The 142,524-nt window shown below is 37.7% G+C and overlaps 2 protein-coding genes across 2 annotated transcripts; one reads left to right on the top strand and one right to left on the bottom strand.

Moving 5' to 3' along the window:
• Positions 1 to 23,069: 23,069 nt before the first annotated feature.
• Positions 23,070 to 65,982, top strand: LOC124164401. The gene is made up of 3 exons (XM_046541725.1): positions 23,070 to 23,283; positions 36,006 to 36,137; positions 64,772 to 65,982. Exons 1-3 carry the CDS (start codon positions 23,070 to 23,072, stop codon positions 65,494 to 65,496), a joined length of 1,071 nt encoding a protein of 356 aa, XP_046397681.1. The 3' UTR covers positions 65,497 to 65,982.
• Positions 65,983 to 78,137: 12,155 nt separating this feature from the next.
• Positions 78,138 to 100,338, bottom strand: LOC124163444 (serine protease persephone-like). Its single transcript, XM_046540361.1, has 8 exons — positions 99,992 to 100,338; positions 85,008 to 85,385; positions 84,293 to 84,384; positions 83,843 to 83,967; positions 82,504 to 82,588; positions 81,795 to 82,128; positions 80,636 to 80,820; positions 78,138 to 79,633 (listed from the first exon to the last, which is right to left on the bottom strand). The coding sequence occupies exons 1-8, from the start codon at positions 100,116 to 100,118 to the stop codon at positions 79,454 to 79,456; spliced, it is 1,506 nt and encodes a 501-aa protein (XP_046396317.1). The 5' UTR covers positions 100,119 to 100,338; the 3' UTR covers positions 78,138 to 79,453.
• Between the last annotated feature and the right edge of the window lie 42,186 nt (positions 100,339 to 142,524).

Genomic DNA, 142,524 nt, shown 5'->3' with positions numbered 1-142,524 from the left:
AGCAGTGGCGGATCCAGGATAGGGACAAGGGGGGATAAGGCTAAGTGGGGATTAAAATTCCAGAAGTAAGTAGTGGGAGTCGGAAAAAATTACTATTCTATCTATTGTATATTGGGTACCCAAGGAGGGGCTATAGATCCCATAGACGTCACTGATCCTAAGTAACTTCAATATTGAATTATCATCTACGTAAAATCAGTTAACCAACTTTTTTAAAGTTATTTTTTATCTCTTATAACATTACTGTGGCAGTTTTACTCAATACATACAGCTAGCCACACTTTCTTTTTTACCTCACATTGTACGCTGTTTTATGGGGTATATTTATACTTTCCTATTGAATCGCACAAGATTTTCTTCGCCGTAGAAAACAAACCATTTCCCACCAACACCTCAAATTAGTTAAGTAATTAGGTAATTAGCATATAAACAAGTGACTAACATTTAACAAATCATGTGCTCTTACGTCTCACAGTTGCCACGTCTATCGGCTGGGGTTCCCCTAACCAGGGGACTCAAATGGGACGTTTATTAATACCGATGTTGAAGATTCCCTTAGGAGTATTGCCTGGGAAGGAATTCCTGAGGAGACTCTCAGGGGAACGACTATTAATATGGCCCTAAATGTCCCGTAATATACATTTTTTTAAAAATTACTTTAGTCAGTCTCCCACCATATTTAGTTTTAGCAGAGAACTTTTGGCTTATCAGCAATAGTTGAGATGGTGCATTTAAGTGGGACATAAACTAGGGGGTATCATTGAGCCTGTTTCTGTTTGTGTTGGGATATATTTGGTTTTCAAGTTAGGTACATAGTTTTATTATTATGTGCGTAGCTTTCAAGGTTTCTGATGGCATGTCCATTGGTCACTTTTAATAAGAAGGTGTCAACAAGGAGGAAACGGAGAGTTTACTGGCTATGGCGATGAAGTACAAGCGATATTATATTACCTCTTTTTTTTTCATTGAAATTTCTTGGGGATAGGGTTCGTTCTTTTGTAGATGATTAGTAGGATGTACCAGTTTTTGTCGTAAATGCAGTGAGTATCCCATGTTTGTCATCTATTTTCAATTATCACAAAAGTCATTGGGCCAACATCAACAAAAAAAATATTAAAAAGGTGTTCTTGTGGAGAACCAATAGGGTTGTTCACCATATTTTTTTTATTTAAGAAATCGAAAGATCGTGCTTCAGAAGGAGCAATGACAATAATATTATGCTATTTTCTTCATTGTACATGTTTAGAGAAGGCTTTAAACAGTGACAAATTTTACGTTACGCCAAAAAGCCCTACTTCCATCTTGAATTGATGTGTGACGTCACAAGCCTGTAGATGCCCTACTGCAGTGTTGTTTAAGTGGCTCAGCAGGGTTATTCCACTTTTTTTCAAGATCTCCAGCGTCTGCCGCCAGATCAGTGTTTAAAGAAAATCCAAATTTATCCTTTAATAAGAGTAATAATAAGCAAAATTACCCTTACTTGCACATATTTATTGCTCATCATATCATAATAGCACTAAAACGTACACATTTCACGAGTTGTCTTTTTGATACATATAATCAGTATATTCCGAATCAACTGTTTCAATGAAAAACTTGACTCACAATAAATATAAAACACTAATAAAACATGATAATCGGTTTTCCAATCACTCTGCACACGCTAAAAGAATTTGCACTCCTTGAAGTTCGAAAGATTCTCCACACCTCACTTCTCACTCATCACTAACGACTTAGAATCAGTTTACGTTATTTCACATTGATATTTCAAGGACAATGAAATGAATAGGCTGAAACAAATAGCTAAATCGGTTATTGTAACATCAAAAAACTTCGAATTTCACTATTACTCTTACCCGTACTCTTACCGTAACCAAAATATGATCAAAACAAAAACAAACAACAGCGCAACGAAATTCGTGAAATGTAAACACTCGTGAATGCTCAAAATTAATAGGTAATAAAATCAAACGGAACTTAGAAGCGAACAAACGATTGGAAATTAATATGCGTTCGATGTATCCCTAAAGCACAACTAGATCAAATATGAAACATATCCCCTAGGCAATAGTTAGATACCTTAGATCGAAATGTATAGGGTTGATTGAACTAGCATGGAAGAAATAAATAATTTCGTCGAAGCAGTTACATTCACAACTCACTTCACTCTTTACTTCATCGTCTATATGCAATCATTCACTTAGGGGTACATTAAGGGCACAAATTGTGTTCACTTGCACTAGAGGCACAATGAAAGTTCACTGCACGTAGTTTCCTAGCAAATGCAGCTATACAAAACTTTCAATTCCTGTCAACGCTACATACGTTGCCTGCCTAACTTGAAGAATGGATTTCATGTCGCCTTGATCCATCCGGAAGCTTCATGCACAACATAGGCCATTTCAAAATAAGGAAAAACCTTGGCAAATGTCCAGTCGGCATGCAGAGTGCTCAGCTTGGCATCGAGCGATCGAGGGTACAGGCCAGCCGTACAGGCTTGTTTCGTCATCACCTCTATTTCAAGATGGCCGACCGTTTTTGGCGGCGTTTAAAATTGTTCGAATTTTGATTGCTAATAATTCCATCATTACTTTTTCAACGCATCTGTCATTCATCCCAATCGAAATGAAATTACATCAGAAGTGATACACGTTCGTTTTTTTAGACCGTTCTGATAGGCTTGAACAACCCTATTAGATGCTTTGGCCAAGATTGATTTTGAAGTGGTGCTGGTGTGATTCAGATTATTAATTGTGTGAATGGAAGTAGTTTCATCAGAATGAAGAAGCAGTTTTAAATGAGATATAAGATGGTAGGTGAATCATTGATCATTATGAGAAATAATAGAGGGTATAGAGCCGAACATTGAGGAACTCCATATTTCAGAACATTAATCAAGTCTTCATCCTTACGTAAGCATGACTCATAGGCATGTTGGTATTACAAGACCTCACTGAAGTCTAATTGCTTGCTCAGACTATGTTCCACAATTGATCAGTTAAGTCCCAACTCAAATTATTTCACCAAGTTCCAAGATGTCTGCCACCTTTACCACATGTTTATGAAATGACATAACTCTTGTAAAAGTAGCCACATAAGATATTGTATTCCAGAAATGCTAGTTTTTTATGGACAGGAGACCCTGAATGAAAAGAGTGTACTATTTTGTAAACTTCAAAATGTGATAACATTACTGTTGTATCCAGGGTGGTAGCCCTGTCCCAAGGATAAGACATGTGAGGACGGGGCACGCCCGGCAGTTGTTGGCGGGACTACGCCATGCGTTGTATCGTGCATAGCCCAGAACAAAGTTTATTTCCTAATGGACTCTTGTGTTTTCCTGCAATAGAACAATTACCACCAGTGCTCTTGCTCTAGTTGGGTTGAGTTGAAGTTAGAGTCTTAAATACAAGCGATAGCGCAAACTCAACTTGAATTTGAGACCTTAATCACTCAGGTAGAGTAAGGAAAATCATGATGCTCACCAACAGTCAGTAATAAGGAGCATTTGCATTTCTTAGAATGTCGGTGACTACATTCCAGAATGTATTAAATGCTTTTAATATTTCCACAGTCATGCTGGACATTCTCTTGCAGGCAGACATTGTAAAAAATGTGTATCAGAAAGTGTTGTGTAACAGAAAGAAGCTTGATCATTTCAAGAACAATGAATATCCTCTTAGGTGTCGACATTAATATTGTTATGGCTTGAAATTGATTACATGCACTAAGGGCTGGGAGCAGGGGCGCAGCTAGGAATTAAGGCTAGGGGGGTTTTAGGCACAACTAATATTGGGGAGTAAGGGGGTGTGGCATACCCGCCAGGAGAAGCTGGAGGTGCGGGGCCCTCCCCAGCAAAATTTTAAGATAAATGGTTCAAAATGGGGAGTTTTACGGCCTTCTGAGGGATATTTTTATGTCCTTACATTATTCTATTAGTAATATTAATCCAATTAAGTAAAATGGATTAAACTTAAACATTTCTCTGAGCTCTGGGGGGGGGGAGGGGTTTATCCCCCAAAACCCCCCCTCGCTGCGCCACTGGCTGGGAGAAGTTGAGAAAAGATTTTGAGGATATAATGAAAGGGAAATGGTCTCTTAGTAATTAGAATGGCTGCAATTTTCCACAAGAAAGTTTAATTAAACAATGAGTTTGCTGGCCTCGGCAGCAGCAGGGTGAGGTTGCAGGTTCGAGTCCCTCATGGGTTGGTTTTCCGTATTCAGCATATGGTTGTTTGTGATTGTCCATTGTTATTTATTAAATGGCCCGCAGTGGTCCTAAATAAAAAAGGAAAAAGTAATGCTTCTGTTATAGGTCTCCCAGAAGAACCTGGCACAGTCCTGCGTGAGAAGGAGGGTAAGTAGTGGTGGAAAGGGTGAATGGATGGGACTGAGTGGATGGCAGCAAGCCGGAGAAAAAGGTAATGATAGGGAAACCAAACTACATTATACTTAAGAAAAAACTTGAAACTCTGCAATGGCTGTTGTGAGCAAAATAGAAATGGACTCAAGGGCACACCGAAACACACAAGGCAGAAGCTTGAAGCACACACACACAAGGCTAGTAGGCAATTAAGGAAGCCATCCATTGCCAAGACCTACCCTTAACCCTTAGACTGCAGGGACGTTTTTAAACATTTTATATGGTTACAGCAGGAAAAATGTTTTTAAACGTTTGACCATGGCTCAACTACCTACGGTGTTTGTTTAAATACTTAATTATGAAAGCCAAGGATTTTAAGTTATTTTCCCTTGCCATTAGTGCCAGTTAAATCTGAATAAGATTTTTTCAGGCATCTATTGATAGAGATATAGGTACCTGTACTGATTATCGTTGTAAATGTTTGGACAATTTTTGAACAATGATTAACAAAGTGCAAATTTTCTACCTTTGCATTTATTTGAAAAGTCAAGACGGTAGAGGGGATATATAATGAGGGACAGGCCTCTTACTCCAGAAATGAGGAAATTTAGGGAAACATTTGATGCTGAATCCTGAATTAATTTGTGTGAGTCATGCAAAATGGCTATGGCACTCTGCATTCTGATGTTACGCTGTGATATGCTGTCAGTCATATTATTACTATTCCTAAACATACAACTAAGTAAAAAATATCATGCTGTGACATTATTTGAAATAGTTGACTTAACCCTAATAGTGTAGCTTGCCGATATATCGGCTTTTGTAAGGGTGAAAGGTGTCGGCATTTATGTAGTCCATTATTTAATTTGCTATAACTTAAGTTAAACATAGTTATAATTATTAGATTACTTTAACTTATTTCAGAAAAAGTAAAAATATTTTGTCAATATTAACCCTTAGGCTGCAGAAACATTTTTGAACAGTCTGGCATGGTGAGTGAGGGGAAAATGTTTTTCGACGTTTGACCAAATGTTCTTACCACTGGCACAGCCTTTCCTTAAGATTGTATTGCCATCCTTTCCACAGTCACTTGAACTCGGCCAAACCTAATGGCAGAGAGCACAAAGCCGTCTTTCAAGGACTGTGCACCCTCACCATGGGGAGCACCACCCAGATTCTCCCTTTTCTGGGATGTATTATTATTATCATTATTAGTATTACATATAATCCTTTAATTTTCTTCAGTTTTCACTGAGCTGTTTTAGTGTAAAGAGCACGGGTTCTCACCAAGGTAACTCTTTACTGTTGAATTGCATTGAGAAATTTTCTAGTGATATGACAGGTTGAAATTATTACAGCCTTTTGCAATTTGATGTATGTATTTGGATGAAGGTTGAGTATTTTCAAACTGTTTTGTATATGTTTTGGAATGATACCGGTAGCTGAGATGACAATTGGAGCTATATATATATAAACCTGTTCCATATTCCATATTCTTTTTATTTCTATTGCCAATTCTTGGTACTTATTTATTTTTCCAGCTATTGTCTTCTCAATGTTATGTGACAGTGACACAGCAATATCAACTATGTGACATGTTCTATATTTCTTGTCAATCAACATTATATCTGGTCTATTATTAACTATAGTTTTATCTGTTTGACAGGCAAATCATAGTAAATTTTAAATGTACTGTTTCGGGGTGGTATTCATAGTATGGGGTCTTGGTATCCATTAATTTGTGTAGGCCAGTTTCTGGTGGATAATTTTTGCAACTTGATTATGTTATTATTATTATTATATTCTCCGAGAGAGAGCTCCCTGCTCTATGCAGTGCATTCACGATGAAAACAATTCCAAGGTATCCTTGCATTTCCTAGGAATTTATTTACATATCTTGCTTTTGTCCATCAGCCGAGGAAACTTATTTGAATGCATTGGTCTCTCTCTATTATACTATTGGTGGTTGGTCTTCTGTCCCTGCGTAACTACCGAGGACATATTATATTCATGGTCTGTCGTCAGATGTTAGGGTGGGCAGTCCCAGATTATGAGGGTCCACTACCTGCTTGACACACGCGCAGGGTTACTGGAAAAATATCTTCCCCGCTCATGTCCCGCACACAGTGGCAGCAAAATTTTGACGCTCCCGCAGCTAATGGGTTAACCAGTTTAACCTCATCAACAAAAAAACAGCGTATGCATATGTAATGAAACAGCTTTCTATTGTTCTTTTCTTAGTTGCTATATTTTATGAAAATATATACCCTCCGCATTTCTCGCCAGTTCCCCAGGAAGAAAGATGGCACTAAGAGGGTTAACTATATGCTCACTCAGTGGTCCAACCCAAAGGATGGTTCGCATGCGGGACAGTAAAATGTGTGTGAGGGTAGAGTTCACTCCAGACTAAGCCACAGGCATGAGACCTCACACATTCAGGGTGGGGGGATCGTATCCTTTTCCTGGGCCACCCCTCAGCTTGAGGATTTCTGTTCAGGGTTCTTTGAAGGCTTAACCTGGGATTTGAACGTGAAATCCTTTGATCAGCTGGTTATGGAGGTCATTTGAGTGCCAAGTGCTCTTCCTGCTGGGCGACCATGCTCCCCCACTTTCATAACCTTCCATTGATTTTAATCACCCCTACCATAATTGATCCATCATTACTTAAGTTAATGCTAAGCGCTTTATTATAATATGAGAAAATTCAAGATATAGAGAGAGAAACAAGCCGAAAGGGCTGAAATCACCAATAACTGAATTATTGAATATTCCGGAAGTGTTCAGATAGATGAGATCAGTGGCACAGCGAGGGGGGGGTGGGGGTTGTGGGACACAAAACCCCCCCAGAGCTCATAGAAATTTTTAAGTTAAATCTATTTTACTTAATTGGATTAATATTGCTTATAGAATAGTGTGAGGATTAATAAAATATCCCTCAAGAGGCCGTAAAAATCAACATTTTGAACCATTTATCTTAATTTTTTCTCGCGGACGGCCTCCGCACCTCCCACTTACCCTGGTGGGTATGCAATACCCCAAGCCCCCCAGTATTAGTTGCACCTGAAACCCCCCCTAGCCTTAATTCCTAGCTGTGTCCCTGGATGAGATCACCTCTTTATCATCAAGGTTATCCTATGCATTGGGGCTAAACTATTATCTGTAATCAAATAATAAGGATTCCTGTTAGAAAATGACCATGTGCTGGTGGATTATTTGGGAGTCATGAATTCACCCATGAGCTTTAGGATTCACAAGGATTTTCAGAGATTAATAAAAATTGAACTGGAGATTCTTGGGGATTCCAGTAGGAAATAGCAATAATCAGTCAGTAAAAATCAATCTGTTTAGCTATACATGTTATTATTTTATTTAGAAATGGTGATCATTTTCTTTTCAAATTTCCTAAGTTATCGTAAGATTTTAGAGATTTTTGAAGCAAAATAAAAATAAAATAATATGAATTGAATGATTTTCTCTAATGCTAATGTAACTATTTTTAACTTTTCTCCTTATTTTGAAGGTAAATGTATCACTCATTGGTTTTCAGAAGTTTTGGAAGGTTCATTGAGCGCACTTAAAAATATTTACAGCACATAATAATTAGCATTCTTACAATAGGAAACTAGAGCGTAAACCTCAGCAATGTTTTGAAGTAATTTAGCCCATTGGCCACTCTATTGCAGAGGGTTTCACATCTTTCGGAAAGCCTACCCCAATAATTTCTCTCCTTTAGAAGATATGGAAACCAACCCAGGTGACAAAAATTTCTACTAATACTATTGTACTAAATCTTAAAGTCTATTTTTGGGAAGATATAGAAGCGGCATTCCAAGCAGCAATAGGAATTATTTTAATATCATGTTAATTATTAACATCCATAATTATCTATTTAAATATTCCACTAATTAGTGGCTGCACATATAATATATTCTTACCTCAAAACAGTCTAAATTTAACTGAATTCGAGAGCTAGTATATTGAAACATATAGTTGTGCCCCCTGTGTGAAAATTATTTTTAAAGTGATTTCCGCGGCCGTTCTTTCGGAATTTTCGCTTTTCACTTGTTGAGCGCATCAACCAATGTCGATCATTTGTGCGAAATATGAATATAAGAAACAGCCAAACGATACGGTCGTGTATTCAGGCCATCACGTTCGTTTATTTTTGTGTATTTATGCCTTCTTTGTATTCCTTGCATTTTAAAGTGCGTTTTAATTTTTCGTGGTCATTCTTAAAATCATTTTGATACACCAAACCAAAGGAAAAGACTGTTACAATACTTTGATTAACGATTAAAATAATTTATTGATAAGTTATATCAAAAACTTATTGCATTACAAAATTTTTATAAAATAATTATTAAAAAAGCATTACAAAAATAAATGAACGCATTCGTTTGTAACTACTGCAATAGTTCTTCCAAACGAAATATTAAATTAACGTAAAACAAATGCATAATTTGGAGGACATCATAATGCATGTATTTTCATTAAGAAATTTTACTGGGAGGTAAATGCATTTTGATCCCACGATAAATCTAACTGCTCACATGTAGTGTTGTATTATTAAGACGTTCTTTTATGTGGTCAGATACAAAAATATCTGGATTTAACAAATGGAATAAAGGTTTGCTGGTACCTTTGGCTAAACTGTGGAACATAATCTTTAATTTATGAAGGATGTAAAATAGTAGTACCCATGAGCATAATTGTCGTTATGAACATGATTGGTCCGCTATTCTCAATTTTTAGATAGCAAATATCATGTTTCTTAGTTTGGCCTTTAAGTTCATCGTGTCTAAGCGATTCCATTTAGTATCTCTCTGCAATTTTCTTTTTCTCAGCCATTTATATTCATTCATTATATTCATACAATTTAAAATACAGTTTCCTTTTTTCTTCTCTCTTTTCCCCTTTCAAATCCCTTCCAATGATCCATTACTTATTTCCGTTCATCGCTATGACAGTAGTACCTAACTTAAAAAAATTCTAAACTGGTTAATAAAAAAATTTATACCTCAGAGGCAAAGGGCGCAATATGTCCGCTTTTCTAATTTCAGGCGAGCGGTTTCAAGATAAAAAAACAGTAATTACTAGAAGGTTACCATACCATTAACATTGTGATATAAAAACGCCGTAAACTTATTACCTAACCTTTTAGTAAATACTGGTTGAATTTTTTTAAAATCTTGAAACTACTCTCCTGAAATATTAGGAAAACGGATGAGAGTCCGTTATCTCCGCGGTACAGAAAAACAAAATTGAATTCAGTATTATAGAAATGAATGTATAAATACCTATGTGATTTTAATTATCAAATAATTACGTTTTTGTACACTGAACATGCGTCAAGTACCTATGCTGTAGAATAGGGCGAGACGAAAATTACTATTTTTGAGATGAAGTTTTCCCATGCAAAAACGTTCTGGACTGATTTCAAGGCCTAAGATCTGTCAAAATCGGATAATAATATCCACTGCCACTAGAGCCTTAATATTTACATATGTTGAAAAATCCGGAAGATTTCGAGAACTATGGTGTCCAAGGCATCACAAATGTGGCCTCTTTCGTAGTGTAGGAATAAATGACTTTAACTTTCAGCATTATGAAAATGAAATTTATGGTTTACTTATTGAAAATTTTGCAGTTTTTCAATCTGTGCCAGTTGGTGACAAGCATAGAGGTTCTATGGTGAAGCTCTATGGTGATAAGTAGTCAGGATAGGCAACCCGCACATCTCCCAAACATTTTTGTCTGCTTGTAGCCTCACTGTACGTTTTGCCTCTTAGAGTTAAAAAATGTTTGTGGAATCTTTTAAAAATTTCTAGCCTCTGTGTTGGTGGTTAATATTTCCCGATTTTGAAAACGTTTATAATCTAGGGGATAAGGTTGGTGTGGTGGATAGAGTGCTGGCTTCCCACCCCGTGGGCCTAGGTTCAAACCCTGGCGGAGGCAGAGATTTTTCAGAGATTGCTCGATCGTTGGTTGAGCGCTTTGTGGAAGCCGCGTTTCTTTCCACCCTTCCATCCCTTAAATATGGCGCAAATGAGCTTAGCTGAGGGTCAATTCCTTCAAATTCCTTATTTTACCATCTCAAATCTGACGCTCACACGTATCATGAATAGACGCCCGCGAATAGCATTTTAATGATGCCAAAATAATGTGGACTATAAATAAAAATGCGAAGGTGATACCTCGTGCAAAAGCGTGATCTTGCCCCAGGCAATCACCCCAACACTCTATTTCAGCTTTCATTAAGACTTTTCAAGAGCGAAATAGGAGTCCGATGTTATTAGCAAGGTTGACACATTATAGGAAAATGAGATATGACCCCGGGCAAAATGACTTTTGACACGGGAAAGATTACTGTTCTGAGTGTAGTTGAAATTTTTTAATGGATATTGAGAAGAAGGCATAATTATAATTAATATAACATTTTAGTGCATATTTTCTTAAATTTTGATGTACTTACATTATATACGCCTATCACAAGGGAAAATTTTTCTAATGTGAATGATTTTCAGTGGAAACCATTGTCCTTTAGCAGAAAATTCAAACGCAACGTTTCTTTATCGAAGTTCGAGCAACCGTTGCACTATCATAAACGGTACCTGTAACGTTGCATGCAGGCATCGGAGGAAGGGTGAGATGGATCCGTGGGATATTGCACATATCATGTAGTTGAAAGTGATATCACGGGAGCCTGATGTTCGGGCCTCTTATGATATTTACCGAAAACTAACTTTAATGTCTTTGCAGATGCACCCTTTATTGCATATCTGGACCATTTTATTCATTTCTTATATCTTTTTAGTCTCAATGTCGCGGTATATTTTCTAACCTATAAAATTCTGTTGTTTGATTTTAGGCGCGATGTGGTGGAAGTTTTGAATATGAGCAAAATTGAAAATTGCAATATTTCCACTGAGTTTTATTTTGACACTATGCGTTTCGCTATTAGAAACAACATTATCAAGTGTCATATCAAACAACATTATCAAGTGTCATATCAAACAACATTATCGCTACTTGATAATGTTGTTTGTAACAACGAAACGCGTAGTGTCAAAATAAAACTCAGTGGAAATATTGCAATGTCCAATTTTACTAATATCTAAAATTCTCCGTCAAATCAGCTGATTTCGGGGTTACTTGGTGCAACTAATTAGTAGTCATGGTAAAACAAAAGAAAACACTGTACTGTTTCACGCACCTTTTAATAATACTATCTTTACGGGATGAAGAGTTCTGGACCCGGCGGCGATTCCGAGAACTCTTCACACAATCCATTACCCTGTAAAGGACCAAATCTTTCTTTTGCATCTATACAGATTTAACTGTACCTAGTCATGCTTATATGTAAGGCATAAATATGAAGACGAAGTTCAACATTACGTGGTCGTGTACGGTAAAAAAATATATTTTCAGGGACTTTACTTAAGACAAGAGAATACTTTCATTCACAGATTGTTATTATTAATATCGTAAATAAAATTCAAGTAGTCCCAAATCATGCTCTTTCAGCATCAACACACTTATTTAGGTCAGTCTCTCTCGCTTCTTACGCTGTGCGAAAGTGAATTTATAAAAAAAATATGTTTTGAATATAAGAGAATACGTTTTAATCTGTCCGTAAGTTATTTTATCAATTATAAGATTCCTAAATCATCATTGATCAAAATGCATGGAGCAGTACCTAATCAGAAGCAGAGGGAAAGCAGAGAAGAGGATTTGTGTGAGGGAAAGTAACGATTTAAAAACGTAACATACACGAATAATTTTGGTGTCCTCCGTACATCCTTTGGTCATGTGGAAAGATTACTTTAATGCCAACAAAATTCGCGAAAGAGGTGTTCAAATTATTACAAACGGGTTTTTAAAGGTTATTTTACTATTATTTAAGTAACTATCATAAAACAAATAGTTAAAAATCTACAATGTTTCGTTAGTTATTGCGAGGTAAAAGTATCAGGCATAAAAACCTCTTGACAATGATAACGATAACCATTTAGAAATTATATTCCAGAATGAAAATTTGGAAACATTCATCCGTGAAAAAATGAAGCTCTTTTTATTTTTCCATTAAATATTTTCTCAAATTTATAATCTATAGCTAATAGCAGATAAAATTTTACGTAGCATTGCTTTATTAGATTTCTTTATTGCTTTGTTATGGGTAAGGGAAAGCTATGGCTATCAGAAGTATTAGATTAATTTTCCAAAGGAGGGAAACTAAGGTAGATTCTGATAATTAGTTACGTATAATACGTGATGTTGATTATAGGATATAGTTCATTCAGGAAAGATATGTAGCGCCAAGAATGGGAGACAATAATTGTTTCGAAAAAAATAATAAAAAATGTGTTGTCCATTTTTGATTCCAAAATTATTTAAAATACAATCTTTGAAAATGCATACAGCAGTGCAGTATCTAATCGGATACAGAGGGTATTTTTGGGTAGGGAACATAAAGAATGTCAAATACAGTACGTCTTCTATGAAAGAATGTAGATCAGGGTAATGTATGATTAATATTTATATTTCTGACAAACATAGAGGTATGTTCGGGATTCAAATGGCGAAGTCATTTTCTGAAATTATTGAGGATACATGGAATACGCGTCAATCCTTACCACGGTTTTAAAAATTACGAAAATAGTGGTTATTTTCATCTTTAATCCCAAATTTTATGTTTAAAATATGAATAAAAAAGAATTTTGACGATAAAACATAAATCTATCCCTTTTTAATGCATACTTATTATGAAAACGCCAGTTTTTTTTTATTGCTGATATATTGGAAGCTTATTTCCTGGTTGGCTAATTGCAAACCAGGTACCTACTGATAGTGACCAATAGCTGTTAGTTTCGTCTGCGGTATTTTAAAAAGAAATTATTTCTACTTTATCTTTTACAGAAGCCTGCTTTTCACAATCAATACATTTTCATAATTTTCACTTTTACTGAGCGAGGATTTTTTTCAGCTCATGCGGCATGTGATGTTTTCCCAATAATTTTTCTCTTTGAATTATTTTATTTCCTTATCGTCACACGATGCATTTTTAAGATAAATATGTATTTGGATTCCTTTTATATTGCAATACGGTATTGTGTACAGGTACACTTACCATTCAAGCCTAGTTTTCGACTCGTTGAAAAAAAAACCGATGAGATCCAGATACAGCGAGCCAGGGAAGGAATAATAATAATAATATGCTTTATTAACGGGCATAGAAACCCTGTACAAAATTACAATATGTAAAAAAATATAAACCAATACAATAATATAAAAAAGAAAAGATATACATTACTTTATAAAAGGATGCAATCAAAACTCAATTTGGGAGAAAGCAATAATTATTAAAGTATCACACATTTGCCTAACTGTAGACTTAACAATGTTTTTAAAAGTGTTTAATGGAGTAGCAAAAAAGTCCAGGTTACTGTTAGCATTGCTATATCTCATTGCACGGAAAAGAGGTAAGAAAAAAGAAGAGTTATTTATTAAAAAAGGAATTGTGAACAGTGAAGTGCTATTGGAACTCTGAGGGGTACAACAGAAAGCAATGTTGAACATTTAACATGATTATTTAATGTACAATATAGAAAAATAATGGCAAATTGTTTTCTCCGCAGATGAAGGGAGGCTAAATTAATAAATTCCATTAGGTCATTGCGGTCACCAATAATCCCATTTAGGTGAAATTTATTGGCAATAATTCTTAGGAACTCATGTTGCACTTTCTCAATGACGTGTATATATTTAACATAAAAGGGACTCCAGATAATGGAGCAATACTCAAGAATAGGTCTCACTAATGAATGGGTTCTTCCTCTGGAGTTGGGGACGGTCAACCTTCTTTTCACTCAGCGAACTGTCACTCATTTTGCTAGAGACTCCAGAGGAGCGTCTTGCTGGTAAATTTTACTCTTTCCATCAAGAGAATTATCAATTTTAATCATCAAAGAATATAGCTTCTCGGGTTATATTTTTTCCTACTCCGCAGGATGTCAAAAGTTCAACTAATAACGAATTCCGATTCAAAACTAGGCATGAATGGTAAGAATAAGTCCACAATATCATATTGCAGCATAAAAGGAAACCAAATATCACGTTGCGGCACGAAGATGAAATAATTCAAAGGAAGCATCCGCGTGAAAAAATGGGAAAACATCAGACGTCGCGATGGCACAAATACTTCCCTCGCACAGAATTAAAATTTTCAGATAAAATCATGTATATAATTGTGCATACAAGGTTTCTTCAAAAGATTAAGTAGAAGGATATTACGAAAAAAATTATCAATGATGCGAATCGAACATGCTATTTCAGGTTAGTATTCTAACACCGCAAACACTAGATCAACTATCAGATATGAAAATGAGCTAAATATTAATTAATTGAGCTACAGTTTGAGCAATAAACGATTGCATTCAAAGCGTAGCGTATCTCTTGCGGGCTTAAGCGTATGTGGACAAGTAACGTGGAGATAAGTCGCTGCAATTCGTTTCGAGTATTGGTAACTAGTATTGGTAACTTTGACCGCCGCTTGCCGCTCCTAAGATAATTACACCAAGAGTTAGACTGAAGTCTATATTATTAGACGGAAAAGAAAAATCTTGCTCCAACTTGCTCCCCTTCGATTTTTTCGTGGTAAAGCAAAATGATGTCGGGCGGTTGTCGCGCCCCATGACCCGCAATACACGGCGTACGCACTCGGGAACTTAGGATGACATGCATCGTAGTCCGTTTGAGAGACTGAATTTTCCCTTAATTGTGAGTGCATTGTACTCAACTACTTGTTATTTGCTTTTATTTATGATTTGTGCCCTGTTCTGACGATTATACCCCTGGGTCTTTCCGCGCGGGCCGCGTGCGGATGGTAAAAAACCTAACGGTTCGCGCGTTCTCCAAGCCTTTTGTCCTCGGCGGCTACCCCAATGCACCCAGATTTGTTCTTTTACTATGAACACGTGCAAGTGTTTCCATTCTACAAATTGGGTTTTCCCAAAATATGCCGTCTATGCGATTGGCACGTTCATTTTTACCCGAGTGCTCAGCATCAGTCTCCCATCAGTATTCCTTGCTGAAGTGTGTGCCGAAGGACGTTCACAGTTTAGTTCCCCAGTTATGGATACAGCATTAGTGTCTCGCCATAGTGTGATCTTGGCAAATAGAAGGGGGACCATCAAGCAGAAGAAATCGTTAATATCTACTGGAGTTTATTCACTAAAACCTTCTTTTGGGAGGAGATTAGAAATTAAAAACTTTGCTTGCGGCCTTTATTCAAAAAGTGCTTTTTCATCAATACTTTTGAAAGTGGGATGCGTGCACCAGAGTTAATAGTAGATATCTGAAGTTGAATTATACTTGGTTAAAACAGCCAATAACACTTTCTGACGCTGTGTTAAAATATCTCCCATGTTCATCTCCTTCACGTGAATGCTAATGTTTACGGATAAATGATAACATGTACTACACACATATACAACTGCGCGAGTATTTTATTCCTTGTTGCTTTAGTCCGTGAATTATAATTATTTCGTAATTTATAATTGTTTTAAGCTTAACTGAAAGCACTCCTCATGGAAGACCACCGCATTTCGACAGTGCAAGTGAGAGGTCCAAAAGTAGAAAAAATAAATAAAACTGAGAAGTTCTACTTCTCTGGAGGAATCAAGTGTAGCATTTTCCATGGAATTCGCGTAAAGGACACCAGGATAATTTCTAAAATTGCCACAAACAAACATTGCCACAAGTGTGTCACTTTCGAGGATGTAGAGCCAACTACTTCAAAATATTTTTAGCATACATCATTGTTTCGCTGCTATTCATAGCAAAAATAGTTATAGTTTTTATTCATTCATAGTATTGGTAACTTACCACTTTCTAAAAGAAACATATTAAATAGAAAATATTTGAAAACCTGTGACCCTAACAGCCGAAGCATGTTGGTTACAGCTAGTTCTGTTTCATTTTAATAAATAAATATATGGCAACATATTTACTTAATGTTATTTTTTTGCATAAGCCTCGATAATTTTAATTGACTGTTCTGTCAAGCCAGGGGCGCAGCCAGGAATTAAGGCTGGGTGGGGCTTAGGTGCAACCAATACCGGTGTGTGTGGGGGTATGGAATACCCACCAGGATAAGCGATAGGTGTGAGATTAATAAATTGCGGAATTTTAAGATAAATTGTTCAAAATGGTGAGTTTTGCGGATTTTTGAGGGATATTTTTTTAAATCCTTATACTATTCTGTTAGTAATATCTATCCAATTAAGTAAAATGGATTAAACTTAAGCATTTCTCCGAGCTCTGGGGGGTTTTAACCCCCCCAAACCCCTCCTCGCTGCGCCACTGTGTCAGGCTTTTATGGAACTGCAGCCGAAAACAGGACAGATATAAGTAATACAAAAACTAAAATGTTGGGCTACTACCTAATTTACCTAAAAAAAAAGAACAGGATATGCATTTAAAGGATTTATAATGATGGGAAAAAAGGTTTGCCGAAGAACAACCCATTTTGTTCCAGAAAAAAGCTGGTCCAAAATAGGTCTTAATTTTGAAGTTAGGAGACCTGTTGGTATTTTGAAATATTCACATAAAAGCCTAATTAGTAATTAAAAGTTCAAATACATTAATGACTGAACTATTAAATTGTGCTCATACATGGATACTTAGTAGACTTGTAGCAGATGTAGAGAGCTGTTTTCACAAACATAACTTTAAAAGCACAGGAAAACACGTGGTTGCACAAAGATAAGGAAACCACTAGTGCTGATCCAAGTGATGACCAATCGAAATGCTTGGAATACATCACTAAAAGCTTGATGCTGCAGCCTCGTGGAAACTTCTGGAGTCAGTTGAAAAACCTGTTTTTTTTTAACCAGAGATTTTTTTCTCTGCTTGGGCCAAAGAAGGATCCCAGGGCCTAAGAAACCCACCGGTATGTTTCTCCAAGGAGGTGAGACAAGGCAAGCTAATGCTTGTTCTTGTAGCACTTTTCACGGCTATAAAAAATGTCAAAGATAATTTTGTGATTTCTTTTACAAATTTGAATTTTATATTTCACTTCCCATTCAATTTAAAACTTTTTAAAACTAAATAGTGAAAATAATATGATATCAAACAACAAAATTCAATATTTTAATCTCACTAATGTCCAAATCATTAACATCGAAAAATTGACTTTTCCCCCAGCTTGTTAGAATGGTATTTTTTGTGTTTTTTATCGCTAAAACGCGTTAAAAATTTATATTTATGGATGAGTGAAAAATAGCTAATATTTAAATCTTTTATATTGGTCTACTACATATGCATATATATATATATATATATATATATATATATATTTTTTTTTTTTTTTTTAATTTTCCAAATGGTGATCCCGCACTTTTCATAGGTTACACGTGTTTGAAAGGAAAGACTCAGCAGCTTCAAAGGCAATAGATTCTTAATTATTAGGAAAACTTAATTGATTTTGCAATGCTAAGTCAATTTCATTTAATGTAGAACGCCTTGAATGATAAATAGTCACTCGCCAGAATCACTGGCGATTTAAGGCCTCCCCGAGATTATTTGGAAATATTGAAAAGATCGCAATCTTTAAAGGTGGCTCTCCAGTGGAGAGTCTCCACCCAAGCAGTAATCAATATTCCAAAAAAATCCCGATAACATTGTGGGTTTTAATGTATGACATCCGTGCAATATCCATGTTAATTAATTTGCCGTTGTATGGATATTTGTCAAATTTCCAAATGAACCGCCAAAAAACGTCGCGATGTCCACAGGACAGCAATGTTGAAAGCGACGTTGCGCTGCAACAGTGGTCATGGAGGTTCATATTACCACACCTCTTAGATATCTTCACAGCATCTAACGTGTCTGCCTATTATGCCTTTTGGTAATCCCCAGATATACAGACAAAAACATTTGTGCTCTTCAATCTATACAAAATATATACTATGGTTACTGCTTGGAATGTCAAGTTTCTTAATAACACGGATATTACAACTTGGACATCTATGTGACGTAATTTTTACACCTCTAGTGGATGTTACAAACAGTGTATCTAAATAACGTTGCCAAATATCCATCGTGTAAAAATAACGTGTTTTTGATATATCAACCTTATTAACATATCCGATGGATATCGTCTGCTGCTTGGGCAATGAAAGTTTTAATTTCGTTAGCTTTAAAAAGAATGGTTTAAAATAATTGATACATGTATTTAAAGACACTTGTTTACAAATATCATACCTTAGTCGAGTTTTCGATGAGTGCTATTTCAATAATGCATACCACCAAGGCGCTGCGTGAAGTGCTGAGCCTTCTCCAACCTCCCACCCGAAAACAACGCTTTAATTCACCTCTGGCCATAATCCATAAGTCTCCACTGTAGCCTAATTTCAGACGATTGCAGTTTTTTTGAAGATATTGCGTTTTTCCCGGCTGGACTTCGTACTTTCTTCCGTGTCAACCGTATTATAATTTCACGTTTAATTAATTGTGTCGGTGGTAATTTTAACCTTATTGTTAGTTGTATTCTGTACCAAAACAACATAGGTCGTTGGAGCTAACACATTTAAAATCTTCTTGTATTGATAATGCTAATCAATACCATATTTGTAGTAATACGTTAAAGAAGCATAAAGAGATAAGTGTTCAAATACTTATTCAGAAGTTCCGCAAACCGATGTCTGACGACTATCTTAGCATTCCAATCCGGGTGACAGTGACAACAAAGAATGATAAACGGGGAGCTAGATGGATGTAAGAAATTCCTCGCGAGATGTACACAATTATGTCGGTTCTACGTTCTCTATTTAAACTAAATGTTTAAACTATCAAGATCAGATAAATTTGAGGGGTTAACCGGGAAGATCATTTAACAACTTCACTATGTTTCCAGGTCCGACAGATAAAACCAAAAAGATAATTTTCCGAACGTATAGGGTTAGGGATTCGTTATTCTCCCGATTAATTAACGATCGAATTAAATTGATGGTGTACTCAGAGACGGGGATATCGAAAATAATTATATTTAAATTACGTATTTTCGATTAAGTTTGCAATATCGTAGTGACAAATCGAAACATCTTTCAACATTAAATGAAAATCCTGCAGTAAAAGAGAATTTTATGCATCATAACATTGGCCTCACATCCAGTGTTCCTGTGGAAAGATTATTTTCTTTGTAGGATTTGTTCGTTATTGCAAAGAAATAACTTAGCGGACTTCATCTTTGAAACATTATTGCTTTGGTAGGGAAATTAAAATTTTTTCAAGGGTGATTTTAAATAAATCAATATCATCATATATCCCCATATTATATAAGACTTTGGCCCTGGACAATAATTTAATAGCAATTATATTTGTGGCAACAATGTTTTAGCCTCCCATTTTAAAGAATAGCTCTTATGGATTGATTTTAATGCTTTTCCAGGTAGGAATTCTAAATTTCACTGGGGTGGAAGTATGTATTTTGTATTTTAAGGAATGTATTTTGAAATTACTGATGTATTTCGTATCGAAAATACAGTTTTTAAAAGTAATTTGTATTTTGTATTTGAAATTAAGAATTTAACTATACTTTGTATTCTGTATCTAAAATACATTATGCACTTATTTTTCCCATCTCTAGGGGTACTCAGTAGTCATATATCTCCAGCACTCACATACTTTTCTTTTCTGTTAACGGCTGGTGTCATAACACCCAGGATAAATGCCTAATAAGGTGGCTTGCGGGATAGTATTTAGATGGAGATGTTACTTCTGGATATTTAAGGTCACCTGGCTGGTGAAAATGTAACCTGGTGATGCGACGCTGGAATGAAACCCGGGCCGTGCCTCGATTTGGGACCTTCTGGGGGTCGAAGGGAAGCAACTCGATTGAGTGTATCCGTTTTTATATCGTGTTTTTCGAAAAAAGTGTGTTATGATTAGTTAATTAAATAACCTATTCGATTAGGGTTAGTATGTAACAAAGGGAGGGAGCAAATGTAAACAACATTTGTGGCAGAGTCCTGAAGAAGCTAGGATTCGTCAAGGGTATGCATTGTGGGAAGATTTTTGGATGAAAAAGTAAAAGAAAGGTGCTATTTCACACTCATCCGGCCACCCCTTGAATATGCAGCGAGAATATAGGATCCGGTGCAGAAAGACTTAATCCGTGAACTGAATAAAATATAAAGGAAAACTGCGCGATTCGTCAAAAGCTGCTACGGACGTACATAAAGCATTACACAGATGTTAAACGAATTAGGTGGGGCGCGCCAAAGACTCGGAGGCTGCGCGCTAGGCTTAGATAGCTTGGGCAGTTCTGGATAGATATCTATCAGAGCGACGCGAGGAACATTATATTGGAAACCCACTGTGTTTCCAAGTCCGACAGAAACGATAAATTAAGAAAAATATTTTGCCGAATGGGTAGGTATGGGAATTTGTATTCCCCCGAACAATAAAAGACTCTAATAAACACGCTAGGCGTTGTTTTATCGATATACGATTTTGTCTTAAATTAGAGCTCCACTATTTTCGCTAATGTCAGTTTCCGCGATCTCATTATTGCTTGCAGTTTTTCAATGTGGTGTTCAGGTCCGAATGCGATCCAAAATCTTGAAAAATGAAATCGTATATAACGCTACGAATGATATAAATCAAGTGGAAATCCAAAAAAACTGTGAACCCACGAACATATTTTTTCGTGAAAATCAAGAAGTCCCTGTAACGTTAAGTAAAATAAATAACGTATCTCCCATACTGAAATTGAGGACCCTGGAAGACAAGGAGTATATGCGAAATTTTTATAATTTCAGAGATAAGTGCAAATAATGGTGTTACTGTTGACCAATACTGTTGTGGCAAAGGGTTACTATTGAATCACCGTTAAGTATACACACATATACAATGTACCCTTGTATCCATTTGTCACAGCAATATCGTGTGCCATAACGACCATTATCTGCACATATCACCAACATTATGATAATTGCTCTTGTATCCCTTGGTTTCTACGACCCTCAATTAGTAAATAATGCAAATAATTTGAGTCGGAAAACATCTTTCTCCTGGAATGGAACATTGACGAGGCGGCGTGACATGTTGATACCAAGGAGCACCTGTTGTCGGAGGGGAAGGGCTGCTCCAGGGCTCCGTACCCTGGAAATCGTTCAAGTTTTAAAGGGAATGTAGCGAGGGCGGTGGTTCGCACATTCTCCTACCAGGTGGCTCCACCGCCCGTGGACACCTGATGAGTTGGGGAGGCGCCGCCCGTCTCAGTTCGCCGTCGTGCAGTCGTTCGAGTGAGATCGATCGGGATGCTGTTGCTCATCCCGAGTGTCTTGGCAGGGTCTCTGCTGAGGACCCTGCCGCTGGTGATTTCTGTTCAGTGCGGTTTGAATGTTCCCGATGAGAACGCCTCCATGAAATGTAGAGTCGAGTGACCAAGTGAGAGAGTGGACCAACAACATTTGTACAGGGTCCTTCATTATAAGGCCGCGCGCTTTTTTTCTCTCCGCGATTCGAATGTATCGATTTTTATAAGTAGATAACAGTAGGTTTTTTGGTGAAGGAAATAATAAATTTTGGTGGTTTCTACGTGATTTTAGACGAACCGTTTTTATCAAAATATTTAACCTGTCGATAGGTTTATTTTATCGAGGTATTAAAATTTTTGCAATGTATTGAAATGAATGGTTTAACCAATATCGGTACATTAATTGCTCTGACAATCCAACCATTCTGGCTGTTCCAGGCCAAATTGTAAACTAATCTCCGTTGGAAAAATCTTCGGATAGTTCCAGGAGATCTTTCCAGCTCAGTCGTTGTGTTCCTCAGTAGTCGTTGGTGGTGTTAATAGATGGTGAATGTAAAGACCATTATCTTGTATATGTCACGAAAGTAGAGGGAAATATATGGTATAGTTTTAATATTGGGAGATTATGAAAGGTTTCGTCTAATTTTTTAATGACGCAGCCGTGAAAGCCGCTCATCAAACCCGAAAGAGGAGGCGAAGCATCAAGGGAGTGATGTACAGGGGCACATCCCCAGTGGTGGAATTTAAGCGCTAGTCGATGTCATTTTATATTGTCGCCGCGTGCTAATAAGGCGTCGTCGAACACTTTCGAGAGCAATATCTCTCATGCGGTAAATCCACAGGAATAGGTTAACCTAGTACACTATGACTATGATGAACTGTTATTGAGTTCGAGCATTCTGTCTTCGACAAATTTCTCCCACTCTCTCCAGCCAAGCGAAACAAACACGAGTGAAGCAATGAAACTAATGGCGTGCCAATACTCCACGAATATTCCAGGAACATCAACAACCAATAACCAAGACAATCCAATAATTCTGGCAGTTCCAAGCCAAATTGTAAACTTATCTCCTATGTAAATGTCGTCGTTCTAATAGTTCCAGGAGATCTTTCGAGCTCAGTCGTTGTGTTCCTCAAAAGTCGTTGGTGGTGTATTATAGTTGGTAATAGACGGTGATTTTAACGACCATTACTAAGCAAATTTTCCGATGCAATGGTCGACCCTTTATGGCGGGAATTCTACCCAGAAAGCCAGAAGTAGAATGAGAGTATACCAATTGGTGCCGGGATTCAAATAAATAATGCTCATTATGAGATGAGCGTGTAATGTAGAAAGAGAGAAAACGTTTCGCTGAGCAAATACGAGACGTTCATCACCGTTAAGCCATGTCGGACTCACTTCCCCGCTTCCCCGCGTCCCGCCAATCGGTTCGCGGCTTCGCCCCAGGCGAGCAGCGACCGCCACCGCCCGCAGGAGGCTGCTGTTTGGTTGGGGGGCCCGCGAGGGCCAAGATGACCACGCGATGCCTATGGAACGCGTGCAAGGCCCTCTCGTTGGGCTTGGTCCTCCTCGCCCTCGGCTGTGCCATGGCAACACTCGGTGAGTCTTTTAACTCTTTTAACACTTATCGATGGCCAAGCACTAACAACACGTACCTCAAAAATAGCAACTTTTCAGGAGAACAAAAAAATTGTTTATTATTTTAATTAAAATGAAAAACCAAAAATACAAAAAACTGAAAAATAAGCACACATTTGCAAACAATGAGTTGTTTTTTGCTTGAATTTTGTTGTTTATCAACAGTATTAGCAGTATTAACTCAGACCGAACAAATTTTGAGATACGTGTTGTTAGAACTTAGCCATCGTTATGTTAGAGGACGAGATGGGTCCTTTTGAACCACATGCCATGATCAAAACCAAATATAATAACTCATTTTCTATTATGCCTCTAGGAATGTTCGTGAATTTGTCTATACCGACATCATTGTCTATCTGATACACTATTTGTCGGAAGAAAATTACTTAATTCTTCACAGAAAGTTTTCCCAGATGAAATATTCTCGGTTTTTTTCACCAGGTGAGTTGCATGTAGGCCGGCGTTTCGATGGCAGTCTTTGTCATCGTCCTCGGGGCATGGCAGAGGTAACCTTCGAAATGTTGGCCTACTAGCATTTCACCCAGTGGAAAACTCGAGAAGATATCACCAGTATCATACGCCGGGAAAAAACAAAAGCATACATAGAAAGTTTTCACATGGATAGTACACTTAGAAGGGCGGCTATAGGATATTTGATCCCTATCTGGATCAAATAACAATAGAAGGATCAATACTTGAAACATTCGTATTCCATATCAATGTCATTCTCTGATTTGTGGCCCTAGATTTCCTTGCAAGTTGCCTGAATGACAATAATTTTCACATTACTTGGATTCAACAAAAATGTATTTGTCTCTATAATTGATATTAAATTATATCATGGGCGTACCCAGCGGGGGGCAGGAGAGGGCAACTACCCCCTCTAGAAGCAAAAGTAAATTTTATTCAAAACCAAATTTTTGAAAAAAAATTTCTTTAAATCCAAGGAAAGTGATATTAGTATATAAAATGTAAATAAAGTAAAAATATTTTTCCCGAAAAATGACTGAAATAACTAATAAAGCACTGTTATAACTTTTCTTGAAATGTTGGTTTCATAACCTTTTCTACATTACAACTAGAACGACCACGGCTTAGCCCCCTCTAGTTTAGATCCTGGATACGCCCAAGAATTATATTCCCTCTTCATGGACTCATTAACAATGCGCCAATGCCAAAGAATTAGACAAATTAACCACGGAAAAGTGAACGAAGCTAAAAAATGGATCAAAATGACCCATGCTCGTCCTTCTAAGTAATGTAAAACCACCATCCTGTTGGTGTTAAACGCTTTGTTTCACTGTAACTCTGAAAAGTCGGAAGCCACATTGTATCCGTATTTTTCCTTCCGAACTTCGCGAATTGCTCATGAGTTCTAGGTCATCTTCGAATCGATTTGAGTCGATATATTTGTGCAAACGGTGCAGATTGACTTTACTTTACTCGTAACCAGAGATAAGCATGATTTCGAAGATCCCCGTGCACCCCATAGCCTGAAAAATCCACCTTGTAAAAAAGATGGAGCACCGAAGGTAGTAATGACAAAGGTTACGGAATGTAACAAGCTGCTATTCAATGTTATTGTCTCCTGAATAATAATCGGCATCAGTGGCGCAGCCAGGAATTTCGTTTGGGGGGGTCCAAAACCAGGGGGGAAAATTTTTTAAAAATAGGGTACTAAATTATGGGTTTTAAACTAATTTTAACACTTTTCACAATCGAAAAAACTTTATTTGTTAATAAAATACTTGTAAATTCATGATTTTTCAATAATTTATTTTCTTTTATTAAGGAAAATAATTGTGATTTTATATTGCAGGGGGGGGGGGGGGTCCGGACCCCCCGGAACCCCCTCCTGGCTACGCCACTGATCCGCATCCTTGGTATGTCAACATTAACTATAATGTAATGCTATAATTATCATTTGATCAGTTCATCATGGAAGATATAAGTTTTACCTTAGTTCATATTTGGCCCTCATTCCCCTTGAGGAGACCTTCAAACATCACTTTGAGTCAGATATTAGCGCGTGGTGACGCGTCAGGTAGGCGTTAAGTCATGGGCCATTCCAACTCTTGGAAGTCTTCCGGAGGCTAAACTCCCGGACACAACAGAGAAAATTTTTAAATTATGTTCTTCCCAAATTTCTGCACGGTTGAACATGCTTATATAAATAATAAATATACGACTGAAATAATGGTCGGTATCCTCAGCCTGGTAGATTACCCTCAAGACTCCTGAATACCCTGCAAATATTCCGATGCAACGGTCGACCCTTTCTGAAGGGACTTCTAACCGGAAAGCTAGAAGTAGAATGAGGAGGAACAGATAGCTCAATCATGCCCTCCAAAAGGGCGCTGCTAGGAAAGTTTGGGTGTTTTTATTTAATACATAATTTATCTTCTGCTGTGAATTGAAGTTAAAGAGCTCCAGAATTGATTTTTACAGACAAAAATCTACGAGTAGATTTATGAAATCATTGTAAAACTTTAAATATCTCACGAAGTAGTTTAAAACATAAGTACAAACTAATCACCTTTAGGAGACAAGGCTGCCCTGAACAAGTTTCATAATTTGACTGCTAAATGTCGGGTTCAAGATTACATGATAGTGCGATACGAGCACAGAAATAATTTCATTCCTAATGTTAACTATAATGCCAACTACTCAAATGTCGAGATGGGAAACACAACTAAAAGTCAATCAGTGCTTTGAGATTGGTCGAAAAGGTTTATTCTGATAAATAAAAGGATGATTAGCGATCTGTGACGTTGAATTACCAGCCCTCCAGTCAACTCTGTTAGTCTAATGGGACGGAGGTTTTTTTTCCTTAAGTTTCAAGAACATTTATAGAAAGATGGGGTGGAGTACTTTTGGATATCCAGGCGGTGTGTTTGAGGAAAGGAAAAATAAAAAGGAATGATTTATTTACGTAAATCCTTTGACTTATTTAACATTATTAGGTTATGTCGGATGAGTGACAATTTGAAAAGAGTTTGCAAGGCGTGCCTTTCGAATTGACAGTGTTGACGCAGTTTGTGTGCCATCTCCATCCTACACTTGTATCGCGGAACTTAATTGTGTAAACACATTATTTATAAAATGCAGATAGTAAAATTATGCATATTATATAATTATAATCAAATTGTATTTCGCTAGGTCAGGATTAATGATCGATACGTAGTAAAATGAATACATCAAACTCGTATAAAATGGAGCTAATGCATCAACTTCGTCTCCATGTGCCGTAAAATATTGGAAATGGGAAGGAAAAGAGAAAGAGAACACGTACTAATTAAACCTTAGTGAACATTTTTGTTTTTATTTCGTGAATATTGATAAAGGTAATTTTAATTATTATTTAATGCCGCGATAATCGACGTAATGCCAACTATAGCTTAACGTTACGTTGGATGTGTTTGAACTTGGAACCGAAGGATGAGATCATAGAGATTCGACCAAGTGTCGAGACAATATTATGTTCATGGGTCGCAGCTATTTACAACAGTATTAATAAATGCCCTTGAAAATCCTCACGCGGTACCACATTAATCAATTTAAAAGCAGCAGCCTGTCAATGGCGTAGCCATAACTGTTGCTATAGCCATAATTTTCTTATCGACAAAATGATTATGTCATACATGTAATTAGTGAATTCATGTATTGAAATAGTATAAAATCTGATTTAATAAACGCATATAACACCAAATCGTATTTTTAAGACACTAATAGTTTTTATGTTATTTCATTTTTAGTACTAGTCTAATAGGAGAAAAAATTACTACTAATGTGAATACCGCGATTCCTTCGTCTTAGCGCTACAATTGATGATCAGATGAATGCCGAATATTAAAAGACTTTTACTATGGATACATATGAAATAACTGAAAGAGAAATCATTCCAAGAGTACATTATTCTCGTACTCGGCTGTCCATTTTATTTCATAAAAGGGCTTACATATGGTTTATCTTCGCATCCTTCATTGGGAACTCCAGCTACAATCACATCGCTATTTTTTCTAAATTATAAGATCTTTTTGAGCAGGAATTCTTTGTATATTGCTCTCCAAATCATTATTTCTATATTTTTTCAGTATTTCTGCCTCTAATTACACAATTTTGATAATCGAACTATGAGATTATTACATAATAACTGTCGTTTGCACGCAAATATACCGCTTCCGTATTTCACGTCATTTGGGGCAGTTAATTTTTATAGTTTTCCATGGGCTTGATCGGTAGATAGGGAATTCAATGTCATACCTCCTCGTTAATCGCCTCATCACCATTTATCTTTGGAGCATTGCATAAAAATAATCTGCCAATATTTTCTTGGTGCATAAAGTCTCCAATTCATTCATCTCTCATAATGATTTTCCCTGAATACGTTGTTATTTCTAAATTCTCTGAGTGAAATCAATGTTAGTCGGTTTTATCGTCGTAATCGGCCGTTCCGCAATACATAGTACCTAAAATATTCCCTTCACAATCAAAGTCCAAAAATCAAAGGCACGAGTCCACTCGGCAGGAATTTGATATGAACATTTTTAATTAATATTTTCGATAAAACGAGAACTATTACTTAGATTAATTTTTACGAATGGATTATATTAATTCATGTAACATTCATTGGAAGAAAATGTAGCCCTTATGATGTTATTAATGAATTTTTAAGTACACAGTTAAGTCACGCCAATAAAATAGGCTATAAATGACATTTTTTATTGCACCTGTTATATAACTTGTAGCATTTAAAGGATTAACTGCCTCAATTATTTCTAAGCCTATCGTTTCTTGCGAAGTCCTCCGCGATAAATACTGTATGTGATCATGTATTCCGGACTTCCATTGTGTTTTCGATCCTGATGACGACAATTTCGCCGGCAAGACTGCCGGCATCTTCAGGTCAGAAGTGAAGTATTACATAGAATTGACATGCATTTATACGTTGAAGGAAAATTGCTTCCAAAACCTCATCATTAATGCCGCTCGAGAAGAAGAGAACGTGAGCTGTCAAGCTCTGATAATTTCCTCCGAAGACACCAACCCCGTTGAACGAGCAGATTCTAGATAGTGGGAGTACTCCGAAAGTATGACGTAGTCACGAGGTATAGGAGTGTGACCAAAAAAAGTATTCGTCTCCGAAGAAAACAAATCCAACGAAGCTAATCTTTAAACTCGGTGGAGCGAAGTATTTTTGCGACCATAAAATGCTTAAAATCAATAAATTACGGTTAGTCAGGCTTCTGGAAACGAAATCGTGCTAATTTAAATAATGATAATAATTATTTAAGTATCTGGAAAGGCGACCTAGCAAGTAATGGCAACTACTGGTTATAAACATTAAGCATTCCGGTTCTTAAGGCTTACCTTGCGTACAGAAAAAAGTACTTATTATATCAAATGCCGGGTAAGGAGAGCGTGTGAAGAGGGAAGCGCATTTTTCATTCTAATACGAGGCTAAGTAAACAAAAATCCTCAACGTACCAGAATTTCGTGTCTGCCATGCAACATATGCCATTTTTTGTTAAGGACAATTGGCAAATACCTATTCATTTTGTAGATAAAGTGACTAAAATAATGGGCTCATAGCCAGGGACGGCGCTAGCAGGTGCGGGGCTAGGGGCGAACCTTCAGTGCGGGGCCCTTCACTTAAAATATTAAACTCTATACCCCATCTACTAACTCGAGCATTTTGAATCCCTACCACTCTCTGGCTAAGTATGTGTTCCCCTCCCAAATTCAGACTTCGTAATTACGCCGTTATGATACCATCACGCAGTTGAGTTCAAAATAGTATAATACAGATAAAATTTATAATTATATTTACTCATAAAATTATAACATAAAATAAACATAAAAAGCGCGCTTTTTACTTTAAATTACTGCATTATTATTCCTTTTTCATAATATTATTTTTTGTCTAGCACGGACTTAACAATACAGTAATAGTTGAAGTTGCGTTTTCAAACTATCGTATATTTTAATTTTTTTCACGAACGCGGGGCCCGGGGCAGTCGCCCCGGTCGCCCCGCCCTAAGGCCGGCTCTGCTCATAGCTTCAACGAATTGAATGCAACAACTTGAGAGGTTTAAAAAACCAGTGGAACCCGATATATTTTCTGAATAGCAGAAAATGTATCGTCTACTCTTATAAATTCTGGCCAAGAGGCGTATAAAAAAGCATTAAGCCCCTTTTACCGACTTTCTCCTGTGCTATCCATACGATTCTATCGTCAAATCAGACCCTTATCTGGAATGATGGAAAAATCCGACCATGGGGGATTGTTAGGTACAAAAAAACCGATGAAATCATTCTATTTGGACTTTTTACCTCCAGCTCCGAGCAAAATAATGCAACTATGTATAAATAAGTATAAAATATCGTAAATATTATTACTTCCGAGAAGATCGCTTTTTAGACTAATACAGTGGTACTAAAAGTGGGGTTAATCTTTCTGAAGAGGGAATAATGTTTTGAGGAATTTCCATACTCGTACATGCCAATACAAAAAACGTAAATTAAGTGCCCCTTGCATTTAAATAGAATGAGGTTAATACATATGTAATTCAATGGCTTCAAAGAATACCCAGGCCATTCATAAATTTATGCCATTTATATCGAGAGAAAATACATTATTGAAGATACACAACCATTGTACACGTTCAAATATTTTTTATTTGGTATTCGATTTTTTACTGGTACCAAATAAAAAGTCTGTGAACATTTAAAGGTTGTATAGCTTCATTGAGTACGAATTTTAACCCAGTGATAGCCGAATCGATCGATTTGTAAATAGCTAGTTTAAGGTGATTTGATATGATTTGAAAGTTTTCTTTGCGAAGAAAATGTCATTAAATACTACTCCATCCTGTGTTACAACCTGGTGTGTTTATTTAAAAAATCTTATTTTTTACGATTTTTCGAAGCTTAGATTGAGATTTGCGAGCAGAAGATATGGTCTGATTTCAAAAATAATAATCGTAATCAGGTTGACAGGTAGCAAGTTATCCGAAATAATTCTATTCCAAAGCCTTCGAGATTTTGGCCCACTCTTCTAAAATTTATGAGTCTTGAAAAACGCTTCACTATATTATTAGTATTTTCTACCATGAAAATGAATTAAAGGTATCAGCTAATTGCGCACGCATGTGAATCCGTTTTGCTGGTACATTTTGAAATTGTGATGATGAGAGATCTTGCATATTTTTCTCCCACACAGTGTTTGCAATTACCTTTATTATTTTCCCATGTATAGGATTTCTAGAGATTTTGACAATGTATATTCGGATGTTGATAATTTTCAAGTGTCTAAAATATCTTGATTAATCGTTTTTTGTACTTCCTAACCTGAATAACTCCGTTTTATATCTTTAAAGTACATAATATTTGGGTATTTTACAAATAAGTATCAAACATTTCAATTTTAATTTTAAAATATATTTATCAATCTTCTCATATATTTTTCTATATATGCTTCAAATAACTTCTTATTTGTAACACACTCCTTGATATACATTTCCTGTTAAAGACGTATTGATAAGTCAATTGTTGTAAATTGTGATAATTTTGCAATGCATTTCAATTGCAATCTTGTAAAAGAGATTAAGCCCGTGAAATAAATATAATATCTTTATGTGTGGATCGAGATGAATCCACCGGAAGTTGCTCTGCTCCAAGGATGTTTCCCGGGCACTGAAAAGTTGATATTAGGTCCTCATTAAATTTTGATTACTCTGGTCGCAGGTATTTACTATGTGGAAGGTATGAAACTGCTCGGTGTAATGAGACACTGCATAATGTTCACTCGCAATAAGGCCAAATCTCGCCATTCATCAAAAGAATTTGGTACATGGAGGATGACTTTATTATGTAATCTATAATATCGGAAGTGCTTACATTATTGTATTTTGCAAATCAAAGGAGAAAACCCGGCTTAAAGAAGATGCGCGTAATTCCTAGGGTAAATAATTAATAATTGACCTGCAATCACGGAGTGAAATTGGGGAAGGATACATTCAAATAATCAGTAATGCGAGCTGAAATGCAGCCGTCTGCAGTACCTGCAGTGGCGTATCCAGGATAAGGACAAAAGGGGCCTATGTGGGAGGGTAACCTCCTAGCAGTAGTGGGGGTACGGGAGTATACGAAAATTTTGAGAACTTCGAGACGGAAACCATCGGCGTTCAAACAGTTTCTTTCACGTGATAGCCATTGAAAGCTTCGATTCTTGGCCGCCAAGAATTCGATACTTAAAGTTGATTCGTATGTAGTGCCCGCGTGGTGCCTCTAATGGATTCAAGGACATCAGTTTTCGATGCGTAGATGAAACTGCATTATTTTCGGTTCCCGGCAAAATACAGAATCTCCTTTTTCTTGCTCCTGAGTTCGCCATTACGAATCCATAAGTGATATATTTGCAGAAATTATTAGTAATACGATATCGTTTGACATTTAATTGGGGTTACGAGCGAACCAAACTATCGAAAGCTAGCCAAAGAGGGAAAGGGTGGGAGTTGCCAAGTCATAGATAGTTATTTTTTTAAATTTGTAATTGCTGAAATGTGAAATAAGAATAGGTACATGAAATTTCGTATGACCGTTGTAAAACACGCCCTAAAACCCAAATCTACTGCAAAGATAAACCTTTTTATCTTCAGTGTCTTTTATGAAGGTAAATCTCGAGAATACAATCTTATAAACGGATATGTCCACAAAACTAACCCATTATATGCGATATGCTATCGCCGGTAGAACAGACCTCGATATATTTCGTAACATATCTCTGATTCCAAATTTTGTAGTGTTTAAATTAAAATAATTTCGGTCAGGTATCATTAGCATATTCTGAAATGTTTCCGGTTCGAAATAAAAAAGTTGTTGGCCGGCATATTTAGATGCCAGTTCGATGCGGCTCCAGAGGTTCTACTCTCTATGGCTGCGAGGGAAATGCAACTTGTTGCGATGGTTGCTATGGAAACGCACCCGGATCAACAAGTGCCCCACTTGTTGAGGGCGGCCACTCAGTTTAGTGAGCGTCAATTGTACTCTCGAGCTCTAGTGCGAAGTGCTCTAGCAATGTTCCCGAGTGGGCATTCCGTTGCGTTTACGCCAAAGTAGGTTACCCTTCAGTGGTGCACTACTACCCGTCGATTACGGAAGGAGAAATTCCCAAGGCGGATTTTTGAATGCCTCGGTAGGAACTTAAAATGATATATTTCTGGATACATTAAAACCAACGTTCTACCATTTATACATCGTCTTGTATCATTTGAAGTTCGTGACTGGGATCGTAGAACTAAGAATAGGGGTCTCTTACAACCGTGATCAGTCCACTATCAGAATACACTCAAGGGTCTTTAACATGGTAAAATATCGGCGGAGTTGGCAAGGTTGTCGAGAGGTAGCGTATTGGCGAGTCGATAGCTAGAAACAAGTGCTCCTCACGCGCACTCTGAAGAAAATCACCGCCGATTGCGATAAAATTGTATTGATAGAATAATACAGAACATGTTGAACTAGCTTTTGAACGTTGAACCGGAATTCTTATTATCAGGCTTTCATACCGCAGTCACAGAAAAAATTGTTTAATTCTAAGTTTGTACAGTTTTTGGGTTTTATTTATTTGGGTGGAATTTCATTTATAATGACCACCAATTATAATATTAAGGACTTTTGAATGGAAGACTTAATTTGCAGATCTGAAAAATAAATAAAGTAAAAAGCAGGACGCAACAATTAAGGAGCCTTATCGTCCCAACGAGAATGTTTACATCTACGTTTGATCACTTACTTTGAAGCTTCTCTACCAAATAGTATTTCTTGCTCATAATAATTTCTGAAAAATTCCTGGTATTAGTGCCTGTAATGTAAGTCCAAACAGAAAGTTTTGCCAGCCTCGGTGGCGGTGGGGTAAAGTCCTCGCCTGCCAAACCGTAGGTCGTGGGTTCGAATCCTGCCTGGGTAGGTGATCCCTATCCAGGGCATGGATGTTTGTGTTGTACTTTGTTAATATTGGAAACCTTCGTTGTAAAAGGCCGTTATGTGATAAATAAAAAAAAAAACCCCAATTGGAGTTTGATGGATTATGTACTCTAGTTTCGGATCGAAAGCTTACATAATGTATACATAGACTATTTAATTCTTTCAATTTACTTTTTAAAAGTTAAAAAAGAAAATGTTTTTGTAATGAATGACGAGAAAAAATTGAAAACCACTATCGTATCTCGTCGGAAATGGAGAGTAGCAACTGTGAGCCCACTTTCGCGCCAAGTAGGCCCTCGCCAGGGTCACCTACGCCGAGATGGTTTCGCGCCAAAGTGGCCCGCGCCAAAATGCTACATTCTCTCTCAGGCATCCCCTAAAAAAATGCGCAGTGCAGAGAGAATTATGCCTTGAGGAATTTCCATATTCTTGTGTACCAACGTAAAAAATGTAAATTAAGTGGCCCTTGCGTTAAAAAAGGCTAAATTGAAAAACAGAATTCAATGTCTTCAAAGAATACCCGAACCATTCAGATATTTATGGGATTTATATCGAGAGTACATAGCTGAATGAAGATATACAACCTTTGTACAAGTTCAAATATTTCCTATTCCGTATTCGATTATTTACTCGAATGAAATGAAAAGTCTGTGAAAATTTGTAAAGGCTGCATATCTTCATTCAGTAGGAATTAACCGGGTGATAACCGAATCGATCGATTTGTAAATAGGTAGTTATAGGTAGTTTGAGGTGGTTTGCTATGATTTCAAAGTTTTCTGTGCAAAGAAATTGTCATTAAATACTACTCCATCCTATGTACAATCTGATATGTTTATTTAAAAATTCTTTTTTTTTTAACGATTTTTCGAAATTTAAATCGAGATTTGCGAGCAGAAGATATAGTCTAACCATGGGTGTACCCAGCGAGGGGCAGGGGGGGGGGGGAGCTGCCCCCCATAGAAGCAAATACCGAAAAAGTCTTTAAGTAAAATCAGTACTGAATTGAAACTAGAGCATTCAACAAATTTTCTTTAAACCCACGAAAAATGATATGCATTAAGTTGTATAAGATATGTAACAAAAATAAAACTATTTTTTCGAGGAAATAATCTCATAAACTAATGTCGAAACTTGGTTTGCCCTCCCCTAGATCATGGCTTGCTCCTCCCCTAGTTATGATCCTGGGTACGCCCTTGAGTCTAATTTAAAAAATAATGATGGTAATCAGGATGAAAAGTAGCAAGTTATCCGAACTAATTCTATTCCAAGACCGACTTTCCGGAAAGCAGAAGGTCCGTGGTTCGATTCCCGGTCGAGGTGAAATTTTTCCATGTGCTTTCGGCCTTCATACCATCTCCACGTCACGCTGTGTCATCGTCCTGTGTAAATATTTCTATCTCATTGTTTCAATTTCTATCTGTTATTCTGTTGTATGAACAAGCAATGAAGGTGGTAAAAAGTGTTGAACAATGTGGGGGTCATATTAGAATGAAACTAATGCAATATTCAGGTGTGGTTGCGTGCCCCTTGAATGTAACTATGTAGAGGGCAAGAAGTACACAAGGAGTAGATATCCCTCCCTCAAGAAAATTAGATCACGAGAGAGAACCAGGAGAACAAAATAAAATTGAAGGATCCAACCATAGAAGTTATGGCTAATTTTCAATAAATATTGGAGAAAATCGTCTCGATGGCTCCAAAATATTTTAGCGCAATATGTTGCATTGAGTAAATTCGATTCATCTCAAGCCACGCGTGTCATAATACAGACATAACTACAACTAATACATAACTGTGGAATGTATTACACTTAAAATGAAATTTTCTTTTGTAACCAACTTTATATTAAAATTTCAAATACTTATGTGGAATAAAAGTGTTACATTCGAACGTCTACTGAATGTGCGGAAATCCATGGGGGGAAAATCATTCCCCTTACTACGGGGATTGGATGACCAGAAATTGATTCCGGATATCCTGGATTCTCACCAGATAATCTACCACTTGAGCTGTCTAGGCTAGTCCGTATTTTCGCACATTCACACTTGCGGGTGACTCCGTGAAGGTACGCCGGTGGCTAATCTGCAGTTATTACCCCATAAAATCCATGATGCATGGTTTGCTCCTCTCTCAGGGCCGGATATAGACGAAAACAGGCCCTAGGCCACTTATGAGGCCATTTCACCTCCCATTTTAAGTTTGTAAATCATATGAAATATAATAAAATATATGTTTACTGTGATACATATCAATTTTTTAAACGAAACATGTTTTGATTGATACTAAACTTAATCTAAATGTGGCACTAATAATATACTTTTGTGCAATCTAGTATTTACAACCGAACAGACCCAATGACCCAGACGCGTTGATCTTAACCAATACATTTTCATGTTTGTTTATTAGTCACATGCGTAGAATTACTACTTGTTCCGGTCCAGTGTGTTATTGTACACTGTTTTTAGAGTAGTGCGATTTTTGTTCTGCGAACAATTTTAATGTGGGCCCCCGTTGATCTTGAGGCCCTACGCTGGAGCCTTGTTAACCTATAGAAAAATTCAGCCTAGACCTCACTCGTCCCAAAAAGTGCGAAATACTCATCATACTTGCACTTACACAGGCTATTATGTCAAATTTTAGTGCATGCAATCATCAACTAGACATGTTTTTCCAATTACCTCTTCTCGTTTACTACTCAGGCTACTACGCAGACCAGCTGTCCGAATGGCGGCAAGCTGAGGGAAACTCGACGCTCAGTATCAAGGACGACTGGGCCGGGTTTCACCTGAATAACCTCTCGTATGCTGGACCTATCGTCATGGGCGTCGGAGGTGAGTTAAAAAATGACTGACGCATTCCCTCAACATACCCGTTGAGCCTTTGCTTCCGGTTTTATTGGAATAATTTTATTATAATTTCCCTATTTCTGAATATATATTTATGAATATGTTATATTGACCTCCTCTGTACCGACTCTTGGGGCACTATGAAATCCCTTTCAAACCACCCCAATCTGGACAAGAGTCCTGGGCGTACAATGATCCCTCCAATCCCTCGCAACAAGGAAAGCAATATCCATTCTACGAGAGGAGTTCAATAAGTAGTGCAACACATTTTTTTCTGAAACAGTGGTTGTTTAATTCAGCATTCAAACACACCATGTTATTCCTTAATATTTTAGCTACAAAAGGCTATTTTTTCAACGTAATCTCCATTCCATACTGCGGCTTAACGCCACCTGGAAGGAAAGTCCTGTGTGCCTGCACGGTACCATTTTTTGCTGGTCGATGTCGGAGCCAACGTCGTCCTGCATCAATAACTTCTTCATCATTCCCGTAGCGGTGATAATGAAACACGCGTTGCCCAAGGACTCACAGTGCTTTTTTCCACTGCCAGATCACTGTAGATATGATGCAAGTTCCTATGACTATCTGAGATACCCTGGTTTTCCGTCAAAAGAAACTCAATCACCGCCCGTTCTTTAGGACGCACCTCCGCTACAGCGCCAGTAGGGTGGTTTCCTATTTATTTTTTATAGCCTAAATCGTGAGATTATTGCTCCTGAAGTACGTATTTCACGCTTTTAGGTTTTTAAATGACGATATCTATTTTTCGCGATAGAATGAAAAGTGAAAAATTTCAAGCACGCGAAAACGCGACGGCTAAGTTTGAATGCTTGGAAGAAACCGTGTGACGTCATTCTGGTTGCGGCTGCCGCCGTGTGAGGCCACCTTGGTGCGAGGCTATGAGCGAGGGTACGATGCAGGCTGTTAGCAGGTAGCAGAGTACCCTGCTGGCAGGTAGCGCTTGGGTTAAATAAGGATTATTAATACCGTATCAAACGAAGGAAACATTCCGACCATAGGAATTTTCAATAAGTGATAATTAAGAGATGTTTCCCTGAGCTCTGTGCCTCATGCATGCATTGGTAATCTCAGACGAGATGTAAAACTCCTGAATACTCGTATAGCATCCAGGTCCCTGTGACGTCATGTGGAGTGGCATCGCATGGGCGCCAATCTGGCCTTTTTCAATTGAGGTTAAAATTGACCTTAATCATTCGTCTAAACTGGGATTTCAAAAACCAAATAATATGTATATCATGAGGTAACGAATCGCAATCAATGCCTTTCGTTTTCTTTGATGAAGGAAACTACCCTATTTAACAGCTCCGTGTGGCGCGGCCACCTATCGGAAGTCAAGGCAACTATGCGAGACGAAGCAGGAATGTTTGAAAATGTTCCACAAGAAATGCCAAATTTTTTTCAACCAAAATTGGCCGCGAAAAAAAATGTGTTGTATTACTTGTTGAACTCACCTCAAATTTTCGTTGCTGGACATGGGGGAATATCTGCCAATCTACGAGCGAGCACGATATGAGCAGGTTTCATCATGAAAATGTGGCAAAATTCTTATTGGAGGTTAAATCGAGATAGAGCCATGATCTTCGAGTTTCGATCCGAAGGCATTTTTCAACTTCGATATTGACCATTTCGTTTGATCCCTGTAGCGTCACTACCGGCCTGTGATAACATTATCCGTCCCGAGTAGGGTTGTGCGAGTAGCACTTTTTGATCTCGAATCCAGTATCGAGTCGAGTGAAAACTACTCGTGAGTATCGAGTCGAGTCGAGTCGAGTATGGTAATTTCTGGACCACGAAATACCACTACGCATATTTCAAAATATTCTCATTTTTCCAATCTCCAAGCACACATTCTATTATGAATGCTTATCCTGATGTAAAAGGAAATAAAATAATGAGGAACTTTGATGATAATTATGTCAGCATTAGGAGATGAATGGAAATTATGTGTCTTAAACAGCTGAGGCACAGTCTAAATAAATTAACCCCTAGTAATATGTCGAAATTTTCAATAATATGTGTAACCAAACGGCTTGGAAGAGCCGTGAGTAAAGACATTTGCACAATAGTAATAACGATTACATACGCAAATTAATCACTGGCTTGCTGACCTCGACAGTTCTGTAACAGAAACGACTCGACTCGACTTTCGTTATACTACTCGAAACACTCGAGTCGAGTAGCGACTACTCTTCTCGACTCGAAATTTCGAGTACTCGCACATCTCTAGTCCCGAGTGTAAGACTTTTCTAGACTTTTGCGAGAAAGACTTCTGAATGGCCGGTAAAATCGGAAAGACACCCCCTCGATCATCAAAAACGCATCTCAATCTGTCGATCTTTCATAAAAATTTTAATGAAGCCGAAGGGTTCCATGCATAGATATATAACGCGTGAATTTGTAAATTTTTGCCACAAATAATTCAATCGTGTATTCCCATTATATTTTTTGTTTTGTTATTACTACTCAAATGTGTATTTTGAGTGTTCATCGAATTATAAATGAACATGTTTTTTGCGAACCGTATTTTTTTTTCAAAAATGATCCGTCTTTTTGTTCAAATTTCGATTTTGTTTGAAAGTCGACCTTTTCATTTCGATTAAGAAGCGATTGCCCGAAGAATCGATTTTGACCAACATTTTTCCAGCAATATTTCCAATTTTATCGAGTCGTACCTTAGTTTAACGGAATCTTGGAAAGTATCTTATTGTTAGATGATTCTAAAGACATTTACCATTAAAAAAATGAAATATTATATATTCAGAGATTTCTAGCGCTTTAGATAACGGCCGCAGTAATTTATTTTATAAGGATTGGAGATCAAATTTGTCATTTATTTGTTATGAAAGGCACTTTGAGTGGTGCTTATAGAGCACAGAATTCGACGTAGCAGAAAAAATGCTGCCAGTGTCATACATCAGCTGCCTTTTAACAAAGTCAGACTCTAAGTATACCGGGGCCAGACACGGTGATAACTTTACGGGAGTCACCCGCAATGCACAAATTGTGCGAAAAATCCACAGCGAAAAAACATTCGCCTATACCGGGATACGAACACGGATCCCCCGAATTCTTGTCGAGCGCTAGAGCCTGTTAAGCTACCGAGGCGCATTCCTTCCTGTGGATATTTGTGGACACCATTGGCGCAGCGAGGGAAGGGTTTTGGGGGATAAACCCCCCAGAAATTTTTAAGTTAAATCTATTTTACTTAATTGGATTAATATTGCTAATAGAATAGTGTGAAGATTAATAAAATATCCCTCAGAAGGCCGTAAAAATCACCATTATGAACCATTTATCTTAAATTTTTCCGGGGGAAGGTCTCCGCAACTCCCGCTTAACCTGGCGGGTATGCAATACCCCAAAGCCCCCAGTATTAGTTGCGCCTGAAATCCCCCCTAGCCTTAATTCCTAGCTGCGCCCCTGGTGGTCACTATCGGACAAGGCCCTCTGGTCAAGGCGAATGATTTTTTCTCTGTGGATTTTTCGCACAGCAAAGGTCGACTTCATTTCCAGCCAGTCAAGTAATCAAAATTCATGTGATTAGTTAATGTGATTAATAAGTTCTTTCTCGGTTAAATGGATACTATCGCAAATCATTCTATTTCAACTGTAAGCGAAGTGGAATTTTCATGGCACCAAATAAGTTTCCAGTCAAAACTGGACTCAAAATATCTCTTTTAAGTAAAATAAACTACTACCTGGATTAAAAAGACGCGCAGAATATTTAAAAAATCCGTAATGAATGCTATACCGATGCTTAAAACATCAGTCGAGAAATTTGCTCCTCGGTGATTAAATCCAATACCGGCTGTTAATTGGAATGAGTGGAGAGGCGGCCATTTGCTGTGTAATTTAAGCCCGGAAATGGGAGACACCATCGTGAATCCAATGCTTGTCATCTGACGTAATCAGAATTACTGGGATGGTCGTTAATTTTGCTGTAGATAAAAAAAATCGTGTTTCGTTAGACGAAACTGTGTTTTTTAGGACATGATGGAAGGGCACCTAGCTTTATGATTCTGCCGCGTATCAATGATGCGAAGAAAGAAAAACATGGCCCCGATCAGGGGATTACCCAGAACCATGAGTTTGGGGAGGGGGTCCGTACGACCAGAGTGGTCAAGGGGGTAAAACCCTGCTCTGGAAAAAAATGCGAAAATTTTTTTAAATTTTCAAATAAATCACATTTTATGCTATTTTAGGACTTAAAATTACACAGTTGATGAGTCATCGGGAAGCTGTTTTGCTAAAAAAAAATATTGGTTGAGTAGAATAAATTTGCTCTATAGGTTGACATTTTTCTGCTCAAATAAATTGGTTTGGGGAGTGCACGTGCGCCCTTTGCTCCCCCTTGGTATGCCACTGGCCCACACGCGTAATTCCAATTTCTTTACCGTTTGGGACAAAAATTGGTGCAGAACGACAATTATCACCTTCATAATACTGATATTTATTCTATTAAAGGGAGATTGTAAACTACCGTCCATTAATATAATATAATTACATTAATTGAAGGAACTTCACCTTTTAATTGAAAAAACCATTAAACCATCAAACAACTCTTCCAGTTGAATTCGTTGTTCGATTTTGGAGCGATTAAATGAAAAACTGCTTTTAGTTTAAGACCGTGTTCGCATAGAGAAAACCACATTAATCACGTATCGACACACATTAATATATTCAATGCAGTCCAAGGCCAATTAAAGATGATTCAGAACAACAAAGAAAATAATTAACAAATATGACTAAGTAAAAAATTCAGCAAATCGTAAAAAATTATTAACAAAATAATATTCGACAGCATTGAAAAATAAGAAACAAAGAATGCTTGTATTCGATTGGAACACATGAACAACATCAAAAGTTCAGTTACCATACATAAAGTTATTTTATTTTTTTATTTTTTTTTTATTTACATAAAGTTATATTTTTTGACAAGATTCCAACACTTCTTGATGCATGTTCTATTTTTGCATTCTATGTTTTGATTGTCTTCCCCTCTCAAGTGAATACCTCTTCCCCATTTCTCACTCGTTTTTTTCTGGTCCGCTTTCGACTTATGATATTCTTCTCAAATAGTGTCTCCAATGCCTAAATCCTTTTTAAATGACTCACAATAATGCTCCATTTGCTCCACTTTCCCATGTGGCTTTTCTAACTTTTCCTTTTTGAATGAATCGTGTCTGGCCATTTCAATCCAATATTTGGTTCCATTTTTGTTTCACATTTATAGTCTGCCCCAAGATTCTTTTGTGTCTTGTCACTTGACTTACCCCTCCCACAGACACTGTTATCCCTGTATTCTGTAGATATCATTTTAGTCTTGCTGTCATTTATCCTTAGCCTATTCTTTCCTCATGTCATTAAGATGTTCTAACATGATCTTCAGTGACCTCTTATTTGGCTGGCGGGGACTTGACGCCGCAGCCTCCGAGGCTGGCAAAGGTTAGCAGTAGGTTCTATGGAACAAATAAATAGATATGGGTTAGAAAGATAAGCTTTTTGGAAATAAACTGTGACGCTAAAACTCTAGATCATCGAGTTTTGGCCGAATTGAAATGCCATACGGAGTTTCTGCTAAAAACTTTTAAGCCTATCTTAGAAATCTTGCCGTCAGCAGTGAAAATCTAGATTTCAAACTGACCGAGGTAAATATTTTAGTAGTAGTGGAATGTGTCGGCTAAAATGGTTCACATGATGCATGCTACGAATCATATCTGTCTAACCCATCTTTAATTAATTATAAGGCCCGTTGCTATAACTTTATTCATCCCATATAGTGTTACCATATGCACGACTCATACATAAAAGGAGTCGGAAGGAGACAAGGTTGCTGCCTCACTAGCCTTTCTATATCAAAACATTATTTTTATTTTCTCTGCAATTCTCATGCCAAATCTCTGCCTCACATTACACGCTCTCTCCAGATTCATTGTGCTAAATCGATTCCCTTCATCTCATACCAATATAGTTCACGTCGTCGCCCTCCATCAGGGGCGGATTCAGCATCAAATTTGGGGGGGGGTGGGTCACAACCTTGGTTTGGGGAATATGGAATGCCCCCCTCCGGGAGAGAGGGATGTCCTCCCGTGTTTAAGGTTTTAAAATACCAATTTTTTTTGCGCATTTGGGAGCCTGAAATTTCATTTTCATTCTTAGCAACAGATTAAATTGAACAAATTTAGACATTTATGAAGTTTTAAAAATAGAGAAGAATATAGAAATATATAGAAATAGCCAAATGGAAGTTTAAAATGATTACAAAATATTGATGTTTCATTACCTCTTCTAATTTAACTTCTCTCACGCTCGGGACTTATAGCTATGCATTCGCATTTTCATATACCTATACTTCCTTTACTCCTTTACAAGGATACAAAAACTATTAAACAAATAAAAATTAAAAATTTGATAAAATTTTTGGGGGGAGTATAACCCCTGTGACCCCCCTAAATCCGCCTCTGCCCTACATGGGTAAACTATTATTTAACAAATTTATGCGGCATTTATCTCCCGCTCGTAAACATTTTCATCCATGTCTTTTGCCTTTTGGCGTTGAAATCGATACCAGAGTAAGTGATTTACGGTAAGGTACTTCCAAATCTCCCCACTTGGGAATACGGTCAGTGATATTTTTTTCTGATTGACAAAAGTTTGGAAAATGCCGTTTGAAAACGAAGTTCTCTGGGTAGTATTTTTTCATATTTGCCGGACTCTCATTTTCAAATCTAATACACACAGCGCACTGCGAATGAGGGTTTTGTGAAAAGTACGTTGCCTTGTCCCTTAAATAGGTAGCTGCTAAGAGAGATTCAGATTTAGAACTAATCGATGCATATGAATTAAAAAGATAAGTTGAAATATCATCCGTGATAATCTCGGTTTAATATGGAAATGAACTGTGTCGAATATGGAAATAAACTGTGTTGAAAAAATAAAACGCTAAAACCCTAGATAATATATTTTTGGTCGAATTAATATGCCAACCCAGAGGTTTTGCTTATATTTATAAATCTAATCAAAGAAATCTTGCCGTCATTAGTGAATATCTAGATGTTAAGCTAATCAAGGTAAATTTTCATCAATTTGTACTTTCGTGCAGAATTTTATGAGTGTAGATAGCAGTGAAGAATCCATCTACTTAAATTAAAAAGCTTCTTGAAAATTTTTTAACTTGTTCTTACTTAAAGTATGAGGTATATTTCGTTATAATTTGAAAGTAATTTTTTACTTCGAAATCCGAATAAATTGATCAAGGTGAATCATGGAGGATAGATTGTAGTTTTAATAATCTAATTACCGTGTCGACGCAGCAGAGAGAAATCGACGTATTTCAATTGGTATCCACATGGGAGCACCAATTTCATATCTTACGTCGGTATCGTTCGTTACCACGGCAATAGTTCCACGCCAAAGCGCAACAATTAGATGTGAATTTCCCGTGTTGACAATTAGCGACGTAGTGCATCATTCCCACTTAGTTTGTGGGCAACTAACTACCTACGTAATGCGCAGGTCCGGGGATTCACTGTTGTAGAACTTATTCTTGCGTCTTTTCAGGTACTTCGTTTTTTTCGTACTTCAATCTACAGTTCTACAATAAAAATCAACTAGCCATTCATTATAGCTTCATTCCCGGAATTTCAGTAGATTTTTGTCGTTATACTCTCAATGGAAAGGTGTAACAGTGCTTGCTTGCACTTTGGCAGCAGATCGAGTACTAGTTAGCGGGCACAGCTTTCTTAATCTTTCTCAGTTTAATTAAAGTGTAGGTCGGAAATATTTTCTCTAGCGGCCCCTAGTCTAATTCGCTTAGCATATTTGTTACGCTTCTCTACTCCCGTGGCAGTTTTTGACGATTCGCACTCATTTTATTTGTGTTTTGTTAAGTTCACGGATTAAGTATGGCTTTACGCTGCAGCCCAACGAGTGCGAAATAGCATCTCCCTTTTAATTTTTCACCCGAAAATCATCCCACAACACGCTTGACGAATCCTAGCTGCTTCCAGGCCATGCCGCAAATATGTCATTTATATGTTCCATACGGTTGTTTCGAAAATTATCGTAAGTATATATTGAAATTATATTGCAATGTCTTATTGAAAAAGTATAGGGAAGGAATATGCTCTCACAATTTATCGAGGGCGAGAATTTTGGAGAAGCAAAGTGAGGGAAAGAGGGAAATGGATTTCATGGTTGTATTGATAAAGAATTTAATCACTCAATCACATAATGTCGATCCCAAAATGGAAATTCAATAATAAGTTGTGGAACAAGTAAGTGACTGCAGTGACTTGTATTAGAGGAATCAATGTATCGTCTTCCGTGTTGACCTTTCGCATGCAGTGGATTATCTGTATTCAGTAAAAAGTTTAATAAATATGCATTCAGCTTCTTTTTTGGCACTTACATGACAAATTTTGTTAAAATGCCATTGGAAGCTATTAAATTTTTATTTGACTTTACATTAACCTTGCCATTGCTATTTATGAATATTTCAGTAGAATTATAATTGCGTTCAGAATAATTTACTAATCAGGCCTTAGGTTCATGCATTGAATGTTAATTTGCCTACTTACCTTCTCCTCTGGAAAAATTTTCCCATGAAAAGTTTTGTTAATTAGAAATACTTTTTCGGGTACTAAGTTCTTTGTTCATTGTTTTGAAAGTCGGAGACTTTCGAAGTGGTTTACATCCGAGTAATGTGTCGTCCAGCTTTATCACATGACGTGTTGTTACAGGAGCAGGTAATATGCAGCCAATCGTAATTTTATCCCAACAGAAGTGATGTAAACGACTTTGATCTAAGTGGTGATTCCACTGTACCATGGACATTAGAGAGAATACGTAGGTAATTTTATCGATGAAATAACAATTTCCTTAATTGATATTCATTACAGTAATCTCAGGAAGCATTCAACCAAAAGTAAAAAAAATATAAAAGCAGCTCATTTTCTTCACAAAAGTAAAAATATTGGCCTTTTACAATGTTTTTATTAGCTCGTTTTGTTGATTGTAGTATTTTCCCGATCAAAATTTCTCTAAATTTTAACCCAGTTTCCGATTAGCCATCAAGCTGAAATTTTCAGAATAACGCGAAAGCGGATGACTCATTAAGCACTTTTATTATGATTAGAACTGTTTCTCGATGCTTCACTATAAAATTCAATTTTTATGTAAATGCGCCCAACGTTTTTCGTTTTATATGAAGACATCGTTTTAGACTTTCAGGTTCCAAAATTTATTTTAATGAATTTATTTTCTTCTTTTTAGTGCACGAGACAAAAATTATTTTATATAAATTTTTAAAATGGTTGTATTATTATTTTTTAGCACTGTAGTGGCGTCACTGTAAAAGGTAATGACTAGGATATTATTTTTAGCGATCGTCAGATAGACTTAAAATTGAAGATTTTTTTAGAACCAATAACATATACTTTCAGCAATAGCAACTAAAAAAAAAAAAATAATTCCCACTCGCCTCCAATTTTTACTTTATATAAATAATTATAACTCAAGTCCCACACACTTGGAGCTCTATTTGTGTGATTAATAAGGTGGAGGGCATACACTCACGTAGTATGCATGGCTCTCTATAAGATCAACCTTTGAAATTTCTCATTTTTAGGTAAAATCATTGATTTATGGGCTTGGAGGGTGATTATAATCACAAAATTTTCTTCACGCAATGTAAAACAATCATTAAAATGTATCACGCCGTAAAACTTTAATGAAATCAGATAAAAATAGGTAATAAAATTAGATTTTTAATGGGCGAACGGGCGAGAACGACCTTTCAGTCCTTGGACGTGCTTCAGGCTAAGGCCTGTTATTGGAGGGCGGACGGAAAGATTACGGATGAATGATTACGATAACTATTATTCAAAGTTAATGCGCAGAGAAGAGATAAGGCGACGCCCTCCACGTCGATCTATCGATTGTGCACCTTTAAAAAATTCGATTTTTCTCTTACTTCTACCTGGCGTCTTACCTCCAAATAAATTCTGTAGCTAGGGTGAAACCTGGAATTATTGATGCTACGAAGTATTCATTGCTACTTGAAGGTGGTACCTATTCCACTGTACTTCAAGATAGCTGTTTAACCTCAGGAGAAATTATTTTATACTTTCTTATATCCAACGGGAGTAGTATATCAATTAAGTTGCTTGGTATCAAGTGAAACTAGGATTAAGTCAAATTGTATTAAAAAGTTAGTAGAGGCAAAAAATAAGAGTATAATCACGAGAAATATATTCAAGGGAGGATTTGCATGGTAGAAGTTTCGTGGACGTGCGAGATATCTCTCAGCTGTAAGTCTCGTATCGTTTTGAAGGGCCTTGTTAGCATATATGAAGCGCAGATTTCACCCAAAGACTAATTTGATTAGCGAGCCAAATTCTCTTCGTGTATACCGCCTCGAATTTTTAAGTTTTGCAAACTCAAAACATTTACGAACAAGACTGGAACCTGAACTCAGTGGCAACTGACCGACCGCAGGGACGAGGAGGGTCACGATAAAAATCTAATGAGGGTGGAAGGGACTCTCTCGCGAGGCCCTCGTATGGTGACCCTCCAATACCAGGACGTTTTATATCACTTTTTGTTCTTTTTAGCCACAGTTCCTAGCAAGATGGCTGCCGAGAATTCGGATTAATGTTTAAGAATCTTTGCATATTTCTTCTTGGTTAAAAAAATTATATCACAACTGAATTCTTCGCACCTCGTTCATGGGCGAAGTTTATAATTTTATGTTTGGGGGGCGGCAGCATTCCTGCCGGGTGTTTAGGGGCTATGGAACACTCCCCCAGTGAAACTTCAGGGGATATTCCATATCCCCTAAATTTTCTTGGAAATTTTGTTTAAATTAGCCCCTGAAAACAACATTTTAAGTACTACCCAAACTAAAATTTAAATTGAACTTTTGATGTTTTCGCTTCATTTTAGTTGAATGTATAGGTTTCGTACTTGTTTCGGACAAATTGCCATTTAAGTTGGGGGGCTAGGCTCCCCCTTCCCCCGTAAAACTCCGCCCACGTCCACGTTTCTTTTTTGTTTATTGCAACCAGTGGCGGATCCAGAGAGGGATTGTGGGGGCTGTGGACCTTTTGAATATTAAAATTTTATCTCGTTTATACCCCTCCTGGGGTATAGAATAGATAAAAAGGAAATTTTGTTCTGTGGTCGAATAGATATACGAGGGATGAGAGCCCCGAAAAGCCAAGTAGGCTACAGTAAACTAGCTAAAACTGATAAAACATTTCTACTTTGGACTTTTTGTAATAAGGATTAAAGACGTAAAGCATTATAGAAACATACCACGAGGAAAAATTACTAAGCATGTACATAAATGTTTCTTTTAAAAACTTAATTCATTGGAAAATTAGTTATGAGACAACCGTAAGATAGAGCGCCTCGGTGAAAGTAATAAGAATTTGAGGAAACTTTGGTCACATATGCAGAAAAGTTTCTCGGGTTTTCCACCGGTTGATGTCGTCCATGTCTCCCGACGTTTCGAGCAGCGACTTGCTGATCATCCTCAGGGGATCTTCCGAATTTGGTCACATATTCTTCGAGACGAACTTTCAATGATCCAAACAAAAAATGCATTCCCATGTTCCGTTTTTTTAGATATTTGACGGTAAAATTAGGATAGTTAAAATGGGCTCTTATGGAAAAATATGGTTTATTCGAGCTAGTGAAGCTGCAGCAATACGTTGAGACGGCATTAATGAGAAGAAAAATATTGTGACGAATCTAAATAGGTATGGGACAGTATATCGATGGCTAAGTTCTAACAACACGTATCTCAAAAATAACACCTTTTGAGGTTAGCTAAAAATGATTGATATTTTCTAATTTTACGCTTAAATTAAAAACCAAAAATTCATAAAACTGAAAAAGAAGCATACGTTTGCCAACAAAGAGTTGTTATTTGCTTGAATTTCATTTTTTAATGCCATCACACTTTGTTTAAGATACCTGTGTCGAACTGGCCAAATTTTGAGATACGTGTTGTTAGAACTTAACCATCGATATGTTCATGATAAAAGAAGAAAGATATATGCGACAAACTGCCTGGAAATGACAAGATCGCGCGGTGCCAACAACGCAAAATGAAAACCACTACACCGACTTCGCCTAAAATACCCAAATATATTTAGTTTCCCGGCTTTTACCTACGCCTCACATATCTTTTGTTTTTAAGTAAATATATTTATTTAGATTTACCACTTAGGTTATGAATATTTAGTCAAACTGTGTCGTCAACAGTTCAGTGTGCAAAGGTTCGATGCAGTGTTGAAGCTATTCAAGTTGACAACCGTAAATACCTTTTAAGAAAACCATTTTTGATGTTTGCTTAGTGGAAAGGTTCAATATTGAATTCAAATTTCATTTCTAATTATGTTTCCTTTTGTTTAATTTTTTGCGGCTCTTTTGCGTAAATAATAGGTAGCCCGAGTACATCACTTGACTTCAGCCGATGACGCCATAACTACCTTAAAGCGTTAATACACGCCACAAAATTCTCAATATTTTCGTAACCTCGCGGACCCCCACTGATGCTGGAAGGTTATCCTGCAGGTCCACCACCTATCCCTCCCCTTGTCCCTATCCTGGATCCGTTACTGGCCACTGATTCTTACATTTCGATGCTCCTATACCTGGATCGCATGACCTCAGTTCCCTCGAAAGGTCTCACATCTTGGCCCACGGTGTCTCAAGCATGATGCTGCGTAGTGCTGAAGGCACTCACTGGCAAGCAGCCTTCAGTGGGGGCCCTCCACTCGATCAATCACGAGGATCCAAAAAGGGGAGGGTAGGGGAGGCTGAAGGAGGGGAGACTGAAGGAGGGGGGGGTAGAAAGGGCCCTCGACCCGGGCTGACCTCACGCCGCGCCCACGTGACGTCACATTCCCCTCCACAATACGCACCCTGCGTGCGGGCGATCGATCGGGCTCATCTTCCCATTGTTTCCGATTCGCATTTTGATTTCAGTCCCGTGTTTTTCTCTCCGTGGCTTGCGCTCTCGGGGAAAATAAATGGCGAAGTTCCAAGAAATACGCTTCGTCGCGGATGGATCTCCCGCTGAAAGCCATTCTCGACGAACTTATGGCTGAGACTCCGTTTACATTACGAGCAGTTCATACAACATCGATCCTTCGGCGCGTCCTTGCGTGCGTAGACCGAAAACGTCTCGCGAAGACATAATATATCCTCACGCGCATGACTCTCAGTTGCCAACTGTGCCATACTACGATGGTAGACGTTAGTGATGGAAAATCGATTTTGATTGAAATCGAAAATCGAGTTTAAAATAGTCAAATAATGAGGAAGTTCCTGGAAATACGCGTCTTCGCGGATGAAAATCGCGCTGGAAACCATTCTCGTCGCGTTTAACGAAATTATGGCGGAGACTCCGTTTTGATTACGAGACGTTCATACCACATTCTTTCTTTTGCGCCTCCTTACGTGCATAGACCAAAGAGGTGGTGTAAGGAATATATTCCCCCTCGCATGACTCTTAGTTGCCAACTCTGCCATAATGCGACGGTAGGCTTTAGTGATGGAAAAATCGATTTCGATTAACCCTAGATTAATAAACGTGGCTCACAGTCACGTGGTCACTAAACCTTCGTCATTTTGACGACGATATTATTTTTATCTTGCAATGAGGTTGTTTTTGCACTTTAAAGCAATTAATTTAAAATTTTATTATTATTACTTAGTGTATATTTTAAAGTTTAAGGCATACTCAGGATCACTAAACCTTCGTAATTTTTACGACGCGCAAAATTATAATTCCAAAGTTTTGGAGAATTCATTTTTTTATAAAAAAAATTACGTATTTTATGCATTAGAAATATATTTCTCCAGCACCTTACATCAATGTTTTTTATATGTCATGGTAAAAAGAAATATAAATAATTAAAAAATATTTTCAATGAAAGACTATTTCTAAGAAATTTTTAATAATTTATATCTTTTTACCATGACATATAACAAAACATTGATGTTAAGTGCTGAAGAAATATATTTCTAATGCATAAAATACGTAATATTTTTTTATAAAAAAAATAATTATCAAAAAATTTGGAATTATAATTTTGCGCGTCGTAAAAATTACGAAGGTTTAGTGATCCTGGGAAGTCAAAAATGAGTTTTAATATTCAAAGATCGAGGAAATAGAGATTGAGCCACGATCTTCGAGTTTCGATCCAAACTCGATTTTTCAACTTAGATCTTGCCCATTTCGTTTGATCTCGGCAGCGTCACTACCAGCCGATGATAACTTTATCCGCTCCACTTTGCGATAGATTTTCCCTAAGGGCGGATAATCGGGAAAGGCACGCCCTCGATCATCATGAAAGCATCTCATTCAGTTGATCTTTATTGAAAAATTTAGTGAAGCCGAATGGTTTCAAGCTATGATCATTAAATTACACGTACGTGCCTTTGTAAATTTTTACTAATACTAATTCAAGCGCATGTTATAAGTAGATTTTTTTCTTCGTCTTAAATGTGTATTTTGATTGTTTTTCGAATGAACCATAAACATTTTTTGTGCAAACGGCTTTTTTTAAAAGAACCGTCGTTTTCTTCGATTAATCGATATTTTGGTTAAAATTTCGATTTTGTTGAAAAGTCGAACTTATCATTTCGATGAAAAATCGATTACTCGGAAAAAAAGGATCTCGTCCGACATTTTTCCATCACTGGTGCGCGTTATCGTCGCAGTACAAATCGGAAAAAATAAAAAAAGAAGTGACAGTCGATAATCAATGCAGCGGAAGTATCGAAAAAATCAAGTTATAGACGAAGAAAGGAAAGAACTATCCAGACGAGAGATTTATTTATTGAGATTAGCGCCCTGTTCCAGATTGATGCCATGCCTCTCTACTCGTCGCAGCTTCCTCCTCAACATCTATATTAGATGAAGGAAAAGATGCACTCTTCCACTTATGATGTATATCATCCTTCGATAAACAACAAATATCAAAGTATTTACGTCAGTGAGGAAAACAACAGGGAGCCTGTTGATTTTTGTAGATTACATCATCATAAATCCTAGTTTCAAATACTATCTATAAAATTCACTAGTTTTTTAAATAACCATTATTTTCTGGTCACTGTTTTCGTACTTTAATCTCATATTGAGCGTCACTATACATTTGTAATGTAGTTAGATCATTTGGTCGTTAAATAATCAGCTATTCGGAGAAGACCTTAGATGCCGGTTGGATAATGTGGGATGAAATAGCAGATTGATCCCGAACGAAACAAATGTGGCGGCTTTTGTTTACATCAGGTAATTTGGTCACAATCCATAAGTATTAATTTAGTCATTGAGAAAAAGATAAGATTTTGTCAATACGTTGTTGATATACGTTGACTACCGGGTAGGGAGCTTTCCGGGTAACAACCCCCCTTGAGCCTTTATGTCTTTATATTATGGATATTATATACTTTATTTTAGTAAATACTCGTCAAAATTACTGTTTTCGAGTCCTAATAATCACGTTTTCAAAATCAAAACTCCCAAAATTTTCCCCGGAACTCCCCTTTGCCCTTGGGCGTTTTCCACACACCCCAGAAGGGCCCCGAAATCTCCGGTAACCCCCGCTCCCCCTATTTCAAAATCCTGGATACGCTACTGTTCGTCGAGACCGTTTTTTGGAATGGTATTTCTATTCGGTTTTATTATTATTTACCGTATGTATTTCGCTTAAATCTACTATGGCTGCTCTTTTATCAGTACTCATGTTCGTTGGTGAAGCATGAATATCCCTTGTGCTCGGATTTTCTTCTTTATGTTGTCGTAAGTATTAATGGACTTACTTCCGATGGAATGAATGCCATCATGAGTACTTGATACATTAAATATTACATATTTAATGGTTTTTGTCGGATGGATATTATCATGCAGTGGCGTAACTTTGGGGGGGGGGGGCGGGGGGTAGAACCCCCCAAATGAGGGGGTAGAACCCCCCAAAGCCTCTGTGAAATATAAAAGTTATTTTAAAATATTGTCTTGTTTTGAAATTTAATAACTGAATCTGCTTAAATTTAAATTTTCAATGCCAAATTAATATAAAATGTATATCCAGGTATGTCATTTTTCAAAAATTTATTCCAAAAAAGTTCCCTGGGGGGGGGGGGGGGTGACACCACCTCAGGCCATCCCGTCCCCCCCGAAGCATATTCCGAGTTACGCCACTGTTATCATGGATATATCGCAAGTCCACCAAATAAAGCCTGGAACGATATATGGGATTACGGATATAAATCGTAAATATTGTCTGATTTGCGACCTGCCTGCCCTCAGGAATGACTTTCCACATAATCGTGGATATACGGGCGTAGAGTCAATGCAAATGAAATTACTCATTCACTCAGTTATTCAAGCCGAAGGTTGGTTTGGTATGAATTGTGAGTAGAGCCCCCTCTGGACTCGGCCACCGTTGAGTGATAATCTCAAATTCAGGGTTGGGGGGCTGTGGTCCTTTCCCAGGACCACTTCTCGCTGAGAGGACATTTTGAGTGGGATGTCGGAAGGCTACGACGGGGACCCTTCAATTAGTAGCAAGCACGGAGCGAGAAATTTGCTTCTGGGGGAGCTTGGGCAGTCGTAGGTGGGTTTCCTTTTGTCGGATGGATATTATCATGCAGTGGCGTAACTATGGGGGGATGAGGAGATAGATCCCCCCCAAAGCCTCTGAGAAATATAAAAGTTATTTCAAACTATTATCTAGTTTTGAAATTTAATAACTGCATCTGCTTAAAGTTAAATTTTTAGTGCCAAAATGAAATAAAATATAGTCAATGCGAACGCATTTCATCAAATCAGCTACCTATGTATTTTGTCTGCATGAAGCTAAATTTTAAATTCAGTGTTGGTGGTAGGAATTGAAGAAATAAAAATAGGCTCTTTCCACATGGTGATTTATTGTGACCGACCATTGTTTTGCTACAGCGAAACATTATCAAGAAAGCCGTAACGAAATGTAACGAAATCATGGTCGGATACAATAAATCACCACGTGGAAATAGCCAATTTTTTTTCTTCAATTCATACGATAAAGGTTTTCCGCAAACTTACGCCCGCTACTTTTAATTTCATATTTGGTAAAATAATTATTGCGGAGGCTTCCGCGGTTATTAAATTGGTGATTGTTTTCCGGGTTTATTCCGCGTCGACTCATTTTTTGGCGGACGGCAGTTTCGGGCACGTTTCAGCTTCCGTCTTCGGGCCCAAATTCGGGTATTCATTTGAACCCGAAGACGGGGGCTGGAGCGCGCCCGAAACTGTCTTCCGCCAAAAAATGAGTCGACACGGAATTAACATAAAACCAATCACCAAGTCATTTTTGATCTTTGGCAGCCATTATAACATGTAACCATATCAAATAATGGAGTTTCTTAACAGTAGCGAATCGAAGATAGAGGACAAGGATGGAGGGCAAGGTGGGGGAGTTGAGGGGTAACCTCCCAGGAGTAGTGAGAGTCCGAACAAAATTACCATTCTATCTAGTGCAAATTGGATAAATATAGGGGCTATAGCCAACTCCCCCCCCCCCAAGCTCTATCTGGATGTGTCACTGTTTCTTAGGATTGATGCCCATGGGCCTCAATCCTAAGAAACTCAGTGGGTTTCCTCATCAAATATTTTGGGGGTAGCCGCTTCAAGGAAAAATTTCGGGGGTTGAAACCCTTTCAATCCCCCGAAATATAATCTATCAGCCCCGAAATATAATCTATCACTTAGTGATTCAGTCCCAAGGTTGGAATCAGGGGCGGTCTGGCCAGGTTGGCTGGTCGTAAATCGCCGAGGGCCCCGTGTTTAAGGGGCTCTCGTAACTATCGTGTCTATCGTGAAGCGTATGTGTAAGGCGTGATAAATAAAGACTCGGATTAGTTGAACCAATGTTTTTTTTCTATTATAAAATTCTACGTTATCATTAGTTGATTTGTTTCCAACATACTTATTGTAAAAAGGTCATATTAAAAATAAATAAAATAAAGGTGCCAAAAGACAAAAGTGAGCCTGATGCTTTTTTGAAAGGATTATTCGAAATGCTTATTTTAGAGTTTTTTTTTAGGTTTCAGTGCAGTCTCAAGGAAAAAAATCACTAAATAGATAATGGAACCACAGTGCATTATTAAATTTTATAAGCTGTGATATTCTCACTTTTGTCAGTTAATTTTTTTACGAAATTATATTTTTTTATTTACTTTTATAAAGTTTTTAAGAGCCAGAATAGCGTCAATATCCATTTCCGGGCATGCAATTTCCTTTACTTATCTGATAGGACCCCCGACCCCCGGAAGATGGGATCCTACAAGAATCCTAGCCGAGAGCCCCAATGACTCAAGACCGCCTCTTAATGTAACCCTATAAAAAAATTGAGTTTCTTAGGATAAAGACCCCTGGCAACGGAGTACAAGGAGCTGTTGTTGTTGAGCGGATTGCATAAAGTTAGGCGTTTTCTTGGTAATTTCCGTCGTTAATATCTCGAAAAGTTTTGCACGCCGGCGGCTGAAACAAAAAGTACACCTAATGGATATCCATTTCCAATTACCTAGAATTGTTGTAAAAACAGGCAAGTGATGGAATAATCCGAGATTGTCATAATCTTCTGTTATGTCCGAAAATTACCCAAAAATGCCAACATTTCAAAACTTTTGCCATGCGGCATGTTTTCCCGGTATCCGATTACAAAAATAGTTTTCACGATTTATTTTATAACCAAATGGAACAAAACTGGGGGTCGTCCCGAAAGGAATTATTAAACTTAAAAATTAAGGACCACGCTAATCGATCACATCCAGCTGTCGGACAATACCGGAATATAAGTGCATAACCTAAGTTCCCAAACCTTCATAGCCACTCGAGAGGCGTCTTCATAGACCGTAGTCTCCTTTCCTGCGTGCGCAGATCTAAAAATATTTCATCAATTCTCTAAAAGTTGGTAACATCGATTTGTTTAACGCCGACGAGGCGCCAAATAAGGGACAAGTCGTCTCACTACGCATCGTTTTTTACCTTCTACCATCTTCTGATTTATATTATCAAAGATAAACTACCTCCTAGCAGCATGCGCGGGATGAATTTTGCTGCATTAGAGGCGTGGGAGGGGGAGAAGCGAGCGTGGAGGGGAAGGGATCGGCCTGCGGCTCTGGTATCCGCGACGCTGCGTGGGCGTTGGAATATTTTCTTCGCGGACGCGGACTCAAATTAGGCATTTTGTGGCTAAACGGTGGCAGATACGTCAAAATGCACGAAATTTTTGTCCTAGAAGAACAGTAACTCGGCAAAATCTCTAGGGAATGCCCATTAAATATTATATTTTTCGAATTTTGACCCTCCCCCCCTAAATTGCATTTGAGCGAGGGTCAGGGGTTCACGTAAAGGTCTCAAATTTTTCAGGCCTTATTTTTGATCGGTCCCACAACTTTTTTTCATTGGGCCAGATGGATTTGAAAAAATCGATTTTTGCGATCCGCTCTACTGTACAATGAGGATCAAAAGCAATATTTCACGACTTCTGACCCGTAGTCAATGGCAGAGTGAATTGATAAAAGCATATCATAAACAACATATGGTTAAAAATAGGTATACCTAGTGGTATCTAGTGTGTGGTTTTAGTAAAAAAATGTCGCAAACTAAGTGGGTTCAATTAAGAGTTCAACATACATTTTGATCTCACTTCGCGAAATAAGCTCATCGTATCGACGCATATTTGTACGCAAGTAAAGAAAAAATGATTGATATGACATTGCCTTCAGAAAAAAAATTATCAAAGCTGAGTTTTGAGGAGATAATTAGCAAATTTTCACCGAGCAACGGGTCGTGTAAATATCACAGCATTTCCCGTAGCGCAACTTTTAAAAAAATACTCGAGGGACAGCTCCAATTAAGGGCTTTCATTTATTCATCAGACTTTCCTCGTATCAGTTTATATATTTTTTAAAGCATAAATAGCTTAAAAAGGACGAGTAATGTCATAATGGCTATCTCCTCATTTTCACTCTCACATAATTCGGGAGCTCGAACAACGAGAAATGCATTCCAGTCCAGGGCAGAAAGTGCTCAGCCAAGCCGAGAAAACGAGTACTTCCTTGACCGACCTCTTTGTTTCTCTAACCGCCGCGCCGTTAATTAGTGCCACCCTCCCGTCAAACAACGCGTTAGAGGCGCCAGGTTCATTTTATATGATATTTTAATTATTTATTTCTTATTCTCTTGGTTTGCAAGTTTTTTTTCTTCGTAGAGTACGAACCAGGTTCAATTTTTCAAGGCTTCAATTTTTTTATTCTTTGTTGGAGAGTCGTACAATATGGCAGGTGTCCCGGAATAATGGCTTCTTGTAATTTTATCATGTGTCCCTTCTAGATTGTTTTTTTTGCAGTTGTTTCACTTGGTGTAATTGCCATCGTTTGTAAGACCACTGGAAACACATCCGCGTACTGTTCTCTCCACATATCCTTCACCGCAGCAGAAAAATGCATATTTGTTTATTTCGGTGATGTGTGTTGCTTTAGATTTTGCGGTGTATCGGCATCAGTGGGGTAGGGGTAGCCAGGAATTTCTTTCGGGGGAGGGTCCAAAAACGGGGGGGGGGGTATTTTTGAAAAGTAGGGTACCAAGTAGAGGGTTTTCTACTAATTTTAACACTTTTCATAATCGAACAAAACTTCATTTGTCAAAGTAATCTTTTGTAAATTCGTGAATTTTAAATATTTTTTAATGAATGAAAGTAATTGTGTTTTTATACTTCGGGGGTAGATGGGGGGGTCCAGACCCCCCCCCAAGGGGACCCAGTTCGGTCCCCCGTAACTCCCTCCTCCCTACGCCACTTATTGGGATCGTTATGTCTATGAGGATGATGTGGTATCTTTTTTCTCCATCTCAATTATGTGGGGAGCATTGGCTTGTAATTTTCTGTCAGGTGTGATTAATCATAGCTTAATTCGCGTCTTTGTCGAGCATGAAAGGTAGATCATACTTGTTATATCGTTGGCTTGGATATTTTTTCTCTTTTGCAGTTCTCAGTGAATGATTTTTGCAACTATTTCGTATATTCGTTTGTAACGAGTACTGTGTGGCTTCCGATTATGTGTTCCATTATTTCTCCGCCGTATGTCATTGGTAAGACAATTCTCATTATATGAACTTTCTATAGTTCCTAATCATGATAACACGGTCTTGAATGACACAAAAAAATTCACGTGCATTATCATGTATGTTGCCCCGTGTAAGCCATGTATTTGATGCTTGCTTATAGATGTTTGACATGTGCATTTAACGCGGGTGATGGCCTTTTAATTATTCACTTTTCTATATTTAAGTGAATAAGAAATAGAAATCTAAGGACTTTGCCCCTGATTAAACTTTAATTGCCAAAAACTGTTAAAATATGACAACCTATAATTTTGTATCACAGCCGGTGGATTTTTTTCTTTTGATTTTCGGATTAAAATGCTTTCTTCATTAGAAGCCATCGGGATCATAAGCGACTATTTTACTTAATCTATTCTTCAAAAGCAACGAGGAAAATTATCCTTGATTATCCCACACTTTTCCTAACCGCTCTTCTCTATGGTGAACAGTTTTATCAACTCGTACTTCCAAGGGTGTGTAGAATTTTTCTCTGTTCTCCCACTCTTCACACCACTGCCTTATTCCTTGCTCTCACTCAGTGTTTCAACCCGAAGATTGGGTAGAGCTCACCCATGACTAATCCACAGCCATGTGAAAGTCGCACACTCAAGATAAAGGGCCCTTTCCCTGGGTCACTTCGTAGTGGGAGTATTTTTGTTTGGGTGGCTCCGAAAGATTCACCCGGGATCTGAACCATGGGCATACCCAGCGAGAGGCAGGGGGGGCAGCTCCCCCCCCTAGAAGCAAAAATCGCAAGTCTTTAAGCAAAATCAGTACTGAATTGAAATGAAAGTATTCAACAAATTTTCTTGAAACTCACGAAAAATGATATGTATGAGTATAAGATATGTAACTAGAGTAAAACTATTTTTTCAAATGTCACAAATTGGCTTGTCCCCCCCTCCCTAGACCATGGCTTGCACCCCCCCCCCTTGTTATGATCCTGGGTACGACCTTAATCTGAACCTGAGACTCTTCAACCAATAGGCTACCGCGCTCTCCTCAGTACGCACTCTATCGATCATCATCATCATCAACAAACTTGAGCATGGTTTGACGCACCCTCCTATTCAATTCTCCTATTAGCTAATCTTTGCACACCGAAGTATTCTAATTTTTATTGTTTTCATTTATTCCCATAGAACCGAAAACAGCACATATTGACCCGATTGTATATCGGTTTTTTTTTCAATACGTTAACCGCTTCACACCCACGAACAACCACGCCCTGGATTGAAGCAACTTAACCAGACGGGACTCGAACCCACGACCTCTTGTTTGGCAGATGAGGACTTTACCCCGCCGCCACCAAGGACACGCCCTTCTTTACCTGTTCCATTTATTCGCAGTCTTCCTTATTCATTCTTGCCATCGACTTGTCCCTAGACAATTGTCTTCATAAGGCGTCGTGTCTCAACATACGGGCAACTGGGCCCTCGTCGCCTTCTTATCAAGGTTTTCAGGAGGCTTCTCCTCTCTCCTGCTCTACTTAGGACTTCGTTATTACTAACTCGATCGATCCATTCGATCCTCATCGTTCTTCTGCGGTACAAAGTTTCGAAAACCCCCACCCTTGATAGCTATGCTGCTGTCATTTTCCCTGCAATTCATAGCATCCTCATTTTTTCTCCATGGATATTCACTTTTTAATTAATGACTTTCCCGATAAACTTTGAAATATACAGGTGATGAGTTACGGGTATGAGGTCCTCTATTTCCTTATCTTCATAATATAAGGGAGGCATCTAAACCTCCACCACTACATTAGCTATGGCTTTGGTTTCCAACTTCACCATTACTATCCTCTCATTAAACTGCCGGTAGCTTTTCGCCCGCATTCCCGCGCTCTTTCTAAGCATGATTCCCACTCCAGCATTACCATTTATCGATCCTGTGTCTATCTCTCTGTACCTTCCACTCCAAAAGTCTCCTTCTTCAGGCAACCTCATTTCGCTGATTCCTTATACGTGGAGGTTCATTTTTCACATTTCCACCTATAAGTTTCCTATTCTACCGCAGAAACGAAGCAATTTTCCATTTTCCTATCCTAAAATTCTTATTCTTGACGTTCTATTACATTTTACCGATTTACTATGAGGAATAAAATATCCCAAGAAAATTATTGCCGCCTCTATAATCCTATTAAAAAATTGGTCTCATTTCGGGCGGTAGTCACACGTAGGAACTAGAATTTGGCATTGGAAAAGGCACTAAAAGTAATCAGGAAAACAGACTTAGGGATAAGAATAAGGTGAAAGATATCAGTGCTCGCCTCGAAAATAAAGTTTTGAACTTCGAAATATAATTGAAAAAAAAACGGAATTCCAAAAAGTGGAAAATTACCTTCGAAAATAAAGTGTTAAGATAAGTTTTTGGATCCATGAGAGAAAATGGAACCTGAAGAATAAAATAAAACAGGGAAATCAGGGACCTTATCAACTCACCAGACGTAGTAGCTGGAGCCAAGAGCTTAAGATTGCGATGGGCAGGGCACATCATGAGACGAGAACAAGACAAGTCTGGACAGAAAACCCTGTGCAGAGAATAGGAAGAACTGGAGGCAGAGTGTTGGCGGACTAAATACCATCTAGGGTATAAATGGCCATGGGAGTAAGTAAGAGTAAGGAACTAGGCGAGGGAGTTTCAAATACGGTGTTTCTTCGGCGGCCAAGGTTGCGAAGGAAAATCGCCTGCCAACCTGCCCCAAGCGTGATTCCCGCTGATCATTAGAATGGTGGTGGTGCAATGAATATCCTTCAAAATTTACGTGCTGTTTAACTCAATCGAGTTCCTTTTTGCACGTTCCTTTTATCTGCTATATCCCCTTCACTTTCCTTCTTTGGAAGCTTCGCTTTGACTCTTTTACGCGTGCTAATGCGCATCCAGCTCATCCCCACACCTAAGCTCTCTCGTCTCTGAAAATTTGAGGAAAGTACTCTCCAAACCGAAAGCAGCGATAGCAATAAGTTCCCTTTACACTAGAATGGATGAACAATAATGAACTTTGTTAATACGCGTCAAGGGCGTACCCAGGGTCAAAACTAGGGGGAGGGACAGGCCGTGGCCGTTCAAGTTGTAACATTTTAGCACAGAATGGGTCAATGAAACCAAAATTTTTAGAAAATTATGACTGAAATTTATTAGTTTTTATAATTATTTGCTTGAAAAAATAATGATTTTTATTTTAATTCCCTGGCTTATAAAATTATATCATTTTTCTTTAAAAGAATGTTTTTTCGAAACTTTCGTTTTTAAATAAATTTATTTTCTCTTCTGGGGGCGGGGGGGTGCCCTACACCAGGATACGATAATTCCTGCTCCGAAAGTAGTCCTTCTCCTCTACTCCAATTTTATGACCTGTTTCTACCACTAGTACACGGTGATTTCTCTTCAAGTAATTTTGCGCGACTTTTCAACTGCTTTTAATCCTACTTCAATTTGGCCTACTACTTTTCCCCTCTAAGGTCATGAAAGGTCAGTAGGAGTTAATCGCATTTCAAAGAAAGGACTCTTATCAGTCTCAATTCAAAGAAAAAGAGTTCTGGAAATGAGCTCGCCAGTCCTCCTAATAAGGATAATATGTCTTCAAACTAAACTGTACTCAATACGTAACCCAGCGTCTTTGCCAGTCGGCTGTCTTTTTCTCGCAGATGAAATATTTCTTTGGTATTCCGTTGGGTATTTTGAAGAGGAAATTCGTTTGATGTTGTCGTTTCGTTTAGACATATGAAGCAGAATTCAAGGGAGTACTTCCAATATGCACATGATTTCATCTAGTGCGGCATGCATTCCAAGAAGTTGGGGCCGTCATGAGACACTCTCGAGGCGAGGAAAACCCGCTAATCCGTCTCGTATCCGACTACAAAAAAATGGATTTGCCTTGTTTGGATTTCCCTCGTCGACAAAAGAATAACAGTTTAGGGCAAAGGAAACCTATTTTTCCGCTGGGAGATACTGGAGGCACAAATTTTTTAGAGAGACTTTTTCCCCCATAGTACCCTCTCGAGAAGTCCCAGTCCAGATATCCTAATGGGTGACTGGTTTACCTCCGGAATATTTTACTCGAGAGATTTCCATAATGTCATACTATGGAAATGAGAGGAGTATTTGCGATTCCTTGGGATAATGATGCGGTGGCGTCTCCTTGTCTTCCACATCGCAGTCCTGCTGCCTTTAAAGTAGATCTTACCTCGCCTCTACTGAAAAGTGTGTTGCTGTACAGACCAATATGGTCGCCATCTTAACACACACGGAGAAGAGCCGCTGCATTCCCCCCAGGTGGTAAGAGGCAAAAGCTTGCTGCCTCCAGCCTTCCCATTATCTTCACAGGTCTCGGTATCATTTGAATGTCCCACCTTACCCAGGAATATACCCCCTCGTACTGCCGTCGCTTTTTGTCCACGACCGCTTATTCGATCAGTCATCATCATTAGTCAACAATGCTAAGATTGGTTGGACGCAGGTCTCCATTCCTCTCTCCTATCCGCTAGCCTTTCCGTTTTGACGTATTTATTCTCTTTTAAATCAATTATAACCTGTCCTATGCAACTCATTCGGGGCCTCCCCTTGCCCTTCTACCCTTCTACTTGTCTTTCTACGATTGTTTTCATCGGGGAATCATGCGTCATAATGTGGCAAACAAACGTCTTCTGCTTAAGGTTTTTAGAAGACTCTTCATAGCACTTCCTCGTTACCTACAAGGTCGATCCATTTTAGCTCATCATTCTTCGGTAGCACCACAATACGAATGCTTCCACACTTGACTTCTCTGCTGCTGTCATCGTCCAAGCTTCGCCTCCATAGAGAAACATGATCCATATGTAGCATCTGATGAATTGTTTCCTTAGTTCTTTGCTTGTATTCTCAGCTGCAGTGGCGCAGCGAGGGGGGGTTTTGGGGGATAAAACCCCCCCAGAGCTTAAACATTTTTTAAGTTCAATCTAGTTTACTTAATTAGATTGATGTTGCTAATAGAATAGCGTAAGGATTAATAAAATATCCCTCAGAAAGCCGTAAAACTCACCATTTTGAACCATTTATCTTATAATTCCGCAATTTACTAATCTCGCACCTAACGCTTATCCTGGTGGGTATACCATACCCCCGAACACCCCGGTATTAGTTGCACCCGTTGCACCTAAACCTCCCCTAGCATTAATTCCTGGCCGCGCCCCTGCTCAGCTGTAAGAAGATTCTTCTTTTTGTAGAAATCCCTCTTTGTCTGCGCTATTCTCCTGGCTATTTCTTTCTTGCTTACATTTTACATTTGACCAGTAAACTACCTTATCTCGCAGCTAACCTCTACATCTTGAGGTCGACCCACCATCCACAAACTGGTGGTCACAGTCGGTGGCTTTAAGCTTAGCCGCAAAACCCGATCGATATCTTTTGAAAAATTGTGAAATAAAGTAGACGTTGATGAGTGGAAAGTTTACAGTACGAATTTCATTCGAGTGTTTTACTAACATCAACAGGCGTGATCATTCTCCACGCGCGTAGTATTGGGCGTCGTCCTCTGGGGTGCGATCCAATTAAGTAAACCAGACGCTACCATACAAAAACACTGCGGAGCATCGGTTCTTATCGCTTCCTGAAACTAGTATTTTGCATGTTGGCCGATTTTTGGCTTGGGTTTTGGGAGCGTTTGCAGGGAGGTGTCATGGCGGCTTGTTAAAGGAACGCGAGCACATACTATTTTCTGCCGGCGAATTAAAGTACCTTTTAGGTATTTGGCATGCACTGATGATCTTTTCATTTCGAACCCTGCCCTCTCTTGTACCATCGTTTCCAGTATCATGTTGACACCAATTGGCGGATTTTGGGGCTCGGGGGCACGTGCCCCCCCCCTCCATAGACGCGTAGAAAAAAGACAAGATTTTTATATGGTCTTTTTGTTTTGTATATAACAGGGCCTCAATCATTTAATCCTTGAGCCCTAGTAAAGAAGACATATTTGCCGGTCATTCGCCGGTAGGCTCTCGAAAAAAGCATCGCCCAAGTTGGAAAAGGGCTGGAAAACTATCGTTATTATATAAGTAACTTCAGTTCTATTTTTTCATATTTAATACTTTCGTATTAAAGTAAAGAGAATAAGATTCAATCACGAATAGGAAATAAACATGGGAAGTGACAGAGGATGTATCTTCGTGTCCTTGCGCCTCATTTATGTCAAATCTCTATTGAATAAATTTTATACTCGTAGTTACAACAATTCGCACTAAATAGCCGGATACTATTGCATTTGATATAATTTTAATAGCCGTAGAGTAAGAAAAATTATTTTAATCCGATCAATAATCATAATTCTCAGATTTATAGAATTTAGTCACGAAAATACGTGCCAAGCACTATCCCAAAATGAATCCCAGGTGTAGAACACGGGACTTGTGGAATCAAAATGAAACCTACACAATGAGTTTAATTCCAATATCCAGGATCAGGATGCCCTTTTGGACAAAGGCAGGGGCGGAATCAGCGAGAAATTTGGGTTGGGGTTATTACCTGACTGTGGGGAGTATGGAATACCCCCGATAGAAAGGAGCGTTCTCCCGCGTAAATAATAATTTAAATTCCAAATTTTTACTCATTTTGGAGCCTAAAATTTCATTTTTTATTCTAAACAACAGATGAAATTGGACAATTTTAGGCATTTAAGAAGTTTAACAATGTAGAATATATTAATAATCAGCCTAAAACGTAAAATAATTATAAAATATTTGTGTTTCATACAACAGAAAATGCGAAAACCAAACATCGGAAAAGGTTTTCAGAGATGATAACCACGTAAAAGAATACAAAAAACTATTCAACTGGTAAAATTTAAAATTTTTGATGAAATTAGGGCGGGGGTCATGACCTCAGTAACCCCCTCTAAATCCGCCATTGGATACCGGTGAATGACCGAATTATTGACTGAGTGGCCGTGATTGAGCATTCATTTATTAGTTCGACTGACAAATGATACATCTTCTGTTACAAGGGGACTACCTGGGACTTACGATGTGTTGTTTTCATCATAGATTTTTGCGTCTGAGCAAATTTCCAAAATAATTATATTTTTCTGAGTAGAAGTCTAAGCGCTCTTAACCGTCCTCAACGGCGGAAGAAAAGTGATGATACATCTGTAAAATGATTGTCTGTCCTAAATATTTGGACACATTCACTTTTGCATTTTTTAATTCTACCTATGCTGAAGTAAATTTCTTCGAAAATGTTTCCGGTGAATTGAAATATGATATCGGAAAATTGGGAGGTTTGGCTTCTGAGGCATTACGGACATAAGAGAGCCGTTTACTCAATTTCCATGCCGTCATTATGGTTCACTATCAATCAGCCCTAGAAAGTGATTTTTTAGACGAGACCGGGACTATGATGTTAGAATATTTCTTGCCTCTCTATCTAGTCCTCTTATTTTCAAAGCATTTTTTCTTTTTTGAAGGTTTTATCGTGGTGGCGGCCTGCGTGATGACCTTTGAGGCTCGGGACAGTGCCGCCAAAGTGGTGCCAGCTCGCTTTCGCCTCCAACGGACACGCAGCCCAATGAGGTCCCGCAAGGGACCTCAAGGGACGCCTGCCGCCATCTTGCCCCACGGCGCCCCCGGCAGCCGACGGAGCGCCGCCAGCCAAACGGGTGACCTAAGCCAACCCAAGCGGCCTACGCCAGCGCCCGGCGTGCACCGCAACCACCAGCAGATTCTGGAGCTGCTGGCGCGGCGCCGCCGGGAGGAGAGGAGCTTCACGCGTCGGCAGCCGGGGGCGCTGGTGCGCACGCCCTCGGCCCCCAGCGCCCTCAACCGCCTTCATCACCGCCCCCCGCCCCCTAGGGAGCCACCATTGGACAGCCACGTGGTTGAGAAGCGCAGCCTCAAGCACTCGCCGCTGGGTGCTGGCAGGCGGCCGCAGCTGCGCAGGCAAGCGATGTCCGTGGACACCGACGCGGGGAGGACCACGAAGGCCCTCTGCCACGAGAGCTACTCCCCTTTACTGGCGCCGAGGGCCCCTGGCAGCGTGGAGGTGGTCATGGAGCCACTAGGCCTGGCCGCCGCCGACGTGGACGCAGTTCGGCCGTATCCGGAATCGCCTCCGAGGCGGATGTTAAGCGAACGCTCGGAGACTGCACGAAGGCACTTGCTGATGAGACAGGAGAAGATCAACTGTGGTTGAGGGGCCTTACATTTATACTTAAAATGGAAGTCCCGTTTCAAAGCACCTGATATTGCAATTCAGATTTAGAATTGCCTGTTGAAATTACCCTTTTATTTTTGTTTTCTACTTAATTATTCATATATTTACGTTAATGCATTAGATTTCTGAATTGATAAATCATCCCAAAAGGGCTATATTTGATACTAACTTAAGGAAGTCTTAAATTGGTTAAGCTTCCCCAATTGAAAATTTATACTTTGTCTCAATTCCATAATACGTGGTTTCGCAATAGTTTCCTCTGCTCTTTCGGAAGTTACCAAACTTGTGAAAGACAATTTGTGTGGTGTTAAGGATGCCCATTGTCTTTTCTTATTTAAAAATGAGTATATTTTTGCCTAACTGGACCCACATTCAGGAGACTGGAAGTATGTACTTACTACATGTACTTTAATTTTTATACGTAGTTGTGTGAGCCTTCTCCTTTTATACCCTTAAAGAGGCAGTGATGCTTATAAGAGAGACAGTGGCATAGCCAGGAGGAGGTCCGGGGTGTCCGGACCCCCCCCCCCAAAATATAAAAACACAATCATTTTCCTTCATAAAAGAAAACAACATATTGAAAAATCATGCATTAAAAATATTTCTTTGACAAATGAAGTTTTTTTGATTATGAAAAGTATTAAAATTAGTTGAAAACCCATTACTAAGTACTCTGTTATTCAAAAACTTCCCCCCCTGGTTTTGGACCCCCCTGAACGAAATTCCTGGCTATGCCACTAAAGAGAGACATTGGAGCTTCTCTGCCAACAAATGATACTCAGTAGTGAAGGATGAGGCATACGTTCTTGATGAGTAAAGAGTACTGAATTGTAAGATTAATATGAGTTAACAATACTGAAACTGAAAACTAGGAATTATTCCTGTGAGCTGTTAAGCTTGGTTGATATTTTTGCAGAGAGAAGACACAAGCTGTAAATACACCTTGAGGTGAATCGTATATGTACCTCAATTGTTTGTCCGAGTAGGATGGAAATCAAAACCTTTCTCGGAAAATTTTCTGTCGTCATTGCAAATTTAACTTTTTGTTACTTCAGCTAATTGGATTCTTAGTCAGTTGTCATGTAGTGCATGCCATGCTGTTGCTCCAGTGCAAAACAACTGAAAGGGCTGGTGTACAATGAGACATAAGATCTAAGTCAAATTGCTATTCTAAAATAAGACAAATCTAAAATGCTACAATGAGACGTAAGCTGTAAGATATTACCCAAAATGCTATTCTACAAAGGACTTAAGACATAAGAAAGATGGTCAATCTTGATCCTTATGTCTAACGAATAGCCAATTAGAGCATGTATTGATCAGAACTGCTGTCAGTGCAGTACCTCGCCTTACCAGAATTGGGTGGTAGTTGATTCAGTTGACAATAGCCATATGTCCAAGAAATTAAACGGTTAATGGTTTTCATGAATAGCATGGCATGAGATTGCGTAAATAAAAAAATATTGGAGTGAATATAATGTTTTCGCTTCACTAAGTGAAAAATTGTATATTATATTAATGAATTTAATAGTTTGATGGTAACTATCACCTAAGAATGAAGAAAAATATCAACAATCTGATTAGGTAACACTGACAATACTTGTATCAAGTCACTCGATGTGGTTAAAAACATTAAAAAATTAGTTACATAGTTATTTAGAGCATCTCATAAGTACATTGAGAGCGTGGAAAAAATGGCTCTGCCAATAAGTGTAATGCAGATAAATGTAAGTCTCGATTGCCAGACATGATGTCAAAACTCGACTGTTTTTGTCTGCTCCACGTTTTTGATATTTGCTCACGTGTTATGTCTCCCATTGGAGAATTACTTTCTTACAGCTTCTGTCTTATGCCTTATGGCTTTAAACTTATGCTGCTTATGAACCATGGTAGACCAGCCCTAAGAAAAGTGACGACCTTCAGCATTGCTGGCTGGTGATCAATATAGTAACGTTCTATCAGAATTGGAAACTAAATATTGCAAACAAAAATAATTACAAACAAGAAAAGCAAATCAGACTTCAACTTTAATGGCTTCATAAAATTATTTCAATATTCATCCAATGGGACACAACAAATCACAGTGTGGGTTTGTGAGAAAGGGCTTACTTGCAAGAGTTTACAAGAATTACAAAATTTTGTTAAAAGTGATTTCCTTTCCGCTCACTACAGGTCACTTTGTGGTTGAAATGTGCGTTTTATACTCAACAACCTCTAATTTTTATACATTATTCCACTTATTTTGAGATATTTCTGATATAGGTTGACAATAGAGCATACTGGCATATTCAGCCTAATCAGAGAAAAGTTAAATCAAGGATGGTGATCATAGGCGGATCCAGGGGGGGGGCACGGGGGCACGTGCCCCCCCCAGACCCTCAAAAATACGCAAGATTTTTAATACGGTCCCATTATCATTGCGTTCGTTTTGTATTACGAGGTATCCTTGTGCCCCACCCAGAACAAAATCCTGGATACGGCCTTGCTTGTGCCCCTCCCAGAAAAAAATCCTGGATCCGCCCCTGATGGTGATGACAAATGTTGGAAATGCCATTCCTCCTATTTATTTTGCAGTTATTAGTAAAATAAAGTTTTTTCTGAAGTTATCTAATGTTTATAAGTTAAGGCCATTATATTGATGAGTAGAAGTCTAGCAAATTGCAGCTTCTGCCAAGAGATTATGCAATTCAGGTACTGCCAGAAATATGGGAGCTAAAATGATAAATAGAATAAGTTCAAATTTGTTTTCCCAGGGAATAGATATTAATGCAGAGTGGGTAAAAATAATTGTTCATTTCAAGAAACATATGGACTGACAGTTATCCGGCTTGGACCATTTAGTGTAAATTTCCTTAATTTCCAATATCCACTTTTCTACTTATATGCATTGCAAGGGTTATTATAATAATTGCATATATATATGCAATTAAACGTCAGGAATTTCATCGTGTCCTTGAAATGATCAATGCATTGTGCCATGAACCCTATCATATCTGTGACCAGGGAAAATCTACCTCAAATCTTTTGATCAAAGCTCAATGATGCAATGAATATGATCTAAATATCATCAAACTCCTCTGATGGAAAAACCAAATAAAACAGAATAAATTCTCGGCGTTGTACATGTTTTGTAGTATTTCTGTAAGTGGTTGAAGAACAGAAGCTAAGGGTAGCCTAGAGAAGGCTTTTGTGTCAGGTATAGAAGAGACTTCTTTTAATTTTAAAATAGATGGCCGTGAATACCGGCAATATCATTAGGGTTCTACGATAAAGAATTACAGAAAACATTGCTGTATGGTTTCTGAATAAGAATGATACACCGTATTGGCAGATTGTCTCTGTATGGCTGATCTTTATTCTTGTCTTTTCTTTCCCCTTAACCATCTCAAGTTTTACAAGGTATTTCTTCAAACAGCAGAAATCATATGCATCTTTGGATTTGCATCGCTGGAGATGTCAAAATGTGCAATCCCTTCTGGCAAAAGATTTGTAGAATAAGGCTGAAGGACTACACCTATCTATAGGATCTTTAGTGGTCTAGGTATAATTCATGCTAGGTGGTCACCAGGTTTATGGGAAATAATTTTTTCTCTTTATTTTTGAGCAATTCCCATTTAAAGTTGCCGATTGGTCTACTGCTAACATGTGCCTCAGTGGATCTAAAGTTGTGAGAACAATCGATATTTGGCAAAAACTTGCAGTTTTTCTTCTGAATAAAGAACAATTATTGTGTCAACTAATAGTAAATTGTTTTTTCATAAGGTTTGTTTAAGGAATTTTTGATAAAAGAGTTAGATATGGAATTACATAGTTGGCTCTGATTACATGGTAAATAATCTCCAGGATACTTAAAAATGAAAGCCCCCAAAAATGCCTCTGAGTTTATTTTCCAATGATTTTCAGATTTTTTTCTTTCTTATCATTTCATAAATTTTAAATTTCCTGTCAAAGATCAAGCTATAGCCGTTTTCAAAATTATGGATAATGCCAGATAAATCAGTATTATATGTATGTTTTTCTGATTAGGAAAGTCCATTTGTCAAATTGCCTAACTCCTAGTTTACTGAGATATGAATTTATTTTATGGATAAAATTAGCCTTTAGGCTGAATTGGTCATGCAAAAGTCAACAAATATATAAATCGTTCAAAGTTTTGGGAAAAAGCTAATTTGCAATAAAGAGATAAATAAATTACCTATCCTCTACCACCTTAAATTTTCTTTACCAGAAATCTATTTTCAAGGTGCATTAGCCACAAGACCAATAGTGAAAATTTTGGATTTTGAAAAGTGAAAAATTATTTAAAATTATGTTTCTTAATCTTCAGTTACGTCGCAGGTAGTCACGACTCCACGCTCGAGTCATGACTCATGGAGTTTAGGGTTAGGCTGCAAAAGTTCACGATTTTAGCTGCCAGTCAGTGCAGGAGAGACCCTCTGTGCAGGAGGCACCCCCTGCCACGAGGGCTGGTCTGATAGAGTTAAGCCTCTTAGGGATCCTTATGGTGAGGGAAAGTGCCCAAGTGCAAGATATCCAGGTAGCAATAAAATTTTTGGGTAAATGCTGCAGTCAGTCCTGCAAACGTGCAAAAACGTTCCCGCACTCTAAGGGTTAATGTCATGTGAAACAACATTAAGACTTCAGATAGCTACTTCAATCATTATGGTCTGAGATTATTAAAATATGTATTACATTGGAGTGTTGAAATTTTGATGGACTCCTTTATTTTGGGGTGGAAAACTCTACAGAACACCGGAATAATGATAAAGGTGCAGTTTTCATTGGCATTATGGTTAAAGAATAATGAATTTGAGATTCTTACTATAAACATATTTTAAAAATTTTGCTGAACTATTTTTTTTGCACTTGAATAATGGGAGGCAGGGTGAAAAATTCATGCAATGGATGTATATTTATAACCAATGCAGTAATCCGTTGTTTGGTTGGTCAGCACACTGGTTGTTTCTGGGGATTAGCCCCAAACAGGCACAAGTTAGCATTATTTTATTAAGTTGAAATTTTGACAACCTCATTTTTATACCAATTGGCAACTTTTCGGAGGCCCCACCTATAAATAGTAATAGTAATAATAATGATTTATTTATTTCAAACGAATTTAGGACTAAATACATAGTCCTCTTTTACAAAGCTCTGCATGAAATAAGTGACTTTGTACACTGTTAGGTGCACAGGTGCAAAGTTAAATACACCAAAGGATGAAGTTTGCCAAGAAAATATATTTGGCTCAGGTGGGATTCGAACTCGGATCCCCCTAATACCAGTCAGGCATGTTTGCCAGTTACACTACAATGCCATTATCTCTGAGCAAACTCCGGAGTGGGTTTTACCGAATAACAACACAACAGAACAATGCTTAAATCAAGGGAGGAGGTGTGAAAAATTCATGTTTATTTATTACCACTGCAGTAGACCATTGTTTGGTTGGTCAATGCTAAACAACACGACAGAACAATGGTGTTCAGTAAAACCCACCCCGAAGTTCGCTCTGAGAAAATTGCTTGGTGGTGTTACTGGCTAACATGCCTGACCAGCAATAGGGAGATTCGGGTTCGAATCCCAGTTAAATGAAATTCATCCTTCGGTGTATCCTCTCTTACAATTAACTTGTTTGACAATCACAAACATCCATTCCCTGGATGGTGATAAATCCCCTCAGGTGGGATTCGAACCTGCGACCTCTAGGTTGACAGTTGGGGATGATACCCCTACGCCAGCCTGGCCGTTGTTTTATGGGTAAATACATATAGATATATGTTTTATCAAATATAGATTCTTTGTGACCACACTAGTTCACTCATTCATTAGGATTTTTGGAATTTGTTTTATTCCTTGTGAGCAGACTATTGTCACCAATTGACGTTTCCTTATGGAAAGCTATTTTTACAAATGAAAGATCAAAATTTGCTTATGTTTTCACTGTTTTATGCACAGTCCAAATATTGCCAAGAAGGACCTTTTAAGAAAAGTTTAGAGTTGGAATTGAAATTTTCCTTACTCTGTGCAATTTGGGCTAGTAAAACCAAATAATAAGTTGGTTTACAAAATTTCAAGATGCAGCATTGTAAAAAAATGACTCAAATCTATTAATTTTTTGCATATTTGTTTACAACTTGGAAAGCAACAACTTGAAGAAATAACATTTCAATTCAGTATTAAATTACGTAAAATTTCCGTCAAATATAAGCTCTTAGGTATTTTCCAACAAACAGTTGAGATGCTGGTGCTATTGGAACATACTGTTTTATGTCTCTGTGAAAACCTGGCCTCTCTGATATTAATTGAACAACAGCACGACAAAATTTCGCAAACTAATTTTTTTTCATTGTCAATTTGGATTTTGCCTGATGCATCTCAGCCATGTATAGTGAAAAAGTCTGAAGAGATTTTGGAGGTGATTCATTGAACCCTCCTCAATTTTGAAAAAAGTTACAAGAATTAGCTGACATTTCTATTAGACTGCATTTATCAATTAAATTTTACTTACACAATTAACATCCAATATACTAGGAATGTGAAATATAAGGGATCAAATTCGTAGGATTTTTTTGTAATTCAATTATTTGCTGAGAAATTCTTCATAAAAAGTGTGTGCGGTCTTAGTTATTGGCAAAGAACCCAAAAATTAACAATTTTTCATTATTGCAAAACAAAATTTTGTTGACAAACCTTAAACTCAGATACAGCTGAATTCAGCATCCCAAAAACCTTGAAAAGAGAAAATGAAGACTACCCTAAAGCCTTACTGGCAAAGCTACGTTTTGACTGGACTAAGAGGGTAGTTCAAAAATTGAATTTTTAGCAATCGATATCATTATATCAAATTGCATTGCCTACATTTATAGAGTTTAATAAGCAATTAAAATTAAAATGACAATTTCATCTATTTTAGAGCTAAAAGGAATACGATGGGAAGCAATTTTACTGAGAGAGAGAAATTGGTGAACGTGGTGTAAAATATGAGCGTTTTGATAAATGGTGATGGAGAACAAAAATATGCCATTCTCAGTTCTAAGTACTTCTAATTTTTTATGAAACTGATCTTTTCATCTTCACAATTTGCTCTTTAACAAATTCCATCATTGCACTAACATATAGAGAGAGTGAGAAAAATTAATTTTCCAAATGGGACAAAAATATCCCACCCATGGTGCTCATGCTGAGGTTTGAACCAATGTACCTTAAAATCCTCACTATTTACATCAACTGTGAGGTTAGAGCATGCGGCAGCAGAAAAAATCCCAGATAATACATAGTATCTCTAGCATCAAACTGGAATCTCCCTCAGCAAATCAGCATTGTATTAATATTTGATAAGGCTTGAAAGTTAACTCTGTGTAAATTCTGAGCCATCTGAGGTAAGATATAATTCATTGTTTGTTTCACAGCCTTAATTTTTCCCATCAAATGCAACTATGATCTTATTTAAATATGTTCATTTCATTCATAATTTATGCATATGTCATCCTTGCATACCAAATGAAGAACCCAGAGCCATGAAGATTGCAACTGACCATTCACCATGTTCGCTAAAATTCTCCACTGCTTCACACAACTTGATATTCCCTTTTCACTGTCAGTATCACCTTCATATTTTGCCTTGCAAAAATGTTGTCTCTGAGAATTAGGTAGTATCTGTTGTGAAAGGAGTTCATTTGATGATGAAAAGTATGATATCCAAGTGTCTTGCGTTGAACGGATAAGCATTCGCACCTGAGTACTTTTTTGATAGAACCCACAATTTTCACTAAAAATTCAGTAGATGATTGATTTCCAATGTGCTCTATGTAAACTATTTAGTGTTAAATATTTCAAAAAGTGATGAAGCATGAATCTTTTCTTTTGGATTACCATTAGGGTATTCCAATAGATTATCTGTACATACAAACGTTTGTGTCAGGGAAACCATGAGTACTAAAAGCAAATCTTAAATCTTGTGAAATACTCTTGTGACATCTGACATCACCTGTCTTCTGCTTTCAATCCCACCTCATCATTGGTGTGGATCTTATAATCCTTGACAATCATTGAAACCAAGTTACCTTCGGCCTAAGGAGTAAAAAAATGAAATATTACATGAATATAAAACTATGGAACCCTATTAATAGGTACAAATATCAAGGCATTTCTCGATTCACCATGCTTGAAAACTATCGAAATCAATGCCATATTTTTTCCTAAACACCAATCATCCGAGAAATGGACTGGAATCCCAATAAATGCTTTCTTGAATCCACTTGAGAATGAATTCACAGTTAACAATCAAAAATTGAGATACATGTTGTGCCTACACACCAAGGAACATCTACCAAAGGTGCCACATAAATGCTGACAAAGAATAAGTGAGTGCCACCAATACTTAGTGTCTGTTCATGAAATACCTCCTTCAGGTATGTCTAATTAAGTATTCTCTTACACCATGGGATATTCAATAGGGACACAGGTGGTGGATTACAGGGGGATGACATAGGGGCTAACATCAAGTGAAAGTCCTGGAAAGATATAAAAATGTTAATCAATATACGTGGTTTTACAATGAAAGTAACGATTGGACGGGCCCCGCTTGACCGACTTCAATCCGTCCCTGGTGGCAATTTGGTTAAGTAATAATGCTAAAGTGGATCAAAATGACAGATTCAACAGTTGAAACCAATTGATGAAATTGCCTCTATCATAGAAAACAAAATCGCAATGGTAGAGAGCACATATGAAGTCTAATTGCCTTTATCACAGCTCTTCATTACTTCCTTTCACACAGGGTATTGAGAAAAAAACACGCTCATCTAGTACCTAATTAAAAATGTTTTTTGATGAATATAGTGTCTTTAGTTCAATGGCCATGTAAAATTAATTGTTAATGGATGTAAACTAATGTTTTACCATTGATGTTTTGGAATTAATGTTAAAACCATCATTATTATCTGTGATAATTGTTGTGCTCTTTAACTGGTACCTTCACATTGCTGTATCTTTGCATACACTGCTTTGCCGTTGGTCCCCTAGATCACAAAAGATCTTTGATGATCGAAGGTTATCACGTTCAAGTTTGAAATTTCAATCAAATAAAGGAGAAATGTGGATATGTATGTTCAATAGGGAGTAACTGTGTTGCTCTTGCTCAAAGCCAGTTAATTGTATTTTATGGTGTGATTTTTTTAAAAATAAAGGCTATAAAATTCAGCGGAAAAACTTTCATTACTTTTATACTGTTACCTGTTGTTGTTTGAATGTTAGAACTGGAGCATAAGCTATTCACATTTGTCGTTACATGGATTATACGTAATTCATCAATTCAGCCAGCCACGGGCCCTTAGTTTTGCAGATTGCCATCAATGTATGTACAATTGTTGGGAAATATTTAATTCCTGTGCAAACCATGGGAATTTTCAGTAGCCAATACATTTAGAGGGGGGCAAGGAGGAATTTCCTTAGTGAATAAACTGTTTTCAGACTTAATTATAGTTTAGTGTTAACTTGTGGTGAATACTTGATTTTGGACCTTAATACCAGTGCACCATGGTATAAGCTCTTGAAATTACTGGTGAAAATGACAGGGTTTCTGAAGGCTACAATAGCTCCTGAATTACAGAGTTTTATCTTTTGCTAGGGGCTAGGAAACTTTAGTGTTATTATTGTATGGCCTTTCAACTACCAGAAGTTCAGAGTTAGATCCATCTTTGTTTTCTATCTTTCAAAATTCAATTTTTTATTCAAATTTGATAAGCTAGTTTCGATGAAGCTTCTAAACTTCACTACTGTCTAAAGTCTTTTTAAGAGAAGGTATCAGGTAGTAGAGTTTTAACATAGGTACGTTCCCATTCTTCAATGTTCTCAAGCCATCACACAATGATCATCCCATATTTTACTTTCCCTTGCATTATGCAGCCATGGATGTCTGGTTCTTTGAAAGCAGCGCATAAGGGGTTATGCATTAGTTATGATACTGTTTTCAGTGTCTTTAACCTCCTCTCTCCTTCGATGACAAGCATAGTCGCCTCCTTCCATCAAAGAATATGGCTTTAACAAAACAACCTGTGGCTTTGGGTTGATGTGGTGGCTGGGGTGTTGGCTTTCTAGCCCTTGGGCCTGGGTTCAAGTCCCAAATGTCCCAAGATTCAGTGTCAAATGATTTTTACCAAGGAAAATCTCAAAATCCTCAATCTAGGTACGAGAGTGATTTTGAAGAGGCTGCTACTATGTACCATGCTGAAGTTCAAGATAATTTTTCAATGAAATAAAAGTGATACCATATCAGCCATACTATGACAATTTGTTTACTGGAATGCCTCTCCTCACTCACCTCAAACAAAAAGGAAATGCAGGTATGGGAACGATTTGTGAAAACTGTAATCCTAGCATGGGCTTTTACTCAAGTAAAAACTATGATAAGAGGGTCTCTTCATGAGGTTACCAGAAATGACATAATCTCACTAGTGCAGTGGGTTGACAACTCAGTTGTGACAACCGCCTTCACTTCCTGTGGTGAATGCAAAACAGTATTCAAACAAACAGAAAAAAAGAATTCGCATCCCTTGTACCCACTCCCATATTCATTTGGGCAGTACACATAGCAAATAGGGTAGTTTCCTTCATCAAAGAAAACGAAAGGCATTGATTGCAATTCGTTACCCACCATTACTGTATTCATAATATACAAATTATTTCGTTTTAGAAATACCGGTTCAGACGAATGGCAATGGTCCATTTTTATCCTCATTTGAAAAGGGCCAGATTGGCGCCCATGCAATGCCACTCCACGTGACGTCACAGGGACCTAGTTTCTATACGAGAAGATAGGAGTTATATATCGTCTGAGGTTACCAATGCATGCATGAGGCGCAGAGCTCAGGGAAACATGTCTTAATAATCACTTATTAAAATTGGCTAAGGTCGGAAAGTTTTCTTCATTTGATAAGGTATTAATAATCCTTATTTAAGCCAAGTGCTACCAGCCAGCAGGGTACTGAGCTACCCGCTAGCAGCCTGCGTCGTATCAGCGCTCAACTCGCCTCAAGGTCACCTCACAGGGCGGCAGCGGTAACCAGAAATACGTCACACGGAGAGATTTCCCGGCATTCATACTTACGCGTCGCGTTTTCGCGTGCTTGAAATTTTTCACTTTTCATTTAATCGCGAAAAATAGATATTCGTCATGTAAAAATCTAAAAGCGTGAAATACGTACTCCAGGAGTAATAATCTTTCGATTTAGGCAGTAAAAAAATTATAGGAAACCACCCTATTAATGGGGGTAACTTTTCAGAATGAATCTGGATAAAAGCTACTCTAGGAGTAAAAAGTTCTGGTGGCCTATATTAACGTGGATGATGACGCCACACCCAATGCGTGGATCTTCACCAAAAAAGTTGGATTAAAACTTATCAGCAAGAATTCAGATAAGATATTGTTGAGACATACCTACCTTTCTAAGAACCAGAAACCTCATACAGGTAATGGTAGACAGTCAGTTTTTTAAAAACTCCATCCATAGGGGAGTGGTAGACAATGTGAGAGAGAAGTCCAAAGAAGCAAACTGCAACGTTTGCGAAACATGTAGTCACCTGAGATGAACAGACGTGGGAGAGAAACCGAAAGCAGCCAATCATCGACATCACTCCGCAGAAGCCTTTCCAAATACATAGTTGTGAGGTTTTATCATATTCAACTAAAAATGTGAATTCCAATGCCATGCGGCACTTGAGGGACCCTGCCAGGCTAAGAGATCTAAATAGATAAACCTGAAAATAAAGTCATATTTTACCACCCTGATAAAAATAAACTTCCCCATGATGGGTAAAATAAAGGTAAAGGATACGTCAGCAAGAGCACAACCTCAGACTGCCAATCCAGTACCAGGGACTACTAGAAGTGGCCGAAGAGTGAGAACTCCTGTGCGCTTCACTCTGTGAAAGGGGAGGTGTTGTAGTGTACACTTAGGGTGGTGCCCCTTTCACAGTCAGTGAGTTGGTACCACTGAATAATCCTTATTTTCTGGTTGGCCCTGGAAGTGTTTTTGGTGATGTGTTCATATTTGTAATGGTGACCGTTACAATTAAAGTCCTACTAGTATTTATTTATATTGTATTCTTTTTAAATAATAACAGCCACTTGTTGCATTGAGTGACAACATTAAAAAAGTACCCATCATGGTGGGTAGTTACCCTTGTTCAACCCACGCTCTACACTCCGTGGAGGGTAAGGGAAGGGCAAACCTTCTTTTACCTTTCCTGGGAACTCCACCGCTTACCATCCATCTACACTTCGTCTACCATCTATTGAGGGTAAAGGAAGGGTAGGCCTATACTTCATCTACCCTTCCTGGGAACTCCTTTGCTTACCATTTGTCTATCCTTCGTCCAACATCTATTAAGTGTAAGGGAAGGGTAGGCCTATACTTCCTCTACCTTCCCCTACACTCCAGGAAGGATAGGGCCTACCCACCAATGTTCTAAAATATGCTCCGTCTACCCCTGCTGAAAGGTATAGGAACGGTAGCCCTATTCTTCCCTTACCCTCATTACAAGGTAGACCTCCCCACAATGGAAGAGTTTATTTTTATCAGGGAGAGGAGTTTATTTTTATCAAGGAGATAAATGAAAAATAGTAATTTTTTGCGGAGATTTTATTTTTTTCATTTTGTACAAAATTATCGCACAGCAAAATGATATCATATAAATAAATATCCAAAATAAATATTTGAGCTTTCTGGTGATACCTATGCATTCAGATTTCATTGTAATTTTTTGAACATCCAGGTACTTTTTATCACTACCTATTTTGAAAAGTGGGATACATTATTGCTAAATAAAAATCACACATATCACAGAAATATTTGCAATGAAATCAAAGGAAGGTTTTCATGATATTATCATTATCTACAGCAAAATGAAATGCTATAAAATTTACCAAATGGAGGTCTCAGGCATGAGAAAATGTGGAATAACATTATTTGCAGAGCCTTCTATTATGAAGTTGAGTTATAATGGCACACAAAGATACAATTACAGCAAGGATTAAACCACTATTTACAAGTTATTACTAGGTAATTTTTCAATACTATGTCTAAAGTTTTTGTCCATGCAACTATTTACATTAGCTTTGAGAGATATTGTATTTTTTCTTTGGTCCATCACCAGAATTACATGGATAGTACAGTAACTTGGAATGATGAAGTGATAGTGATGTATAGTTTGAAAACTTAACCCCTCATTTGTATTAAACCAGAACAGTTACTTTTCATTTTACACCTCACCTTTCATCTTGAGCCAGTTTTGAGTCTAGGGGCCACTCCCTAACCAATTTTGTCAATACCTATCCCACTGTTTATATTATGTCCACAATACCAAACTTCAATTATGATGGCGTAAATTTCTAGTTCGGAGAAAAAAGAGAAATAAAATTCAAGTATACCAAGCATGGATAATATTTTTCACAAATAATTAGAGATAATACTTGCAAAAAATACTTTTCTTTACAAGAAAATCAATAAGCCAAGTGTATTAGTTCTTATTCTTCTGATGAAATGGATGATGATGATAGAATTTGGCACATAAAGTCACTCAACCTGATCAGCAAGGAAAAATTTTGATGATGTACGTTCTCACAGAACAGGTTATCAACTTTTAGATACATAAATCAATAGTAGTGTCTCATTAGACTGTTCCAGTAATTTGCCCTACCTCTTCCTGATGGACCTGGAAATACAACATCTCCCCACATAGGTGGTTGCACAGAGCGATTTCGATGTCTCTGGTGACTGATAGATGGGTATGGATATGTAGACGGTCTGTTGGACGGTCTGTAGAAGGATTGTCGTGAAGGCTTCATTGGTTTGGAAAGGGTCGGATGCATCTTCATGGGTGCACTCATGCTGGCTGAAGAGATTGGTCGTGCTGATGAATCTCCGGCCTGCTTATCTAGTCAGGAAGGTGGACCTTGCGGCCAGACGATTTGCTCAATCCAATTCACATAGTGGGAAACTCTAGTATAAACTGCAGGCAGGCTGAGGCCACATTTCAAGCCAAACGATGTAATGCCAGCCACTGAAATCAGACTCTGTGTCCCTTTTCCATTGAACTGGAGTGGACCACCAGAATCTCCCTTCAAAATAAATGAAGGATAAAAATTAAGGGTGTTTTTCACATCCATGTAGTGGGCCAGAAAATATTGGAAGTTCAGATGTATGAAAAATTTTCCACAAAATTACATGCAAAAGTGAAATATCTGCATGCTTAGTAAATTTGCAAAAAATATACAAAATATGGTGACTGGAAGCAAACATTTACGTGTGTAGTAGGAAATGATGTGATGCCTAAAAAGGCAATCTTTGAATAATCAACTACTTCAATTAAAACTACTACTACACATCAACTACTAATCAAATACTAATATATCAACTACTTCGATTAAAACTATGGTCATCATCACATTTCGTTTCACCTATGTCATTAAACGAATATGTTTTGGTGCTCTCTTGCACCTACACTACTCATGTTATATGTTTAGGCTTCTAGGGACATAATTTCTAAGAACGATCTATCACTTTTCTTCATTTGCATAAATCACACCTTCCTTGGAGTACTCCCTGGCTTGGTTAATTTCTCCTACCCCTAGCAGTCAGTACGCATGTAATGTATTTTGTGTTTTGGAACCAATTGAACCCCAAAATTTCATGTGCCAATGACTACAGTGCAACAGTGGTTTACTTTACTTCTTAAGAGTCTCCACTTTGATAACCCTGTGAGCCCATTACATAACTGACCCATTAACTCCCATTTCTGAGTTATTTTTCTCTCTAGTAAAAGCCAACTCCCAGTGCTGCTATTCATTGGGAATGGTAAATCGCATTGGTGAAATGTTTATTGCCTTCAGAGGCCGAGACCGTTTCAAAATGTATAGTCCTAGCAAGCCTGACAAGTATGGTTTGAAAATGATGCATTTGAATGATGCCAAAAACATGCAACTGGTTAAGGTTAAGAGGGTGGCTTAGACAATAAAATATTACTATTAAGCTGATTATTTCCTAGTACAAAAACTACAAAGCAGGACCTCAATTGCAGTGTGATAGGAGCTGGTATGGAAAAAAATAAAAGTCATTCTTACCAAACAAGTGTCTTTCTTTCCATTTCGATCTCCAGCACAAAGCTGCCCTTCAGCTTCAACACCCCGAGGAATCAAATGTATTGACCTCCCTTGTGCTTCATGCAGACTGGTATTACATTCATTGAAGTCAAAAGGTTGTATTTTGGCCAACAAAAGGACACTACTTCTACTTTCATCGTCACCAGCTGAAAATCAAATCAAAACAATCATACCATATTTTCTGGTGATAACCATGAAAAAAATTACAATATTAGATGATCAGCCCACCAAGAATTAGAATTCATTTTTGCACGAAGATCTTAAGTCTGCTAGAATCACTTCAAAAATCAAAGAGGATTGAAGGGGGGATAATATTTATGTATGTATGGAAATAATTTTATCAAGCTTAAAAGAGCCAGCATTCTAGAGAGGATATCTTCAACAGCCAGTGTCAACACAAAAAAATCATCTCTCTTTTATATTCACCCCAATTAAGTCATCAAAAAACATACATACTAATTATCAATGAAAGAAATAAGAATTGAGGTGAAAGTTTATTGAAAGAAGTTATTTGTCACTGCCTCCAATAGCTCATTTTGATATTTTCTCTAGTCCATCCCTATTAAAAACAAAATGTATGTCATTGCATGAGAATTTTTGTTCTTCATTAACTTACATAAGAATTTTTGTTCTCTGAAAATTAAGAGCCACAAAAACAAATATTATGGAATGAGATCAACATTATTACTCCCTTTTAATAATTTACTTATTATTGAACAGCAACATCATCAAATTTCCAATTGTGTTGAGTGGCAATCTTAATATTCATATTATGTGTGAGGAGGTGATGGAATGAACATTAGACCATTCCATTCGCATACCAAAAGTGAAAAATTTCTGATAACGCAGAGACCACTTAAACACGAGATTTTCTCAATATTGTAGGTATTTTAATGTAGAAACAAAACGATTTTTTATAAAAATGATTACATAAATCTTGAATGATTACGTGGCGACTTAAATTGTATTTAGTTAGTCAAAAAACTTTTTTTTGGGAAATATGAAAAAATTTCTTGCTGGGCTTAAGCCACATTGCACTCTCCATGCCTAAGTGCCTCTTGGCAACCATCTAGTTTACTTAGTATAGGTTACTTTCAGCCTTCATAAAATTAAAACTTACGAAAAGAGGTGGCACCCCATCCAGATACATAGAGATCCTTGTCTCCTAGGTCTTCGACATCATTCAGCCTCGGGCCGACCTCTTCCCCATTCCACAGCAAACGACTGACCAAGGCATCATCTGGCTCAGAGCCATTGCCGCTCGTTTCTCCTCCATCCTCTTCTCCAATGCGATTAGACAAGTTTGCGCCATTCCTTCGCTCCGCAGTTGATGGCCCGCCAGTGTATAGGCATGCCGGACAGATGAACTCAGTGAAGTTAACAGATCTACTCAACCTCACGAGGGCAATGTCATGGTAACGGTACTGCAAGTTATAGTCAGGATGCTGTTCCGTCTGTAAAACGATGGAACAAATTTGCATCATAAGGTATCTGGTCTCTGAAGTGTCATGATGAAACTTGGCGATAAAATACAAAGCCTAATTTTTGGTTTCCTCCACTGTGAAAAATCAAGGTATTAATGTGGTGAATGTCTATATTATCAATGTAAGGTGGGCTTTTTTGATAAGGAGTACTTAAGTACAATAGCACCTTAAAAGAGCGGCAAAACCTTGATCTGTCACTCAAACCTTAGAAAATTGAGCACACCATATTTAAGGTAAAACGCTGCACCACAATTTCCCATAATTAATTTACAATTGCAAATGATAAAATTAAACATGCCTATTTTCAATAGAACTAGGGATAGAATTCAAAGTGTATTTTCATACCTTTTCAATAGAAAAATCAATGGGAGTACCTCCTTCATCTTCAATAGCAAGATCTAGATCACCTAGTCTTACAACAACAGGTGGCCTGAAAAGGAAGTTGTTCTCAATCATAAAAAATTCCCGACATAGGTACTTGAATCAAGCATTTTAATATCACTCCAGCACTATGAAATACATTACTAGTACAAAATGAGCTAAACACATACACCCAGGAGGGAGTCCAGTATAAAATTTGGGGGCGGGGGTCATGACCTGGGTCCGGGGAGTATGGAATACATACCATCCTGGTGAGAGGAGAGTTCTCCCATGAAGCATATTTTTAAATACTCATTTTTTCAATACATTTTTTGGCAAAAATTTCAATTTTATTCTTGAAAACCAATGAAATTGAACAAATTTACAAAGTTTGACAATGTAGAAGAAATAAATAGCCAACTTGAAGTATAAAATAATTATAAAATATTAATGTTTCATACAAACAAAAAATGAGAAAATAGCTATATATTGTCATGTTCACTCCCTTTAGTCCTTTACAATGATGAAAAAAATATTTAACTATTAAGAATGTTGGCATAATTACCCTACTGACCCCTGTAATGCCACTTAATCCATCCCTTCATGCAGTATCATCATGTGCTTAGCTCATTTTGCACTTGAAGTTAAAATAATTAATCTACTAAAAAAGATATTTTATGATGAAAATTGTGCAGAAATCCAACGTACATGGTGACCCGGGGGTCCCTTTCCCTTCCACCTAGCCGTCGAAGCCGTTACTCGTATAAAAATTGTTCCAACACCCACAAAAGTAGACGGCGAAGCTTGATTCAGGGATTTTAAGAGGCATAGCTCCTTATCAAGTGCGCACGGAGCACCATGAGTAGCACATATAGATTCGTGAGTTGCCTTATGCATCCATACAATGCTTTTGCATTATAATGACAGTTCGGAACAGTAATTTAAAAAAATTAATAATTACTTCGGGAAAAATAGTATGATAAGATTATTAGAATTAGTTGATTACAAATTGAAATTTATTTATTTATGATTTAATTATTGCAAATGAAAATTACTTTATATATTGAGTAACAATAAAAAAGTTATATGTATTACTATTTGATTTTCCCATTTTTGTTAGTGTTTTTGGAGTCATGGCAAAACATTGTGATAGTGAGCTATGTACATATTAGTTTTTTTCACTTATTGAACTCATAGGGGAAGAACAGCTGCTTGGAAGTAACAGAACTGGCCTGAGATAGGATGAAGGAGTGCTGGAGCATACCAATTACCAAAGGATTATAACCAAATACCAAAGGATTATAACGTATACCAGTGCACTTACCCAATGGCAGTATTAGTGCAGTGAGCAGCAGTCATGACATATCTGTCACTGATCAGAGATCCACCACAGTTCCACTTAATCATAGAGCCTCCATTGTCATCAGTACTTCTGTAGCCTAATGCTGCCTAAAAGTAATAAAAATTTGGAGTAAGGCATCATTTCCTCAGGAACAGTTATCAAACAGTAATTTTTTCAAACTGATATGAAGTGTTCAAAAATCTAACATAATGCATCTTTAAGTAAAGTGCCGAACAGAAGGTATCCAATTCAAGGAATGCACTTTTGAGACATTTTTTTCAAAAACCAATTCCACAGCAACCCTATTTTGTTTTGGGTGTGTTTTTGTTTTTAAGTACATAAGTTGTGGGGTTTGAGAAAAAAGTAATGTTTCTAATGAAACATGTTGAGAATAGTAGTTTTATCAGAGGAAAAGTGGGGTTATATACTTACCATATGAGGTATTTCTCCTAAGCCAGCAACAGTACCCTCAATGATGTATGGGCGAACTTTGTTTGGGCATTGCCTTATGTAGGTTCGGCATGCTGAAATAATAGAAAAGATTTTATTTGTAAGATGTGCAATAAATTAGATAGAATATGGATAGCCACAAGACTTTTGACATTTGTTGCCATTTGTTGCTGTTTTGACATTTGTTTTGACAATTTCAGGTAGATAAATAATTTTTACAGGTGAAATAATCAAGAACCAATGAGACAATATATTGATGTCAAGGAATCAGAAAGGCAGGAACATGAAAAGAGGGTGTTTCCCTTCTCAAAGATTCCCTGGAACTGGGGCAACTTTACCAAATTAGTCACAACGGTTATAACCAGTGGAAATCTCAATAAAACAATGGAAAAAATAACTATGAACTGTTAAAACTCTTCAATATGAAAAAAGGTATATAGGGATACTCAGAACACTGAAATTGGAAAACTTCAATATTAAAAGAAAACGTTGACATTTTCGTCAGAAAATGTTAAGATGCCAGGGATTTCATTGTAAGGACGGTCAATTATATCGCCTCTTTGATGAAAACATAGGTGCATCTCTTGCTTAGTTCGGGAATTTGGTAGGGCGCCAAACAATATTTCAAAATCTGGCAGAGTTGTCCCCATTTATGATAAATCGAAAAAAATTAGGCATGCGTTCAAACTGTTCCCACCTGCATCGGCAACCCTTTCTGTCTGCGCGGCTGTTCGCGACGGGTTCCTGTTGCTTCCAGGCATCCACTGAGCTTGGTTCTGGTTGGATCTGCCGCCAGAGCCTGGATTGTACGGTTTCCTCTGGTTCATCCCGGGCTGCCTGTTTCCCGGGTTGTGCCGCACACCGCCTCCTCCAGGAGTGGGCCGGCGCCCGCCACCTTCTCCGTTCCGCTCGCAGCAAACCACCTCGATGGTGCCTTTGAAGCCGCACCTATTGTGACGCGTCGTGGGGTTCCCCTGCCGCGCCGTCCTACGCAGGGCCGCCAGGGCCGACGGACACTCCGTGATGAGCCGACACTCCCCGCTGTGACCGCTCTGGAGTCTGCAAGAGCTTCCCACTGAGGATAACGAAAATTACGAAATGTAGGGATCAGTGGCGAAGGGATAAGGGAGGAAGGGACCAAAATTTTGCCTAGGCGACGTATCCACTGCTTACATGGTCAAAGAAATATACTTTAAGGGGAAACAAATAGAGAATTAAATTTTTGGAAGCGTAGTCTGAAGTACAAGTCATTATTAACTGGCATTTCCATAACCACGATCGGCTTTAACCTCCACTTCCATCCCGAGGTAAATGGCAACACTATTCCTCCAGTAATTATCAACATTCCGAATTCCTATTTTTACCTCCGTAGTATTTACATTTGACCACGGTTAGGGATAACCAGTTTTAGATAAGACCAGAGTAGAAGAAAACAAGCGAACGGTCTAATCATGAGGATGTCGCCCAATCATTGATAAATAAATCAATGAATCCAATAGTAGAACAGTTGAAAGACAAAATAAAAAGAACACTAATAAGAGAAACAAATAAATCAAATGAAAAACCAACGAAGAGTAAAATTAGACCATAGAGAGAAGTTCGAAACATATCGAAGATGAATTCAAATACAAATGATACAGTCACCTATTATGAACAAATTTTATCGTCTACGATTGAAGAAAACGGTGAAAATAAAATCGAATCAATTTATTTCCCAAGCACTGGGCTAATCATACTGGGTGATTTAAATAAATCGGCCGTCGCCGAACGCATCATCCGAAGGTCGTAACCATACTGGGTCAATGAGAAAATTCGGACGCTGTCTGAGGCTACGGCATTGAAGTAAAACTTCCACAATCCTCGAGAAAGATAAGTATTTTGAGATATAAATAGAACACTTCAATCACTCCAATTGAGACCAGAGACTGAGCAGCGAATTATGGTGACCGTCTCGATTCATAGAAGAAAGGAAGGAAGGCAGAGTGTCCTGCACCCAGACCCGGAACTAGGGTGCGGTAGATTTCAGGGGGCGGCAAAATTTTAAAAGTTTATTAAAACAAGTTACGTAATTTTTTCAAAATCATAATAACTCCACTAATATCGTTTCATTTTACTTAATTTTATTGTACATTTTATCAATTTTATTACACTGACATTACCAAGTCATTTACTTCATTTTAAGACACGACTAAGAATTTACGTAACTCATGGATCTGGAATGAGTATTTTACTGTCATGTTACTGTTATGAATAATTTTCCTGAGCGCTCGACAGTGGAATCTGGAGCGTAAAAACGTGTATTGTAGTTTACTAATTCAAGGAATTTTTATCAATATAAGTGTAAGGTGTATATTAATGTGTATAAGTTTATTAATATAAGTGTTATTAACAAGCGAGGGGGGGTTTTGGGGGATAAACCCCCCCACCCCCCAGAGCTCAGAGAAATTTTTAAGTTTAATCCATTTTACTTAATTGGATTGATATTACTAATAGAATAGTGTAAGGATGAATAAAACTTCCCTCTCAAAGTCGTAAAACTCACCATTTTGAACCATTTATCTTATAATTCTGCATTTATTAATCTCGCACCTACCGCTTATCCTGGTGGGTATTCCATACCCCCACACATCCCGGTATTAGTTAACTAATACCTAATTACACCCAATGACAGCGTTAATTCCTAGCTGCGCCCCTGTTAACAAGTGTTTAAAAAACTTATTACAGAATATATATAGCTGACGAAGAAGCCTGAAGTGCTTCGATAGCTTCGACGAGTTTATTTATTCAATGTGAGTGTTTCTTTTTTGTGTCTCTGTTTTTATCAATATTAACTTGAACTATTTATATATATTTATATATATATATATATATATATATATATATATATATATATATATATATATATATATATATATATAACTAAAGAAATAGTTTACTGGGAAATTAAACTTTAGTGGTGGTGGGAAGAAGGGAAGGGAGGAAAAAAACTGTTCTCCTGACAAAACTCCTACTTCCTACTCCCTACTCTGTAAAAAAAGCAAGACACGAGTTTCAGGAGCTCCTCAAACTTACACTCCTCCTGCTCGCAATAGCGTAAACGATAAGGATTTAATTTCAATGCAACAGAAAGCATTCAAAATAGAATTTATTTCTAAGTTGGATCATTAAATTTTAAAAATATTCGGCTCCATATTATTTCCTGAACTTCATTTTTCTCAAAAAAGTACCAATTTTTTGCGCGTAAAATCAAGTTTCCCAACTTAGAGCGCTTGGTTTATCCGTAGTTTTCGTTCCAGTAACTTGTAATTTTTATGCATGGAAGCCAGATATAGTATTAACAGTTTGCAGAAAACAAATTGTTTACGCCACTAAAAATGATTGATTTGTTATAAACAACGCAAATCTCTGCTAACTTCGAAACCAATGGGTCAATTGAAAATTAATAGGTACAGTTGTGTTCCGTAGAATAAAAGAAATGCTGGTACCTATATGACGCAGGCTAAATGTCAGCAGTATATTCAATATAGTTTGATTTTTAGCATGGTTTTGAGTTCCGGTTGTCGCTTTTTCTCTGTTTAGCGAGACAGAGCCAAACAAAGAAGCAGAAAAGTCAGTAGTTCCGGTCCTGCCGGCAATCACTCCTTTTCCTTACCGAAGACATAAGAAATAGTGCCTGGGTCACATACGGGAAGGATTTTACTTTCAGCATGAATCAAACACTGGTAGTACTCCACACTTACTAAGTGCAAAAACCGACTCAGTTTTATATTCTAGGTATTTTTACCTATGCAGATTTCATTACGCTGAAAAGAAAACAATCGATTTTTTTATTCAATAAGTTCCTTTCCAAAATCATATTTCAAACAGGGGCGCCGACATATAAAAAATATTGGGGGGGCCATATCGGGGGTCTTACCCCGGGAAGAGGTTAAATTCAAAGTGTGTCTCAGCACCGTAACACTATCATAATTCACACCACTTGTTTTCAGTTAAGCTGCTTACTACCTTAAAATTATTTGTTTTAACACATTATTGAATGCATTTTAAAAGGTATCTATCGTCAAACATGGGAAAATACCAATATTTTTTGTGATTTTCCCAAATCATAGTATAACTTAATTATTTTCTTGAATTATTGAGGGGGGCTCAGCCACCCCTAACGAATCTTTGAGGGGGCTCGGGCCCCCTCAGGCCCCATGGAGTCGGCGCCACTCATTTCAAAAGATATAATACATTTCAAGGTAAAGACCTAGAGTATTCGGTATGATTCAATAGGCTACTAGTTTCACGTAAAGTAAAACACCAGCTAGCATAACCAAGTAAGGGTCGAATATAAAGTTTGATCAAAGTTGGATCCCGAATAGTTATTTCACAGGATACAAATTCAATTTCTATTTATTTATATTATGCATGCAATACATCATTTCCTAGTCCTCCACCTTATTTAAACGTTAAAATTTTCCTTTAATCAAATGATATTTTCCAATGATACTTTCTCTCCGGTTAATTACTCATTTCAATTCAATTCTATCTAATGCACGCCTCACGTAAGTTATAGATTATCGAGATCCGAAGTGAGAGAAAACCATATAATTTTTATTGTAATTTCCATTACGTTGGTTGAGAGAAGGAATTTTCATTTAAATTGAATACTGAATTACATTTAAATTTATTAATACCATTAAAAAATACAATAGTGGCATATAACATGAAGTTTAGCAAAAAAAGCTTTCTAAAAAGTTATGGATAAAAATATCCCTTAGCCAATACTTTCGCCTGCTGCAAGAGGCTGGATCAAGAATCAAGTGAATCGGAGTTTAACTCTATTGCGTAAATATTAAGCATTTTTTAGGAAGCAGGTTTGTAACAGCGGGATTCAAAATAAATACGATTCGCGCGTGCTATAATAAAGTTAAGCCAACGTATGCGATATCGTCGAGGTTAACAAGCAAAGTGAGGTTGCACATAATGTGTTTAAGTCACGAATTGTATTTTTCTATCAAAATTTTCTCAAATATTTAAGCCGAAAATGGGACAATTTTCATGTAAGTAACGTGATTTGACTTCAGTTCCCACTTTCACTTGCTAACAAATAAAAATCTAGTTCGATGAAGTTTTATCTATATCTGATTTCCTTCGGTATTACAAATATTATTTCGGCTTTTGAGGAAAAAACTCATTTATTGCAGGATAAAACAACATTGTTAAAGGCTTAGGCAAGTAATATCATCTGAATCATAAAAATGCTATTTTTGAAAAGAATTTATCAAAAATGTTCACGGGGAATGCCCATTTTTTGTGCCTGTCAGCCGATGATATACTCATGAAAACGACATATACCAACCAACCATACCGACCTCCAAGAAACAACGACAAGAGTAATGCCTAAAGAACGCCATTAGAAATTTTGAGATTGATTCAATCCACTGGTAAATTGTACGTCGAAAAGAAGGTTGCTATGGCTGAAGGCTACACCGGTTACGGCGGAGAAATTGCGGTCGCCATAGGTTAACCAAGCTGGTAAGTATTAGCCAGGTACCGGAAAAAGGAAGATGACGCAACTCTATAAAGGAAGATATTCGCACCCATTTAGATTAGGAACGGTTGTGTACTTTCCAAAGAAGTACGAAAATATATAGTGAATTAGAATTCGAACCTCTAAAAATATTCTTTAGCTCTCTCTTGTATCCTGACTACGACGCCAATACATTTGTAAATTTCATTGAAAATATTTAAAAACTCTCTGGATATGCCATTGAAATGAGAATCATGAATTTAACTTTTTTATTCATATAGGAACCGACGCATCTATCGTGATTAAGGCAGCGCTTGAAGCTAATTTTTAAGTTGAATTACATGACACACACAATCAAAAATTACCTTACTTTACTTAAAACGGAAAGTGTTGGTTTTACATTACTTTGGTCATTTTTATGATCTATACTACCACTGCATAAAAGGATAGAATTACTAACAGAATTATATAATGCTTAGATTTATACAAGTAATAGAGAGACTGGATGAATCAATAACTCCATGAGGTTGTAATAACAGTGAGATAAGTGCGTTATCTACTCGAGTAGATAGGCATTATGCACCAACGATGATGCAAGTAACCTTCTCTTAAGGCACTATAGACGCACTAATCACTGTTTTCCGTTATACTTAACATTGGAAGGTGCAAGGGCAACTGTAAAAATTCCAAGGAGCAACTTCGTCCGAGACCTAAAAACAAGAAAACATTTTTTCCGCAAATATTATCATATCTGCACGCTATCACCAGCCAAGCCTTTTCTTATTGAAAACTCTCGGATAGAAGTTGTCTTGGCAGACGTTTGACGCCAATGGTAAACTCTTCTTCTCTTGGCCTTGACACTTGACCTCTTCCCATCCCTCGTTTGAGTTCCAACCTTCTTATCTTCCAACGCTTTAGTGTCGACCGGTTCTTTTGCATCATTTCTTCTCATGCGGAAAAACATCCCTCTGGCGCGCGCAACGAAGTCAATTCGTGTCAAATAGCTCAAGGGAGTACTTGCTAGTGTCAAGAGCTGGGCGATTAGTGATTTTTCTGCGCAACTTAATATCTTAAGAGAGTCAAAGCCCTGGAGTAAAATTTTGTTCAGTTGAACTTAGTGAATCATACAATTACAGTTGGCATTGTTGCGAAATGTGGAAATACCTAAAATACATGGGAATCCCAGGCAGGGGCGGATCCAGGATTTCATTCTGGGGGGGGGCACAAGCAAGGCTGTTTTGTTCTGGGGGGGCACAAGGATACCTCGTAATACAAAACGAAGGCAATGATAATTGGACCGTATTAAAAGTCTTGCATATTGTTTAAGGGTCTGGGGGGTGGGGGGGGGGCACGTGCCCCGTGCCCCCCCTCTTAGATCCGCTTATGATCCCAGGGACAGTGACAAACCCAGCAAAATATGCACTGACAAATCTAGATAAAAATCCCGAATTAATGACGAACTATCAACAGATTTTAACGTGCTAAATGGAACTAGACAAGGAGACGGGATTCTCCTTTACTATTTAATTTAATTTCAGGAAGTTACCTACAAAAGGTAAAACTGCAAGCCCAAGGAATAAAGTAAGAGAAAAACTCTATATTTTAGCCTTAGCAGATGAATATTTCACTAGTTACTGAAGATAAAAATAGTTTAAAAAGCCTGGCCAAAACCTAATAAAATATAGCTAAAAATTAGGACTACATGTAAATGGACAGAAGTCTATGAGGGGAAGGGAGCCTGCCGGAATGCCTCGTGCAGCTCCCTGCAAACCTACCGTAATCGGTATGAAACTTTAATAATAATTTACTGCGTTTAAAAATTCACATTAACAATAAATTTTCTTATTATACCAAATTGAATTTCAATTTTTTTATGGACCCTGCTAGGCCCCCTTTGAGGCCGAGGCCCCAAAGAGGCCGCTTTCCTCGCTCAGTGCTAAATCCGGCACTGGCGACAACGATATCGTAAGGCAATTTACAAGGTACTTCCAGCTGAGATGAGTGTAGCGCTCAGCGTTACTTGCTTCCATGTCATCAATACTATGGTTACGACTGGAAATTCGATGCTTCATGACATTTTTCAACACAGTGACGACCTCCGTCGTTGCCTCCTCCGTCAGAGGTAGTTCGCAAAATGCCAAAAACCTAACTGACGAAAAGCTAGATCAGATTCGTTGACTACGATTATATCGTTTGTCATATTGTTGCCTACTTAGAATAAAAAATGTTTCTATTGAATTGAACCCTCTTAAAGATGGGGAAGCGTCAGGATTTAAAAAATCTATTTATAGGTATTTACTTACAATTAGAAAGCTGTTTCCATTTGCCGCTTTAAAACTGTAGTAGGTGGTTCCATGACGACCTCTGCTTTTGGTTACTGACCAGCTATCCTAAGCTCTCTAGTCATGTCAGTTGCTACGATGAAAAGCATACACAATTTCCACCTCGACCATTATAATAACATTTGGATGTCTATCTACTGGAAATTTGACTAAGATCGCTTGGGTTTGAGTTGATCTATTAGTGCGTAAATGTAATTGACTGGAAGTTTCACGATAACCTATAATTGCCACGAGCCATAGGCGGATTTAGGGGGTGGTCACGGGGGATTGTGCTCCCCCTCAGGCGCTTAAAAAATATACAAGATTTTTAACACTGTTATCATTATGTTTGTTTTGTTTTGCGTATTCCCAGCCTCAATAATTTGAGACTTGAGCCCAAGTCGAGAAGATAGATTTGCCAGTCATGGCTAGTCGGCGCTGGAAAAACGCATCGCCCAAGTGGGTAAGCAGCTCGAAAACTGTCGTTATTATTCTTGTAACTTATTAATATTTTCATATTGATAACTTTCACATTAAAATATAAAAGAATAAAGAGAATATTTGGTAAATTTATTGCTGCATGTTGCTTTTAATCTCAAATATGAGAAGACAATTTGCCTATCAGACCCTTGTGCCCTCCCAGAAAAGAATCCTGGTCAATCCCCTTGCTACTTGCGGCAGGTTTAAACTGAATGAAAGGGCACATGTATTTGCATTAAAATCTTCTTCAGAAAGAAAACATGATAAAATCAATTTCTACCCCCAAGAGACAAGAAATAGTAAGTAAAATCTCATTTATTTCCTAAAACTAACTTTACATGGGGATTGGTGGAAGTGAATTGTAAGATACTTTAAGTTCCCCTCATCAGTTCACCATTTATTACCGATTTATGCATTTATTATTTGTCCGCGCCAATCAAAAGTCGATTAAGTCAAATCAACACTCTCGTTGATAATTTCGCACCATAATTAAGATCTTTAGACTGATGGTAGATGAGGTTGCTGAATGATACGACAAAACCGTATATCAACGCCTACGTGACACTTGATGTTTTACAAGCGCTTTCTTTATCCCGACATAGGCTTAATGAATCAGCAAAAACTGGCTATGAAATCCAGTTAAATGTTCTCCACTGGCATCTTCACCAACGAATTAGGCCTTTCTAACCATAAAATCTCTTCAAAGAAATATTAAGGTATGTATAAATATTAAGGTTCAGTGAAATAATTATACCGACGCATAAAATATCAAATGAGCAATTACTTGCCTCTCCGTTAAAGTAAGAATAAACATAGTTCTAAAAGCACACCTTAGCCGAATCTAATCCAATGCTTTCTCGGAAGACTTAGGATAAGAAAACACTTAATGAGGATATTAAACATTCGTTAGAGAGATGTAAGCATGACCTCATTTTGCTACGATTAAATAGGTATCATTAAGATCATTAAGGTATGAAACGAGACGTAACGGAGTGAAATGATATGAAAGTACACACAAGACTGAATAATGAAATCTCAAAATCCATGGAAAAATTATATTGTCTACAAATAAACCCTTCCATTTCACGCAATGGGCATGGTATATTAGATAATATTTGCACCGGTACACTATGCAAGACAAGTAGAAAATACTTAAAGGATAAATACCAGTACCGTACTATAATCAAATAAGATAGGTTTTCAGTTTAAATCAAAATATCACATAAAAACACTTTTGATACATTATTTATCAAGACATCGGCACACTCCATGAATACACCAAGGTTAAGCCTAATGATTCAATATAATTGGATTTAGTCTAGAAAATCGTCAGCTATAAAATATCGGATATCCTATCAGATATCTTTCGCTTGGATAAAAAGTGCCATGAATATGAATGTAAAAGAAAGGACTCTCCAATAGGTTATTAAATGGCTTAAAAAAAGTTCTGCGACGCTGAAGCTATTAGAAAATACGAATATCACGGAGAAATAGCTTATTTTCCGAAATTTATGTAAGAGATGAATAACATTAAAATTCATACATTTTCAATCGTATTCCTCGCGAGTGCAAATACTGCATTGCAAACATTGGAAATGAATGGATCGCTCCGAAGTTGACAGTGGCCACTTTTAAAAAAAGATCACCAAAATTTGTTAGTATCCACAGATAGAGGATGAAATTGAGTATTCGTTGCCGATGTTAAACGGTTTGCGAGGTCCCCAGATATTGCCAAACACAGTACGGGCCAAACAGTTATATCCCCCGCAAGAATTGGCAACTTCAAGCAGTGCAGAAATCCGATGGGCCCTTGGACTGACGTCAATGACGGGCCACTGACGTCACCGAGTCGAAGGGCCACCAACGTAAAATCTTCGAAACATTGGGCATTAGGATGGAGCGTGAGGTAGTCATCCAAATGAATATATAAATTCGAAGCAGCAATTAAAATTTGGCCCAATTAAGATCTAGAGAAAGAATACCCATAGCTCACGATGAATTACGCAGTCATACCATTCTGTCGCAGTAAAATTTTAAATTTACCAGATATTGAGCGAAATATTTCCGCTACCTCTAAAAAAAAACTTATAGCAGCAAATTGCAATATTTAAGGCACAACACCAAACTTATTACACGGGGTGCATCCGAGATAGTTTATTTATTTCCATTGCCGTTTCGTTAAGAAGAGTCACGGTTTTTAATCATCTGGAAATTTTATTTCGAACCACTGAAATCTAAAAAATGGATTCCTAATACCCCTTCTGCACGGGTAATAAAGATATTATGCTGGCCATCAGTCTAACGACACGATGCCAAAGGGGGCTGTATTTACAGTTCTCCAACGTAAAAGAGTGATAATACACTTAAGCCACCTCCGCTTCGTCAATATTACTTCGCGCTGAAGTACAAGTTTCAAATTTAGGCTATCCCCTTAAAATATTTAAGGGTGGATAGAATATAGTTTTGTCAACATTTGCCTGCATCCATAATTTGAAAATTTTAGCTCACTATTCTCTCAGATGTAAATTTTCTACATTAGAGATCAAGACAAATGTTGTACAATGTCTACAATTTATATTCTGGATTTTATGATGATAAAGTAGGTTTAAAATGAGAAATTCGTCGCAAAAAGACAAAAAACGGCCTTTGGAGAGGTAGTGCACCCTGTAAATACACCATTAAATACCGTTTAACCAATAAATCATTCAATACGTTTGTAATATTATCATAATAATTATCAATGATATCACAAAACTTCCATGGAAAAGTCTGAAAGAGATGTTATTAGGAGATGAACAAATTATAACTTATCAGGGATTAGAATATTATCATAAGGTTTCAAAGAATCGCTCAGCAGTTACATTAGCTATGAATTTCACTTCCCTCTTCGATTACCAGCAAGTCCCCAAAATCCTATTCTTTTCCATCCCCGCTTGTCTAACATTTTTTTCCTCAGTTTTCTGACAAACAATGTATAGTACTCGCTCCAACAAAACCTTTGTTGAGTTGAGTAAAATAATAAAGGAAATAATACCCACATCTGTTTTATTTAATGAACGACGGTAACAGAAATTTCCACGGTTGAAATCAAGGGGACTGCGTAGAGGAGGCCCAATTCCATCTCACAGAAGGCTGATTTCTGTTGCCACTTCGGTAGCACTTTAATCGGTTCTCAAAAATATCCGCGCCCCGGTGATGAGTGGAATGCGATCCATTTTTTCCAATATTTTGCATTATAATGTTTGTAACTGGGAGGAAAAGCATTGAAATATTATGAATGTGATATATCACAATTATCATGCATATCATTTTCACCCCTAATTATACCATATTTCCCCGTGAAACTCAGATCAGTTTGAACGTAGGCGACAACAGTGGCCACTTTTGTAAACTCATTTACATGCGCGGTATGTGACAAAACATTTAGAGGCAAACTGGAGGATCTTACTAAATGTAACACTTACTGACCGACCATGGTTTCGACACTTTGTGTCATTTTCAAGTGTTGTACTAAATTAAATAGTGTGAACATTACCATTTGTGTTTTATCATGTATATAGCAATATTCCACAAAATCAAGCCTGAAACGTATTGAGGATCCTCTTTTGTAATATTGGTAGTTGAAATATTTGGGGAGAATAGTTGACAGAATGTGTTTGACGATAGCATATGGAACTAGCTTTCAAAGCAGAGAGAAAGGATTCGCTCACCAGGAAAGATGTCGAAATATTTAGCGTCGTCTTAACTTCCTTCAGGGGGTGGGGAGGGGAAACCCAGAGAGGAACTGAAGGGGAACTAGCAAACATAAATAGTCGATTTACGGTATTGTGTGTCAAACTGACCCACAGAGGGCTTTCGCCTCGACTCTATCCCTCACAAATTCAAGAGCCAGAGCCTTTCCTGACTTGATGGCCACTTCCTTGTCTTACCTGAATGACGCAAAGCGAAGACAAATCAACTGAAAATCTTATAGGTGTTCTCTAAGGCAAGAACCAATTTGAAAATTGAAGCTCAGTGTTTTCTCGGATGTAAAATTATTACATTACAGATTAAAGTAAATGCTCACAAATGCCTCCTCTATATACTTCGTATGCACTTCAAGAAGATAAAGTAGGTTTTAAATGAGAAATACGTTGCAAGAAAGACAAAAGACGACTACTAGAGCAGTTGTGCGTCCTAGTAATATACCTTTCAATACCGTGAAACCAATAAACCATTCAGTTTCGTCCTACCAAAATAAATTCAATGCAATTGAAATAGCATCAAAATAATTATCAAGGGAACTACAACACAGCCATGTTAATGCCTTAAGAGATGCTATCAGAAGACGAGCAAAATATAGCTTATCAGGAATCAGAATATATCCACGAATAAAATATTACCATAGTATCTTAACTTTACAATTAGCTATCACATCATGACAAAACGTTGAAAATTAACGATCGAGTACTAATTAACAATCGATACTCCATACATAGAGTCGTTTGATAAAATAAAAAAAAAATTGAGCGTAAACTTTCTTTTATGGCAACAGAAGACTTGACTATTAAATAGTCAGTCGATAGAATCCAAAACAAGCACTGTTTGATCACGCCAATTTGTAGGAAGGAATAAAAGTATTTTGCGATGAATTCAGTATTTTTTACGCTGTTTTAGTTGAAATGATGTATTTTGAACTCGCTCATACTTCTCATACAACTTTGCTGTAATTTTTATTTATTGACCAATGCCATTGCATTAGTATCGTTTAACTTTACTTTCACCTGTTCAAGACCTATGAGGCAAGCAACAATTATATTTTACCATCTCGATGATTATTTCTCATTTTGCTCGGTTCAAAAACTTCGCAGTAGCTTATGGTACACCGGAAATAATTCTAAAGCTATACTAAGTATTTACTTTATATATTTAAAAATTTTTTTTCGAAAATTTGAAAAAAAAACTAATTTTATCTCTGAAACTTGGGCTGGAGTTACTATCACGTGGGGATAATTTTTCTTCTTGTATGCACTAAATTATAGGGACGAAACATAATATTTATTAATTCTGCAATTCCAACAAAGTAACCTAGGACGGAAATTATTTCCATAGAAATATGGTTAAGAATTACGATCGGTACTGATTGTTTCCGGAGCTTCAACAAGAAAACCAGCAGGAATAGGTGGATGTAAAGTCTTATAAAGGTGGCAATGTGGACCGACCTATTTCTGTGAGATGAAAATAAATTTCAGCTTGTTCTAGCTAAAAATTGGTTTCTATCCGGAAGACAGCAACTTTCAAGCGAACAAAATTTATTATAATTTCATTTCATGTTAATTTTCCTATTACTGTATTCTAATCGTATTTTGTATGTTTTCAAGATTGTATACATGCACATGGACAAATGTTTATATGAAGGACTCATAGAAGAGCCACTTTTGTTTAAAAGTTATTATAAAATGTACTGCCGAGCATTGCCTTATTTGTATGCAATGGCAACCCCTAATCAAGACTCATCTTAAGGGGTGTCTAATTTCACTGTTAATGTATGCATATATTGTAATATTTTGGGGCAGTGAAATAAATATCTTTATCTAATAACTATAACGCACATAGACACCGGGCAGTAACGCGAGGACAAGCTATAACGCAGACAGCGGGCGGATTTTTCAATCAAAGGTATTCCCAAATTTTTATTCCTAAAGCAAAACGAGCGTAGAGGTCGCATTTTATCCGTCGTCAGATGAGTTGGATCTCGAAATTTTGTCTAATGAGAGAGTGTAGCACAGGCGACGCCTTCTGGCTCAAGTATCCGGAGGCCTGTTTACACGGTACATCAGCTCGTTCAAGTTAACGTCTAAATGTATGAACGTAAGAATGAACCCAAAAATGCACCGTGTAACCACCCAACTTATGCGAATGCATAAACAAAAAATTGAGCCTCCTCTAATTTGATTCATGCACTTGAAAATTTTCCGTTCCGGTCCACAAAAATCGCTCATGCAATCAAACAATACTCGTCCGTGTTCATTTGTCGTGTAAATAGGACTTTAAACTTCTGCACTTCAATGATAATAATGACACTTGGCATGATTTGCACTTTCATTTTCTCTAACTAATAGATTTGTGGGAACGCTTTCTGAAAAAGAGGTTAATTAAATGAAAGTAATTGTAAGAGTGGAAAGTCAAATGCACACAAGAGAAAACAAGAAATAAGGACGGGGCACAGAACTTAAAAGTGTTAAAAGCTCCCGACAAAGTACAACTTCGAGGAATTAAAGGGAAATAGTTTTCTACGCCGCTCCGTTAGAACCTGGACATGCAGGATGGATAAAAACAAACCAGCCCTGGATTTAGATGCCGGCGATGGTGAACATTTTCGCCGCCGAATCCAATTTATCCGATAGGGTGCCGAGTGGAAGGTGTATTACTCAGACCTTCGGGTGGGACGCTAAAATGGGGTACCATGTCTCGTTAAGAACACTACGCTCCCCAAATTTAGATGGTATGGTATTTGGAGGAGGCGACCGACAGCTGAGGTCATTTACGCCATGCGGGAAGGGTACGGAAGAAAGGATGGGGAGAAACCCGGCGTCGGCATTAGCCTGGTCTTAACGAAAGGCGCCAAGGGGGTCACGGCTTAACGTCCCGTCCGACGGACGGAGTGTTGCGCTTGAAATGTTCTCCACACAACATTCAAGTAGGGATCGGACAGTCTCTGAAAATTCTCTGCCATCGCCGGGATTTGAACCCGAGCCCGCCAAGTGGGAAGCCAACACTCTAGCCACCACATCAACCCGATCTCCTCCTACTTGCCAAACACTTTTCGCGTAATCAGTGGCGTAGCCAGGAATTTCGTTCGGGGGGGGGGGGGGGGGGGGGGGGCAAAACCAGGGGGGAATTTTTTTTATAAATTGGATACTAAGTAATGGGTTTAAACTAATTTTAACACTTTTCAAAATCGGAAAAACTTCATTTAAAAAAAATACTTTGTAAATTCATGATTTTTCAATATTTTGTTTTCTTTTATGAAGAAAAATAATAGTGCTTTTACATTTCGCGGGGGGGGGGGGGTCCGGACTACGCCACTGCGCGTAATACTTGGCTTATATTGGTGGATCCATCCGTTTTTCTCTCAGACAATATACTCGTAAGACTTAAGAGAATACTAAATGAAACTCAGCTAATCAAAATTTTCACACTGCGCCCCTATTTCTTTTATGTTTTCGTAAAAGTTGACGGAGAGTTTCCCAATACCTGCCACACGCCTTTCGAGGTTGCTTGGGGTGTGGTATATACATCGTGTCGGTGTGAATTTAAAGGAAATTTCCCAGTCCCACTTCTCACCAAACGTAAAACCCGATAAATATGGTGTTGTTAACCTACCTGCATTGTCACTGGATGTCACGAATCTCGCAGATGATATTGCAGAACACAGAAAGATTGCGAGGGCCGCAGCAGAAGCCGTAGACCACAGGGTACGACCGACAAAAGCTTGCACGACGGTCCCCATGGTTATGAAAGCACTTCAGGAAGATTATACAACGATCCACTTTGATTTCAGTCTCCTCTATCTTCCCTCCTACTAACAGGAGAGGGGCGTCTTGAATGATATCTTGTTACAGTCCCGAAGAACCTGGGAAGTCCTGGGAGGACTTGACACCGCTCCGGTGGTCACCAATAGATGTTTCGCCGTTGAACGAAACTATCCGAATGTCCGTAGCACGTGTGGAGTAGTTGCTTATAAAGGAGGTGCAAGGTTTCCGGTTACGGGTGAAAGAGGGGGAGGAGTTGGAGGGGTTGAAAGAGTGTAAGGTCGCAGTAGTGACGTGCTTCAAGCGACGTTTTCCATTCGCTGCTTCCCCTCCCCCTCTGTGACGGCTGATCCGAGAAGCGCCCGGCAGTTTGAAAGCTAGCTGATCCCGGGAGCGCGGGGAAATCCGTGTTGCAGTGATATAAACAGGAAGCATTAATTATTTTTTTGTTCTCCTCTTTCAATTCCTCACTTCGCGGCATTCCTTTGAATGGGACCCATACCTGGACTAGTATGGGTATTTTTTTTGGGGAATCAAATAGGGCAGAGGTCTCCAAACTTTCTGATGTGAAGGCCGTATTATCACATATTTCCAACATTTATGCGTGCCGGAGGAATAAAAAAGAAACAAATCAGTGCCAGTAATTTAGTTTCCTAAATTAGTAGAGTATAAACACGGAAAAATTAAATATTATCTTGTTGGAAAAAACAGGGTAAAGGAAATAGATTCCTGCTTCAGTTTTATGCAACCAAATTACTGTGACGAATGATCGTTTTGACGTTTTGACTTCAAAATTTCATTAAAATTAGGTTCCAGATTAGATGGACCAACACTCAGGGATTTGTTTGGCGGGTCGGATGTGGCCCACGGGCTCTAGTTTGGAGACCCCTGACATAGGGTAATGGCTTTGTCAAAAGAAAGTGGATATTGTTCCAAAGGCATGAGGAACTGTAAAGAAACTGAAAAGAGCCGTAACGAAACTCACGCGAGATGTCACCTTGATAGGAGTGAAAAATTCCATATTTATCCACCGATTTCGATAAATTTTTAAATATGTGTATTTTGAAATTATAATATCTAAAATCATATTTTTACTTTAATTAGATACCAATATTTTTTTGGAGTAGCTTAAACGTAGTTATTGGCCGAAATCTCGATCAACCATCCTCATCATTGAGAATAAGTTAAACCGTGCATTCCAAATCAGCACTAGGCCATTCAGCCAAGTATTGAGACCTACCTACTACACCCTTTCTTTATATCTTCAGAGCCAACGAAGCCATCATTTCGACTGTTCGCTATGGAAAGATATTTTACTGCGGAATTATGCATTCACGGAAAAATCGAAGCAACAGCTCTATTTGCCTCAAAGATAAACATGAACACTGGTCATCCAAAACTTCTGCCTTGTGGGATCGTGCAGGTTTGGGAATCATTGACTTAATTTTATTCACATTACCAAACTCAATGGCCTTATTAATGATTATAACAATAATCATTGGCTCTAAGTACTTTTTTTATTGAATTTCATTGACGCCCAAATATGCTTTTGGCTAACAATTTTTAAGCACTTATGAAGAACTTTCTCAATTAAATTTTGTTCTAGCTTGAAATAATTTTTAATTCTAGAGAAAACTATCTATTTTTATCTTATCCTCGCTCATCTGTTTTATTACTAATTTCTTTTATGCAGAGAGGGAGGTATTATTGCGAGCATACCTTATTTCATTTTGGACTTGTAGAACCTCTAAAATGTCTGCTGCTCAAAAGAAAATCTCAAGTAATCCGCGCAAGGAATTTCATGCGACTTTTTTTAAAAAAAAGGTAGTGAATTTTACTTGGAGTCAGTAGTTGCCCAGTGAAGGCACGAATTTTATCGCTTAACCTATTTTTATGAGTAAAATATTAACTGATGACAACAACAATATCATTAACTATTTTTCCCTCGGCGATGTATGGCCAAGTCAACTGAAAGAACTCTTGAAGGCTGTTTTGGAATGAATAGACTAAAGCTAATAATGAAAAGCACTGGATGAAACAAGTGACTTTGTACGCAGTCACGCGCACAGGTGCAAGGTGTATTTAATAATGAAGTTTGTAAAAAAGATTAAGTAGAAAAATTTGATGTGAGTAGCCGACAGCGAAGTGAAAAGGAAAACCAAGGCAAAGGAAACAGAGCCCTTTCTTAACTACTTCACCGTAATGGACGAGGTACTCCAGTTTGGAGTGGCCTATAACGGTAACTAATGCATCGATAGCAATAAAATGCAATAAAAAGGAATAAAAGGAAAATATTTCCAACAGTATGTTATAAAGATGCCATAAGTGCATATATTACTCATCCGCATTTTATTTTCATGTTTAAGAAAATGCGCTGTTTTTGCGATAAAAAGTATAATATTTCTGGTCAACAGGTTTCATATGTCTAGGGAATTAGAGATTCACTGAATATTTCTGTTACACAATTAACTAATTTTTGTCTTGGTAATTTATGAGCATATGCGCTATGTTAAATTTCAAGAAAAATATATTTTCACTTCAAAGACAACATTATTGAAAGCGTCTCCATTTGTTGGTATGAGAGTTTATAAAATGCCGGGAAAAACATTTTAATTCCCTAAGCCAGCATATAAAATCGTTTTAAAATTAGTGCACTAAGGCATAGAACAAGGTTTTTCCTGATTATGTATGTGTTATCTTTGTTTATTAATTTTTTAATTTGTTAAAATGATTTCATAACAATTTTTAGACCGTTATTTCCGGTTTTGATAATCTGAATCCTGTGTATCAACACAATTTCACAAAATGTAACCAAATTTAAAATTTCTTTGCAAGGGAAAACATTGTAGAATATTTTTATTGCCGCGGTACCCTATAAGTAACGGACTGATACCTAATGAAATCTAAATTATCCATACTTAATCAAAGAGCCTGTTCAAATGAGTCAATCCCTGAACTCAGCAGAATAACATGATCACCAAATATGCATAGGATGAAATATTAAAGGTGAAAGGTGCTGCCTATCGTTTTTGCCAAACAGAATTGTTTGAAATGAAGGTGAATTCTATTCACACACCTAAATTTAGCAATTAGATATGAAAACAACTCAGTCGTCAAAGCAAGGAGACTGCATAGAGGAGGCCCAATTCTATCCCATTGAAGGCTGATTTCTGTTGCCACTTTGGTCACATTTTAATCGGTTTTCAAAAATGTTCGCGGCGCGGTAATGAGTGCAATGTGATCCCATTTTTTTTGCATTATTTTACAGTATAATGTTTTCCATTGCGAGGAATAGCATTGGAAAGTTATGAATTTGATAAATCACATCAGCATGCGTATCAATTTTGGTTAATACCCAATATTATACTTTATTTCCCCGTGAAATTCTATCAATTTGTTCGTCAGCGACGCCAGTGGTGACTTCTGTAAACCAATATACATGCGCGGAGTTTGACAACACATTTAGAAGCGACTTTAGGATCCTCTTTTGTAATATTCGTGCTTTATTATATTAAGTATGAGTCATTGTCATTTGCTAGGTGCTCCTTCAATATTTTCCTTCATTTTTGACGGATATACGGGAACACGCAGAAGGAGCATATTTGAGGATGTTTATGTTTACTTTAATAATACAGATAAATTACGATTTTCTGATTTTTTTCCTATTGATCAGGATTCGAAATAATATCATACATCAGTGATTTTAACACAATATCAAATTGGACCGATACCTTCTATATCCCAGTCAGAAATTCACAGGCACAAAAGGGATTAGCCGCGAGAATCTTTCTAGTAAATTCGTGAATTTTAGAGTTCATCCCGAACTCTTAATTTCACGAATTTTCTACGACATTAATCGCCGAGTTGGACTTCAGAGGTGGTAAATCACTTTGCATTCTCTAAACGCATGAATCTACGCTCAATTACAGATGAAACCTCTGGATATACCCCGCTAATCTCGAGCTACGCATATTACCGAGAAAAAGGTATGACTGAGGAGGAGAACTTAAGCTATAATTTTCTTGGGCCTTGAACCATGGAGGCTAATATCAGTTGATTCCCTACCCGGCACCGTATGCGTTGGCTGAATCAATTTTTTTACTGTGGTTTTCTTTCGACACGTAACTTCGTGAGATGAAAAATAATTGAATTTCGGAGGGAATGAACAATAAGTCGCATGAGCAAGTTTGATAATGCAACAGTTAGCGAGAGGATGTTCTGAGCTACTGTCCCTGGAGGTCACTGGATAGGGTGCTTTTTTAAATGTGAAACAATCCGATGTCATACTAATCAACCGAGTTTTTGTGCTTCCCGTTAGCGTGCGTATTAAATAAGAAGGTACCAGTCAAATTTTATCACACGATCAAGTCATGATATTATTTCGAATACTGATTTATCGTACAGAAAACTCAGAACATCGTTTTTATCATTATTATTGATTATAAATTAATTATCAATATATTATTAAAAACTTAGGGCTTCGAGCGATAGTTACTATTTCAAGTACGACGGCTGATTATGTCAGTTTCTGGCCTTTTTCCCGTATGGATTTCTGAACGGAGCGAAGAAGGTACCAGTCAAATTTTATCCCGTGTTAAAATCACTGCCGTATGATATTATTTCGAATCCTTATTCATACGACAGAATTATCATAAAATCACCATTTCTCAATTTTTGTGATCCTAGGCTACCAAAGTATTCTCAAATAACGTTAAAGTTATCGTGGGCATATTTACCGTAACAGCCCTCGTATTCCTGTTTCAATCGACGTTGAACAACATAGCGGACGGGATGGAATCCTACTTCCCCTTCCTTTTCATGGACGTACCCAGCGGGGGGCAAAAGGGGGCTCCCAAGAAGCAAGAATCACAAAATTTTTGAGGAAAATCAGGACTGGATTGAAACGAAAGTTTTCAACAAATTTTCTTTAAACCCACGAAAAATGATATTTATATGAGACATGTAACTAAAATAAAAATATTTTTAAGGAAGTAATTTTAAAAACTCATAAAGCACCGTTATAATTTTCTTAAAATGTTGGTTTCATTCCCCTTTTTCATGTTAAAAAGTTATAACCTGAAAGAAAATGGCTTGCCCCCCCCTAGTTTTGAACCTGGGTACGCCCTTGTGCCTTCTCCTGCCAAAAGTAGAAGTAATATTTAACAGCCTATCCAGTAACCTCTATGCTACAATCCAATGTCATTGACGGAGAGAGAAATCAAGAGGCGAAGAACGACATGATTGCGGCGGTGCGCAGCCAAGCTCATCGCTAATAGTTCAGAAGGTCATCGGTGACGAGATCTTCTTCGCAACTATTTTGAGTAAGAATTAATTGAAATACATACGTGTTTGGTGAGTAATCACCGAGCGAGCAGTGGTTCAGTGTTTTTCCCAGGTAGAGAGAACACTAATAATATGGTATGTCACCATAGTTGGACTGTATTCAGTGCTGTCCACAGCATTTAGCCATCGCACAGATTCCTTGGGCGCTTTGTTTAGATTTACTCTGAGGCCGAAGCGCATCACCCACCTCAACATGCGATACACGCATTCAAGGGGACTGCATACAGGAGGCCCATTGAAGGCTGATTTCTGTTGCCACTTCGGTCGCATTTTAATCAGCTTCCAAAAATGTCCGCGGCGCGATGATGAGTGTAATGCGATCCACTTTTTTCCTACACTTTCAGTAGTTTTTTCGTGCCGGAACACCGTTCCGGCACTGGTTAACAGAAGCTATTATAATAACACTTTATCAATTTTGTTGCCTCAAAATTTGTTATACATACATTCGTTAACACAATAAAATTTTTTTATAAAATGTAAATAATAACTTGTAATTAAAAGAAACAGAATATTATTTCACTTCTATTAAAGGTTAAGGGAAGTGCGTTCCAGTACTGCTAATTTTGTTATGACGCCACTGTATACTTTGCAGTGAAATGTTTGTAATTGCGAGGAATAGCATTGAAAAATAATGAATTTGATATATCACATCATCGTGTATATACATTTCAGTTAGTACCTATAATTACGCCATATTTCGCGGTGAAACTCGGATCAAATTGTCCGTCAGCGACGCGAGTGGCAACTTTTGGAAACCCATTTAAATGCGTGGTGGGTGACAACACATTTGGAGGCCTATTTGAGGATCCTCTTTTTCAATATTCGTGCACGCATTAACTCTTAAGTAGTAACGTGAGATAAAGTTAGGTAACCATTTGTTCTGGTCATATTGACCCAGAATTTTGACCTCTTCAGCAATGGTGATCAAATGATTGATAAAAAATCTGGATTTTAGCAATAAAAACTGAAACTATTTAAAGCATTTTATAAAAGTACCAGAAGCAGGCGAAGTTTAGTGGAATGACATCCTGTAGGTATTAAAAGAATATAGAGATGGCACTTTTCCACAGGTTTATTGAGAGTACGACGCGTTTCGACCGTTAGGTCATTATCAAGTACAATTGTATTTGATGATGACCTAACGATCGAGACGCGTGTACTCTCAATAAACCTGTGGAAAAGTGGCAACGTTCGGAACTATTGTCACGACATGCATTCACACGGCTAGTTTGGCCAACTATCGTTAGGACGATCGCTCGGACAATAGTAGTCTGAACGAGGCATTAGGAAGGGTTGCTAATCCGCAACTCTCTCCTCGAATCGCTAACCGTCGCGACGTCTCCATTCAACCCTCCGAGCGGGGGCCTCCCTCCCGAAAACTAACTGCTTTGACCGCTATTTGAAATGTTCAGCGTTTTCAGCTACGAAATGCTACAAAAAACATAATTTTTGAATCGCATTCCCGCCAACAGTACGATCAAGAACATATTCTAACCGTATTTCTGCGATAAAAATGAACGATTTTGTTAACTTTGCTTAAAATGTGGGTGTGAACCGCCGGAAAATGGCTAGAGGGCATTGGAATGGGTAAGTTAGCGGGCTATTTGAGAAAATTTCGAGCATGATTTGGCCGTCGATTAATTAGTTACTTTACCGGAGTACCTGAGTGACAAGAGCAGATATGAAATGAACAAAAAATTTACGAACGATTAGCGACCCTTCCTAGGGTGTGCCACGCTCAACGCGGGGCTACCTGGCTATATAGCCCAAGACACCGCATCTTAACCGAATTTGCTTAAGATTTTATAATGAAACGGGAAATTTTTCTATTCTAACATTAAATAAACACGTTTCGGCTTTCATATTTCCAAAAGTAACCAATATTCCAAAGCCAAAGAAATGAAAATTTTCGGAATAAAATAATAATTTTTCATTTTGTTGAGAGGCACAGCATTTTTTGGCATGGTTTTAATGGGACATAATAATCAGAATTATATTGAGTTGGATATAAAAATTGAAATAATGATTATCAAGACTACTAACCTCTTCAGAGTACGAAAAGGTTACACCACCAAGGAAAAAAATCGGCTTCTGCATTGAAAAGTAAATATTTGACTAGACTATGCTATTTTTATGCCTCCCCAGCTATGTATTTTTAGACTAGATGTATCGTGGCCCTGCATTTAACATCTCTGTAATTGCAAAATAATATTTCAAACAGAAAGTAGGTGTAAAAAAATTCGCCTCGAGGATGACCATGTGAAAATCTCAATCACAACATTCACAGCCGCAAAATGAATGCGATGAATATTTTTTGTACTTAATTTTCCTATACTGGGGTCTTATAATATCTCTTTCTCTCAATTTAGAGGTGATCATTTGATGAGTTTTTGCACGTTTTTGATATTTCTGTATCATAAAACCGTAACAAATTTTAATTGAGGATAAGGATTTAATTTTGACCATAATTTTCATTATTTCCAAGGTATTGTAGGTATTTCTATGTCGCCGAAAATCGTCTGACTTCACCACATTTAATATAATGACTTCCTTGTTCTAGCTAAATCTTTATATTATTCCAGCGAAAACCACCACGAATATTTCCTCAAACGTTTATCACGACCGAGACTCGCGTAAATCCTGGTGGCATGACTGAAGCGTCAAATCTTAAGCGGCAGTTTGCGGTGAAGTTAGTCACATAAGCGTCAACGCAAACGCAGCCAGCGGAACCGCTGCTCCACCAGTCTTGCGGGATGATAGAGCGACAAATTGTAGATAATTCCTTGGCTTGGCACTTAGGTACTCTTCTTCCATCACACGAGCTTGTTCCTTACGTCACTCAGTGCACTGAATGACAGTATTTTATACATATGGAAATAAGGAGAGAGGCATATCAATGCCTACCCTATGGTCCATTTGAAAATGGGCCATTAAAAAGTTCAAGATAGGTTTGATTCCGTCTACCAAATTTTGTGGGATTTGCGAAACATGTTGGGTAATTGAAAGCGCAAGCTTTGCTTTTCTTCATAAAATTTAATAATAATAATAATAATAATAATAAACGTTTATTGTCGTGGACCCACAAGGTCCTAACGACTTTACAGAATTAAACTTTCCGTGCTTTTCCAATTAGAAAACTATAAATAATAATTCGAAGAACAAAAGAAAATTCCACTCAATAGACAACTAGACTTGCAACAAGAAATAGTTTTGATATCGAGCAGAATGGAATTTGAGAAAAATAAAATGGGTAAAGGTCATAAATTATGTCAGAAAAAGTGGCTGAACCGTGATACATAGTAATACACACTAGAGACACCATATCTGTTTGCCGATTTCAGGAATTCTAGGTTTAATATTTGTTCGCTTACATTTATTTTTAAAGTTCAAGAGAGGCCAAATGTTACCAGCTAATATTACTGAAATTTATTTTTAAAACATGGCTGTCTCAGGATTGACCGCTGGTAATGACAACATTAATAATGAAGGTCTGTTTTTCATCGTATTGCTTTAGACAGAGTTTGTTCATAAAAAAGTAGCTTTGAAAATGCTCACACTAATCTCCGTTTAAGAACGTCCTCCTCGTTAGTCCAAGAGATACCTTAACTAGCTAACGTTATTGGTATCTAGTGCAAAAAAATGTTGTTTCAAGCCTTCCGAAGACAGCCTCGGTAGTATTCTCACCTTAACTAATGTAATTTACCTAGATGCCATGTATTTGAGACCGTAAAATTATTTAAACATTATGAAAGAACTTTAAATTACAAGACCCGGGCACAGAATAAGGATAAACAGAGAGGAGATTATGAAAATACGTTAACATTTGATGCTCACGACCAATATTGGGGACTATTAATAATAATTATGCAATTAATGTCCATGAAATCAATGGTTCGCGAGGTTACTCGTGATACGATAGATTTAAAAATAACTTTTCCGTATTCCAGACAGTATTTATTAAAATACTCAACAAGTTTCGACCTTTTCAGGTCATTATCAAGAGGCGAACCGCCAAACATTACCTCTTGCAAATGACCTGATATAGTCGAAAACGGTTAAGTCTAATAATAAATATTGTGTGGAATTCAGCAAAGTTTACTTTTTAATCTATCTTGTTAATGGCCATGGCCGAAATAACCCGTTAAAAAACTATAGAAGGCTCATTGTTCCAAGAGCTCACATGTGAGAGAACGTGAGGCATTGAAAACGATGACCTCTAAAAGAAAATTGGCCATTTCGAGACAACGATAAGATCGGTCTTTTATTCGTGCCTCCGGAGATGTGAGTATTAAGTCTGAGACACGAACCATGAAGAGTCCCACAAGTAGTTCATTTCCGAAGAGCAATCGATGGGCTCCTCAATGATTTCACAATTTCGAAAATAATTCGCTGCTTAGCAAAAACTAGATGAATAAAGTCACAGTCAGTGCGCATGTATTCAAATGTCAACGTACTCTCTGGCGGAAATCTTATATGAAATAATCACACTCCCCAAATCCCAAGTTAGATTTTTTGAGTGCGCAGCCGTTTGAGAGTCAATATGACCCTTTTACGATGACATTAAATATTTATCTCTTAAACATTGAGCTCAATGTGGTTTTCCCGGAATTTGAGATAATTTTGATTTTTTTAGCCTGATTAATACCGATATTTTTTTATTCATTTGAAGCAGAAAGGCAACATGTGTAAACAAAGTACCATTGCCAGTGCCAATGATTAATTAAGCAGGAAAATGCCTTGATTTTATTTGTAAGTCAAGCGAAAATTATTTCTTTCCTCTTGCAATTCAGATGAGGTTATTTTTCAAAATAAAATCAATATGGTCTAACAGCGGGAGCTATTGGCTACTTATGTACTGAATACCAAAATATTAAAATATAATAAACAATAATAACAAAGTACTATCCCCTATTTAAGAATTATATTTTGTAATATAAAAAAATTCAATTTCAGCCCGGCATTAACATTTAAAAAATGACCAATGACAATGTTGGCGATAATTACGCAAAATTGATTAAACTCTGAAAAATATTAAGTTCAGAGAGAAGGAAAAAACTAGAATTGTTCTTAAATAAAAAAATTGCTGATAATATGCTCTATTTTTTGACTTGACTGGTACTGAAAGAGACACGTAATCTGAAATCGAGTGGTTCACCATATTGATACATCACATGAGCCACATGACTCGAGTGCTTGTCAATCCAGAGGTACAGAACAGAATAACGGTATTCACTAGTGCTGCATGATGTACACATTTAAAATGGCTGATTATTCCCGCAATTTTTTGTCAATTTTATTTGAAGTAGATAATTTTTGAATCCCTCTGTAATGGCAATAACCTACAAAAGTTATAACTCTTCCATGAGATATCTAACGGAGAAAATAGGCAACTGTTTTATTGTAAAATAATACCATATATTTTCTAACTTAGTAGACTTATATTTGATGATCAGTTACTAAATCATTCACGCTACTTTAAGTCTGCATTTTTTTATTCTAACTACTTATCACAGGCATTGGTAACATGGCCGCCGAAAAATGGTCCCATATATTCCTCAGGCCATTCCTCTTGCAAGAATAATAAAGCTGTTTATGAGGCCAAATGGGTAATATTATTCAATCCACATATTTAAGTAGGTCCTTTTATTTTCAATGTTCGCACATCTGTATCTGGACTCACGAGGAATGGCATTGAAAATTTATAAATTGAATAATTTAATTTTTATCACGAATATAAATTTCGGTCAAAAGCCCTTAATATTAACAATTTACCAAAGAAATTCAGATATTTATTTGTAAACCTTATTTCACGAAAATAAGCAACAAAGCTTTATAGATGTAAAAATATGAATAAATTCGAGTCTTTCACAAATTAATAATTTCATCTTTACGACAAAATGAAAAATAAACTCCGATTTTCTTACCTGAAATAAAAATAAATTGTCTCTTTAGAATTATAACTTCTGTCGTCAAGTCTTACTTGTAAGAAGAGCCATACTTTATCACCTGTTACGATTAGTTTTCTACTGTCATTGCCATTACTCAAATAGCTGTCATATAGAAAAATATTGCGTTTTTCACTGAAGAGCGATGAGTATGACATTAATGTCGCAAGGCACAATGAAATATTACATCATTTAAATTCACTGTCAAAAGAATTAACCCTTTCTAAGCCAGAGTTACTTATGGTAGAAATTAAATTTGAAGACTTCTTATTTTAAGACAGTGAACATTTTTTACTAAATCATAAATATTGTGGGCGTGACATATTTCACCATTCAACTTTACTGGACGAAAGAACACGTAGTTTAGATATTTCCTGAATAGAGCTAAAATTTATAAATTAATGATGTCACTTAGAAGCAAAAACGGGTTATAATGGATTAAGTGCCATCACTAAGGATACACGAGAGTAAATGTCATAGGAAACTAATAATTATTAATTATATTGCAGGAAATTCGGTAGCTCATCATCATCATCATCACTGGTCAACAATCCTAGGATTGGTTTGACGCAGCTCTCCACTCAGTTCTCCTAAAATTCGGTAGAGTACCGTAATAATTTATGAAAATTTACTTCCTGAAAATGAACAGATTTGCTTCTATTTTTTTTTGCATCAATGCGTATGACTCTACAGTGGTTCACATGCCATGTTTAACGAAACATGGGGAATCTAATACAAAGTTTATCGTCGAAAAAAGAAGTTCTTATTATGGGACGCATATTTATGGGACGTTCTTTATATTTTCGATGCGATACGCATTAGAGAGTTAAGGACAGTTTCGCTTGGAATTTCCTATTTCGCTCGACCCGGCGAATATGCGGGAAGTGGAAAAATACGCTACTTTGACGAAAAGGGCAATTTACTTGTTAATCATCCGTCGGTAGTTTCGCATCGGATCCGATAAGGAAGCGCATGGAATATTTTGATGAATTTAAATCGCACGTTGCGGTGTCGGCATGCTTTAACGCGCTGAAGGTATTTCCCGTTCCTTACTCGGTCAGTAAGTGCATGATAAAGGAGTTCGTGAGACTAAATAAATAGAGCACCATTTCAAAGGTCACTTAACACGAAGCAGTTTAATGTTCGGTAACGAGGAGTGAATTTGCACCCCGCAAGAACACACGAGGAAATTCTTGATGTGAAGTAAAGGTTCATTTAAGCTTTAAAACAGAGTATCAATTTTAGTTACAAATACTTGAAGATTTAGTAGTTTGTAGAGGTTTCAACATCAACAATGGAATAACGGAATTCAGTATTTTTTTACCCTTTACGATTCCTGCGTTTAACATTTCCTTTATTTATGCATGAATTGTACCAGGAATCAACGGATTTTCATTAATTGCGGAAAATTAATATCTCATGAAATATATTTTTAGAACTACATCGTCAAATTGCAATTCAGCACATAAAATCGTAAAGGAGTCACTTTGACACCTGTTAATTTTGGTTGCGAAACATCAAAAAAACATTTACATCTATTAGTTTCTGCTTCCGTTTTTTGTTTTTTTAAATATGGATTATTACTTTCCTATTAAATTTAATGTTGATGAAATGAATTAAAACGATTGCTTCCAGTTACAAAAGGAAAAATGTATTTCAGAGATGTCCCTGTGGTATACAAAACTGCACGATCTGTTAAAAGCATAACAAGAACAATATAAATGTCACGTGTGCGTAAACTTGAGTATAAGAAGAGATAAGTACTGATATATGCAAAATAGGAAGTGTTTGGAATAAACTAACAAGCTAAATATTAATATATTTATAACTAATATATTTTTCTAATGTAATGCATAATCCAAAACATGGAGCTCTTAGCGTTTTTATCCACTATTATAAAAAGGGAATTATGACTTAATGATCTGCCATCATAATCTTGAATAGTTAATACATAAATTATTTATATTGATGGGTAGATATTTACTTGGGTATAATAGTTGAAGAAGAAAAATATATTTTCTTCCGGAATAAGATCGACAATTTTTTAAACTTCTCATCTCGATTTAATTCGCTCCTGCTAGTGTTCGTGAACTAAAATCCTGGGTTTTATAATTGAAAGTGCACCTGTTTTTTTCGGTTTACACACCTCCATGGCCAAAGGTCCGAAGGTTGTAGCGTCGTTAGTGAGGTGAGAGTCAACATATCGTCCGAATGCCAGCTGGTCAAGTGGGAAACCCGAAATTTCTTCACCCGATTGATACAAGGCCCGTGTAAGAAACGTCGACACACTCCGAGTGTCTCCGCGATTTACCACGGAGTAAATATAAAAAAGGGCAATTGCCGACTTTTGCGCATGCGAACAAGATTGAAGTGGCAAAATCCGAGGTCGCGTGATGGGACTGATTGGCTGCTTTCGGCGATTACGTTTGTTTTCATAATGCTAATTTCAACTGCAAATTTATTTTCTCCTTAATTTAATACAGGAAAGAAAGGAAAAGCTTCGTAATTGAAAAAATCCACGTTAAAAATTTAAATAATTACCTTTCATTTTAATAAAATCCATCTTGTATTTCATTTCAAAAGTTTTCCACTACCGACTATAATACTCAAGTTGGGGTGGTAATGTTGGTATTTGCTTTTTTGCTAACGAGCAGCCACTTTGAGCGTTTTCCTATATATTTACTCTACATAGTCCAAGGAGAGAGTTTAGTACTCGTCACCTCACACGAGAAATTAACACATTCCAGGAAATTGGGTGTTCAGACTGCTAATGAGTAGCTCATGTGGTCGATTTTTACAACCTAGTGAAATAATATAATTTTCCGAACTGGAAAAAATTATCCATGACACATGACGAATCATTTCATGGACTTTTCCGATTTTCCATGCGTTTGGCCACCTTAAATGGATGGTCATTGACCATTGGTCAGCCCTAGTAGAATCCTATTTAAAAAAACACAATTAGCCATCACCGATTCTTCACATCCTTCTTATAACTATGAAAATATGTTAAGCAGTTAAATTATGAATTATAAGGATATGCTTTGCAAAAATATAAGCATAGAGTACACTGTTGTGTGGAAAAGAAATTCAGACAAATTAGAATGGAGTACACTTGTGGCCTCTAAATTTAGATATTGCGGGATATGTAAAAAAAAACAATGGAAAGGAAAAGCAATGTGGAAGTTTTGCTGGAAGAGCAAGATTACCGACCAAGATGGAAAATGGAAAAATAAAATTCATTGGACAAGTCATCGGATTCAATCTATGGAACAGGGTCCTCAATGACACCGGGGTCCTTTAAAATCAGCCTAAGAGGAAAGTGTTGACTCAAGAACGAAGGCCGAGGTCTCGCCTGAAAGCACTATCACACATTCTAGACCATGGCATGTTTGAGTAGCACTCCACACTCAAGGGCTCAGTGCACCTAAAGTAATTCGTAAGTGGGTCTCTCCGCGTGCCTCAGGAAATCTTAAGTCGGGCAGGATCAAGACGAAACGACCGAACGGTATCGTCAGCCAAAATGAAAATGCTTCAAAGTTGATTTCTGATGGCTGTAAGTGTCTGTTCCGAGAGAATTTTGATCCTCCAATAGTTGATTAATCAGGAATCTAGGGGTCTATCTATAATCTATTGTTAAAGATCTGTATGAAAATTTTAATTTGTCATAAACTTTATTACTTTGTGTATCATTTGTAAAATAACGCATGAATTGTCTTTCTCAATGCATGACCTTTAAAATTAGCCATTGCATGTACTTTTATCTTGATTTTTATAATAGATAACAGTTAATGGTTTCGATCATCAGTCAAGTCTTGCAATTGGCAAACCCAAAAATTGGTTAAAATGAACAAGCGCAAACCGCAAAAGTGCCGTTTTGATAATAAGTATACATGAAAAATGGATGTGTGAGACTTGAGTTCGAATATTTATGAGTGAAAAAAATTTGGAAACTATGTGAATCATGATATGAAAGGAAAAAAGAAAATGTAAATTAAAATTTTTAACTACGGCCATTAATAATATTCTTTCTGCTTTCGGAGGTTCAAAGGAAAATTAGTGATTATCTCCTGATTTTAGCGCTTCTGAAGCGAAATGGTGTTCTCCACATACATCCTTACGAGATGACTAAATCGCATGAGTGCCATAGGCCATCATAAAACTCTGGTCCGACAGAATGTTGACCCTCTGCACTCAGGCTAGTCAGGAAACGGAGAGGTAAATTTGCAATTACATAACTTGAATTTAGAATGTGGTGTATTTGATATTATTCCAATAAAATTGATGCCGAAAAATTAAGTTCCTGATATTTTTTCTAACCCTTTCAACACGTAGGTCGTTTATAGACGCCGCAATTTTTCAACGCTGACCGATTGGAGTCTAAAAAGGTGAGTATTCGAAAGCGCTCAAGGCGGCTGTTCGGTAACCAAAAGTTAATACCAACATTGTAATCCCAACTTGAGTATTATTTTAGGCAGTGAAAAACGCTTGCTATGATATACAATGTGAGTTTTATTACAATTTACAATAATTTAAACCTTTTCTTTAATGTAGATTTTATTTAAATATCTGTGAAACGGTTCAAGAAATGAATGGTAATGGACACAAACGATTGAAAATGCATAGAAGTGAACGGAATTGGGTGCAAATGGACAGAAATGGATAGAAATTCGCATAAATGGACAACAATGGAGAGAAATTGACAGAAAAATGGACATAATTGTAATGAAACGGCATAAGTGATCAGAAATGGATAAAATGGACATTCGATGTACACTTTCATAGTTAATACACCCCTCGGCGTCCTCTCAAAGGAAAACCGTGATCACGCAGGTCGTGAACATCTGCTGTGATGGCCTGTAACCTCGTGGGAATGAGTTACTCCGAGTATTTACGGGATGCAACAGCATTGTTTCCGGGGATGGGCTAACCGTACACCACGCTTATAAACAACGAACGCGAGGAATATCGAGGCATCGTCCTCGGGTCAGCGAGGGTCAATTGCATCTGCAGCATTAACGGCATCAATCTGCTCACTTCTGTCAGCGAATTAAACCACCACCCACTTTTCTAGTCCCAGTTTCCGCGTCTCTCTCATTCAGGGCATAAAGGCGACTTGATCGGAAAAATTGCTGCGTAATTGATGGGTGAGCGTGAACCGGCTTTGTTTGCTATTGCAGAACACAGGAAAACACTGACCTGGATCGTGTCGTAATAATGGCTTGTAAATATCATGCCCCTTAGCCCGTGACGGACAAAAACATAACTAATCCTCTGAAAATATTTCACTTTTCTGTCATTTGCATTTTCTTCAAACCTACGAAATTATGGCCAGTCCTCTAAAATTTAACGTTGTCAATAGCTGGAAATGTTGCACTGGAAGTAGTAACACTTACCCAGGTGGGCTTTAAACCTCTGGTTTAGCAGGCGAGGACTCTATCCCGCCGCTTAGGAGACTGGCAGGAATTAAAAATAATAGAAGGGGTTGAAATTTAAGCATTAAAATCAGATATGCGAAGAGATTCTTTCCCGGTGTATGTGAGTAATGAATTTTTCACGGGCTTCCGCTCGTGTTAAAAACTCCATTGTCGCCAACGTTTCGAAGAGCCCGTTTCACATCGTTTTCAGGGCAGTCCGATGCAGGCATCGAACAATTCAGATTCGGTTAGACCGGATGCAGGGATTGTTGTTTGATTCCTGCATCAGACTGATGTGAAGGTGATGAGTAACTCGCTCAAGGGGACTGCATAGGGGAGGCCCAATTCCATTCCATTGAAGGGTGATTTCTGTTGCCACTTCGGTCGCATTTTAATCGGTTTTCAAAAAGCCTGCGGCGCGGTGATGGGTGCAATGCGATCCACTTTTTTCTTATATTTTGCAATATAATGTCTGTCATTGCACGGAATAGCATTAAAAAATAATGAATTGATAGATCACATCACCATGCATATAAATTTCGGTTAAAACTCATAATTATACCTAATTTCCCCGTGAAACTCAGATCAGTTTATTCTTCAACGACACGTGTGGCGACTTTGTAAACCCATTTTAATGCGCGGTGGGTGAAAACACAATTAGAGACCGACTTGATGATCCTCTTTTGTAATATTCGTGAATGCGCTCATCGAAACGTTGACGACGGAGTTTTAATCCAAGTGGAATCCTGAGAAAAAATTCATTATTCATTAAAATCAGCTCAAGCATGGAAGAGCTATTGACCACGAACAATACTATTTTTTTTAATTTTGACAGATGAAACCTTTTCCATGCAAAGGAACTGTTTACTCCTGATACCTTTTATAATTTTTGGATAAAATTTATTTATTTTATTTATTTATTGTTATGAGATTTTTTAATGCCGGAATTTGCATCTCACATGGCGATCTTAACTTATTGATGTATAATCAAAATCCATTTCTTATTTTTATATCAACATTTATTTATTTATTTTATTTATTTTTTATTGCAATAAAATTTGTATTAATGCCGGAATTTGCATCTCACATGACAATATAAACTTATTCATACATCAAAATCACGCAGAACTCAGTTCAGTGAACACAGTGACAGTGTGAAGTGCTTCTCCGAGGTGGTGAATGCCCGAAAATGATTTGAGTGTTTTTAACAAAAAACTTTGGAGTTGAATGGACCCACTGTCTACATATCGACGAGCAGAAGCAAAACCTTCGAGTAAACAGAACAACGACGATATCCAACTCGAGCATATACACGCTAAGGGTCGTTTTCCGTTTTGGCGACCCGACGCTGCCCTAAGACAATATACCACACGTGACGGGGGTTTCCCCTTCGCTTTGGTCCCAGCCCTGTTTACTTAGGTGCGCCAATGGATGCGATAATTAGCAACAGTTCGAAAAGAGGGGATTTCCAACATATTGGAAATGTTCTCAGGGAGAACTCTTGACTGTAGAGGGACCGATCACAATCATCTGGTTTAAAATGACGGTGATAAATAAACCCCATTCGAAAAGAGAGGTGACCTAGTTGAGGGTGGAATGGAATTAAAAAAGAATGGTTTCCAAGGAACTTGACCCTTTAGTGGCAAGGTTTTACATCTTTATATATATTAAAAAGCAATTGTGAAAGAACAATAACACGCTAGGTCCCGCTAATACCAAAATGTGACTTGTTTTGAAGGGAGTAGCAAAATTGAAAGACCAGGGTAACTAGAGATTACAACTAAAAGCTTAGATAAAATAAGTATTCCAGTCATTTGAACCTCTGAGTATTTAATTTAGTATTAGTAATTAGTAGTCATTTTCAACTATTATTAACTTCAGTTTCCAAGGGCACATACTAATTATCAGTTTCAACTATGAATGCATGATTATGATAAATAAATCGTTGTTAAAATGTTACTATATCAACTAGAAATTATGAGCTTCCAAACGAAGGAAAGATTACTCTCATGGGAAGCAAGAACGTTTAGGACTAGTTTAAATTTCAGCTCGTTAGTTAATTAAGTTCAAGAATACTCTTAGAAACCAAGTGCCTGAAAGAATGCCAAGAAATGATTTTTATATTGGTAAGACCATGTGTTACACTGCAACAATAGTTTGATTCCAGCAAATTCAAAGAAAATTGGACGAAAGAGCAAAACATACGGTTAATGTCGCTCTGGTGGGGACTACCGAAGGTCAGTCCCTCTAATGTTGGTCAACCCTTGACTCCGAGCCTAATCCGTCCCTTTTCCGAGGACCCGAGCTCGCAAGGGATGGACCCAAAATACCAGGAGGGCGCCCACCCATCTGGGCCACGTATACTACAATTTTCATTCTGTAGTTCCTCTCTTGCTATCAACGATTTATTGTCTTTATCGTCTTCTTGATCACACCATAAATACGGGCCTTTTTTGATCGTCTTTCTACGATGATTCTGTAATTATATAATCAGTTAATAAATGAAGAGTAAAATATTCAAGAGGTCAAGTATGTACTAGCATAGAGCAAGTATATAATTCAGGTAGTTAGAGCGACATCAGCTGAAGTTAAGTGATGTACTCAGGCTACCTATTATTTATGCAAAAGAACCGCCAAAAAATTTAAACAAAAGAAAACATAATTTGGAATGAAATTTGAGTGAAATTTTGAACCTCAGCACAATGCAAACGTCAAAAATGATTTTTTTTGTATTTACAGTAGTCAACTTGACATGTTTCAACACTGCTTCCTACCTTTGCGCACTGAATCGTTGACGACACTTTTGACTAAATATTCACAATCGAAGCGGTAACAATCCTCGTATAATTTTAATGCTTTTGTGGATAACGAAAATTCCATCGATGAGCTATTCTGAAACGGGAGAGAGAGTCGAAGACTCGTCGATGTTACATCTTAGCGGAGATTTCGTTGCATGTAATTGAAATCTTTTACGAGATCTGTAGTAAGCTATTTAGGAATGAACTCTGGCCGCGTATCCCATAAATATAATATATAAGCGTGTAAAAAGGATAAGTTCGAGTTTTGAGCCCTTGGAATAAAACATTATAACATTTTATGTAGTTTCTTGTCACCACTGGCATACAGTTTTACTGGTGAAAGTAATGTTAATCAAAGGTAATACGAAGAGCAAAAAGAAATTTCTGAAACCGTGATGATAAAACCGTTTCAATAAAAAATGAAAATTTGGTTAGAAGCAAATCTAGTTATTTATTAGTTTGAAAGTATTACAACCATCTTTCGAGAATTTACGAGATGTTGCCATTATTTGCGTTGGTGAAAGTTTTAAAAATGTATTAACAAACTTATTTTAGATCAACAGCATCAAAACCATATCATTAGTCACGGTGTCGTTGAGTCAAACCGAATGATTGTTACCTCCAATTTCAGAAAAAAATAACATTTCGGCGATGCCCAAAAAAGGAAATAATTATGTACTTCGGCTGCTGAGATTTAATAGCATACGGACGTAATCATACATACTGAACCATACACAATCAATGCTATATGAACGGATCTTTCGCCCGAAGATAGAGAAATTTTCTCCAGGAAAAATTCTTGAAAATTTGAAAATGCACGCCAAAAATGCTATAAACTATTTACAACAATAATTAGTAATAGTATAAAATCATTCGCTTGAATATGAATTACTTTAATGTTAATATGAGTCGTAAAATATCCATGTTCTTCGCACGTTGAATAAAGTTGTGATGTACGCATGCCGGCGGAATCAGATCTGTGAAGTTTGACAAAAGCGAAACAAACTTTTCACGTCCTTTCCTTAGGAGAGAAGTAGCTCTATGCTTATTATTTTGACATTTGATGAAGATCTATTCTTTATAACTTTTGAATGTCTGTCTGGGAAGAATTAAATCCGTTCGTATTGAGCGTCAATAAAAATGGAAAACATTGTTCTTAGACGGAGTCACAGGCAAGAAGCATTCGTAAAAGGGGTTCGAGTTGGTGTGGTGGCTATAGTGATGTTTCCCAACCCCGTGGGGCCGGGTACAAATCCTAGCGGTGGCGGAGATATTTCAGCGACTGCCCGATCTTTACTTGAGAGGCTTGAGAGCTTCGTGGAGAGCACTTCAAGCGCAGCACTCCGTCCGTCGAATGGGACGTTGCGTTGCGTACGGATGGCGAGATTTCTCGTCATTTTTTTCCCGAGTGCTCCGGACGGATGACAAAGATTCTCGCCATTCAGTCGCCTCAACTTACACAATTTTAATGCATACTATAGGTATTTTGTAGTACGTTATCAGTTTTTGCTAGTTACTTATTATGAACAGACGTACCGTAATGTTTGATGGGGTTAAGTTATATTTTAAAAATTAGCTTTTTGACCATAACCAAATGCAGTTCTCCTAAATTGACACATATTTTCAATCTAAACACCTCTACCCGGGTACGTCGTTCCCCTGCGTGAAAATACCCCGGTACGCAACGTGTTAAGCAGTGGTCCCCTATGCGCTTTTCGTCATGTGCAGGCTAATTCCGACGCCGAGGTTCTTTCCACCCTTCCTTCCCTCATGGCGTAAATGACCCTAAATAAACTGTATTATGCATTATTTTCATATTTTCCAGAATTTTTATTGGAGAAAAATTTCTCTCTCTTTGGGCGAGAAAGATCTGTTCATATAGCATTGATTGTCTATGATTGACTTTATTTGATTACGTCCGAATGCTATTAAATCTCAGCAGCCGAAGTACATTATTATTTCCTTGTTCGTACATCGCAAACTAGCTTCCACGAGATCCATTGTAAACTGAGCTGAGAGGCAAATATTTAATCGCCAGCGCGCGGTAGCGAGCAACTCTTGAGTGAGTAAATTGTTTAGTTGCCAGTGCGCTGGGGCCCTAACAGTCGGTCGTCTCCTCCAAATACTATACCATGCCATTCGTGAACTCTGCCTTCTTCTTGGCTTTAGATGCAAAGGTATTAGGCGGAGGCGACCAATAGCTAAGGTCATTTGCACCATGGGAATGGTGGGGAGAGAATAGTGGAGAGAAACCCGGCGTCGGCATTAACCTACTCCTAACGGAAGGCGTCAAGGGGATCACGGTCTAGCGTCCCATCCGACGGATGGAGTGCTGCACTAGAAGTTCCCAACACAAGGCATTCAAGCAGGGATCGGGCAGCCCCAGAAAAATATCTGCTACCGCCGGAATTTGAACCCGGACCGACTGGGTGGGAAGCCAGCACTCTAGCCACCACACCAATTTGATTCCGTCGAATTAAAAATTCACTCATTTTTCCAAGAGAGCTTTGTCGGAAACAGGATGCAACAATTGCGCAGGAAAAGATGAAAAAGAACCATTCTCATTGACGCATTTTAGACGGCGCGCGTCAATGGGCGTCATTACGGCCGATAAGACACGCCTCCTTTACCCCCCACAGCCCATCTCCCCCTCGACCACCAAGTTACACCCCATCTATTATTGTTAGGGAAGAGGAAGAGGTGATTTACAACTACTCCCCCGACCAACTTCCCCGCCAGAACCACAACGTATCACCCACGCACCCGCTTCCGCCGCCATGGGAGAGCGCGCGCGCGCGAAAGAAAGAAACCGGTTTCACGCAGCGTAGTAGTCATCCGTCCGTTTGACGCGAGTCCCGAGGCGGGACGGGAGAATATAAAAAAAAGACGCGCGATGAGTGTTCGGGAGAGGCGAGTCCGGGGGAGTACCCTGATTCGGGGAAGAAGCAGATGGCACAGGCAGGTAATCACCGCAAACTCGCCACGCAAGAAAGAGAGGCACGCTGGCTATTTTTAGTTTTCGGCTCGGAGTAAATATGAACAAGGCGGATAACTGGCTTCAGAGCATGCGTCAATGATTGAACTGGCAAATCACGTCAGAGATCACGTGATGGAGTAGGTGGGCTGATTCCGGCGTTCTATCAGGGATACCGACGTAATATCAGGGGTTGCAAGGGTTTCTCGTATAGTCTGATATTTTACGTATCAGAAAAGAAAAAACGATGGATGATTGAATATTGCGCATGGGACCAAATTGAAATGGCAAAATCCGAGTTCACGTCATGTTTTTATTGGATTATTCCAACAATGGCTTTTGTTTTCATGCTAATTAATACGACTGGAAATTCTACTATATTTAATTAGCTAATATATTCTACTATTAATTTTAATGCTCACATACAGGAGGAGCCTCGAAGCCTGAATATTTTAATTTAAATCATCCTTTAGTATTCATTTGCTAATTTTGTCTATTTCCCCTAATTATACCGAGGTTGGGGGCTTCGATAATAGTCACGGCTTCAGGTGGCTGCCACGAATATTACGAAAGAGGATCCTCAAGTAATCCTCCAAATGTGTTGTCACCTACCGCTAAATTAAATCGAGTTACAAAAGTCGCCAATCGCGTCGCTAAAGAGAAAAGCGATTTCAGTTTCACGGAGAATTGACCTATTATCAGGGCTGTAAGCCAAAATTTATATTCCTGATGATGTGATCAATAAAATTAATGATTTTTCAATGCTATTCCTCGCAATTTCATATTATATACGGCAAGATTTTTTAAAGTGGATCGCAGTGCACTCATCTCCGCTGTGCGGGCATATTTGAAAACCGATTAAAAAGCGACCCGAAATGCAAATCAATATCTTAAAGGATTTATGTAGTCCACTTGGTTGCTGCGTATCCACTGCAAGCGTTCTTATCTATATTTACCACAGAGTTTTTGCATACGCTCTCGGATATTGGTTGGAAGGGAGGCGGGTGTTTTCATTACAGGGTGTTTTCGCGCGTCACAGGAATGCGCATTGCGTAGGTCCCGGCAGAAACCATCATTTCGTCTCCTTAAGTTCTTTCTTGCCTTCCACGCTGATTTGTTTTTCTTTATTTTGCCCTCCCAAGGGTTGAGATCATTTCTCGAGATGGACACCTGTTCCATCTGCCCTCCAATTCTCCTTTCCACCCCACACCATTATTAATTTTCTCTCGACGTCATTAAGTTCACGACCAGAGGTGAGTACCGACTACCAATAAAAAGTAACTTCGTATCTAAGACAGTCATGAAGCATCGTTGACCATGTCCATCACTGATAATATCCAAAACCAATAAATATAGATAGATGCCCAACATAAGTAAACGCTGTGGATTATTTTCAGCAAAAAATCCCACTTGCAAATTGGGCTTAAGGAATAAACCGTTCAGAAGGACACTTAAGATGTTCACCCACTAATTAAAAAATATATTATGATTTTAATTTCTAATATATAGATACTTAAATGTGCTATTCGATTCAATGATGCATTTTTTTTAAGTTGTCTTTGAAAATGCATCATCCAGTCATAAAAATTTCTGTAATGGCTAATGAGGACTCGTAACTAGACATGCCTTCCCATTTGATGAGTAAAAAAGCCTTATTAGAAACTAATTGTAACCATTAAAACTTTTTTAAGCACACATGCTGTGATAATGCATAATTCTTTCATATATCAGCTAGCAATATTATATGCTTTAAAACCAACGATAAAGCCCCAATAACGTCAAAGGTGGTAGGAATGAGTATAGAGTTGGCAGTGGAAATTTACACCACTAGAAAGACTCAAAAGTAAATAAGGAAAATGTCGAAGCTAAGAAATAGTGTAATGGAAACGAGTGAATTAATGATTTAAACTCATTTACGGAAGAACAAAGCAGAAGCAAGTGTAAAGAGGACCTAGGTTTCGAGCGAACTGTGGAGAAGAGGAAGTTTTGAGCATAAAAACAGAGAATAAGGAAGGAAACGGGAAAATACTTTTCCGTGGCATTTTAATAGAATTTAATAACCACAAGGAAATTAAAGACTGTTCGATGTCTTTTTTTTAGTTCATTCTAAGCCGCTTCTTATAAAAAATAATTGTAAAGCAGTAAAATGTTCACAATTTTAACCTAGAGCGGAGGAGAAAGTCGGAAATGTGTATACCTTCCCCTCTTACTTGTTACACACACAAAGTTAGCATAAAATTTTAACCTCAAGAATGGATTTAAGGGCCCCAAAATTTTGATCCTTTGATACAAATATTATAGTCTATCCTCGTCTGTGACCATAGTATGTTTGCCATCTTCCTACACAGATATTGCTTCACCTGAACATACAAGTGCCACAAGAGCCAAATGTCAAGGTGAACTGCAAATAGAACAAATGGACGCAAAGAAAATTAATAGATACGATTAGAAATAAACAAAAGAATGCCAGGTCAGCTTAGCTACATATAATATGTACCTAATTATTCCTCAATTATTTCATAAGTAATGACAACCTGAACTATTGAGTTTTTAAAATGGCATGATATAATTTCTTAAAATGATACATGACAAAATGATATTTTTATGTCTCACACATTTCTTAGGGATGTATTTTATTCCATTAAATTAAATTGCTGTATCTTTTTGTTGCTGTTTCAAGGAAACAAACAGAGCATGGTTAGACAAAATATCGCCAGAAAAAATTAATCAAGACGTAAGAAATAAATTCAATTCTTAGATTCTTTATATCAGGAATAAATTAAGCAGAAAAACCATGCAATTATAATTCATACCTTACATCACTTATTGGATAAATTTGAACGCATCATTAGCCCCACTAAAACAACACTGGTAAAAAACCATAAAATTGCTTGCAATATTCAATGTCTACAGGTATATAGTTATAAGAAGCTCAAAAGAACTATTATCTGCTCAATCATGCCGTGAAGTAAGGAATGAAGTTGGGGAATTGCTTAAATAACAGTTTTCAAGTTTACATTGATCAAAGTAAGTGTTGTGTATCATAATTCATGACTCAAGATGTTCCCAAAGATTTAATTCGGATGTAAATTCCCCCAATAAGATTATGACTTCCAGGGGTGTTGACGGCGCATTCCCCTGAAAAACATCAACTCTCTCCGTGTACGTATACATAGTAGGTATGCATTTTTTATACACTCCCAAAATTTTATTCTCTCAGCATTTTTTACAATAGCGCAACTTTAGCTGTACATTTCCGACGTGGGTCGCCATAATACTTGATAAAACTTAAAGGGAATAATTCGGAAATGTGAGTGAACTTAAAGCCACCGAGTGCGTCCATCGGGTTGCGGATGGTGGGTCTACCTTCAGATGTAGAGGTAAACTGCGAGATGAGGGAGTTTACTCGTCGATTAAGCAGTCGTGGATAAAAGATGATGTAGATCTGAAGGGGTAAAGGTCCATCCTTGTGCAAGGTAGGCCATGGAAATAATACCAAAACCAAAGAAAGCTTTCATCTGAGAGAAAAAGATAAGAGTACACCCTCCGTACAAAGTAATTAACATTCTCTTAACCCATTAAAGTCCAGTGCTGCTTCTAAGCAACATCAAAATTACACAAATTTTCAGCCCTATTTAGGAAATATATGAACTACGCATTATTTTTTGGTGGAAATTTTAATAACGAAATAGTCACCTACCACGATAATTATGATTGATTGCAAAATTTTCACGTTTTCAAGAAGAAAACTCTTGAAATTTGACATCTCCCAAAAGAATCTCTGGGTTAGAAAGGGTTAAATTAATTAGGTACATGCGTACTGCAGGAATACATTAAGTTCGATATCTTCGAAGAATTCTATTATTTTTATAACTTATGGTTGCATTCGCTTTGCTTATTATAAAACTAGAAATCTTGAGACCGCGACCAGAAAAAAATTGACTGAGGGGGATCTTTTAGGAGATGGCGTTTTTATCGGGGTAGGCTCATACGTAGAACAATTACATCCATACATCTATTGAATACTATGCATGCCACCTTAATGTGTTGCGATGTGAGATGTCCGAATGTTTTTTTTTGGTATGGTATTTGGAGGAGGCGACCGACAGCTGAGGTCATTTGCGCCATGAGGGAAGGGTGGAGAGAAACCCGGCGTCGGCGTCAGCCTGCTCTCAACGAAAGGCGCCAAGGGGACCACAGCTCAACGTCCCATCCGACGGACGGAGTGTTGCGCTTGAAATGTCCTCCACACAAAATTCAAGCAGGGATCGGGCAGTCTCTGAAAATTCTCTGCCACTGCCGGGATTTGAACCCGAGCCCACCGGGTGGGAAGCCAACACTCTAGCCATCACACCAACCCGATCCCCTGTCCGAATGTTAGGACATCAGCTTGCATGAGAACACTAAAAAAATACTGCGCATCGCTAGTGACTTCAACGCCTGAATTCCACGCAGAATTGAATCAAGTCAATTTTTGCTCCGGGGAAAAGCGTTCCTTATATCTATGCGATCAGCAAAACGTCAGTGTTATTTTATCGCTTCATTAAAACCTGGAAATAGGCGCTGTTATAAGATGACGCTCTTTAATTCACTCTGAAATAAAGATTCTAAATTATCAAGCAGTCTAAACCTAATGTCGACATTCCGTTACTTTAGTGGTACCAAAACTAATTCTTACAAAAGATGTGTAACGCCTTATTTTCTTCCGTGTACCTTCCACACGGTACGTTAGCAAACATTGTTTCTCGCAGATATTTGAGTTAAACTGACGTCCTTATGCTGGTTCCATCCAAAACATATGCATGGGCATTGATAGATGCTCTGCCCAAGAAATGGACTCCCTGAGTTTGGTTTAAGTCTCCACTTTTTGACCATGAGTATCGTTGGGAAAAGTAAATAATAAAATTGCATTACAAACATTAGTGTTTATAAAAATCAGCGTTTTTTATCGCGAAATAAAAGTAATAAAATAAAATTTCAAAGAGCCTGACAGAGTCTCTAAATAAATTACTTCATATACAACACAAATCTTGGGCGCATGTTCCACTATTACATTCAATTTACACTTGGCATCAATTAATATTTAATTAACTGGGGTATGCTGTATTACGTGGTTTCATTATGCTATGATGTTAAATATAAATTTAGAGTTAATTAAAGTGATAGAATACTGCATTGCCATCTGACTCTGATTTTTCCTGAAAATTTCAGCTTGATAGCTAATGGGAAAGTGTGTTAAAATTGAGATGCAAGATTTGATCCGGGCAAGATGACATACAACAAAGCGAGTTTATACAAACGCTATAATAAAAAGGCTTGAAATGTACTCTTCTCGTGAACAAGAAAAACATAATTTATGATATTCACTCGCAGTAACATGGCAACATTTGAACCCAAGATAATTACATACTCTCATAGAGTTGATAATACTAACAGCACTAGTTTCGTGAAGCCAGAGGAAAGGCCGTAAATCATAACCGCGATTGCTTCATTTTGAAGTATCATATGGCATTTCAGTGCGACGTAAAACACTCGGATAACGGTTTTAAAAACCAATCATCAATTCAAAAACATGAGGGTACTGTTTAGACCTACAGCATTTCATTTTATGCTGCATTCACACCTAGTATACACTATGATGGTAATAATAATAACAAATATTATGGTATCGAAATTATGGAAATAATATAGCACGCAAAAAAATTATGAACAAAATAAAGATTTTTAAGCTCAAAATAAAATTATACTTCTTTAGAAATGACTATTTTCTGACTGATTCTCGTCAAAGTCAATCGTGAAAAAAAAATTCGCGGGAATAGGCAATAGGGTGGTTTTCTATTATTTTTTTACCGCCTAAATCGAAAGATTATTACTCCTGGAGTACGTGATTCACGCTTTTAGATTTTTAAATGACGATATCTGAAAAGCGAAAATTTTCAAGCGAGTGAAAACGCGACTGCTAAGTATGAATGCTGGGAAAACTCCGTGTGACGTCATTCTGGTTCCCGCTGCCGCAAGTGAGGTGACCTTGGGGCGAGGCTTTGAGCGTTGATATGACGTAGGATGCTAGCAGGTAGCAGAGTACCCTGCTAGCAGGTAGCGCTTGCCTTAAATAAGGATTATTATTACCTTATCAAACGAGGAAAACTTTCCGACCTTAGGTAGTTATAATAGGTGATTATTAAGACATGTTTCCCTGAGCTCTGTGCTTCATGCATGCATTGGTAATCTCAGACGATGTAAAACTCCTATCTACTCGTACAGAAACTAGGTCCCTGTGACGTCACGTGGAGTGGCATCGCACGGGCGCCAATCTGGCCTTTTTCAAATGCAGTTAAAATTGACCATTGCCATTCGTCAAAACCGGTATTTCTAAAACTAAATAATTTGTATATTATGAATACACTAATGGCGGGTAACGAATCGCAATCAATGCCTTTCGTTTTCTTTGATGAAGAAAACTACCCTATTCCTCAAGTGTTAAATTCAATTTTGTTAGTGAATGTACAGTCAAATTTCCCGTAAATATTATGTAAGCAGCATAGAATCTGAGAAGGATTTCAATGCGAGGTAGATCCGTCGCTTTGCTTGGAGCAATTTGATCACCCAATGATTGCGAGTTCCCGGAACAGCCGGAGGTAAGAAGACGCAGGCCATCGTCGGCAATTCTTCATCTGATGAAAAGAATCCTTTCATCCCGCCTTTCTTCTGGAGGATTCTTCTGCGAGAGAAAAACGGGTATCGTCCGTGTATGCACACGTTTCGCAAGGTCACGTCCTGCCGCGGAGGTAGTTCGAAGGCACAACGGCGTGGATAAAAAGAAAATTTTCCCGGGGACGACAACACGTTTCAAATGCGAAACTCGCCGTCCAACTAATAGCCCTCAAGATCTCCCTTATAAATGGCGTTATTTCATGATTGTTTTCTGTTTAAATTACGCTTAAAGACATTGTTACGACACAAAAACGTGACGTGAATAAGTGATGCATGGTAGGGCCATTAAAGCCTTCTTAAAGCCTTTGAGATCTGGTGTTAGCGGCGTCTGCTGAAGATCAATGCGATGGAGAGGGTGAGAAATGATGAAAGCAACAAATTATGTGGGAATCATCTTTCTTTATAATATTATCCTTCTTTCTTAACAAACTTTATTTATTGCAACAGTAGCATTCCAGATGAGTTCTCGGGATCACCACCGGGTCAGGAAGTGCAACAGAGCTTTGAGTGCTCCTGTGGACGATGGCAGAGTCGCTAATCGAAACGTAGGTAGTAATACAGTTCGTAACTTCGGCTCCGCTTGCCGAAGTCGAAGTCGAGAGTTCGGAATCGGCGTTTACGTGGTAACCCCCCTGTCCCGGTGGCGATACGAACTCTTTGCGGAATCTAATCGCCGGGAAAGCACCAAATCTTTCTTTAGTATCAAAGTAACTCAATTTATCAACACATCAATAGCAACCGTAATCCAAGCCAATATTATAATTTTTAGGTTTGTCAATGCAAGCAAGAAACGAGGTGCAACGAAGAATAGAAGAATAGAGGTAATTGTGGACCCTACGCGAGAGAAGGACCTCGAATAGGCCGTGTCATAAGATACAAGAAGTATGACGTGAGTGTACAAAGGAAGAAATAAATTATGAAAAAGTCCCCCAAGGAAGACCGAGAGACCAGCATTTTGAACGTATAAAAAAGAGTAAAAAGATAATTAGGGAACTGAAGGAAGTAGCTTGGGAAAGGAAGAAATGGAGGTTTGCAGTGTACCAAAATTAGGATAGCAAAATTATGAATGGATGAAGAGCCATCGAAAAATATTTACGGCATCGTAGTGTTAGAATAGACATACATATGAACTCCCATAATTGGAACAACTGAGATAGTTAAACTAACCTCTTTAGCGCGAAGCTTTTTGTACTTCCTGAGGCTGAGGAACCCTACCTGCTGCCATCAAAACCGACCTCAACTAACGAGATAAATTACTTGCATTTATTCAAAGGATATCATGATAATTTACACACAAAAAATCACTTCCGAAAAGTAATTCAAGCGAAAGGAAATATGACAAGGAGAAACAACGAAAAAGTAACGTGCAAATGTAGGATGCTTGTACCGCTCAAATTATCCCACTCTCTCAGTGAAGGTTGATTTGCAGTGGTGCCGACTCCATGGGGCTTGAGGGGGCCCGAGCCCCCTCAAAAATTCGTCATGGGTGTGAGGAAAAAATGTGTCAAGCTTGTCGATTTTCGCCGGAGTGTCCAGATATCGAGATTCGAGTTATCAGGGTTCTAATGTTGATCATATGACTCTTCTAAACTGTTTAAAAAACTTAAAACTCACTACTTATAAAATTTCCCGGGGCAAGATCCCCGGTTTGGCCCCCCCCAATATTTTTTGTAAGTCGGCACCCCTGTTGATTTGTAACAGGTTACTTATGGCACAATACGAGCACCCAAAGATGCACTACCATTTCAGGGCCGACGAAATTTCTGATGAGCCGTAGTGCTTAGAAAACCACCTGAATATATTATACTGCTCTGCACGTGGACTGAAACTTGACCACATAATACTGCAAGACCAAACCACGAATCTATGCATTTCTCGGTTTCCATTGTGAAACACGTCTGAATACATCGCTCAGATAGACTTTATGGGAATCAGTCATGAGCGAATATTTAACGAGTAATTAATCCAGGAGTAATTCTTGCAGATTGTCACTTATGGCAAAGTGCCTATTAAAAATAAATGTGGGTACCAATACGCCGGGAAAATATGATACATGATGAGTGATAAATAGCAAATTTCCGGACACGCATAAAAATTTGTAGCGTACCTTTCTCTCTAGACGAGGGTAAAATCCAGAAATATCGAAGTGAGAAATTAGATGTGACCTGACTAAATATAACATTTGTCGCATTGAGTGTATAGCTATAACAAGAAACTAACTGCCTCTTGACATGCATCCATAAGATACAATAAATAAACTGAGTTCATACTCCGTAAAAATGGACGACAGTGATACACCAGTAAATTGTCAAAATTTTATCGTAGGAGCACAATTCAATTTTACACAAGAAACGGTTAGTAAAAAGTCAAAAATCATATCACGTAAGCAAAAGTCAAATTTACAGAATAAAAAATGGATAAAAAGTCTGAATCAAAGCTCGTGATGGATTTTAATAGAGTCGATATTAATATACTAACAATAAATAATAAAAATTCGTGAAATTAAAATAAACCTTGTCACTCCAATTTGCGGTGCAGGTTTCATAGCACGATTTGCTTGCCTCAAAATCGTTGAGTCTACAACAGAATCTTTTATCAGGTTGGCATAGAAAAATTGCTTTACGGTAGCTTCATACATACATGGGTTTTTATTTCCCCATATAACAATTGGTATGAAATAAAACTTTCGATCCCTTGCCACGGCGGAAATATAAGGATATCCCATGAATATAAGTATTAAATTACGTCAAAATGCAACTCTATGCAACACAACGCCCTTGGAGTGTTAAAGGCCGCTACTGGAAATAAATCATCCCTCTCTCAACATTGTTCTGATCTCGGAAAATGGCAGAGAATCATTTGAACCAACATAAAAGCTGCCGTGCTAACAACGAGCTGTTTCTTTGCACTTGCCGCAAAATTTTTTTTAGATCCTTTGAGGTTGAGTAGCTGCAAAGCGCCGGTCTGTAAGTCATTCTATACGATAGAGGTTCCGCTTTCCTTTTCACTGACACCGCCTACGAGCAAACTGATCTTATTTATGAGGCCAATTTATTAAATTCCAAGAAATAAAATAGGTTACACATCAAGGATGGAAAAATTCACATTCTCCAGCGATGAAAATTCATCTTTAAGGTATTTCATGCCGACGCGTAAGTAGCGTTAACCCATTTCCGCCCAGAAAACTTTCTGCTTGCGATTGTAAAGTTATTTATGTACATCGCTCATATAGTAGTCTATTGTAAAATAGTGAAATATTTTGGAAATACATCAACTTGGTTCTTCAGAATGACCCGTAGCCAACACTGGGTGGTAACGAGGTCAAATATCTACGAGTGACATTGATAGAGAGGAGGAATCTTCAGGGTAAGCATGTTTTTGGATGAAGGAAAGTTAAAATGATGTACACAATGACATTTCCTGTTTACTTTTATGATACTTTCTTACAATTTATTGACAGTAGGCGTCCATATTGAATTACCGTTTCGCAACTGTCTCTTTCCGCCAGTGGGCTTATTTCGATCGACTTCGAAAATATGCTAATGAGTGGATTATGTTATTGCAAGCTTCAACAACATATGTGTGACAACTCGACTGTGAAAAGGAGATCGGGGTTTCTTAAAGATCCTCACGTTTAAAATGGAGGAAGTAGCCATATGGCTGCGGTGAGCGGAAATTAAAGTGTTGCAGAATATCTTTTTCAAAACAAATATGTAATTAAAATTACTTCGCCTAAGAAAAATAACAGTATGAATCAGCCAATCTAACGATATGATCGTTGGATTATTCTTCCTCATAGGATAATCCTCCAAAATCGTTTGAACAGAAATGGCGTTGCCTGGTTTCGCTGGTGATAGGACCCGCCCGCCTCTGTGACGGTGCGGGATTCTGCGTCCCATCCCTTCCTTCTCTATCCTGTCCCAGGAGGCGTCGCGTCGTTGGGCTCCTATCGCGGCGGCGCCTCCTTCCTTTCTCCTTCCTGTCCCTCTCCTTCTGCGGGGCAGAGGTAAAAAGCTCGCGCTTATAGGCCCTGCCCCAGGAGTGTATACTTGCAAGCCCGCCCTGGAGTCTCGTTCCATTTGTATGAATCAGCCAAATTTAAATTCATTTGATTGTATTACCGACTGTGTGGTACGGGTAACCCTGCGAGGATTAGATAATGACTTTTCAAAGCTCGGAATTATTTAATACTCTGGAGGAGTGTGCGCGATACTCATCGGAATTATTCCGATAGGTTATTATTGTTATCACGAGTGGTGATACCGAGTTTTTGGCACCGCGATCCATTTTTACAAAAATTTTCATCTGTGAGGGCTCATCTTGTATTTCAATCCAAGTAATTCCATCCGAAGAATCCAATCGTCAGTCAAAAATGTGAGCAATTTATATGAGTATATTAATTTCAAATAAATGTATGCTTCTACAATCGCGAATATCAAACCAAGAGACTTCCTAAAACGTTCGAGTTGAATAAAAGATTTTCTTTTTCTGTCAAATGGTGTTGCAAAGGGATAGAGGAAAAAGACTGCTACGAAATGTCTTTCAAGCATGGAGTCATCAGTCATAAGAATCACCTTTGGACGCCGATATTAATGTTTTTTTGGGTAACCGGCGTCAAGCCTTTAAAATGTAGAAACGCTTCCTCTCCCATACTGGAGACCTCATCAGTGCTAATGACCGTGTCGCTTTTATTGGGCATAAATTTATAGGTGATGTGTGGTGGCAGAGAATTTTATGGACGCATTTTTTTCTAGAAATGACGGGAAGTCATGTTTCACTAATATTGAATTGAATTGAATTTAATACTCCTAGCTTGAATGTACACTTTTTTTTAACAGGACAACACAAATGGAGCTTTAGGTAGCTCCAATGGTTAATAAACCAGCATCTTAAAAATCTACCATCTTAAAAAATTAATTTCACGGCAGACCAGAAAAAAAGAAAGTATATATAATTTTTTTGAAACATTATCACTATGAAACATATATGTGATACAATAACTTACAATAAGCAAGAATAAAGTATAATATGTGGACAGAACAAAATTAACTTCTTTTTTTCCTCCTTTCACAAAAATATAAAAATAATATATAATAATATTATATTATTCACAAACATCAAAAAGATCATCCATATCACCATGGGACAACAGCCAATCTTTGGGCTTTTTACAAAACTTATTTATACTCTTTAACTCTTTGATCAAACAAGGTAATTTATTAAAAATCTTCGGCCCCAAATAAAGAAATGATCTTTTAAATAAAGAAAGATTAGGCTTAGGAACTAGAAAATTTACATTCCTACGTGAGTTATAACCATGCTCGGTTCCAGAAATTGCTGGAAAACTACCACTTCTCAAAAAAAATAACTTTAAAGGTCTTATTCTGTCCAATGTATCTATTGAAGGAATGTTAGCGGGCGTGACTAGGTGTAAATCCTTTTTTTACCGCATACAGGGATTACCGCATCTACATCTACATGATACCTTGCGAGCCACCTCTAGGGTGTTTGGCAAGGGGTGATCAATCACCAGCATGCAGCATGCATTTGGACTCCCACATGCACACCACACTGTCCAAAAAACGTCCCGTATACTAACAAACTATCCTACTATATGCTGTTAGAAATAATAATTGAATTAAGGAACACGCATAACAAGGTGAAAAAAACCTTGAACATGTGACGCGGTAACGAAGCCATGGTCGGACAAAATAAATCACCACGTGGAAAAAGCAAAGTTTTCATCACTTCAGCTACTACGTTTCTAATGAAGTTGTTTCGGTGCGTTTTTATTTTCAAGATCTCCCGGTAAATTCTCGTTTTTAAATGTACTTATCGGCGAGAAATTTCGGACTGTTTATATCGATGCTGTGGCCTTGAGCGGCGACCGCTGATTTATCGGCATGGCCCAGTGGAATCCTCCCGATTGGCTCCTTGACTACATTTCCATTGGTATACTCCTTCTGTTTCCAATTTTTCTCTCATTTCTTTCAGTAATTTGATATTACCATTGGACTTGAAACGAGGGAAAATATTCCATGAAAATAAATGACGACTAAACTAATCGGAAATCAATAATTCCAGCCTCTTTTGATGATTTAGCGACCGAACGAGAACAAACCAATCGAAGCGGAACAGAGTTACGAGAAAATAAGAAAAAAGATTGCATGAAGGAATGACCCTGCATGACTAACGATTCCGTTCAGAAAAAAAGTGTAACATCATCCGGATCTTGAACACCTTGGGGCGTGTACCTATACAAGAAAAAAATAATGAGGTATTCATTAGGAATGCGTCCTCCGCCTTTTTTCCAACGGTACCTTTGAAAACGAATGACTGCCTAACATTGGACCGGAACTTAGAGAAGTCCGGCTTCGATCGTCGGAAGCCGCTCGAGATTTTAATCGAGGTATTTTTTTGTGCTGACAAGCTCCGGGTCCCTTTCATTCTCTGCCCTTCGACTGCAGGACTATCAATCTATAGAGGCGTGAGGCTAGTTCTTCACTCTTAAAAAAAAGAGAGCCTCGGGTGAACGACTGCGTCGCCGCGCGCCATCTGCTACTGGTTGATGACGTCGGTCGAGTTCGTATGACGTCGGTCGAGTTCGTATTACGTCACGCTTTCGTGGCCGTGACGTCATTCCCCTCTCGCTCCGTCGGTTGCCGATTGGGTCCAGGTTCCCACCGGCTTCGCGTGCATTAACCCACCTGCGCCTTGAACTCCTCCAAATGAAAATATATTTAATACGCCATAGCACTGGTTGACCTTAACCGCTGATCAAGTTCACGGCCTTGGCTTCCTGGAAACGGGGATAAGTGGGGGCCCTTCCACAAAAGTGGGACTCTCGTGAGATTTGAAGACGCACAGTGGTCTGGGGAAAGATGTCCACCGCACCATTAAGACGTTAAGTTGCTTCATAAATAATTTAAAGTTTTGAAGTAAACGTAACAGTTTTCAAATTACGGTCTGACAGTGATTCCCATTCGAGTTGTTCCAAGAGGTCAGTAATACTCACAAGATTATCTTAGCGGCTTTTCACGTACCTGGCTGCTCTTCTCTGCAAGTGTTCCAACTCTGTTTTTAAGCCGATTTCATGATGACCCCAAACACTGGCAGCGTACTCCAAATGGGATCCAACGAGGGAGAAGTAGCTAATTTCTCTCAAAGATATAAAGAAAGTATCAACGGATAGCACCAACCGTAAACCACTAGCCTAATTCTTCACGCAGCGACAAATGGTTGGAGTTGAGGGAAAGCGAACTTATGAATACAACCCATTTGGAAATGGCAAGGTTACTCATGATACCTAGCGGCGATAATATCTCTTGGAGCGAAACGAGTATATCATCATTGCAGCATTAGTCCTTGAAAGCCAATTTCCATGAATGACACAAAATTTTTCTTCCACCTAGTGAAGGGAAGATAGTCGGTGACCGAATATTCCTCTCAAGGTCCATTGTCATTTACACTTAAAATAATAATAATATCGTTTATTTTCGTAGGCACTGGGGCCCATGAGAAAATATAAGTACAGCTTTCTACATTTCACATTGAGATAGATAAATAAAATAAAAAAGTAAATAAATATATATATATATACATATACAGTCAAATGTGAACAGTGCATATCGCCTAGTGCATGAAAAAAAAAACAATACAATATTTTCGACAAAAAATAAATAATCGCACTTAGATATAACACACTAATTACAAAATTTAAGGTGACAAACAAAAGAAATATGAACAAGAGATATGAACATAAGAAAGTGAACATAAACAAGAAATATGAACATAAGACAGTGAATATAAACAATAAATATGAACATAAGAAAGTGAACATAAATAAAAGAAATTTAACTTGGGGATAAGGGGGCATTCTTCAGAAACCCACATGTGCTGTGTTTAAACCTATTGATATTTGTACTGCTTCTTATTTGGGCAGGGAGAGAGTTCCATATTAGTGAGGCGGTTACTATGAATGATTTGTTCATATGAGGCGTGTGATGTTTTGGTTATACATTATTAATGCGCCCACGAAAATTGAAACTGTGTACACCAGTCAGCAAGCAACTTTTTCTGCACATCTTCAAAGGCAGCAAAGCCATCCCTGTACTTTTTATTCACTAAAAGAGAAGTTGTTCAATTCAATATCCATGTTGACGTGCATTGCCGCCATATTGTTTTAAAGTGGTCTGTGCTGGTCCACGATGTGGTAAAGCTGAATAAATGGACTTCAACAGCACCATGGGCGTACCAAGCGTGGGGCAGGAGTGGGCAGCTGCCCCCCCAGAAGCAAAAATCGCTAATGTCTTTAAGGGAAATAATATTTTTTCAAGCAAATAATTTTAAAAACTAAAAAAGAGCTGTTACAGTTTCCTTAAAATGTTGATTTCATTCACCTTTGCCATGCTTAAATCTTACCTACAACTTGAACAACCATGACTTACCCCCCCCCCCCCCAGTTTTGATTCTGGGTACACCCTTGAACAGCTCGATAATTAAAAAAAATTAATTTCTCTAGTCGTACAAACGTAGAAGGTAAGGATTTTTCCCAGATTTTTTCGATTTCAACCCACTTCATGACGTGTTGGCAACTCACCGAGATGATTAGATGAGGACATAGAAATTAATTTTAGGCAAATGAAAAATTACATAGTTGGCAAGGAAAATAGTCAAAATTAGCATACTAGTGCTACCCATCTACCCAAGACATTTTTTTCGGTTTTATCTACCCAAGACAGGTTTTCTGGAAACGGACATTTCTAGACCAAAGTACGTCTACTGCACAACGCTGTAAGCCTTTGCGGGAAACGAACTTTAAGGTTAAACTTATTTTTTAATTTTTATCTGATTTTCTATCTTTATCTCTTAAAATGTGTAATAAGGAGAAGTTAAAACAAGAATATGCTAAAAACTCGCCTCAATTGTTAACATTTCGCGTTCGCTAAAAGAATAAATGCAGTATATTGTATCGATTAAAAATATTTTTAGGCGTAACGAAGTCCTCCTGCTGAGAAAATTCGCTTCGTTTTTATGTCCTTACGCTTTATTTATAATGTTAAAAAATAATGTTTTAATGTTTTTAAAATTCAAACGCCTTTTATGCCTTCATGGCGATTATTCAGTTTAAGGTATACTTAAAGATTTCAGATTATTTAAGATATTGTAGTACAAATTTAAGTACGGGCGTTAGTAGGGCATCGGGAAATCATAGGTTGAATACAGAAGTGAACACATTAAGTCTTGCATGCGGCATTCGTCACCCATTAAAATAACCGCGAATTAAATGCTCGATGAGTGTACAAACTTTAAATTATATTACATCATACTCAAAAATATGCGCAAAATAAATTCAAGGTTTTTGTAAACTAGCTGATCTTTTTACGCAAATGTTTTTTTATGTTTAACAAAGTCGCACAGAAATACGACCGTCAAAGTAGCATCAATTTTTATTATAGCAGAGATATTATATTGAATTTTTGATTTTTTAATGATCGAGAACACTTAAAGTGTTTAATTCCTAATGAACAACGCTGGACGGAAATTTTAATCCACGGGATATTCCGGGATTTTCCAAAAGTCAGTTGAAGCATGTACTGAGGAACAGAATCATCGTAATCAACCGTTCACCAAGCGGAAAACCGTTGCTTACTGCGAATTACGGCACTCGCCCATTAAGCATATTAACGAGTCAATTGTGGTAGCAATCACCGCACTCAACAGCTCCGCAACCGGTGAGAAACGGGTGATTACCCATTCTCCCAGTGCAAAAAATGGTGATCTATACGTAACACGTTTGCTCACCGATGAATAACCATAGTTCCATAGATCAGTCACCAGAAAGAAGTAAAACAAGATCAATGACGACATTATTTGACATTCCTGCTTCTATGAACACCAATTCATGCATCGTAGAAATTGTTTTTCTCGTGGATGCAATGCCATTGAGTGTCTGCAGTCGAAGATAATCAATCAATATGACTCCTGTATGATGTCTCATAACTATAGCTAATGCTACTTCTCGGAAATGCAACTATACCCAGGAAAAACTAGAAGTATTACTCATGCTACATTATTCCTCATAATTAAAGTATACACGTGAACATTGTTCCAGACTACTACCATCTACGTGCCAAAAACTACTTGTGTATCAAAACAAACGTGTACCTACTTAGCGAAATTTACTCTTAAAAAATACCATTGAAAATGATATAGTGTAATGTCGAAACCTGGGTCGGTCAAGTAAACTTCTATGGAACATACAACAGTGTATATTTTATTATGTTTCCTATCACCAAGTTCCACCAAATATCGCCATCAATAATTGAGTTGCCTGGCGAGTATAATCTCAAATATCGAAGGATGCAGGCAGAAAAATTTTCCCTGGGTTGAATTTAGATCTAGTAAATGAGCTTCAGAGAGGGAACTGTATTTCAGGGGTTTAAATTGGAGAATATACTTTGTATCTGTTTCTTTCCGACCGATTCGCGGCCAAGATTTTTTCTGTGGCAATTCAAGTGAATTCCATCGCCGTTCACGCTGCCGTATTGAATTATATATCATTTATATATTTTCGATCGAGAAAAAGTGTAGGACCAGGTAAATTTGGATAAAATCACACATTCGGAGCTTCCTCCGGCTCACATTCTGTTTCTAGCCTCAGCAGGAAGGAGCTGACCGCATCTTTGAGGCGACTTGGAGCGAGAGCGGAAGCCCACGAACTCCTTTTCCTCGAGCTGCGGTAGGAAAAGGTTGGCGACAAGGTGGTTATAATATGGCACCTTGCGCTGGTGCAATAGTGAGAAGGGAAATGATGGGAAGTCTCTACCAAGGTTCCTGCTTCCCTGTTTCCGAATAACAACTCCTCTGTCAGCAAGGCAGCCAACGCAAGAGTAGAGAATTTTTTGGCGAAAGAGTGCCACCAACCTCGAAGCCGGTTAGTAGACAAAACTATATATGCAATGTTATTATGGTGTAGGCAGCTCGGGTGCTTCACCACTCAATAGCAACTCCATGACTGCCAAGCTTCCCCAAAGGATATTACCCGGTGCACTTGAGCAGCCCCTACTTGCATACTCACTACTAGTATACGCCGGGAAATCATCAGATATTTTTTCGAAATTAGCAATTAATTTTTACGCGAAGTGTGCGGAGTCAGTGGCGTAGCCAGGAATTTCGTTCGGTGGGGGGAGGGGCAAAACCAGGGGGAAATTTTTTTAAAAACAGGGTACTAAGTAATAGGTTTTAAACTGATTTTTACACTTTTCAACACATCATTCGTTAAAAAAATATATTGTAAACTCATGAATTTTCAATATTTTGTTTTCTTTTATGAAGGAAAATAATTGTATTTTTATATTTCGGGGAGGAGTCCGAACCCCCCCACCCCCAGGTTACGCCACTGCGCGGAGCTTTTGGCGTGTTTTTTCAGTCGGTACCTTTAGAGAAATAGCGACGATCATAGAAAAAAATATATACGGAGGATATATTCCTTTTATGTAATATATGTATGCACTGTAAGTTTTAATGCTATGTCTGAAAATTCTTCGATGTGCGCATAGCCTTTTTGTAAATAATGATAGCCAAAGAACAGGGTCTTCTTAATGGCTACCTAAAGTTACTCCGTAATTTATGTAATTATGTTCATGTTCTGCATCTTTATTTGAAGTAATAAAATGTAAAACGCTAAGTATGGAATGCGAGAACAAATGACGAGTTTTGATATTTAAAAATGGAGTCAATATAGTATTTTTAATTGAGATTCCTTCATGAAATTGTGATTAAGCTTAAGCTATGCAAACTTTATCCCAGTCGATTGACATTAGTTCCGAAATAAATTTAAAAGCAATTTATGATGAAATACAATGGTTTATCTTAAGAAAAATTATTTGGTTTATTATATAGTAAATCTTCCAATCAATATGAAAACGAAAATGACAAAAGAATGAAAAATTAAATCAGGAATATAATGTGTAGGTGTTCAAAAAATAAGGTGGGAACAATCTAGAGCTGGAAGAGCAGTTTAATTATTTGGGAAGGGCATTACAGGAAAACGGACATGACATTAAAGAAGAGAATTGCGTTGGTAACAGAGGAGCTCTAAAACTGGAAAAATCGCCATGTAAGAATGTTATTAGATGGCTAAAATGAGTCTGGTTCAGAGTTAATTGCTATACGGTGCGGAAACATGGACAATGAGAATAGAAAACGGGAAATGAGGGTGTGGAGGAGAATGGATAAGTTGGAGGAGGGAAAGAGGAGCGACGAAGTGCCAGACATGGTGGTAAAGGAGAGGAGATGTCTGGATGAGATACTGAGGAGACAGCAGGTTTAGATTGAAGATATGAGATGCCAAAAGCCACGCCGGAGGGAAGAATATTAGGTAAGCGAGGGAGCGAAGAAAAGGATTCATGGACAGAGTATAATAAGCCATGGGAGGCATCCAATATTTACGTGAGCCATTCAGGGGGTCAAGCCGATTCTCACTTTAGTCTCACTTGGGGAAGAGGGGGCGTCCTGGCAAGTATCACGTAATATTTTTTCCTCAAGAAACTGTGTAAAATTACGGTCACGTAATCTTAAATAGGGGAATGAGGGGCAAGAGTACGCATCTAACCAACAATCTTTTAAAATATCCATTAAGGTTTAAAGAATAATTTTTATTTTTACGCACCTTGATCATAGTTACATGTACTACAATACTTATCTTCCATTGCTGCAGAAAAAATAAATAACTGCCATTATTCATCAAAATGTAAGAGAAAAACAAGTAGGAATCTCGTCCCTCATGTGGTGCAAGTGTGCTCCTCTTACGGTGTACGAGTCCTATCAACAGTTTTCGCATGTGAACTTTCCTTTTCCAGAATATGTGGCGCAAGGTTCTTACCTCCATGTTTTACATTCATTACACAACAGTCAATCAATAATTGCTGGATCTTAGCACAATTTTCCACAAACTTCACAGTGATAATCAGTTTTTCCGGTGAAGTTAATGCCCAGTTTGCCGTCCACCAACAGCCGCTTAACATCGCAACCCTTAACCTTATTTTCAGATATTTTAATGTATAGTTTCTGGGTGTGGGGGGAACTCGTAAGAATTTCAGAGTTTTGCTTTGAGTTTATACGCCGCTTATGCGAATGAAATGCTTTTGGATGTAGTCTAATGCTCTGGGAAGAGACATGTGGCTGTATTA

Source organism: Ischnura elegans, chromosome 8 (genome assembly GCF_921293095.1).
Source record: "Ischnura elegans chromosome 8, ioIscEleg1.1, whole genome shotgun sequence".
Lineage (NCBI taxonomy): Eukaryota > Metazoa > Arthropoda > Insecta > Odonata > Coenagrionidae > Ischnura > Ischnura elegans.
Note: the sequence above shows the minus strand (reverse complement) of the source record. Positions and strands in the feature narration are given on the sequence as shown.

What these genes read in the sequence shown, in the direction of transcription:
- LOC124164401 (XM_046541725.1), top strand. Translation starts at nt 23,070, where the DNA reads ATGTCGGACTCACTTCCCCGCTTCCCCGCGTCCCGCCAATCGGTTCGC. An exon ending in CTGTGCCATGGCAACACTCG is followed by an intron (nt 23,284 to 36,005) that starts GTGAGTCTTTTA and finishes TTTACTACTCAG; the next exon opens with GCTACTACGCAGACCAGCTG. An exon ending in TATCGTCATGGGCGTCGGAG is followed by an intron (nt 36,138 to 64,771) that starts GTGAGTTAAAAA and finishes TCTTTTTTGAAG; the next exon opens with GTTTTATCGTGGTGGCGGCC.
- LOC124163444 (XM_046540361.1), bottom strand. Translation starts at nt 100,118, where the DNA reads ATGGGGACCGTCGTGCAAGCTTTTGTCGGTCGTACCCTGTGGTCTACG. An exon ending in AGAAAGGGTTGCCGATGCAG is followed by an intron (nt 84,385 to 85,007) that starts GTGGGAACAGTT and finishes CTATTATTTCAG; the next exon opens with CATGCCGAACCTACATAAGG. An exon ending in ATGGGGTGCCACCTCTTTTC is followed by an intron (nt 80,821 to 81,794) that starts GTAAGTTTTAAT and finishes TTTGATTTTCAG; the next exon opens with CTGGTGACGATGAAAGTAGA.